This window comes from Sciurus carolinensis, chromosome 2 (assembly GCF_902686445.1).
Source record: "Sciurus carolinensis chromosome 2, mSciCar1.2, whole genome shotgun sequence".
Taxonomy (NCBI): domain Eukaryota; kingdom Metazoa; phylum Chordata; class Mammalia; order Rodentia; family Sciuridae; genus Sciurus; species Sciurus carolinensis.
This window is the reverse complement of record NC_062214.1, coordinates 117,273,348-117,395,243: the sequence shown is the minus strand read 5'-3', so window position 1 is coordinate 117,395,243 and position 121,896 is coordinate 117,273,348. Positions and strand designations below refer to the sequence as shown.

At 38.9% G+C, this 121,896-nt stretch overlaps 2 protein-coding genes and 1 non-coding gene across 4 annotated transcripts; 1 reads left to right on the top strand and 2 right to left on the bottom strand.

Moving 5' to 3' along the window:
• Window positions 1–515: 515 nt before the first annotated feature.
• Scg5 (secretogranin V) lies at window positions 516–51,583 on the bottom strand. Of its 2 annotated transcripts, none has more exons than XM_047541875.1 (6): window positions 51,454–51,583; window positions 49,748–49,980; window positions 13,641–13,790; window positions 10,762–10,874; window positions 4,830–4,883; window positions 516–1,057 (listed from the first exon to the last, which is right to left on the bottom strand). In XM_047541875.1, exons 2-6 carry the CDS (start codon window positions 49,971–49,973, stop codon window positions 962–964), a joined length of 639 nt encoding a protein of 212 aa, XP_047397831.1. In that variant the 5' UTR covers window positions 49,974–49,980; window positions 51,454–51,583; the 3' UTR covers window positions 516–961. The 2 variants fall into 2 exon arrangements, with proteins under 2 accessions (XP_047397831.1, XP_047397833.1); XM_047541877.1 differs by having other exon boundaries at window positions 10,762–10,871.
• A 3,469-nt stretch (window positions 51,584–55,052) lies between these two features.
• Trnaa-ugc (transfer RNA alanine (anticodon UGC)) lies at window positions 55,053–55,125 on the top strand. Its single transcript has one exon. It is a non-coding gene; the product is annotated as a tRNA-Ala (tRNA).
• A 191-nt stretch (window positions 55,126–55,316) lies between these two features.
• Arhgap11a (Rho GTPase activating protein 11A) lies at window positions 55,317–75,699 on the bottom strand. The gene is given in 13 exon segments (XM_047541874.1): window positions 55,317–57,859; window positions 58,200–58,338; window positions 60,287–60,395; window positions 61,157–61,286; window positions 64,052–64,216; window positions 65,083–65,157; window positions 69,640–69,786; window positions 69,956–70,012; window positions 70,015–70,118; window positions 71,080–71,333; window positions 71,722–71,818; window positions 73,576–73,646; window positions 74,864–75,699. Coding segments are annotated over 13 exon segments (3,063 nt in total). The 5' UTR covers window positions 74,993–75,699; the 3' UTR covers window positions 55,317–56,273.
• Between the last annotated feature and the right edge of the window lie 46,197 nt (window positions 75,700–121,896).

Below are 121,896 nucleotides of genomic sequence, written 5' to 3'. Positions count from 1 at the left end.
GAGATCATATCATTTCATCTGTAAATAAGTCAATATTTATACCAAAGAGATAAGGGTTCTATGGGGGGAAAACAGGCTTAATACCATGTAACAACTAAATAGGAAAAAATATTCAGTCATTACTCAAACTTTCCCAGTTTTCCGATCAATGTTTATAAAATTTGATGAGTTAGAATACAAATAAGACCCATACACATTTTATTTAGTTCATATGTCTCTACAGCCCTTTAAAAATCTAATATTTCCCATAGTTTACCCTCCTGCCATGTATTTGTTGAAAAAGCTAAGTTACTTGGTCTGTAAATTCTCCCTATTCTGGGATTTGCTGATTATTTCCAATGGTGTATTGAGCATTCTCAGTTCTACCATCTGTAAAGTGGGAATAACACATGCCCCATTTACTTCACAGAATTACTGTTCAGATCAGATAAGATCATGTATCTCACAGTATTCTATTAAACAAATAAAGTGTTTTTCATAGTGCTCCCCACCCAAAAAAAAACTTCACACACCAATGCTTGCATACACATTTATTAAGAAGCAACTGAGATGTGTCAGCCCCTCCCCTTGAGTACAAACTTCTTTATTGGTGTGTAATAAGGCCCAAGGGTTGGATGCACTACATAATCAAAATCAAATGCCAGCTTTTTACAGACTTGGCTAAAACAGCACAGCCCCAAACACCATCTTAAACTGCATGAAATCTGAGCCTTTCGAAGTCTTGTTTTTTTATTGTACTTGACTTATACATTTTAATTTTAATGCTTATTGCATATCCACATAAAAAGGAGCTCTTATTCTAATTAAGCAGAAAGCAGAGCTATCGGTGTGAAGGACAATGCACGTACAATTGCTTCATCCATAATTATCTATATAAGAAACATGCTTCCATTCTCAGGGGCTCTAATGATGCATGCACATAAGCAGTATGAGGCAGGGGATTCCAGCCAGCATCTTCTCTTTACTCTGGGTTCTTATCCTCTTCTGAAAAATGGGGGACAGACTTCTTTGCAACAACGTTGTCCAGTCTCTGTCCTTGTAGATATGGATTAACACTCTTAAAAAAAAATATGGTTTGGTATTATAATGTGAGCGTCAGATAAAACTATCTCAAAAAAGAAGTGAACAAGAACCATTTCTTGCCTATTGGGTTAACAATAAGCTAACAACGGTACTTACCACCTACCAAGTGATTACTCCAGTACACAATTTCATACCTCAGTGGCCTATGAAACACCATCTGACAGATTGTGACATCACACAACTTCAGTTGCTTATCAAATGCAATTTTTTGGCACAAAAATTTGAGGTGAACCAGCAAATTAGCTCTTGCTACTAACTTAGATACCAAGTCCCATATTTAAAAATTTTAAAAAAAGCATTATCCTATGTCCTATTTAGGTGATAGAGGGACTCTGAGACGCATTAAATTATTTTACAAGAACATTCTAAGGATTGGAGGGTAGCTCAGTGGTGGAGTGCATGCATGCTTAGGCCATGGATTTGATCCCTCCCCCCAAGAAAAGGATGTTTTTCTAAAGTGGAGGACAGAGTATAGCCAAATGGGAATTAGGATTGGAAGACTGGGTACAGATCATACTGTGAGTATGAATGATTCTTCCATGGCACAGTATACATGAAGGAGAAGTCATCAGGGGTCTACAGTCCCTCAGTCAAAAGAAGCCAAAAGAAAGAAGGAAGCTATTGCTATATGGAAGACTCCTTTATTTTTGGATTCAAGATTCCATACTCTGAAATCTCTTTGATATTCTGAATGAGTCAAGGTTTTTCCATTTCTTCTCTAGTACATATCTTTTTCTTTTTTGAGGTTTGAATTTGAACTAGTAATTGGAGCTTTACAACATAGTCTTTAGCAAGCAGAGATCATTTCAGAAAGTTTTGGAAGATATTTGTTTATTGAAGTTGCCTTCCAATAATGGAACCAAAATATAAGAAAGAAACTGTGGTTACAAATGATCACCAATCCCATTTGCATGATAAGCCCCATGGACAAATGGAAGCAGTTCACAGGTGGGTCTCTCTTTCTCATAGGAAATGGCCTGCCATTGATGCTCTTGAAAGATGAGCAGATATTCTCTGAAGGAGAAAGAATGGAACCTGATTTTAATATTTGTAAATGTCCTTTCACATTCTGTCTGATGCAATGAGAAATCAAATTCACTCTTGCAAAAATGCATCACAAACAAGGTGAGAATTACAAAGTGAGCAAAGTCCTCATATATCTGAAAAGTACTGTCAGAAAAAGACAGTCATCTCTAAAATATTCAAAATAATACTTTTGGGGGAATTGTCAACTAGAGTAGTCTGGCCTATCCCAGGGGCTGGTATCAGTATCTTGGTATAGGTGGAACAAAACTGGACTGTGAAAGCATATTAAATATCATAAATATTTTTTATTTAGCAATAAATTTATGAAAAATTCTAACATGTTAAAAGAATATGAAATGTTCATGTTTATCAAATATGGGATTAAAAGACCAATAAATTACTTACATAGTAGATATTGACAATTAACAAGATACGGCTTAAGAGTTTAAAATTTTGTAAAGTCATCTAAAAGTAAATTGATCTTTTCTTTCTGAAACAAATAAAGAAGTAAGTATAAGAGTCACATAAAGCCACTTGGGGCTCAGCTCGACTTCAGGGACTCCCTCTTGATAAGGGACTTTTGTGGAAAAAAAGTTCTGCTGCCAGACCCAGGAAATGTCAAAGGCTGGAGATGAGGGGAAGAAAATTGAGAGGGAAAAGGAGTCATCCCTTAAACTTTTTGGATAAATGTTTGACTATCAAGATTAAATCCAACACGTAAAGAGTAATGATAATAACAAATCTTGGTTTTAATTAGGTCCTGAACTCAAAGTGTTTATGTTATTTATCTTCTCACTTGGATGAGAGACTGGTTAGGTTACACAGAGAACATTATTTCCATTTCACAACTGGGAGAGCCACAGAGAATGGATCCTTGCTTGGGCTGTCCTCTGGAAACTCAGAGCAGATGCTTAACTTCATTGGAGGAAGCCTTGATTTTTCAACAAAGCAAACCCATAATTTCTTTCTATTGATTCATGCTCTTGAGGTGATGGTTAAGGTCTTCAGTCAAGATGGGAACACCCTCTGAGGCCTGATAATGGGGAGGCAGCTTCTGTTTCCCCATCAGTCTGGAGAGGCCCAAGGCTTATGGCATGAGAAGGGGTCTTTATAGATGCCCGAGAATAGGAAGAACTTGATAGCTTTGGGTCAGAGTGACCCTTATTTTCCTAAATTCAAAGCCTTTCCTATGTGGAGGAAGTTGAGGCCAAAGTAAAATCCATTATAACATGTGTCTTAGCCAGATTTCTGAGTTTTGGTAATCGCTGTTGTCTTGGAAAAGTGACCGAGACTGTGACCCACAGTCATTCACCGAGTCAGGGCTGAAGGAATGGCAGGCCAGGAAGTCCAGACGATTAAAGTTGCATGCTAAGTTATTCATTTTGGGTCAGTCACTGGTCTTATTTGGAAATGTCCTTGTGCCAGGGGGAGATATTCAAGCCATCTTCCTGGTAAATTATGTGTATTCTGAGCTCCTAGAATAGAATTTCTTGATGTTCTCTCAAGAATACATTACAGCCTTCCTGTCACCATCTGCCATTGGAAGCTGTAATCTCCAAGAAAAACCCCTAATAACCCCGTTAACTCCCAACCAAGATGTGTTTCCAGATGTAAGGACATTCAGCTTCTCACATTGGAAATTGATTGTGGGTAAGCACAGGGGCTTTAACCATCTGTTGCAGGGGTCTAAGAATTAATACTGAGGCCGGAAAATCTACACCTCCTAAAGCACTCTCTAAATGAGTTTGGCATAACTATTCAGAATGGTTACAATTAGCACTGTCCAGACTCCCAAATTTTGCCAGGATCTAGGCACCTGCAATTCTAAATAAATGGCTGTGGATATATGGTTTCATTTGTATGCTTTAACTAGAATGATTACTATTTTGTAGTACTTTACTATGTAATAATGGGACTACCCCCCAACTCCATCTGATGAGGGAAAAAAACAAGTGTCTCGGGCCTTTCGTCTAATAAGGTACCAGTGGATTAGCAGAATGCATTGATCACTTCTTATGTCTCCATGCCATAAAGTGCAATGGAAACTCACAGCAGATCTAGCACTCAGTTTTTCATGAGGTAACCACATACCAGTGACTACGAAGTAGCTCAATGTGGAGCACCCAGACCCAAGGTTCCACCTTGGGCAGCCCTGGGATAATTAACAACTGAGTCTGCAGTAAACTCAGCAGTCAGCAAACCAACACAACAGGTCCAGAGGGTTTTGTATCAATCTGGCTAGGCCACAAGAAAAGATCATGTGAGAAATGAGGCCTGTACATCTCATATTTTGCTCCCATATTCCTTCAGACTCATGATTGGAGCGTGTAGTTCAACACTTTCTTATTCCTGCCTTGTGTTTTACATAATCGAGGCAGATGTGTGAACAGTCTCCTTCCCTGGCCTACAGACCCCTCGAGGAAAGACAGAGAGCCTCATGTTCTCCCTGTATCCCCCACCCAAGTAGAAAGGCTACAACAGATACTTCCTCTCTGGATGGGAGGTGGTGGGCATTCCACTGAAAATTGTGTGCACTGGCTTGGGGATGCCCTCCCAGAAGCTAAGGGTGGACTTTCTGGGTGTGGCCCTTGTCACACAGGACCACTGTACGGTCCCTCAGGATTCTGTTACTTTCCCACATCTGAAGCCTCCTGCCTGTCAACTGCCCCATTCAGAAAATGCAGAACATCCCAACACCACCCCAGCAGGCCGTGAGTTACCCTCCGCCTCCGTCTCTGTCCTCCCTTCATCTTCTCGTAGAGGAGTTTCTTGTTCTAGAATGCGGAGAAAAGAAAACATCAATGCCCAAGTATGGATCGAATTTGGTGAATGTCTATTTTAAAAGCAATACTTGGTGTGTCCCCTGGATATTTGCATACACATATTTTGGAAACAAAGCTAGATGAAAGGAATGTCGTGTCAGAAAGATAGACCACAAGAGAAAAGCGGGTAGCTGTGCAGTTTTTCATAAAGTCCTCTGCAATGCCCTGAGGCACACAGTGTCATCAGCAATCCCATAAACAGGAAAGCATGGCAGTCCAACACACAAGGGTGCGGGAAACCCCTCTCCTCACCACGAACAGCTTTGGTTTAAAATAAATAATTTTATCTCAGTATCTAACTCCCCTTTTTATGAACTGTGCACATAAACTGTTCTCAAGAGCCGTGTCTGAATATTAACATCAAGCCTGTGTAAATAAACGGACACTCACTTCTGCGGCCATCCTTTTTGTGGCTCCAATCAGAGCCCCCAGTCAAGGCAATCAGAAAACCATTTGGTCTGTAACATTTTTATAATAGAGTGAACCTTTTAAAAACTGCCAAAAAACTTCTTGGCAGAAAGGAAAGTTATGTTGGAGCAGGGGGAGACTCTGTTACCGCAGTTTGTATAAGTGTTTCCACATATTGCTGTATTTCAAACACACAGTGGACTTAAATGAGCTCTAGAATATCAGACACATGCTCCGCAGATTTCCCTTCTATTGAGATTATAAAAGACAAAGCACTTGACCTGGAGGCAGAACGGGAGAAGGGGATTTGGGTGTTTCACTTGTGTTGTTTTATTTATTTGGTTTTTTAATCAGAAGGGAAATAATGTATAAAAGAGGTGATTCATCTTGCTCTAAGTGAAATACCTTGATATTGACTTTAAAAAAAAAATAAAAGGAGACGACAGACTTCTGGCGAGGAACAAGTTTATACAGCACTTGTATCCTCTGGGCTGTCTGGTTATAAAGGTTTTTTTAATGGTAGATTTGAAAGTGAAAATGACAAATGCCAAGAATGAGCTTCATCATTTTCATGTTCATTAAAATCTACCCCACCTGCAATTGACAATGCATATTCCTTGCCCAACCTCAACTATGCGGGGGCCGTGCCAGGAGCACAGAAGCCTCCACTGCCAAAAACAAAACTGGCTGTGGCCTCTACCTCCTGCTCAGCTGAGGGATGGATCAAGTTAATATCAGAAGAGAGAAAAGGCAGACGTGCTGATCATTCCCTCGAGGAAGGAAGATATTGCAGGGGGGCTCCCTTCCGTCTGTGAATGTGAACTTCTGATGTACAATGTCCTGGGCCTTCCTTCCAGAGCTAAGGAAGGGAGGCTGAGGGAGAAGGGGGTGAGAACAGTGGCCCTCCACAGGCACCATCGCGTTCAGCTGCCTGAGCTAGAGGGAGCACAAAGGGACCTGGAACTGGTGTCATGGAGTAGAATGTCAATCAGCCCTGGCACAGTTCCATGGTGCCACCATCAGGGTAACGCCAGCATTATTTGACTCTCCTATAGAAGATCTTGGAGCAGATGATGGCCACAGAAATGCAGAAGGGCTGGCAAGTCTTCTTCTCAAAGAAGGTCTCTGCATTTCCCTGAGATTGGGGTGAGGACTAGCAGGGTGTTCTTCCCTAGTCCTGCAGGGAAATGACTGGAGCCTTCGCCTCTATCCCTGTTATTGTCTGGATTTAAAGACAGGGATGGGTGGGAATAGTGTGGGTCAAAGACATATAAGAAAGATGGGTTGGGCCCACACTTGTAATCATAAGACCCTAAGCAACTTGGTGAGAACCTGTCCCAAAATAAAAAATATAAAGAACTAGAGATGTGAATCAGTGGTTAAGTGCCTCTAGGTTCAATCCTGGCACCAAGAAAAAACAAACATAAAAATACCAGAATGAATGAGAAGAAATCAGCCACCTCTCCTGACACCCACTGGAGAAGAAACCAGTCACACCTTCTGATACCCATTGACTGCTGATTCCTTGGGTAGTAGGGAACTGCTTTATATGTGAGTGCCAGGTTTAAGTTCATTAAAAGGGCTTTCCATTGTGCCATCGAGATTTTGGACAACTGCTCAGTTTGAGATTTTGGACAACTGCTCAGTTCTGGCTTTCAAATTCCATTCCTAAATGGAATGGGGGTTGGGAGTGCTCCTTGGAGAAACTCCTGATTGTAGGGCTACGGCAGGGACAGTATGAGGACAAAGAAAATTGGAATAGTTAATTAGGTCAGCAAGCAAGGAAGCACTCAAAAAAAAAAAAAAAAAAAAAAGAGAGTCATGGTGGAAGGAAAGAAAAGTCAACCTGAAGGGACTCTGGCCACAAATCTAGGGCAGTTCAAATGTCAAAATTAACAGTTACAGGAATCCATGCTGATGCTCCATAACACATCTATACATAGATGATAGAGAGATAGAGAGATAGATAGACAGATAGACAGACACGGAAACTTTTGAGACAACTTTTTATTAAGTGAATAATGCTCTGTATAAAGAGGAAAAGAACTGACATCAACAGCAGCCAGCCATTGGTCACAGACCCTTAACACTATAGTTACACATGCTGCCTGAAAGGCAATCAGTCTTAGATAGGACTCCCTAAGACTGCTGCACAGGACACATTATGAGTGATGACCCATGAAAATACAGACAGCTTACTACTGTATAGTATTTACTATTATATTGTATAATACAATTACTGTTATTAGTCACCGATGTATTCCTATTATCTAACATAGAGCCCATTTGATGTGCATTTAATAAGTGTGTCTTGTTGCATTAACAATGAGAGAGGCATGCAGGAAACAAGACAGACACAGATATTTGTAATATGTGAATCATTGTTAAAGACGTAGCTTAGCTCCAGCTAATGTTAAAAACAGGGGTTACTAGCACATAAAGAAGCAGGATTTTGTGTTGCTGTTCTACTGTCGAAGATATATGCTTTATTAACTTAAAGGAAGGTTGAATTGAAGACAAGCTTGAGACTATCCTATATAAACTATTTAAGAGGCAAGTCTGTGGGTCCCAGCTTAGAATAGCAAGACAAACTCATTCACACTTCCATGTGAAGGCCAAGCCAATCCTGTTTTATTGCTAGGTAGTAATTATTAAATAAACAAGGAAACTTAAGTTTAAACAAACACATAATTATAGTTGATAAAAGGTGTGTAAACACTGTTCCTGGTCATTGATCTGTGATCTTACTTTTGTCTAGTATGTGTGGTCCTAAATTCTAATCTTTGGCTCTGATGTAGCCAAAGAATGGAAATGAATGAGAGAAAGACAAGTCAGGATTTAAGGAAGGAAGAAAAGAGAATAAGGGATAGTGGTTGGCCTCTTACTAGGAATTTGGTGAGAGAAATCTAAAAAGGTTTTGAAGAAGAGGTAAGGAAAGTTGGAAAGCGAGAAGTTTCCATCTCTCTCACTCCATCATGCCACCAACTGGGCTCTTGACCCTCACTTGGACTTTCTCTCTGTCTCTTTTCTTCCTTTTGCTCATTGGCATCTTCCGGTTAGGCTGAACACCTTCCCATCTGAGACTTCGGTGCTGCCTCCATCAGTGCCTTCACTTCCTCAAAGGCTAGCGTGTCAATCAGCTGGACCTCAGTCCTGGATCTTTCTTTATCCTTATCTTCCATCTTTCCCAGAAATCGCACCTGGCCTTAGGAGCACAGCTCGTTTAGTATGAAACTAAACAGTGCTAAGCTAATGAGATGCCATTCATCTTAGTCACAAAACTAATTTCTTAAGAGACCAGTACCATGTCTTGATGAATATTGTCTACCAAGTACCTCATAGTCCCTGAAACAAAGTAGGTTCCATAACTTCTGTTTGCTCCTTGGTGAACCTGGCCCTGGCTTCTGTTTGTCAATACTTTCCCCTCTCTTGAGGACCCTATCCCTAGTGCTGCTTCATGACCTTCCACTCTTTCCCTCTCCCTCTCTGTTCCCTTCTTTTGTTCCGTCTCCCTGTTTCCTCCCTCTTTTCCTTTTAAAATGTCCTCAGAGGAAAAATTCATATTATCCATTTCAAATCAACTTAGCATGACTCTTCTTTCCTCCTCATGCATTTATGCCTAGTTAGTTTCCTCCCTTTGAAATATCATGGATTCTCACTTTCTTAACTGTATTTATAGTCATCACAAGTAGAATCACTTTTCCCAATTTTTCTTCCTGTCTGTAGTCTCTTCTCCCTCTATTTTGTCTTTTAATATGTCACCAGGACAACTTTTATAGAAGACTCTCATGATTGCAATATCCTCTTTGAGAACCTCCAGATGTTTTTCTGTTCAATTCAACATGGTTCAACTCCACTAGAAGGCTTGGAAAAGGTTCCAGAAAGCAATTCTCCCTAACAGAACTGCTTATGAGAGAGAGAGAGAATGAATAGTGCAAACTGGAAAAGAATATTAACTTAGGAGTGTTGTTACTTTGTTGCTTCAATTTGGGAAATGTGTGTATGTTGAAGCAGAGGGAACTGACTTCCTGCAATGTTGAAGCAAGATGCTGGAAGAACTGCAAGTGGTCATTACCCAGGAGGGATTTCTTTCACTAAAACAGTGCAGAAGGAAGGGAGGGAATTAAGGTTTGAGATCTCAGCATTTCCAATGAAGTAGGAAGCAAAGTCATTTGCCAGTAACGAACTGAGAGTGAATTGAGGACTTAGAAGGGCTTAGGCAGTTTGGAATATCTGCCTACACACTCATTCATTCCCTTGTTCTACAGCTGTACTGACCACCTATTATTATACATGAGATGACACTCCTAAGTGTTACCCCACTTTCCTCACAGGGCTTAAGCATTTGATTGCATTGGTCCAGTCACAGGAACTTAAGACAGATCCCTGTGCAGTTTTACTCTCATGTGGCTCAATGTTCTAGCCTGCTGGGATCTCCTTGAATCCCAACTCTCATCTGGTGTTATCCCTTCCAACTCAGTGTCATCTTCTGAAAATCTAATAAGTACATGTTCTGTATTTTTATTACAAACACTGGTAAAAATGCGGAGCGGGGTAGTGCTAAGACATGCAGGATACCGTGTAAAATCCCTTTCCATCCTGATGAATTCTCTAACAAGCTCCCTTTTGGGGATATTTTGTTGCCTAGGCTGCATCTCTCCACCTCTTCCAATGGGAGATCATAAATGATCTTGTCAAATACTTTGCTGAAGTCCAAATGCACCATGCCCACTTCATGTCCCTCATCAAGCTGGAAAGGACACGAAGGGTGCTGGCAAAGAGAAGAGTGCGGTCAGATTGACAAGACTTGTTTTTAGCACACCAGTGCCAAAGGCTCATGATTTCTCTTTCCAAGTGCTTATAAACAACTCCCTTACCCGAAAGCAATACATACTTACTGGTGACTGGCACCAGGCTCACTGCTACATTATATTCGGATTTTTTTTTTCTCTTTCCATAAGGTTTATACATGTCTGTTTCAAAGCTTGAACATCTTTTTCTCTTGATTTTGCAGAGATCCTCTTTCTTAGTCTAAAGATCAAATTTGCAAGTATTCTCAGCACACCTTTCTGTTTTTTTGAAAGATCATTTGCTTTTGACAAAATTCTGTGAGTAGCATGAAACACTGGTGAGACCCAAAAAGGTGTTAGGACATGGGTTGTGGAGAACATCCAAGCAGGAGTCTCTGGAGATTGTAACTGATGTGATTTGCTTTGGTTGCTGTCTCTTTGGATGGGTTTGATATGTTGCTGCCTAGATACATGAGTGCGATTTGAAATGATAACCACTTAAAGTCCCTTTCAACCAGAGATTTCTGAAATAAATTTTCTTATTTCCCTCTACCCATATTGCACATCTCTGCTATCAGTACCTTTGGGGTATCAGAACACAAAATCTACTAGCAGCTCAAAAATGAACTTACCCACTTGCCCAGGCCTGGGTAGTCATGTTCCGGATCAAAAAGGTGCTGGTGCAACTGGAATTCTCGACTGAATTCTGCAGTGTCAGGGGTGTTTTCTAGACATCCATCATCTACTGCAAACAGCCAAAGGTTTTGAGGAATGGCCACAGCATTTATTGTTATTCAAAGAGTTAATTCATCAAAAATATCTAGACATGCTAAGGTCAGAGTCTATTCATATCAGTCACCCTAAGTCACTTTCCCCTGGTATCTAGTCTTCCTGTTAGATGGGGATTGCTTATCCCAAATTCCCAATCCTATAGCAGAGACCTGTTAGCTGTTCACCAAAACAATTTCCCTTCTATCCTCAGCACATAGCTAGGCTAATTTTTCAGTCTTGCTTTGCAATCAGGTGGAATCATATGCTGAGTTGAGGCTAATAGATAGAACATGGGCAGAAGTGATGTATTCCACTTCCAGATGTGACCCATAAGAACCTCCTATGATGCCCTACTCCACACCCTCACCCTCCTCTGGCAGGACTTCACATGAATGAGAAATAAATTTCTATTGTGTTTAGTCACTAATATTTTTTATCTGTTATAACAGTAAATGTTTCCTCAACTAACACACTCTCATTCCTCATAACTCATTGTTTTATCTTGAGTGAGCTCTTTAGAAAACACTTCAGCATCTTTGAGAAAGTAAGTTATACAGTAACAGCGACAATCCTCAGACCGTGCTGGGTTGCGAGTGCAGTCGAAATGGCTGACACCTGAGAGTCAGACAGACCAGCGCTCAAGGGTCAGACTGCAGCTCATAAGACACAGATAGGGTTAGTACCTTGGGAAAGTTAACCAAGCCGCTCTATTTCTTCATTTGTGAGTGCAAATAATCAAATACTTACCTTACAGAGTTGCTGTGAGAAAGAGATGATCATTTATTGATCATTTATGGAAGGCCAGGCACATAACAGTTTGGTAATATGTTTTAGTTCCCTCTCCAACCATCTCTCTTTAAATAGCAGTTCATTCTGTGATTGCTTTTTCAAATAAAGCATATCTTCCATTCAAACCAAAAAGAAGGTTATTCCTCCTAGGTTCTGCTTTTTTCCTACACTCTATAATTATTAGGCATGATGTTCTAAAAGTAATTTTTTTTTTCCATCTCTACTGGGCTTTAGACAACAGCTATATATAGGGGGACAGGGGAGGGACTGAATTTTTTTCAGTGTTAGAAGAGGAAAGATGGTCCCTTTTCAAAAGAATAATGACACATCAGAGTCAATACTGAAAGGGACCTATTTTCATTAAGCCAGGTTGTCCAGCTTTTAGGACGGATCTGAAGCCTAGCAGTTTTAAGCATGCAGTTTCTCAGCTCTAGCAGCATGATGCTGGTATGGAAGTCAGCATTCTGAACAAATGTGTAGTGCACCTGTAATGGGGCCACCCTCTCTGCACGAGCTATATCTAACATCTTCATCTAGAGCAATTAATATGTAGGGAAGGGGAGCAAACAGAGAGCTCAAGCAGTCTGCAGGTGGCAGCTTGATAACCTCTTCATAATTGTTTCTCAAGTGCCTGTGAGTGGGCAGAGACTGAGATACAGAGATAAAATCCTGCTCTGGGAAGATCTGGGACCTGAAAATGTGCCCCAGAATCCACATCATACCCTCCCCTGTCCCCTGCTCCCCAACCCCCCCCCACCCCCGACCCTGGCTTCCCTACCCCGCCCTGGAGTTTGGAGCCCTGCTGCTCTTGGCCTTTGGTCAGAGTTGAGCAGGCAGGGGAGGGGGAGTCAAGGTTTCCCTCTTGGGCTGCTCACTGGTGCTGTGCTGTGTTGTGGGACGCTGGATTGTGCCATGCATGATTGTCTGTGAGGCAGATCTCAAGTAAGTTCTCACAAATAATGGTTACATTTAGCAAGTGATTTCCCTTTAGATTGCAAACCGTGATTGAACAAATGGTGTGGAATATGTTATCTTAATGGAAGGATAGCAAAATAAATGGCAGATAATCCTTGACAAGAAGTCTGGAGTCCACCTCTATCTGCTCACTTTGAATGCTCTTCTCTCAGGTGCTTGATTGCATGGGTCTTTGTTTTCCTTTTGTCAAGATAACCTAGAGCTACTCCGTATGTTTCTTTATTCTTTATTTATTTTGCTGCTCTGGGGATCGAAGCCAGGGACTTTGTGCTTGCGAGCCAAGTGCTCTGCCACTGAGCCACATTCCCAGTCCACATTATATGTTTCTTTAAGGCTTTGGCTGTGTCATCTTTTCACAAATGAAGAGACTGGGGCTTAAGGAAGTGAAGTGAAATGCTGTAAGTGACACTAGAACTCGGATCTCTATAAAGCGGGTCTCAAACTTCAGTGTGCACCAGAATCATGAGGCTCTAGCCCCAGAGACTCTGAGTTAAAAAGTCTGAGGTAGGGCCTGAGAATTTGCATTTCTTATAAGATCTTATCTAGTTTCTTATGTGACACATGCTGCTGGCCCCAGACTCACACTTAAAGAACCACTACACTACAATATACCTAATCAATTTAGCAAGACCCCTGGGGACACTGCTATTTTCCAAACACAGATTGGTCTTTCTCCCTACCCACCCAAAGCCCTAGAGGCAAATAAAGAGAACTGAAGTGGTTGAAGCCAGGCCATGATTCAGGTTTTCCTGCCACCTGGGCCAGCGGCACCACCATTAGCTCACACACATTCAACTATTTTGGTTGTTCCATCCCAAGATGGAAGCTCTATGCCCCAGGGAAGATGATGCCTCAATTTAAATGATAAAAGGAGCAAATACTTTCAGAGAGAGCCTGTGCTGTAGCTGGTGTTAGAATTTCTAGTTTCCTCCCAAAGCCTCTACTTTCCTTGGGAACCCAAGGGTACCTCCATTACCTGTTTTTCCAACAGGACAGGGGTTTGGGGGGTCTGGGTAGCCTTGATCCTCACTGAAGTCCTTAGGAATGTTGTCACCAGTCAACTCTGCCACAATGTTGGGAATGTTGCCAAAAGGACCCAAGTGCTGCAGACCTTCATGAGCTCCACCTGTGAAGGAATCAGAAGTTCATCACAGTACAATTAAATTCATTTTTAACTGCTATTGATTCAGGCATATCACACAGGCAAGGTGCTGTGTTCTATGCTGTGAAGAGAGAAAAACAAAATAAAACAGTACCTGCTGTCTGGGGGTTTAGAAATTTAGATGCAGAAACAGACCATATGTGTGTGTGTGTGTGTGTGTATTCTGCACAAGACAGATTGTATATGAGTTATGACAGAAATGTGAACATTATGAAATGTGAGCATTATGGAGTGTGGAAAAGGGAGAGTTTCACTTGGTTGGTGGGATGGGAGAGGTTCTTGGTTGAGTTGTACTTGCATGACACCAACGGGTAGGACTCTGGAAGCTGGGCATGGGTCTGGGTTGAGGGTGGGGTCAGATAGGGAGAAGGTTGCTGAAAGAAGATCATGAGAGAAAAGGTGAAGAAAAAAGTTACTTTCATCCCACCACTAGCTCAACCCACTTAAAATTTGAGGTATTTATTCTGATCTTTTGTTTCCTCCTCAGCATATCTTTTTATACACAAAGCTTTACTCATTTTTATTTCTCATAAAAGCACAAGCATCCTTCCATTTGTCTGCACGGGTTCTATTCCTGCAATTATGAATGACCATGCAGTTTTTCATCCAATTGGTCTACCATGACATATTAACCATTCCCTTATTGTGAGACATTTAGTGATTCCCAGTTTGTTTTAGGCGTTTAATTTTTTCCATATTTTGGATTAATTTTCCTCAGGACAAATTCCCAGAAGTCTAATTACTGGGTTAAAGGCTATAAACATTTTTATGGCTCATGATATTGTAATGCCAAATGTTTTCCAAAAAGGAGGTACTAATTAATGAAATTCATCAACAAAAAATGAGAATGCCAGCTTTAGAACATCCTCACTAACAATTGCGTATTATAACAATAAATTTTTATACTTTCTCTGCTAATTTTATTGTAGAAAATTTTAAATTTTTATTTTTAAATGTCTGATTTTTTCAGCTCAGTCAAATATTTGCTATGTTTATCCGCTAGTTTTGATTTCTTTTTTATGACTTGTCTGTTTATGGTCTCGGAATTAAAATGTTTGTCTTATCAATTTGTACAAGCATTTTACATGATAAAGATATCAGGCCTTTGGCTGTTACAACTTTTTGCAAATATTTCCCATGTTGTCTGACTTTGAATTCTAGTCATTATTACAATATTTTACCAACATAAGTTTTTAATATTTGTTTAGTCAGACTTGTTTTTATTCTCCTTCATGATTTCTTCTTGTCCTTCTAAACTTGCAAAGTTGTTGTCCCTCCAGAGGTACTACCAACATTTGGATATTTCTTTCAGTTTTTCTATTTTTCAAATTGACTCTTTAATACATATGTTATTTATTATGTTCTATGTAAAACAGTTAACCTATTATTCTGCCAGCATTTGTTTAAAAAAAATTTCTGTCATTTCCCATTTATTTTATGCCTCCCACAAACTTCTAAGTGCCTCATACCAAAACCATCTCAGAGCACAGGGCCCAGCAGTAAGTAAGAACAACCTACATTGATTGCATAACTTGCTTTACTATATATGTGCAAATGCATCTCATTTCTGGACACTTTCTTGTAACCTTTACATTTTATAAGGTGCAGGTAGTTTCCTTTTCCATCAGAGAGCAGACTATTTCTTGGAAGAACTTCATATCTATCAGCTTTATTTGGACCTGGGAGCCCCTCATAGCTGCCTTAGTGTACAGCACTAAGGCACAGACTCATACAAGGGAGGTCAACTCAGAATCAAAAGATGACTTGGCGAGTCTGAAATTAGAGCTCCACCTTCCACCTCCACAAGATAATCTTGCCAACTGGCCAGATTACCTGAGTTCAGCTGGATGGAATTCTCCTTTTCTCCCTGGATGAACACAGTAGCTTGCTTTTGTTATTTTGGGCTCAACCAACTCCACTTTGGATTGACACATTTCTTTCTTTGGGAATGTAAATATATTCAGTAGGATCAAGGCATGTCGTGGGAGTCATAGTATCTCTATGAAGTTACTTTCATCATTCTATCTCCATTTAATATGTTTGATTGAAGTTTAACTTTAAAAAGGCAATCTTATCTTCATTAATTCCTCCCAGCTCTCAAATTCATAAACCACCAACCAGCTGGCCTGTTTATTTCATTCATGTTTATATTTCATTGCTTTGCAATGAGAGTGGGCAGCTTGCAGAATTTCCACATTTGAAAACAGGCATTTCTTTTGCAGAGAAATAATGTAATACATTACTATTTTTGTATATTTTCCATGAGAATAGTAGAATAAGGTATTTTATATAATCCATAAATGTCAATAATCAATTATTCAACATTTTAAATGTATTCTTTTATGTGCTTATTCATATTTTATCATAATATGATGGCTATATGTTAAAATCTACTACTAATAATTATTTGGCAGTCTCTTACTTATTACCATTTCATTTTATCACTTTGATGCTGTTAGTTGGGATGTCCAAGAAAATAAATTCTTCATTTTAACTACATTAGTAATTGGCTATTATTAATTCATAAAGCATACTTTCATTCATATTTCTCCTATTAGCCTACTACTCTCATTCCATTGATTTGTCATCTTTTTATTTTAACCTTTCTGTATCTTTCTGATGGTTTGTCCAATTTATACTGTGGTAGCTGCTTTCTTAGGTACTCTGGAGATACGTAATTATTATTCCACATTAACTCAAAAGTTGCAAAGACTAAATAGACATAACAGTATACTTGGTATTGATATATTTGAAGCTTTGTATAATCTTGGCGCTGCCATTGCGCTTGCTATAGGGCATGCTCTCTGCTGTGTCAATACATGTCTCAACTTTTGAAAGCACCCTAGCATTTAGTGCCAGGAATTATCCAACTTGGCTCAAAAGTGAATGCATGTCTTAATGCCCCATTAGTAATTAATGAAGGAAGCAAACACAGTCTCCCTTATGGAAGGCCTGCCAAGGTTCTGTTTACCTGTGTGCACCAGAGCCATTAAAATGAATGCTGCACTTGTTAGGGACCAACAGATGTTTAGAACCAGGCAGATATATTAGAACACAAGTTCTTTTCAAACTTAATGACATCAAATGAAAACACACTCGCTGGGGTAGGAACTGTGGGAGATGTGTAGAAGTAAAAAAAGTTGCCCTTTGCACTCAGGAGCTGAAGATTTATAGACAACTAAGCACTTATGGAAAATAACTTGAAAATCATCTGGTTGCAGACCCAACCAAATATCAGTTATCTAGTCCATTATAACGTTTAGACGTTGTTGATCTATTAGACCTGAAGACATGTCAACAAAAATGTTATAATGCTTGGGGTGATGTTTGGTGCATTCACCTCAACCTCCTGCACAATCTTACATCCAGATGCATTTTTTAAATGATTAGCTAGTTTATCAATTTAAGAAATATTTATTGAGCATATTCTAAAAAACAAGACTTGGACAAAGTACCAGAGTGTCAATGATGAACCATTTTCATGTGGACCCTGTTCTCAGTCTATAGTATATAGGGATACAAAAAGAAACAAACACTTGTAATGCACTTAAAATGGAATCAGGCTTTAGCAGGATGTCACAGCTGTGTAGAGGAGAAGAATCTAGTCATTTCTAGGGCATGGAAGACTTCCTGCTAGAAGAAATATATTGATGATTTTGAAAAAGCTATAGAAGATAAAAATATGAGAGACATGGTTCCTATTTTCTAGCTGGTGCTACAGTCTAGCTGATTAACTAAGACCAACATAGTAAACCAGTGGTGTGTAATAAGCTATACTCCCCAGTACAATTAATCATGATGTAGACGATGGATAGTGGTATAGACACTGCACAAAGTAGGTTAGAAGGAAATTAAGAAGGCCTTCTCTAAGACTGTCACTCAAATGCAGGAGTGCAGTGATAAGGATTGGAGTTAGGGTGGCCACAGTAGCCATGCACATAAAGAGGTGAGTCAAAAGTCTGTGAAGCTGCCAGTCTACAGGTCTATTGATCTAAGAAAATAACACCATTGGTAAAGACAGGATCTTTCACCTACAGCTTGAAATTATTTCAGGTAATTAATTCTACCTCATGATGACGCCTCATTTACCTGTTCCCACCACAGCCATAGCAACCTACAGATATCTCCAGAGTAAATGGAAAATACCTAATTCTTGTCAAATAAATTTTAAAGCCTCGTTTGGCTTACATAAGCTTTATGTGATAAAATTGGTAGCAGGAAGCTGACTATTTCCAAACTCTAGATATTGATTCATTGAAAGATTTTCCTTGTATGTATTGATTCACTGTAAGATTTTCCTTGATTTTGTTGTCATGGCAACAAAGTTGTACTGGATTGTGATGTATAGGAGCAATTGCAGGAAGAAGGAAAAGGATACCTGAATTGGTCTGATGTGGGCTGGAGTCCTTAAATCTCTTTTTTGGCCTGTGCTGGAACACTGCATGAAAGTCTGCTAAGCTTTCAACCACATCTGGCTCCCTTCTGCATCCCCATCCTCTGCCTTTCTCCCTCTCCTGATATGTCTTTTTTTTTTTTTTGATGGGGGGTTTACTGGGTATTGAACTCAAGGGCACTCGACCACTGAGCCATATCCCCAGCTATAATTTGTATTTTACTTAGAGACAGGGTCTCACTGAGTTGCTTAGTGCCTTGCTGTTGCTAAGGCTGGCTTTGAACTTGTGATTATTCTGTCTCAATCTCCCAAGCCACTGGGATTGCAGGTGTGCACTGCCACCACGCCCAGCTCCTGCATATGCTTTTTAGTTTGGTGATCCAGCCAGACAGCAGACCTTGTTGGTGTCAGTCTCTCCCTAGCCTCAGTTCCCTGAGAGAGGTCTGCACCCTCTCTGCCACCCATGGACTGCTCCAGTCCCAGCATGACTCCCAGCAGCAGCCTTAAGGACACCAGTCTGAGTTCAGCACCTCCCACATTCACTTATCCAGAATAGGTATGCATTTTTCTGGTTAATTGGAATTCCTTTCAATTTCAAATCCATTTTCCTGCTTTAGTGACTTTGAAAAACTACAGCACCTAGTAAATAAAAACATGAAAAATGAATACCAAAAAATACCAAATTTTTTACCTAGCTCTGAACAATCATGAGCTTTCTGGTGTACTGGTTGAGTTTTCAGTTGTTTCTTCAAGTAAATCTGTGGTATCACACCTTATTTTTGTGCCATTTGACTGTCATAAATGTATAAGAAGCAAAATCTAAATTGAGGTTTCCAGTTATAGTAATATCTCACTCATCTCTTCATTGGGGAAGATGGTCTTCCATATAGTAACCAGATGACTGAAACAGTCCCTTTACAATCACTATTCATGCACTTAATCATTTTAAAGGAAAAATTTCACTAACAAATACCCAGGTGATGCTGACACCACTGGTCTGTGAACCATGCTTTCAGTAACAAGGGGCTAAAAAATGAGAAAACAGAGTTCATTGAAACTGAATACAAAAGAAGATTAAATTAGCTCTGAGAGCATCCTAGTGTGTTGATCTTGCTTTATGAAATTTGCAACATCCAGTGTGGTTGCTGAGAGCCTTTTAAAAAGCCACCTGAAGCTTCAGATTAGGGAGTTGTAGCTGCAGTGAAAGTCCTTTGACTTAAGGCTTTACTCCGATTAAAGAGGCACTCTACATTTCACAAGAAAAGCATCCGGTGGCACCATTTGTCATTCACATGAATCTTGCAGGAATTGGAAGTAAACACCTCCCTTGCAGATATGCTCTCAAGGTACAAATGACATCCTCCACAGAGCCTGATGGCATCACACCATGATGCAAAAGCCCCTCCTGGATGGGCTGGTAAGCATAGTTTTGATAGAAGTCAAGATTGGTCTGAAATAAAGAAAATAAATCAAGCCAGATCACTCCCCACTTTACCCTTCTAGCAAAGGTTTTGGGCAATGATATGATTTCAATAGTTTCAAAGTACTTTTTAAAATGTTTGCATCAAAAATGTTCTAGTGAGTTCAGTAGGACAAGAATTACTACTCATAATTACAAGTGAGAAAATAAATCCTGTGATGATATGACCAATATACATAAATCAATAGCTTTCTTATACTCCAATAATGATTTTGCTGAGAAAGAAATCAAGAAAACTACTCCATTCTCAAAAAAAAAAAAAAAAAAAAAAAAAACTTAGGAATAAATCTAGTGAGGTGAAAGACCTTTACAATGAAAATTAAGAAAGAAGACCTCAGAGTATGAAAAGACCTACCATGTTCATGGATAGGCAGAATTATTATCATCAAAATGGCCATATTATCAAAAGCAATCTACAGATTCAATGCAATGCCCATTAGATACCAAAGACATTCTTCATAGAATCAGAGAAAATAGTTATAAAATTCATATGGAAAAATAAAATACCCAGGATAGCCAAAACAATCCTGAACAATAAGACTGAGATTAGAGGCATCACAATACCTAACTTCGAGTTATACTACAGAGAAACAGTAACAAAAACAGCATAGTACTGGCATAAAAAATACACAGTACAATGGAACAAAATAGAAGACACAAAGACAAATCCACATAGAATCATCTGACCCTTGACAAAGGTGCCAAAAACATACGTTGGGAAAAGATAACCTTTTTAACAAATGGTGCTGGGAAAACCAGATATTCATATGTACAAGAATGAAACTAGATTCTTATCTCTCACCCTGCACAAAAATCAACTTAAACTATATCAAAGACCTAAGAATTAAATCAGAAACACTGAAACTTCTAGAAGAAAATATAGGGTTAACACTCCAACATATTGGCATAGGCACCAACTTCCATAATAACACTCCTAAAGTTCAAGAAATAAAACCAAGAATCAATAAGTGAGATGATATCAAATTAAAAAGCTTCTCAGCAAAGAAAATAATGAAGAGTATAAAAAGGGAGCCTGCAGAATAGGAGAAATCTTTGCCAACTACTCTTCTGAAATGGAATTAATATCAAGAATATTTAAAAATCTCAAAAAGCTCAATACAATAAAACAAATAAACCAATCAATAAATGGGCCAAAGATATAAATGGACATCTCTCAAAAGAAAAAACACAAATGTCCTACAAATATATGGAAAAAATTCAACATCTTCAGCAATCAGAGAGATACAAATCAAAACTACACTAGGAACTCATTGCACCCGTTAGAATGGCAAGCATCAAGAATTCAAATAGCAATAATTGCTGCAAAAGATGTGGGGGGAATGTGCACTTATTCATTGTTGGTGAACTGCAAATTAGTATAATCACTTTAAAAAGCTGTATGGAGATTCCTCAAAAGACAAGGAATGGAACCACCATAAGACCCATTCTTGGTATTTATACAAAGGAACTAAAATACGCTAGTGATACATGCACACCAATGTGTATAGCATACATACAATTCACAATAGCCAAGTTATAGAACCAGCCTATGTGCCCATTGGCAGACAAATGGATTTAAGAAGTGTGGTGTATATACACAATGGAGTTCTATTCAACCACAAAGAAAAATGAAATTATGTCATTATCTGGTAAATGGATGGAACTGAAGAACCTCATGCTAAGTGAGATAAGCCAGACTCAGAAAGTCAAGGGTTGAATGTTTTCTCTCACATGTGGAAGTGAGAGGAATAAAAATGTGAATCTCATGAAAAAGAAATAAAAATGGGGATCTCATGAAAATAGAAAGGAGAGGATCAAAAAGAAGGAAGAAAAGGAATGGGAAAGAAATGGGGAACGAAGTTGACCATATTATGCTATGGGCACGTATGAATATATCACAATGAATTTCACTTTTATATTTAACTAGAATGCACCAATTTTAAAAACACCATAAATAAATAGGAGGAAGATGAGTAGAATCGAGGAAGGGAATCAGAAATAAGGGGGAGGGGAGGGCAAGTGGAAGTACTAGGGATTGAAATGGAGCACATTATGTTATATGCTTTGATGAATATCAGAATGAACTTGCTATATGTATAACTAAAATGCACTAATAAAAACATTTTTATAAAAGTCCTGCAAGATGGTTACTTGCCTAAAGTCACCAGAAATATGGTGCTGTTTTGGAGTCTGGGATTCCAGTATTGTTTCCACTCCACAAGGCACAAGGAGAATGCCCAGGGGGCTTTATGCAGCCCAGCCATATCTTTCCAGTGGGTTCCCATCTTTCAAAGCTTAGCTCTAGCTCCAGAGCAACAGTTGGCAGAACCACCTGTCAGGATAATGGGGCCTCTCATGGTTTCTAGCTCAAAGGACCCAAAGTGGCAATGACCAGGGCTTTGGCTTCACACTGCAGAGCCAGATACCAGCAGAGCCACTCTGAGATGGGAAGCCAGCCGTCGTCCTCACTACCGTGGTTCCTTCGTGTCTGAGTGCTGGCTCACGCCAGAAGTCTGAGAGCATCCAGACAGAGCCCCTGCCCTGCAGACTTTGCCTCACAATTTGGTAACACCCTGACAAGCTTGCAGCCAGCCGCATCCCATCCATACCCGCACCCCATGCTGAGCTGTCTGTGGACTCTTGCAGCTGGGCATCAGTGCCCAGCAAGAAAGGAGAATTGTGGCAGGGCAGCATGGTGCCAAGGAGCCAGTCACCCACCTCATAAAAAGGGAGTTCCGTGAGGAGAGGCTGGCACCGAGTGGGCACACGCTCCTCAATACCAGCCATTCAGTGGGAGGGACAGGGTCCAGCAGTTTTCACTTATGTTACCACAAACAGCAGACGCTAAAAATACACTGTGGTCTCGTCCTTCATTCCTCCAGCGAGTCTCCATAAATCATTTCTAAAGTGATGACCAGCTTTTCCTCCATTACTGGTCTGGGAGACTGAAGCAGTCAAAGAGCTCGCTCTGAGGAATGGGTGCCCCTCTGGTTTTTACCTCATATTCCTTCAGAGGCTGAAGGTGCAAGGGAGAAAGCACCTGAAGAAATGAGGAAAGGAAAGGGAGAGATGGGAAGGACTTCCCAGCCCTCAGCCAGGAGGAGGGCAAAGCAAAGTGGGGCAGAGGAGGCATTTGACTGACATCTCATTCCCGAGGCCACCGAGCAGGCATGGAAAGCAATGTGGCCAGTGTGGAGCACAAGGGACTAAATGGGGTCTCATCCCAGGAAACCCCAAGGGCCTTACTAAGGAAGGTCTCACTTGCCCTGAAAATTCCTTTTTTTTTTTTTTTCCATGAGTTGAGGTAAACCTACTTTTATGAAAAGTGCAATCACTTCTCCACACCTGGAGGACTCATCAGTCGGCATCTGAATAATCCAAGCCTCAGTTTCTCCTTCTTGGTGTGGCATTCAGGCACAGCCACCCAATACTGTCTCCACTGGAGCAAAGAAGACAGAGGCAAGAAGAGAGGGCTGGAGAAGGACAAGCAAGTTAGCCTTTATTAACAGGAAAAAAAATCCTGGAAGACAAGGCCCACACGAGGGTGGGCTTTAAACTTCTGGATGTCTAATCTCCATGTTTCTGCTTCCTGCAATTCAGGTAATTCAAAGGAAAAAATAAAAGGAATTGAACAGTTTCTGTATATGACCATCTCAAGACCAACTCTGTGTATTAAGACTTTTCTTTTTTGCTTCGATTCCTGCCAAGAAATCAGAGTCCTAAAATGCAAACACATTAATGAAAAGCAACTGTTTTCATCTACTGAGGATCCATACCCAAACCACCCGTTTTATATAAAAGAAACTTCTGTAACTTCCTGTTATAAGGGCCCTGAATTCAGGTCCACCTTCTGCCACATTGTGATTCTAATTTCCTCCCAGTCTTGCTGCATCTCCCTTACCTCATTTTTTAACCTGGGGATAACATGCTTGTGGGAGAAACAAATCAGATACTGCATATCAAGTGCTTACCTCAGTGCCTGGTATGTAGTAAGCACTCAATAAATGCCAGCTACTTTTATTATCCGAACAATTTCCTAACAGATGATTAACAGAGCACAAATCCTACATATTTTTTTATTCTGATCACAGTGTAGGAGTTGGGATCTTGAGCAACTCAAAGCTTCTTTTGTTAACACCTGTGACTCCTTATTAATTTAAAACTAAATAATTAAATTCATATTTGAACTCGAACTTTTCTTTTTGTCAGGGCAGGCCTCCCCCATCCCAACGCAGGTGGCATAATTTCTTCTCTCAAGGAGCTTACCTTCTAGTTAAAGGGGACAAAATATGTAACTGCCAGTTTGTTGGGAGCAACCATGAGCACATAGAAGAGAAATACCTCTCCCAGAATGAGAGAATGAGATCACAACCCTTTAGACATGGAGATAGTGGCCTGGACTCCCCCTCTCTGTGAGTGGAAGCTGTTCAGAATGGCGAGGGCTTATGTTGCAATACACACATTCTCCAAACTCACGACATGTGACCCCAAAGCACACAGCACTTAGCAATTGAGAAAAACAATGGAATGATTCTATCTATGGTGAACTGGTTTGTTCCTTGATTTGCCTCAGGGCAGGGGGCTGGCAGGGCAGTGTACCAGACTTGTGCTCCAAGTTGGAGCCTGGTCCCACACAGCCCACAGGGCAAACACCCCATCACTGGTTCATCTTGTCCCTATGGATGATCTGAATTGGGGTGAGCCTTGGCAGATGAGCAAAGTGCAACCCATTGTTCAGATAGCTCGCTTGAAAGGCATTTGTTTTCATTCCTCTTCTTTCTTCTTTGGCCTTCCCCTCACCCCCAACCCAAGGATCTAAAAAACTCAGGCTCCTTCGGGACCGAGGGCGGCATTATCATCATCTATTGGAGGCACGCTAAGAGTGGAGGCAGAATCGCAGTCTTCAGCATACAGCATTTGCAGCTTTCACATCTACATGTGGTCCCAATTTAGGATCACAAGCAGAGTTGTTTATTTTAGAAAAGCTTTTTAGTTCACTTTTAAGGTATTTTGCTTAGGCATTGCTTGCTTTTCAAAAGGAGAAAATGTGTATTTTTTTCCAAAGAGTGTTTGTTTTGGCTGTTTACTCATTTGCAAAAGTTCAAATTTTATTCTATGAGTTGAACCAATTTCCCTGCAACCACCACAAGCCCCGCCCCTCCCCGACACATACACAAATCCAAAGAATAAAATACAGTAATTTGGAAATAAGGCATTTTGGAGATAGTTGCAAATCTAACAAGTTCTGGAGGGGGAAAAAAAAAAGCTATTTCAAATAGGTAGTTTGCAATAGTACTTCCGGCTCCTTAATATACAGCCCTTATTTGCTGCCTGAAATGAAGTCTTAACCCATCAATTTACAGGAGGTCAAGTGTGTCTTCATACTGAGGTTAAGACCCATTTTAGGTCCTTTAAAAACTTTATTCTCTGATTCTTGCTGAAATTCTATGATCTAGCTGGGGATGAGAGTGGAGTTTAGTTGAGGTATCCGTTATTGAAAAAGTTGAAAAAGTAATAAAAAACAAAATTGTGGTGTTGGTTGGGATTAGATGAGGCAAAACTGGTGAAAGGTCAAAGTATGGATTTGGGCCACTATTATCTGGTTCCACATGGCAGTAGATTGCCTCCAGCTATCTACCCACCCTGCCCTGCCCCCAGTCCTTCTTTCGGAACCTGCTTTTACTGACAACATCCTTGTCCAGAGCTGCTCTGCTCTCAGTGCCATGATGAACCCTGCAGGGCATTTCTCTGGGTAAGGTTCTCTACCAACATGAAAATGAGTGCCAATTAACTTGTGGTTCTCTGCTTCTGTGAAATAAATTTGCACCTTACAGAACTTATGAGGTGATGAATTTAAAGTAGTTATTTCAATAACAGGAATTCCAGGCCCTCTGTTTTATCAAATAAAAAGACAAGCATGATGTGGCTTAGTGGTAGAGCACTTACCTAGCATGCTCAAGGGCTGGGATCCAATTCCCCAGCACCACAAAAAGACAGGCACTGTTGGGTGTAGGCTCTGTGAGGTCCTAGGTAAGGAGAAAGGGTAACTGCAGTGACTGTCCTGGTAGGCGGGCGAAAATCAACAAATGCAGGACCTCAGAGGCCAAATCACAGCCAGGCAAAGGTTTAAGAAGTTCATAAATAATCAGTGGTCAAACATCCGAGGGATGGCTTCCAACACAAAGGCAGAGATATGTGGAAGCTTGGAAAATAGGGAAGCATAGATGGGTTAACCAGCAGATGAATTCAGACAAGACTCCATGGGAGAGGAGATGACCCTCTGTTCCAGACTCAAAGTTCTTCAATGGTCTCTATCAAGTCAGAGGAAGCAGGCTAGTGGGGAAACAGCTACAGAGAAGGCAAGAAGATCTGCCCATCCTGACTGGGAAGGAGGCGGGAGGTGGCAGGACCTGGTGCTTACAGTCCCCTCTCTGAGATTCAGCACTGATCAGAGGAGCAGTACTAGCACAGGCTGGGAGGTACATGGCTTAAGTATGTAATTATTCCATCATGTCAGGCCCCTACCTGTGTCTGCAGTCTAAGCAAGGGGACTCAATTTAGGTCAAGGAAGCCATGGCAAAGAACATTTTCTCACTCAACCTTACAAATTGGTACCTGCATTATCAGTCTCCTATTTCCCTTGCTCCATTCAAGCAGCCATCAATAGCTAGAATAGACATTTGTTTTGGACAAACTGACCTTCTTGTAGGACATGCTTTTCTGTGTCTGAGTTTCTAGTAGTCATTACTTTTAAAAAAAAATCCAGGCTGCGGAGGGGAGGGTATATGGCTGGAAGGAGAAAGGATGCTCAGAATAGATACTCCAAGAATGCTTTTCTGGACTGTATTCCCACCTCACACAAATATTCTCCATTTGCTACTTTTGTATCCATGTAATTGCTGCCTATTGATAGTAATTAAGAATATAACAACAACAAAACAAAAAATGCTTGACTAGCCACTAAGAGTCTCTTGTATGTCAAGCCCCATACCTGGAGCTGGGATTCAATGACACATTGTAGGAGACAGATTCAAGTGGGTCACATAGCTGTGTGGAAACCACAAGAAATTCATACCATAGCTGATAGAAGAGGGACATCGGGTAACACATAACATCAGGTAAAGCATCCCATGCAGACATTGAAAATATATAATTTTTTTTCTGAATCATAAAAGAGGTAATCTCCCTTGCCCACACATGATAGTAGGGTTAAAGAAAGCATAAGTTATTAAAATTCATAAATAACCCCAGCCTTATATTTAAGGTTGGCTTCAACCTCTATCTATTTCCCACCTCAAATTTTAACTAGAACTACTGATGAGAAAACATGTTGGTGTGAGAAAATTTCAGTCTCTATAAACTATTTTTGAAAAGTATATAGAAGCACCATTTGATAGAAATATAATGTGAGCCTCATACATGATTTTAAATTGTCTACTAACCTCATTTCAAAAAATTAAAAATACCTGACATTAAATTTAATAAGTTTATTTTACTTATCCCAACATATCCAAATTATTGTCATTTCACCATGTATTTGATATGAAAAATTACAATGAGATACTTTGCATGTTTTCAAAATATAGTGCTTAGTTTTTGCTTGTAGCCCAACACAATTTAAACCAGACATATTTTGAGTGCTTAGGAGCCACATGGGGCTGGTGATGAACATACTGGATGGACAGGAGGTTCAGCTTAGTGACCCAAAGTGCAGTCTCTGCAAACCAGTTGCCTCAGTTTGAATGTTGGTCCCATGATACTGGCTGCATGACCATGTCTATAAAATGATGACACAAATAATTTCAACCATAAGAGGCTGACATGAGGTTAAAATATAAAATAGTCCTTTTAAGGCTTTCTTGTGAATTGTAGAAAAATATAGGTGTTTAATGAAAGTTAGCTGTGGTCATTATTTTATACTTCATGAGCTCTGTAGAAGTTAAAAACGTAGGTGATCCTGAACAAGTTATCTTCTCTATTAAGCAGGGGCGATGATAATTCTTCAATGAGAAGATTGGTACAAGAATAGCACTGAATAAATATTCTCTTCTTTTCCCTTGAATTTGGGTGTCCATGAATAGAGAAACAGCCAAAGGACCAGCTGAGTGGGATGGAAGTAGACCTGGGTAACTAGCAATCTGGGTAAACCCAAGGTAACTGTGGGGAAAGCAAACATCCAGGTGGCTCCAGCCAGCTCCCAGTTTCTGTCATGGTCCCTTCACTAGAGCTATGTTCTGCCCTGTTCCACAGGCTGTTGGAGCGTGCCCGTGCATCTTCGAGGGTGCATTCCTATGTATGCTGTCGTTAGCATTTTAAAGCTAGAGACGTGATCGATTCCCTTGTGTTGATAATGGGTAAAATGTAGGAAAGAGAAGACCAATTATTTTATTAGAAGATTCAAAATCTCTAATGGCTATGATTTTTATTGCTTTCCTACTCAGGTTTTTTTTTTTTTTTTTCCTTTCATTGTTAATGGCTCATACACAATTTTGAGAAGGAAAACTCAAAATTTTTAATTAAAACCATATCCTAAATACCCTTCTGCTCCTCTGCATACTTGTTTATTTTTTTTCCTTAGAATTGATTTGTTAAGAGTTTTGGAATTACCGGGGAAGAGTTTTTGAGGATGTTTGAAATCCATGATTCAAAACAGGGAGGGACACCCCAGCGATGGGATTGGTATGACATCAGAATCTACTGGCCGCTCCTCAAACTGTGGGCTCTGGAACCCTCTGCCCTGCACTTCAAGGGACTATTGTAAACTATTTAAGTGCTTTAAGGTTTCAGGAGGCTCATTTCCGAGTGACAGTAAAACTGCCATGAGGAGCCATGAGCCTGGGATGACACCAGAGCAGTCATCCCTCCCAGCAGTCCAAAGGAAATTCTGAGCAGAGGACAGTGCTTGGTTTTACCTAAAGGGACTCTGAATGCACAGCTCTGAGTCCCCTCTCCTCCACAGGGATTCAATAAAACTAAGGGTAACAAAAGAAACATGAAATAAAGCAAACATAATAAAAACCCCTCAACTAAACTACCTCCCCTCCTGAGCCTAGATGTCTCCAGCTTTCAGAAAGTGGCAGAAATGAAGTTTTAAAAGAAAAAGAAAGAAAAAAGATAATGCTAATGTGATTATTTAAACAAACAGAATCAGATAAAGATGTTGTTTTACCAAATGGAAATAAAATACATTCTTTGAGAATAGGTACAGATAATTCAGGTTACACTTGTTATTCTAATTGTTTCAGTGGCATTAGACACAGTTTGGGAAGAAGTGGTCCTGATGTATAAAAGCACTTTAATGTGTCATTTCAAGTCCATGACTTGAGATTTAAGGGAGTTTTTTTTGGGGTGGGTCAATTGCAAAAATGTCATGTAAATCTTGAAAAATTTTTCCATAAACCCTGAAGGGTTTTATTCATGACAACAGCCACTTCCCTCTGATAGGTAGAGTAAGAAGGATAACTATGAGAAGAAGATTTTTCTGAGGCCAAAACTGGAGACACAAATAGAGGCAGGCCCCTCAGCCATCCCTGGTCTAGACCATGGTGGGGAATGGAGCGCGGCGTCCATCTCTGCCTTCCTGCCTCATCTCCCGGGTTAGTCAGTAGCCTCCTGACTTCGCAGTTCCTTCAGTATTCCTTATGTAACAGGTGCACATCACTATGTTGATGGAATGGTCTCCATTCTGTGAGGTGGAGGTGACTAAATGGAAAGACAGGTATTATTTAGCAAATAAAAAATCTAGCAGAACTCACATGTGTTCTCATTATTGTTCTAAGAGGTGGATTTACAAAGAAGTGAATGAATCCTTCATTTGTATAGCCCATTTCCAAGGTTCTACATCTAATTTTTTAGTTTTCATTTTATACTGCTTTTTATTTTGGGGCACCAGGGAATGAACCCAGGGGCACTTAACAACTGAGTAACCTCCCCCGCTCCCCTCCCCTTTTTTTTTTTTTCCTGAGACAGGGTCTCACTAAGTTGCTTAGGGTTGCTGGAGGCTGGCCTCAAATTTGCGATCCTTCTGTCTCCACGTTGCTGGGATTACAGGCCTGGGTCACCACCCCTGGTCTTATATTATTTTCTTAAAGAGGGCTTCCAAATTGCATAAGCTTCAGGCCTCACCAAATTTGAATCTGCTTTGGGTTGTTCTTAAAAGTCATATGTGAACACCATCTTAGATTCTTTATCTGTCATTATTTTAACTCTTACCCATCCAAAGGAAGTATAGGTCAATTAGCTCTGCAAACATGGACAAATAAGGCCTGGGTTTCCTCATTTCTGAAAATAAAAGGAGATCGAGTATGATTCCCCAGATCCCAAAAGAGAGGGATGTAGGCAAGTAAGACAGTGAGAAAAGAGGAGGCAGAGGCTGCGACTCCCGGCCCTAGTGCTGGCCACTACCAACAGCTGGTGTGTGCCCTTCAGTGAAGAGCTGTACGGGGGCCTCTACTGTTTTCTCTACTGTGAAATGAGACAGACAAAGAAGACACCTCTCTAAGCACTCATATTGTCCCTTTATAATTTGTGCAGCATGTCACATTTCCATTTTCTCTGGATGCTCATGGTGCCACAGGAATTGGCAATGGAATATCCTGGTGAGATTCAGATAAATTAAGTATTCTTTCTACTATACCACATTGAGATATTTGCCAGTTGAATGGCAAATAAAGTTGATGTCATTGGTTTTGATGGCCTCAGTCAAAGATGCTCAGTCAAAGACGACAATCTGACATGAACCAGCATTGCAGCCTGCACAAGAGGTGCTAGATTTGAAGTTGGGGCAGATACAACTAGTGTACAGGGAAAAGTCATCTTCTCGTACCTCCATTCAAAACCAGTTTTCCTTTTCTTCACCATTTGATTCCTACTGCTGACAGCCAAGCAATCATCAGAATCACCAGAAGCACAAAAAAAAAAAAAAAGAAGAAGAAGAAGAAGTCTGCCCAGAATTACCATATTTGAATTCTTGGAGATTTGGGCCAGGACAATTTCAATTTAAAAGTTTCCCAGGTGATTCTGATGATCCATTAGGTAGGGGAAATCACTATTGTAGGTAGATTTTTCTGTTCTAACAGCCTGGAAATGCTACATTACTTGAAATAATCTGTCTGTTTAGCTACCCTGACGCCTCCTGCCACAAAATCAGGCTGGGCTAGTATTGGTGAAGGCAAGAAGTAACAGTCAGGAAACAGCCCTGTCACAGAAAACCACCTATTGTCTGATTCCATTTATAAGAAATGTCAAAAATAACAAATTCAAGAACACAGAAAGATTAGAGATTGAGGGGAAGAGAAAAGGGAGCAAAGAAGGGGGGATGGTTAAGGGGAGGCAGTTTCTTTTTGAGGTGATAAAAATGTTCTAAAATTGGTTGTTGGGATGTGAATATACTAAAACCCAGGAAACTGTCTACTCAAGACGAGTGAATTGTATAATATGTAAACTATACCCACAAAATTATCATACAAATTTTTTAAAAAAGCCCTTCCTTTCCCTCTCCACACATATACACAGGTGTACCACGTCAACTCACTATCATTGCCGGTTAATTACAAATTAACCCCGCCAGTGACTGTCTTAGGTGTGTGAATGGCACTCGCTCTCCCACCTCTCTCATCTTAGGACCACTCCCTGGCAGCCTCCGCTAGTCCTACTGCGCGAGAAATCAAACCATCCCGGGCCGATGGCGCCACCTGCTGGCCGACACAGGAACTCCTGGCAGATCCCCCTGCACTACCTCCTCTGCGGCCCTCTGAGGACCTCACACACAAGTCGTTCTTCCCTTTCCTCTAACCACAGCCGGGTTACCTCTATTTAGGTAATCTCCAATTTATACAGAATCCCCTTGCATCTCTTCTTCCATGTCTTTCCCCAAGTCATCTTGTTAACGAACTTCATTTGTAAGTCTGCATGTGAAAATGCAAAGTACAAAGTCTTAAAGTGGTTAGGTACATTCAAATCTAATAAAGAGTTGTTCATCTTGTTAACAAATATTTGAGAATAAGTAAAACAAATATCTATATGATAGGTGGAAAAATGTTCTGTTTTGTTGGTAAGCAAATAAACACAAACGTAATCAATGAGCCTGTCGAACTAAAAAAAAAAAATTTAAAGTTCACATCCATACATAATAAGTGAGACAAGTTGCCCATGAACAGAGAAAACAGTTCACTGGTTCAACATTCACAGAGAGCAATCTGATAGTTGGTCGGATATGGAATCTTAAAAATATGCAAAGACTAGACCCAACTACTCTTTTCATAGAAATATAGATCCTAGAGGATTTAGCAAGAGTCTACATAAAGTTTTATATGCGATATGTTCACTGAAGCAATGTTTATGATGGAGGTAAATTGGAAAAACTCTAAATGTCCAATATTTGGGGAATACTGAAGTAAACCATGGTACACACATGTAATAGGATATAAGCCAGTTGCTAAAAATAATTACATTGATTTGCTATGATACAGGAAAAGGCCCTGCTATAATATTAAGTATAAAAATGCAGATAAAAGTATTTACAGTGTGAATTTTAAAGTTACACATATACAAATGGAAAAAGAAAAAGAAAAACTGCACATGTGCATATAAAGAGACTAACTAGAAGAAAACAAAACCAAATATTGAAAGAAGTCACCTCTGGATAGTAAGATTATAAAGGATCTTTATTTTTTTTTCTAAATGGTTCACAACAGATTTTATTACTTTCATAGTTAGAAAAAATACTCAAACATAATTAACCCGTAGTATCCTTAAAGGTACCCAAAATGTACTTCAGAAAGTGCAATAGCAAAAAACAAATAAATGAATAAAGCCCCAGACCAATGGTTTTCAACAGAAGGTGATTTTGACCCATGGGGGACATTTGACAACATCTAGAGACATTTTTGGTTGTCTGAATTTGGAGGGAGTCTACTAGCTTCTCTAGAGGGCAGAAGCCAAGAATGCAGCCCCCTCAGCAGAGTATTTTCCAGCCCAAATGCCAAAAGTGCTGAGAGCATAAAACTTACTCAAATCAAATACACACCATTCGAATCCAGATTCCAAGCCTCTTAGCTGTCCAATTGGGCATGTTGCTCACCCACTCTATCCTTCAGATTTCCCTTATAAAACAGAATCATCCACATGGGATTTCTGAGAATGAAATAGTAACCTATGTCTGGCACAGAAACCATCAGTTCCCTTCCCTGAAAATACTATTACTCAATTTTGTGTGCCCTTTTCTAGGTAGTAGTGTTTCGTATCCTTTTCATTATATCTCAATTATCCATTTCGAACATAATGTTGAAGACAGGTAAGTTTTGAGGTGCTCCCCCCAGATTCTAGAGTTTCCATATCAGATCGATAGAATGAAGGGGAAAAAAAAAAAAAAAAAAACCTTGGTCCTACAATACCAATTACCAAACCGCCGTGGAGCCACGTTCTAGGTACAAATGTGATGTAAGTGAAAAGCTGATCTCCTCCAGGTCTGCCCTGCAGGGACAGGCTGCATGGAGAGCTTCTGAGAGGGGTGGGAAGGTGTCACAGGCGCCTCTCTCATCATCCACCAAAGCCCCACACCAATGATCTGGCTCATACATGCATTGGAGTGCTGGCATTTCCCCTAAATCTGCTTCTAGACATGGCAAATGGCTCAGAAAGAGCAGACCCTGAAACCCAAGAGACCCTGATTCTTACTGCTTCTCCATCAGAGCAGTGTGGGTGCTTCCTGAAAGAGCAGCAGGACATCCTGCCAGTTGCCTCTCAGTCCCTTTGGCTGTGGGTCATTTACACATGCTCCTGGATGCCCTCCCAGAGCAGGAGCGAGGGAGGTGATCTGACCCTAACTGGGGCAGGGACACACTGAGGCAGGGTCAGGTGAAGTCCTGGCTGGGTAGGCAGGCTGCAGAAGGGGGCTGCATGGGTGCTGAGAACTCACTCCTGTCACAGCCTCGGAGCTGGCGAGCTAGGAGTCAGCTGACCACTCCCTGCCTGCAGGCACGTCTTACTTGTCTGAGGTCCAGACCCCCAGGCACCAAAACTCTGCCTGTAAAAAAGGCCAGAGGCACTTACCAGACTCCAGTGTGCTGTATACAGACCTAGTTAAACGAGAGCCAGCTGCCAAAAACTATTGACTGACCACGCATGCAAAAAATTTAAAATAAATAAAATCCTCAAAATCCTCCCAAATCAGAATAATGTATCATACAGTGTCAGAATAACTACCCGTTCCCCCTTCCTTTGGAAGCATTTCCAGACAATAGCACCTGCGTTGTTGCCATGTTTTTACACACTTCAGTGACCAAGGACTATTCAGAGTCTGGACAAACTCAGAAAATGGTCCCTCCCATCATCTGCTGAAGGATAAAGAAAGTAAAGAAAGCTGGAGATGAAGAAGAGAACCTCTGGTTCCATTCAGGAGATGACAGGCGCGGGTGCTTGGTGGTTGACAGTAAAGGAGTCCCTCCCAGCAGGCCAACCCATCCCCGCTGGCATGGGAGGAAGACGTTAGTCACTCACATTTTATCCAAACTGTGCGGGGCTTGTTGACACAGACCTGCTGAGCTGTGTACATAAAAAATGGCATCAGGAAGGTCCCCTGGCCCTGGGCCTCTCTGCAGGCCAGGCCAGTAGACTGGTTGTCCCTGCAGCCACAATCTCTGCCTCATGCAAAGAAAACTTGGAGAGGCTAATGGGCGAAATGACGAGCAGTGCCCCGAGCTCCCTACTGGAAAGGCCATTGCCACAGTCATTTCAGCCACTGGGTAAGAGTCACTCCGTCGCAATCAGGTCAATGTCAGTGGGAAACTTCTCTTCCCACTGCAAGACAAACCACCACCCCCTGGGCACTGAAGATACTCTAAAGTGCAGTGAGAAGTCTGTGTCTGACCCTCTGGGAGCTTATGATCCAATGTGTTCAGGTGAAGCCATCTGGAAAAGGTGCAGCCCCTGGTGGAAAGATCCATTTTACAGATTATTTGGCATATGCTGAGGAAGAGTCAGAAATGCTGAGTGGTTGAAGAAATACCCACCTTCTCCATTCCCTGGAATCCCAATGGTGTTGATGTCGTCCATGCACGATCCTGACCAACACCAAAAGAAAGAGCCAGGCTCCCTCTCGCCCAGTGCCGCTACCACCACCACTGCTGCCAGAGACAATGTGCCCAGAATTGAGGCAGACCTCTTATCTGTGAGGAAAAGCGCTAAGGGCTGCCCTGCAGGCAAGGAGCAGATAGACTACCGGAGGCAGGGGCTTCCCTGGGTGAGCTCAAGCCCTGCATGATACCGGACACATGCCCCTGTCCCCAGTTGTGCTTACGCAGAGCAACCTGGTGACAGCCTGGTATGTGTCCAGGCTTTCCCACCACTGCCACCCCAAATCACTCTGCACACAACACATACTGATTGAAGAGTATGTTTCTTTTCACTTCTTCCTGCCTAAATCCATGACCCAGTGCCCATGACCTGCCCCTTTCCGAGGAAGCCCAGCTCAAGTACGACTGACCAGTGATGTCTTCTCTGGGACAATGCCCTGTCCCCCATAACTAGTTCAGTGGTGACTGTGTGATCCCTGCACTGGGCTCCCAGCTTCATCTTAGTATGTTGCAGATGAGCATTCTTTTGTGTCACTTTTCTATACTTAGGTTCAAGTTCCTTAACCCAGGGCTGCAAGGCACAATAAGAGATGATGACCAGACTTGCTACTCCCCTTTGCTGCCCCCTGGATACCAGTTTGTGTCATCCCCTCCGCCCCTCAGTGCCCACTGGAGTGAGGCACTGTGTGAGAATGTATCTCGCTATTCCTGACCATTCAAGTTCTGTCATTCTTTTACTTCTGGCTGCCTCTAGACTGAAGTACCAATGGAAAGTGTGGGAAGTAAAGGGAAGAGCAGTCTAATTCTGCTTCAGTCCTGATTTTCTACAAAACTGCTCCATTCCTCTGGTCAGAGTAAAACCTTCACTAAAAGGTTAAGAGAAGTTTGTTTCAGTCAACTTCTTTGTCGCTGTGATTAAAAGACCTGAAAAGAACAACTGGAGGAGGAAAGGTTTATTTCGCTCAGCGTTTCAGAGTCTCAGTTCACGGTCAGCCAGCTCCATAGCTCTGGGCCTGAGCTGAGGCAGAACTTCGTGGCAGAAGAGTACAGTGCAAGAAAGCAGGTCTGGACATGGCAACAGGAAGCAGAAAGAGCTCTCTTCTCCAGGGACAAAATATAAACCCCAAAGGCACAACCCCGGTCACCTGCTTCTTCCAGCCATACCCTTCTGCCTGTGGTTACCACCCAGTTAATCCCTATCAGTGGATTAAACCACAGATTAGGTAACACCTCTCATAATCTAATCATTCACCTCTGAACGTTCTATAATTGTCTCACACATGAACCTTCTGGGGATATCTCGTATCTAAACCTTAACAAAGATAATGCCTGATTCTTACTTGTTTTACAAAAGTCCTATGTAACTAAATCAGATCTGTGTTTCTTGGTTTTGAACCATATAAGAGACAGTTTCTAGTAGGCAGTGTATAATTACTTGTCAAGTAAATAAAAGAGGAAATGTATTAGACTATATTTTGTATTAGACTATATTTGGTTAAGGGAAGCATAAGCCACTGCAGGTGCCCACACATGTACGGTCTGCTCTCACATCCAGGAGCAGGCGTGTAATGCATCTGCATGCCTTCCTTAACTGCCACCTCTTATGTCCATGAGAACATGCTTAATTATTGGCTTAGTGTCCAATTAAACAGTCTTCTTGACATTAAAGCCACTGCTACAACCTATTTCATGGAAAAACACAATATTGCTAAAGTTACAAGGGCAAGAAATGGAAGACAGCGAGTCTAAGTAAGGAAAGGTTGCTGCTTCCAGGAGTCCTAGGGAAGCTCCCATCCTCTCTCCAGACTCACACCCCTAACTCCTCAGGTTAACCCAAGAGGGAGCAGAGTGCTTAACAAGGCCGAGGGGATGCCGATTCCTCCAAAGTTTACTGTGCAGCTATCAGGGTGGTTTTCCCTGCCACACTTAGAAGAGCACAGAGAGCAGAGAACCTAAGATGGAAAGGCTTGGCTGTCGTTCAACCCTGAAGTATTTACAATGTGGTGGACAAGGGTGAAGCTTGTATGTGTTAAACAGTTACTATTTTCCAAAATGCCTTCATAATATACGTTATTTAATTTGGCTATCAGCTCTGAGACAACCTGGACAACTTATCTCCATTGTTGGATTGGGTAACTAACCTTTGCAGGAGTGGGGGTTCAGTGCTGTATAACTGGTCTGAGCCAGGACTAGAAGCCCTGTGCCTCCGGTCTCCATGCTTTTCCTGCTGGCTCTATGAACTAGCCTCCCCTCATCTCCCATCCCCATGCCACATGCTGCTTCCTCTATGAAAATCATATGGCACACCATGGCCAAAAGTGTACACTCAGTTTTAACTGCTGTGCCAGTCTGTGGTCTGCTAAACCTTTCCAGACTGCTTCAATAAGGTTCTTTATGAACTGTGGTGCCCAAGGTATTTGCACCAATTTGTTCCAAGAGGGCAGTTTGTCAGAACATTTGCTTCCTGAAACTTCATGTCCCTGAAATACCATCCATTCAAATTCACATGTGGTTTACCATGACTCCCAGCATCATTATAGCTTCTCAGCTAAATATCAAGGGTTACACAAGTCTGTGGGAATAGAAGACAGCTGGTTGGAGAGGTGCATTCAAACCTAACACAGCTGGCTTACCAACTAACTCATAAAGCTCAAGCATTTGTGGGCAACTTTAAATTTTATAAGGGTTATATCAAATAAGACTGAATACAGGAAAGTATTTTTGCAAACCATAAAATATTATAAAATATTTAGTTACCACTATCCCATTTCCTACATGTGCATGATCCATTTTGTCAATTATCTGTGGAAAATCATTCACTGCAGTTTCCCCCGTGCTTCTTATTGGCTCACTCTTTTTGGAGATGCCATGACTCAGGTGACATGAAGTAGGGTCCGAGGTTCTGGGCTTTGACAGATAAGCCTAGGAGGACAACTGCCAGAAGTCGATTTGCATGAGGAACTGAGAAACCTCCTGGGGACCACTCATATTAAAGGAAGAGGAGTCTCGGGCCTGCCAACCCTGAAGGCAGGTATGTGAGAGGCCTTAACAGTCAATAATAAGGAAGGGACTTTTAGTCTTAGGATTCCCAGTGTTTAGATGTGTCTCCATGTCCAACCTCCTATGTGAACCCTATGGAAAGTGGGAGGGGAGAAAGGGGTTGGAATAAAACTGTGTTTCTCCAAAAACTAACTAAGAATTAGGAACATGAGGTACACTGCCTTGGTTTATGAGGACTACTATAACAAAATACCCCAAACAGGGTGTTATGGTTTGGATATTGTTTGTGCTCTAAAGACTGGTATATTGGGAGCTTGGTCCTCAGTGTGACGGTTTTGGAAGTGGGACCTTTAAGATGTAGGGCCTAGAGGGAAGTCCTTAGGTCAATTGACATTGTACTCCTGAAAGGGATTGTGGGATTCCAGTCTCTGTTTTCCTGTTTGGTGATGTGATCTCATCTTCAAACATGTCCCTCCCCCATGATGTGAAGGCCTTCACCAGAGCTGAGCCAAGGCCAGCAAAAACTGCCAACACTGTGAGCTAACTAAGTCTCTTTTCTTTATAAAGTTATCCTGCCTCAGGTATTCTGTTATAGTAATACAAAATGTACTAATACACTGAGAATTTATAAATGACACAAATTTATCACTCACAGTTCTAGAGGATCTGTGAAGTCCAAGATCATGTACCAGCAAATTGCATCTGAAGAGGGCTTATTCCTCACAGATGATACTTCCTACGTGACTTCACATGATGAAAAGGGGAAAATAAGTCCCCATGGAACTCTTTAATAAGGGTTCTAATACACTCATGAGGGTGGAGCCCTCATGACCTAATCATCTCCCAAAGTTCCCATCTCTTAATACTACTGCATTGGGGATAGATATCAACATATGAATTTAAGGAAATGTACACACAGTACACACAGTACACACAGAAGGAATCTCCCTCTGCCCTCCCAATACCACTAAAGACCTTGAGGCTGCAACAGCTCAGTGGTATCCACCAGCTGTCCTGGTAGACAGTGAGAGCTGGATAACATGGTGGTACCCAGCAGAAGGGGACAACTCAAATTGGTGGTAATGAATCACAACCAATGCACTGCACTCAGGACCATGCTTAATAAAAACCTTCCTCAGCTATACAGTCACCACATACTTAAGGTGCTTTGCAAGGAGCTGAGGTCCTAAGTGAATGAGAGTGAGAAAAGCCAGTGAATGTGGGGTTATTGCTGTTAAAATGCCCCAGATGTACTTACACTTGTAAGGACTGGGTCATCTTGACTGGAAGAGTACTAATCTCATTTGCTGGCATCTCAGAGGTCAATGTTGTTTCAAAGGAACAGATAAAACATACTCAGTGAGCATCTATTTTCTGCCTGGCCCTGTCTAGGCACTGCAGACACAAGCAGGTTGACATGGTGTCTGTTCTTGCAGGTCTTACCATCTAGGGAGGAAGCAAGCAATTCCTCATAGATGCTGATTCAGAGTCTCTAAGCAACAAACACAAAGAACTATGCACAGTGAGCTCAGGAGTGAAGAGCATCCTTAAAGATAAACCCACTTCACAGTCTGGTCTAAATTCAGACCTGTCTGCCTCTGTACCTATACTCAACTAGACAATGAAGCAGCATGATGTTCTGGACAGAGGACAAGAATGCCAGGGTGTGGCTGAGGCTCTGGACCCAAAGTTAAATACAAGCCGTGCTCTGCACTGAATGTTCGTGTTTTCTCCAAAATTTATATGTTGAAGCCTAATTCCTGACAAAGGCCCAGAGAGCTCTCCACCACTTTTGCCATCTGAGAACACTGTGAGAAGACAGCCATCTACAAACCAGGAAGCAGATTTCACCAGACACCAAATCTACCCAGCACCTTGATCTTGAACTCTCCAGCTTCCAGGACTTCGAGCAATGTTTGCTGTTTAAGTCACCCAGGCTATGGCACTGTTATTATGACACCCCATCAGACCAAGACAAGCTATGTCCCAGGTAAGTCACTTCTCTGAGCATCTTTTTCCGCATTGGTTAAGTGTGGCAAGGAATATTTACTTGCTTGTCTCAAGGAAGTGACTGGGGAAGTGAAGGGTAAGTATGACACTGGGTACAAAGACAACTGGAGATCCAAAATCTACAAAGTGTCGCCAGAAGGGCAGCACTGTCTTTATGTGGATTATAATCATTCGTTTTAAAAAAAATAACAGTTTGAAGTTACCTGCGTTACTTAATTTTATGTCAGCCTGTCCAAGTTATAGTGCCCAGTTCTCAGTCAAGCTGAGATGTTTGGGGTTGTGCTCCTGGAAGGGATTGTGGGATCCCAGTCTCTCTGAGATGTTTCAGTGAAAGTATTTTCATATATGATTAATATTTAAGTCTAGATTTTGATTATCCACCATAATGCTGATGGCCGCACCCAATCAGTTAGAGCCCTTAAGAGCAGACTGAGGTTTGCTGAAGAGCAAGGAATTCTGCCTCCAGACTCTTGAAACTCAAGATGATCAACTCTTCCCTGGGTCTTCAGCCAGCCTACCCTGCAAATTTTCAGTTTTTGAGAAAAAGAGATTTAGGAGACTTACTGCATTTCATTTTTGTATTCTTAATTGAGCAGGTAGCTGGAGATAGCATGGATAATCTGCAAATACCTGAGGCCAGTACCTCCAGACTTTTCTAGGTCCCACCATACCACTGCCTCTTCCCTTTTTTCTCAGTGGATGAAAGACCTAAGACCCAGGACTCCACTTTGCTCCACTCTTATCCCCTCCTACCTCCTTAACTGCCTGCTCCTCATCCCACATCTTCAACTCTGCCTGTCCACTGGTTCTTGGCAATTAGCACTAAACAAGTTCAAATCTTTCATATCCTCAAACAATGACCTTAATAAAAACCTTCCTCAGCTCTACATCACCTGTCTCCCGATTCTTCCACCATGACCTGACATTCTGGAAACACATCTTTATATTGAATCTCCTTTCTTTTTCCCATTATTGCTTCAATCCACTGCACTGTGGTTTTGGCCTATGACTCTACAGAACTGGTTCTGTACAAAGCTCCCAGTAGCTTCTATATTGATACACATAGAAACCCAGTGGCCTTACTCCACATGACCTTGCTACTGATTTTGTCCCTTCTTGGAACACTCTTTTCTGGTCTTCTGTAAACTTCATCTTTCTAGTTGTTTTTCTTTTTGGCCAATCTCTTTCAACTTCCTTTGTAGATTCCTCTTTGCCTACTTGGCTTTTAGGTTTTGAGTTCTCTGGGCCTTCTCTTTTAAGTTCTCTGCTTTTCTTGACACTCACCTAGGGCAACTTCATCCATTCCTACAGCATCTGCCACCAACCATGGGGATGACTCTAAACATCTCTCCCTTCCCTCCTGTGTTATACACATCGAAGCATCTGGAAACCTTGGAGCACTTTAAATATACATACAAATAACTCATCATTTCCATCTTCCCTATCCTGCTCCTACCATTTTAAAACAACTACAACAACAATTTTGGAATTTCTTATTATTAGCCATGCAATTGCTCAACACACAAAAAAATGAAAATCATCCAGGAAGATTTTTAAGGATTTAAGTTAGGCATGGGCTCAAGGTAAACCCAAAGAACATGGTTAAAACTGGAGGTCCCTGTATACTCAAAGATAGCCTGCAAATCTGATGTTCTCATTGGTTTCCCCAGGATGGGAATAGCCTAGAAACAGATTTTAGTCAAGATATCTGGGTCTAGAGTCAGCTCAAGTCCTTCCTCCAACTGGAGAGAGAGAGAGAAAGAGAGAGAGACACTAGGCTGAAAAGAAGTGAGGTTCCTGAGAGAGACTAGGCAGAAAGGAAGTGAGGTTCCTATGTGGTTTTGTCAGTTCTCCTTGCCCACCAACCTTTGAATGGGATGCAACTACTGCCACCCTGTGGCAGAGTAGAGGTACTGCAGTTTCTTTACCAAGGCCAAAGGGTGGCGAAGTGGAGGATCCTCAGGACCCCATTGACCTCTTCAAGTAGGCTATGTTGCCAAGGACTTTCTCCATCTGATACTTAGTAAGAAAATAATCTCAGTTATTTCTTATTTTGAAATTTTAAAAAAATTGATATCCTCAAGTCAGTGTTATAAAAAAAGAATTTAAGTATCTTTATGTTTGGTAATATAGATTTGAAATTATTTGGAAACATCAGACACTATTATTTATGAATTTGTATCTTAGTGGTTCTTTATCTGGTGTTATCAAAATGCTTGGTATCTGCAGGGCCTGGTGGCCCATGCCTATAATCCCAGAGACTGGGGAGGCTGAGACAGGAGAATTGTGAATTCAAAGCCAGCCTCAACAACTTAGGCACTAAGCAACTCAGGGAGACAGTCTCTAAATAAAATATTTTAAAATGGCTGGGGATGCAGCTAAGTAGTTAAGTACCCCTGGGTTCAATCCCCAGTACAAAAAAAAAAAAAAACAAAAACAAACAAACAAACAAAAAAACACTAATTATCTGATATCCTAGAATACAGAGAAAACGAAGATCATAATTTTACCTGTTAATAATTTGAAAACTAAAGCACTTTTTTTCTGCTTTTATTCATTCAAGTCCAACATCAGTGTCAGCTGTCAGAGTCAGTTTTGACCCCCAAGAGGACCTACCCCTGGCAAATTACTCAGTCCCTTGGACAGTTGACAGTTTCACCTATTTTTTTGGGATAGAATAACAACAGTAGCTATTTAGCTATGTTGTAGGGACCACCAAGCAACCTTGACCTTAGGGAAGACAGGCACTGCTGAAGTAGCAGGTGCACTGGAGCACATCTAAACTGTATTGCTAACAGATGAGCCATCAAAAATAAGATTGGGACAAGCCATTAAAGATTTAAAATGTGCTGTTGCTAAGCCACAAAGAGGAGGCAAGCCTGTAATTAGTTACTAGCAGCTCCCACTGCCTGCAGGCGAGAGAGAGGGCTGGGGGCCTCATTTTATATATGGGAAAACGTAAGTCTCAGAGAAGCAGCAAGGCCACACTCAGCTAGTAAACACTAGGGCCACGGACTCACACTCACTTGTCCTTGCCATCAGAATACATGCTTTTTTCTTCATATAACATCAAGTGGGTCACTGTTTAAAGGTTTTCGCTTTGTATTTTTGTTTTGGGACAAGAATTTATACATTTGAAAGATGCTCCTTACCTAGCTGTTGCTAAGGGTCCATGGAGATATTAAAAAAAAAAATAACCCTCAATCCCCTCCCCCTATTTTTGGCTGATGTTTCCACCCCACTGATTACTTAGCACCATTAACTACCTGGAGGTTAACTACCAGGTTTTGGGAGTTCTCGAGAATATACTTCTGGCCTAGTTGGCCCTCTGCTGGTTATTTCCAGAACTGCAAAAAGTCCTACTTCTCCACAGGCATCTGTACAAACCTTGCACCATGGTGGTCACAGGCAGTCAATTCTAGGAAGACACACACTGTTGCTGAGTTCATGACAAGAACTTCTAGGGAGATTTTTTAAAACCATAATAGAAATTGGAAAATGTTTTGACAGACCTAGATGTCAAATAGTATTTACATATGTATTATGGTCAGATCAACTTTTTTTTCCTTGATATTATCTACTCAAATATTTACAGAGTGACTAATCTGTGTCTGAGCATAAAGCAGTAAATAAAAGAGTCGCTGCCTCATGGAGCTTACACTCCAGTGGGGAGAGAGTCAATAAGCAAGTAAGCAAACATTAATTATAAATGATTTTTTTTTAAAAGACTATAGAGCCTTAATAAAACAAAAGGCCACTGTGGCAGAGAGCAGGGCCTATGCAGACAGAGCAACCAGGCAGGCCTCTCTCAGGAGGTGATGCAGAGACATGCACAGGAGTACACACTGCACAGAGTGGGAGGAAGAGCCTGTGCCACTGGGAGACTGAGCAAGGGAGGGTGAGAGGAGTAGAGTAAGGACGAGCGTACAGGAGATGTGGATGCTTGCAAGCCATGGCATGAAGGGTTATCAGGGCACAGTGGGAAGTCACTGACAGGACTGTAATAATGGGGATGGCATTGACCTGACTTAAACTTTTAAAGTTTCACTCTTCATTTTCTTGGAGAACCAGAGGAGAAAAATCAAGAGTAGAAGCAGGAAAACTAGTGAGAAGGCAATTTCTGAAATCCATGCCAGACAATGATATCTTGGGACAGGATATCCAGAGTAGAGCTAGAGAAAAGAGCACAGGCAAATTACAGATGTTTTCTAGAGACAAAAAAAAGAAGTAAATTGCTTATAATTTGGGCATGACTTGTGAAGGAGAAATCAAGTATTCCTCTAGGTTTTTAGCTTACATATATGGCTATGTAGTGGCACTACTTGTTAGAAAATATTGATATAAACAAATTGGGGAAGATAGTGGATAGGGAAATCAAGATTAAGACACAGTAATTTAGCAATTCATTTAATCCTGTAAGAAAGAAGCTTGGTTCTCTTTCTGCTTCATGGCTGCCATGTCCTGAGTTGCTTTACTCTGCCATGTCCTTCCACCATAATGTTCTGCCTCACCTTGGGTCCAGAGCTATGTGGTCCACCATGGTCTGAACCTGTGAAACTGTGGGCCCCAAATAAACATGCTCTAAAAATAAAAAAAAAAAAAGAAAGAAAGAAACTTGGACTGAAAATACAAAGATTGGGGTCATCCGAAAAGAAACAGATTTATAGTCAAGCGAATGAATGAGATCTAGAGAATTGAGAGTAAGCCAGTGGATCCAGCCCTGGCTCTGGAGAACTGAGTATTTAAAGGCTGCATTAGAAAAGTGGGAGAAATCTGCAAAAGAAACAGACATGATTACTGTTGTCCCCTGGATTTGTTCTAGGATCCCGCAACTGGAATAAAATCTGCAGATGTCAAGTCCCTTACATAAAATGGCGTATAATCTACACACATCCTCCTGCATATTTTCAATCATCTCTTGATCACTTACAATACCTAATACATTGTAAATCATTCATAAATGTTGTTATATTGCATTGTTTATGGAATAATGACAAGGAAAAGGTCTCTATATATTTAGTACAGATGCAATTTCTTAGCTGAATACTTCCAATCTGTGTTCTAATCCACAGGTGCAGAACCCATGGGTAAACAGGGCTTACTGTAAGGGAAAAGAGGAAAGCTCAAAGCCAAAGTGTGCCATCTTGGCATATGTTGACATCTTGGCACCAAAACTAAGAAAGAAAAGGGTTTTAAGAAGGTATGCTGAATACTGCTAAGAGGTTGAGGAGGATGGAGATGGAGTGTGGGTGAATTTAGAATGGAGGTTGTTGACCTTGACATAAACAGTCTAAAAGGCATCTCAAAATTAACATGGGCAAAACTGATCTTCCCTAGAAAACTTGGTACTCTTCTAGGTCCTCAGGTCAAATGTCTTGGTGTCACCCTTGACTTTTCTCTTTCAGCCTCTCCCTCCAACTTACCAGCAAATCCTCTTGGCACTAATTTCAAAATATATCCATAATCTGACCACATCTCTTCACATCTATAGCTATTATGTTAGCTTTTATTTGCTGTAACAAAATGCCTGAGAAAAAGGTATCCCTTTAAGGAGTAGAAATTTATTTTGGCTCATGGTTTCAGAGGTTTTAGTCCATTGACAGCTGGGTCCATTGTTTCTGGGCCTGTGGTGAAGCAGGACATTGTGGCAAAAAGATATGACAGAGTAAAGCTATTACCTCATGATAGCCAGAAACAGAGAGAGCACACACTTGAGGTTGGGAACAAAATATTCCCTTCAAAGACATAAGGCAAACCTAAAAAACCAAAGGCCAAATGTTTTCTCTGATATTTGGATGCTAATTCACAATAAGGTGGGGGGTGGCTAGGGAAGAATAGAGTTACTTTAGATTAGGAAGAGGGGTAGTGAAGGGAGGGGAAAGCTTAAGGGGGTATGAAGGATAGTAGAGTGACACAGACATTATATACATGTATGACTGCATGACTGATGTGATCCTACAAGATGTACAATCAGAAAAATCAGAGATTATATTCCAATTATGTATAATTTATCAAAATGCATAAGTGCATTCTACTGTCATGTATAACTAATTAGAAAAAATAAAAAATTTAAAACAAAAGACATCCCCCCACTGACCTACTTCCTCTAACTAGGCTCCATTTCCTAAAGGTTCCACCACCTCCCAATAGCACCACCAACTGGGGACCAAGCCTTTGACACATGAGCCTTTGGGGAAATCCAGATGTAAACTATGACTGCTATCATACTATTATCTCCCTCCCCTGGGTCATTACAATGGCCTCCTAACTGATCTCCCCAGTTCTAGTCATTCCTCCTTACCAGCATATCTTCAACATGACTCTCAGGGTGATGCTTTTTAAAGGTAGGCAGGTCATAGAGTTCTGACCAAAGCTGGCAATGGCTTCTGATATACACTCGGAGGAAAAGTCAAAGTCCTCATACGACTATAAGGCCTGATGTAATCTGTCTCCACATCTCCGACCTCCCACTTCCCCTTCCTACCATCACCCCAATCTCCTCTCTTCCTCCTCTCCTTGAGTCTTTGGGGTTTAGCTACATCAACCTCCTTGTTCCCAACATGGGACTTTCACTCTGGCTGTTCACTATACCTACATAGCCTTTCCTCTACATATCCCACAGTCTACTCTCAACTCTTTCAGGTTTCTGCTGACTTTCCCTGGAAGGAGTCCCTGACCCCTATTTAGTTTCCTCCATCTCCTTCCTCTGCCTTATATTTTATAATACTTAAAACCGCTTCCCATAGTCGACATTTTATTTGGTTGTTTAAAGACTATATTTCCCTGTCCTGCTGCTTTGAGATTTGTGTTTATTTCCTTAGTATTTCAAATAGTGCCTGACACTCCATTATTTGTCAATTGATAAATGGGAAACTATGATGGATCCGCAAAGAATGAGAGGTGAGGGAGTGCAATGGGCACGTATAGAAAGATTGCTATGAAAAGGAGCTTGAAAATGGCACAGTATCTAGAAGGGACATATGTTCAAAGGGATCCTGCAGCCATGCATACTTGAACTTTACTTATTGCTTCTCTGGACTAGAATATTAGCTACTTACAAGTTAAGTAAATTTAAGCTAAGCAGAAACTTTAAAAAGCTAAATAATTTTCTCAAAGTCAAACCACTTATAAACGATAGAGTTGCATTTAAGTCCAGGTGATTTTGGTAATACTTGTAACCACCATATTAAAGGTGTGTCGAAATTTACACAGGAATGCATGTATTATGTATATTCTTCCTAGAAAAATTAGGAAAAAAAAAAACTTTTCCAATGTGGTTCTTCCTAAAATAAATATTGGAAGGGGTATGGAAGATATTCCACATAGGTGTTAGAAGGAATTATCATAAGTGAATCTCTGAGTAGAGGCAATACAAATAAACAGGTGAGTGAAAGCAAAGTCACTCACATGAATTAGACAATCAAACCTACAAATAAAACCACCCAACAAATGAAATGCCATGGTCCAGGACTGGGAAAAACCCAAGCTTCTTATTTTATTTCTTTTCTACCCATTGTTTTTGTACAATTTTCTTTCTGCTACCTTTCATCCAAGATGTAATGGACAGAATTCTAAGATGATCCTTGAGATTCCACTGATCCCTGCATAATTCTCTACCTTTGAGTATGGAGGGATGTTGATATAATGGAATAGCACTCCCTTGTCATATGTCAAAAATGATAAGCCAGATGCCATGGAACACGCCTGTAATCCCAGCGATTCAGAAGGCTGAGGCAGGAAGATGACAAGTTCAAGGACAGCTTCAGCAACTTAGTGAGACCCTGTTTCAAAATTAAAAATAAAATGGGACTGCAGATGTGACTCATTGGTTAAGTGCCCCTGGTTCAATCCCCAGGACCAAAAAAGAAAAAAAAAAAAAAAAAAAAAAAGGCTAGTCACTCCTATGATTACATTACATTGCCATTATCAGACTGAAAGGAGTATGCTGGCTTTGAAGAGGTAAGCTGCCATATTGTGGAAGGGAGTGTGGCTTATGGATTGAGAGGGACTAAGATCTGGGAGGCATCATTACCCACAGAGAGCAAGGAAAAGGGGACCTCAATCCTACAAAAGAAAGGAACTGAATAATGACAACAACCTTAATGAGCTTAGACAAGAAGACCAGCTCTAGCTGAGATTGGATCTCTGTCAATACCTCATTTAAACCTGGTGAGACTCCAAACAGAGAATGATGCTAACCTAGACCGAACTCCTGACCAGAGAAACCAAGAGATAATAAATGGGTGTGGATTAAGCTGCCAACCTTGTGGGAATGTGTTACACAGCAATAGACAACTGAAACACAAGTCCATGTTCACCCCTTAGACACCAGTGAGGAGACTTGAAATTGCTGTGACAGCAATTATCCCAAGGTAATAAGGGTAATAATGAAAAGAGTCTTAATTATGAATCATCCAATCACACTTTTATATCTCCATGCCTTCTCGCTGTGGTTCCCTGAGAATGTCCTATGAGAACTCCAAATGCCAGGTCAAATGTTGCTTCTTCAGTGAAGTGTCTCTTTAGGGTTACCCCCACTCACCCCCAGCAGTACTCCTACTAATTGCTTTGCATGGCAGTGCATTTTTATATCTACTAAAACTTTTTGCCAGGATACATTATGATAACATTTTATATGTCCTCCCCCTTCCCTGCCCAACTCTTCTCAGGCAGAGCTGCTCTAGACTCCCACAGAGTGCCTGGCAAATATTGAGTGCTAAATAGGTGGATAATGAGGGAAGAAATCGGACTCTGGATGAACACAGGCTTCTGATGCCCAGCGGTGGCTGTTTCTTCTCCAGCACAGCTGATCAGGCCTCAGGTGTTAATGGAAACTTGGAGGGCCTTCTCCATGACAACAGCTGGTGACTAACCAGGCACTTCCTGTGTTAGAGGGGCAGCTATTTACTGCCTCAGAGGACTGGTCTGAATGAACAGGTGTGTTTGAAGCAACAGGTGACTGGTGCTGACAAGGATTTCGTTTTTCCCCAAAGGGGATGGCAGGAAGCCCTGTCCTGATTCAAGCCCCATGCTAGATTTGCATGCATGATTCAAATTATTTGTGTTAATTCACTCCTGAAATCAAATGTCAACTGAAATGCACAACAACCTCACAGAGTTCATTTTACGTGTCTTAAAATTAAAGGCATTCACAGTATTGACAGAATCCTGGGGTAGACAGTACTGTTAGGACATCACAGACTCAGGCAAGATTAAGTATAATCAATCCATTGGGTATAATGTTTGCTGGGTATATGTTTTGAGAAAACTCAAAAAGAGTTTTTCTTTAGGATCCACTCCTGTGGGTAAGAATCTCTTTATAAAATATCATTAAACCACAAACAAATGAAACACACAGCTTTCTAGTATAAGTTTTACAACCACATTGCCAGAAACTTAGAAAAGTTCAGGAGGGAAATGGCCTTGCTGCTCCAAAACAATTTAATTATACTTAATTATTCAATAAAATTGTTATGTTTTAAAATATTTTTTAAAAACTTTGACATAGTTAAATTCTTAATGTCAGTAGTTCTTGGCTCCTCTTGGGTACACTGGAGTCATCTTAAGCACCAAAACAGATCCTATAGGTGCTGTTCAAGGATCTTTTACAAATACTTTCTGGCATTGACTCTAAAAGGCAGGGGACACAATTTCCCTAAGTTCATCAGTAAGGGAAAACAGGAAGTCTGGGACCTAAGCTTTCTTTAGCGATAACACTGAAGTGCTCCTTTGTTCATCCATTAAATATTAATTGCTACTATGTAGCAGACTTGGTGCTAGGAGCTAGGGCTATGGCTGTGAATCATATACAAAAGGTCCCTACTGCCATAGGATTTATATTGTCACATGGGTGTATGTGTATACTGTGTAGAGTAAGAAGAAAGGGAAAACAGAAAATAGAGTTCCCAAACAATGCTACTTATTTAAAATACAAATGGTCATACCATCAGAAAACAGTAAATACCTTCGATGCTCTGTGGGCCCACAAGATTCATGGCCTGGTGAGCTGGGTACTCCACCCGTGGTCTGGCAATGCCCAGTTGCTCCATAACGCCATGGAGCAGCCTCTGGATATCTGTTTCTGAGACCCTGTCAGGGGTCCGTGGGCTATAAGCAAATGCTGGAATCCACCCAAATGCCAAGCAAAACAGCAGGCCAGATAGAATGGTAGACACCATCCTGGAGACCATTTTTAACCTGCAGAAAGAACAAATTTACATCGATTGCCATGACTGGCAGTTGCTATAACACAATTGTGGTAAAGCAGTCATAAACCACTACAGGCTATGGTTCAAGGACCACCCCAAATCAGACTGCAGTGAGAAATCCTCAGAGCTTTGCTTTTGTCTTAAGTGTCCATCCTAGGCAGGACATCACTAGGGGGAGGGAATAAAGAAAGGAAACAGTCTGAGATGTGCAATTCCCTCTGATCTTGCATTCTTGAGAAAGCAAGGCCAGATGGCAGTTCTCACCCATATCATTTATGCTCCTTGCAACTCCCTAAAGGTTCTACTTTACCCCTAACTCCAGTACACACTCCCTTACTTATTAAAACCAACAAAAATTTCCTTTGATTTTGAGAAAGGGTGACCTCTTGAGTTTTTACAATTTCAGCAAAGTCTAACGTGACAGAGTTGGGAAGATACAAACAGTAAAGAAGCATAGAAAATTTAGGAGTGGTGCAGCATATTTTAACCTGGCAGATGATCAATACATTTGAGATCTGAGGGGAATCAAAGTGCACACAGTTCAGGCCCTATCTTGCAGTCTTGTGGGAACGTGAAGTATGCTTGTGCAATCACATAGTACCTGGGTGACCTTGGGCAAGTACCTCAGCTTTCTCTTCTGCAAAATGGTGATAACAAGAATGTTCCTTATGGGACTGTTGTGAAGATAATTGTGCACAAACATGTAAAAGCATTTGGAACACTGCCAGGCACAAAGTGCCTTATTGCGATGATGCTGTGGTAATGTTACTGTTTAGTTGTGCAGGTGAGGACTTGGGGAGGTGGTAGTGATGAGAAAAGACCAAGCGAAGGAGGACGTCTGAGGAGTCAGCCTGCTCTACATGTTGAGGTCTGTAAATGTGCCTGCAGAACAACAGCATGCAGCTTCCCTGCAGCTGCTTAACCTGTTCAGGAGGCTGCTGTCAAGCACGCTCTCCTTTTGAACATTCTACTAGGGGTGGGGGGATCAGTACAGTGTGAGGAGGCAAAGCCAAAAATGTTCTTTCCTGAAACTGAAGCAATCATACCATCCTTTCTTTCTTTCTTTTTTTTTTTTCTTTTCTGCAAAGAAAAGGCTTTTTCTAGTCACCACTAGATATGAAACCTTGCTCCTCGAAGACCTGAGAACAGCTTTTTGCTGCAACAGCAAAGTCTGCAATTGTGATGAGAAGGCCAGAGGCCTCTCCATCTTTCTTTCCCTTATCGACTCCAAAAGCATGTTTCCTTCCCACCCCAACACGGTTCTGACTTGATGAACACAATCTCCTTCCTCGGGGAACTCCTTTACCCCTATTCATAGCCAACTCCGAATCCCTACCACTACCCCGCATCCTTTGTCTGACCCCAACTTTCAGCAGGAAACCCTTCCCCACTCCCAGCCCCCGAAGGAACTGCATATTTCGGTGGGCGGCAGGGGGCCGAATCCAGTCAGTACAGAACTCACCGAGGGCAGCTGACGAACCTATAGCGGCCTGGGCCTTGATGCGGGTCCGGCAGGGAGCAAGCGAGCTGGATAGCTCCTGCGTCACCGCCCTCCGCATCTTAGCTCCGCCCCGACCCCTCCTCCTGCAGGTGGCAGTGGCCTCCTTGTGGCTCCGAAACGCAGGCCAGAGGCTTGAGCCTCTCTGGCCTGGAGACGCGTGCAGGGTCACGCGTTTTGCCTGCTCCGAAAGCTCCTCTTCCTCCACAGACCACAGTGGACGTCATTCACCCCCTTTCTTTGTCTCAAGCAGTTATCTAAACAATGTGCCTGACGGCCACTGTATAGCACACTTTTGATTTTGTCACTGCGAAGGGTAGCTTGATTTCGTTTTTAATTAAGTCCTAGCTTAAAGAGCGAAGAGGCAATGGTAGGAGTGACAAGATGATCCTAAGGATTAAGGGTGGCAATGATAAGGTATACTCTGCTTTCAGGAGTCCTTTTATTAAGCTGAAAAACCATGGGGATATTTAACATAAGATGCTGGAATCTTCTGTTAAAATGGTGCACTCGAAAAACTCTAAGAAGTATTAGCTATGTTTTTTATCCCCTTTATGCTACATTTATTAAACAAAAAGTATACATTTATCCATAAAGCTGAACATTCTTCCTTATGAAAATACTATTTATTGTCTTTTGTCAGAATAACTTTTAAACACGATTTTTATTTTTACTTAATGGGAGAAACAGGCTTACTCAACAGTCCTGTTCTGGGAGTTTGTTGTTTTAAAAGCCAACATCAAAACCAAGAGGAGAAAGGAAAACAAAGCATATAAGAGCAGGGGCCAGTTTGGAGACAAGGTGACAGTTGGGTGTGTTGGGCCACATGTGTGTAATCCCAGCCACTCAGGAGGCTGAGGTAGGATTGCAAGTTCAAGGCCAGTCTCAGCAACTTAATGACTGTATCAAAATAAAAAAGGAAAAGGGCTGGAGATGTGGCTCAGTGATAAGCACCCCTGGTTCAATCCCTGGTGGAAGGGTAGCGGGAAATATGAATACATTATGCATTGTTTCACAGTTTTGTCTCAATCTACAGGCCAGAAAATTGTTTTTGAGTCTCTGTGCCCAGGGTTAACTTTAAAGCAATTAACATGGGAAGCAGGATCTGAGAAGGTAACTCCAAAGTTGAAGTTGAAAAGGAAGCAGAACTGGCAGAATGGGTAGAAAGAGTATATGGCAAAGAGCACCTCTGAGCCCAATTTGAGTGAAGAAATCCAGGAAAGGGAACTGGCTGCAGGGAGGGGAACTTGGAGGTAAAGGAACAGGAAGGAAGGGGTTGGGGATTCCTAAGGAGCAACAGGAGGCTACCCAGGTTTATCAGATATTCTACCTCTTCTTACAGTGATTTGGTTTGGGAAACTTGAGGCCTTCTGAGGACCACTTATCAATGTCTCAGAAAAATGAAGGAAATAGATTTCTCCCCAGTGTAGGTTTCCCTTTTTCTCCAACCTGGTACAATATTGTGTAAGATATAGGCAAACGTGTATCGTGTGTAGGGCAACCTCTCATATGACCTCAAAACCAAGAAAAAAAAAGTGCCCAAGATTTGACTTTTAGTACCAGCCCCATCAGAATACCAAGTAACACGCAGAACAGGATTACCTGCAAGACCCACCAGCCAGCCATAATCCTGAGCTCACCAGGGCAGCAGGCATTTCTGCGAGTTTGTATTCTGAGTTCTATTTCTGAACTCCCACACCAAGAGAAACTATACTCTCAGGACATTGCAGAAATTAACCCAAGTAGATTCAGAATTTATTTTTTGCAGTACTGAGAATCAAACCCAGGGGCTTGTGGTATTTCTAATCTTTAAGGAAATTTGTAAGGATGCCATGAGATCCCGAGTTCCATGCACAGTACCAAAAAAAAAAAGTATCTAGGGATTTGAGAATAACTAAGCTAACATGAGATTAGACTCTAGATCTCTTTACCTTAGCTTTATGCAGCAAACCATTATAAAATTTCAATTATGAGACACATAGCCTTTGGTCTTAAGGCCTAGCCTTCTTCCTAATGCTTTCTTTTCTGTTTCTAGCCTTTTGTTTTAGTGCATGCCAAATCAAAAAGAAAAATTCTACCTACTGTCTCTAGGCTCAAAGACCATGCTATTTTTCAATGTGTGTGTGTGTGTTTTTGGTACCAGGGATTTAAAAAAGGGGTGCTTTACCACTGAGTCACATCCCCAGCTCTTTTTTAAAATTTTGACACAGGGTCTCACTAAGTTGCTTAGGGCCTTGCTAAGTAGCTGAGACTGACTGAACTTGCAATCCTCCTGCCTCAGCTGCTGGAGTCACTGGGATTACAGGCATGCACCACCATGCCTGGCTTGGTTTTAAATATTTATGATTGCTGCATACTGAGTTTTTCCACTTTTCACTGTTATTTTCATTTTGTGCTTAGAAAAATGAAGTTATACCAGGCGTGGTAGCTGTGGCCCAGGACAACTCCTGCACTTGGGAAGCTGAAAAGGAAGATTCCAAGTTCCAGACCAGCACAGGCAATTTAGTGACCCTGTCTCAAAATAAAATAAAAAGGGATGGGGATGTGGCTCAGTGGTAGGACAAGGCTCTAGGTTCAATCCCCAGTACCACCAAAAACCAACAAAATTGCTGCAACTTACTGCTTTTGCTTTGAATGAAAATTATTGAAATCCTATATTAAATTCCAAGTGATCACAGAATGTTGTCAAGCAGCTCACTAATTTTAAGTTCTATGTATTAAGTTGTATTGTTTGTTGCTCATAATAACCAAGTTGATATAGTTTTACTTATACTTGTAAGGTAAAAATAATTTACTGTTCATGTCCAAATACTTCTTTGTAAAGAAAAACTATACACCTGATCAAATATGCTATGAGGTTAACATTATGTTTTGTGTAAGAAAAAAGACATTAAATCAACTCTAAAACTCTAACTTTTTAAAATCTCCAATTATTGTTTCCAAGCTATTCAGTTCTATATTCTTATACAGTGTATTACAACTTTTAGCTAACAAAAATAGGAGTGAATGTAGGTAATTATTTTTAAAAATGAACATCTTTCATTATTGATTCATCCTTCAGAAAAGCCAGTAATTCAGGTGATTTATATAGTTAACATCCTATGCCTTTTTACTGCATTAGTGTTCCAATTCAACATTTCATCCCTCTTCCCCATAGTTACAAAATGACATCACTTTAAAAACTTTAGAAGTGAAAATTGCTTTAAGACAGACAACATAAATCTCAGTGTATGAACTTTTTACCCCTACTTACTATTAGAAATATATGTTGAGCATCCCTAATCCAATCCAAAATCTGAAATGCTCTGCAATCATTAGTTTTTGAACACTGACATGAGGTTCAAAGGTTCAGATTATAGAAAAAAAGTCTCAGTGGTAGAATGCATTCTCAACACACACAAGACCCTGTTCAATCCCCAACATCCTAAAAAGTGTTTCAAATTTTGGATTAGGAATGTTCCACCAATGAAGTCTGAAATATTCAAATGAAAATATTCAAAATCTGAAAATTCTTCAAGTCTGAAACACTCTGGTCCCAATTTAAATAAGAGATCTTCGGGGCTGGGGATGTAGCTCAGTTGGTAGAGTGCTTGCCTTGCAAGCACAAGGCCCTGGGTTCAATCCCCAGTACCACCTTTAAAAAAAAGAAAAAAAAAAAAAAAAAGGATCTTCAACCTGTACCATAAACATCTGAAATGTATATGCAATCTGTATTACAAACTTGTTTTGCTATCAGATAAACATGTGTATAACTACCGATTATTAATTTTGAGGTAATAAAAATAGAACAGAGGAAAAATGCTTTAATATAAATTTAGACAGGCAAGTCATTTTCCAGAAAGTTATCTTTAATATCTATGCTAAATAAATAACATTTACACACACACAAGATAAAACCATCATAAATTTTATCCCATTTTATCCAAATAAAATTTATAGGTATATCCACTATTCAAATTCTAAAATCCAGCATCTGCATATTAAAAAATCACCTTGATTAAATTTTTTAAGTTCAATAATTCCTCCTTAGATAATTCCCATTTCTATATTGGACAAAACAGATACAAATGCATTTGTGCAAATTACCTTTAGAAATAGAGTATGGCCTAAAAATAACCAATTACTTCAGCATCTTAATGTATGAGCACAGTTTAGTCACCATTCTGCTTTAGCCACTGTTCTCAGTTCAAGTGAACACAACTGTACATTTATAGCAGATATATAAACCAGATGACTGCCCCAAATAGGAATAAAGTATCAAGATACCAGAGTGAAGTAAATGGATTTCCAGGAATTTTGGTTAAGACAATAAACATAATTATAATTCAAGACATAGTATTTGTGGGGCTTACCCCTTCCCTTTCCATAGTACAGATTTTTTTTTATAAAAATCTTATCCAACTTGGAGGAATAACAAAAAATAGACACAACTTGTTTCACTCTTCCGATCACACATACAAAATAAAAATCATGCAATTTTCAAAAGTTAATTTTTTTCTAAATTTCCAAGCAACAATTTCTTTAAAACAGTAAGGTGTAACCTCTGCTTTAGGAGATCACAATAAAATTAAAAAGTTTAAATACTGCTATAATTAAGAGAAACATAGTAGTCACATGTACAATTAGGAAAATCCAAGTTGCTTATGCTCTGAAATTAAAATGTTTGAGAAAATGTATTGCTTAACAACAATTCTGACCTACAAACTAACATGAAGATTATCCTATACGTCACATACTCAACTGCTAATTTTATTTACATTAATGTCAAGTATAACATTTAGCAATTACAAATCTACAGGTTTACTTGTTGGTAGTAGTTGAGCCTTTCCAATAGGATTTTTTGGAGAACCTTTGTACCAGACCCTTTCTCTTTCTGATGGTTTCCTAAGGACTCTATTTTTTATCCCAGGAGAAAAGCCCATATTATTATTTACAACAGATTTTAATATATTATGATTAGTCAAGTCATCAAAGGGAACCTTAATTTGGCTATCAGATATCACCTCCTGTTTGCAAACTCTAGTAGACCCAAGAGAAGCATTCACAGAATCTGGGTGCCTCTTCTTCTTTAAGGAAGATGTAGAGGTTAAGTCCATGCTTGACTTTGAAATTTCACTTATGTCAGATTGTTCATATGATGTAGACCTCTGTTCTTTAGGACCTGATTTCATATGTGAAATAGAGGAATCTTTTGATGTACTTTCTGTACAAGAGGGCAGAGCACTGTCACAGCTCACTGATTTAACCAGAGGAGAAGCTGTGTTGCCAAGATTTGCCATCTTCTGCTGTTTAGGTTGTCTATTATATTCCAACAAAGAATTAATTCTTCTGACAGACTGACGGACAGGAGTACGCTGAAACTTAAGAGGTGACTTCACTTTTGTTCTATCTGGTTCATTTAAAGAAAGTTTATTAAACCACTGTATGTGATCTGAAACTCTTCCATGCTCTGTCACTTGTAAACTTTCAGAAACCGTTTTATCACATTTTTCTACCAGTGACTGTTGTTTAGCAATTCTCACAGGCCTAGGTTTTGACAGGACTGTTATATAGCATGCACTCTGCTGTGAGAAAGAGGATTTAGCCTCATCCTCCCTGGGAGTTGTACATTTCACTAAGTTCTCTTCCATCGTGTTCTCATTCTCCTTTGACATAGTATTTAGTTTATCTCTTGGGGACTGCTGTCCCTTAATTTGTTCATCTTTGGGGAATTCTTGCTCATTTAAATAATACTTTAAATGAATATCCTTTTCATGTTCTACCTTTGTCTCAGTTGAGTAACATTTTATAGTTGCTTCTCTACCAAATTTTTGAGTTTGATATGGTAAGAGGTTTATTTCTGAAAAACAATTTTCATCTTTACCTGTGTGGTTTTCATACTTTTCTACTGATTCTCTCACAGTCAAATCATTAGTTTTAAGTAGATTTTTCTCTGGACTATACCCTATATCAGATATTTCACTTAATTTTTCTTTTCCCACATTAGTTACTGATGACTGCCTGTGATTTATCAATTCATGAAGATTACTTCCAGACTCAGAAAATGCTTTCTGAATCTTCACCAAAGTCTCTGAGGTCAAGTTATTTTCATCCCCACTAAGGGAGCTTCCCATTACATTGCTGTTAGGCTTGCTGTGTAAAATGGAAGGGGTAAGTCCACATAATGTAGCAGGTGACTTTTCAACAGTTATATCTGGTTCCAAAGAAAAGTTTCCCACCTCAAGATTTCCCATTATTGGAGAAGCTTCATATTTATCCATTTCTCGAAAGCTTGAATTACTAGGTCCTGTCCAAGACATCTGGTAACTTGTTTCATCTAGTTGCTCTGGAGTTAATAAGTTTTCCTCAGATTTACTGATCTTTTTTGAACCTAAAATGAAGCAGTTCAGTGCTTTTAATCCTTTATATCTGATCTAGTTTTGAAATATTATCCAAACTCATAGCAAGTAAAGGTATTAAGCATTTACTTCTAAAAAATTAAACATCTGTGTTAAAAGAAGTAATTTTTACTATAAAAAGTAAAATATTTTGATATTTACAAGTATCCTCCAGTTACTGATAGAAAAATATAGTACAATTCAAATATTTTCACTATTTAAACATGAGCTTTTAATTTCTAGAATAGCACATTGCTTAATATAGCTTAACATTAAAAAGGTAACTGAAACAGAATTCTGAGGTAAAATTCTAATGATATCATGTAAATGTACCTTTCTTTGGTAATCTTTCATTTATATCTGGGCTAAAAAGTAGACCTGTTTTTACAGATTCAATCCTATTTTCTAAACTTTGTTGATTTGCAAGTCTCCGACCAACATTTTCATATCTATTGACACCAGAACATCCATTCTGTACAGAAAAGAAAAAGTAAAAGTTTGGGTTAAGAAGTAAACCTAGTTAATTCAAACTATTATGACAGAGTAAATTTTTTTAGTAGGCATCAAAATCTATATCAGATCAAAAAATATATATAATTGGGGAAGATTTATAGCAAACACAAATATTCTTGCCTGCTAATGAAAACTGTAAGCATCAGTTGATATTAAATGATATAAAATAAAAACAATCTCCCATACTCACTAATTAAAACCAAATTCTATGCTGTCTCTGGGCCTGGGCCTGCTCACATATAATGAAAACAAATACACAAACAAAAAGATCAGAATCTTAATTTCATAAAACTTACATTCTAGATTAAGAGATTCAATAAAAACAAGAGAAACAATAAATTATATTGTATAAATACAACGCATAAGGTAAAAACTGCTATCGAGGATAGTATAGCGGTACAGAGGATATAGCGTGGTAAAGGGTAGGAATGTGATTTGTGAGTAAAGAAAACGAAGGGCAAGAGCCCTGAAGATTTAAAAGGGAAGCCAGGTGCAATGGTGCACACCTGTAATCCCAGCTACTCGGAAAACTAAAGCAGGAAGATCACAAGTGCTAGACCAGTCTGAGTAATTTTGCAAAACCCTGCTCAAAATAAAATAAAAAGGGTTGGAGATGCACTTCATGGTAGGATGTGGTTGGGTTCAATTCCAGTAATGCAAAAAAAAAAAAAAAAAAAAAAAAAAAAAACCTCAAAGGGAAAGAACATTTCAGAGAGAAAAAAATGCCAGGGCAGTCTCTGAGGCTAAAGCAAAGTCTGGCACATTCAACAAAAGGCAAGGTCAGTGAATGAATCAGGGTGAGCAAGGGAGCACTCCCAGGAGCAGAGTTCAGAGATGTGTCCAGGGAACAGATAATGTAAAACATTATAGGTCAATGCAGGAACTGTGGTTTTTATTCAGAATGAAAAGAAGAGTCAATAGAATGCAATACGACCTAACCTGAGTATTAAAAGAATCATTTGGCAGCAATATTGCAGCAAATTAATTCACTTGCTAAAAGGTGCTTGCTGCAGTAATCCAGCAGAGAAAAGATGGAACTTCAAGTGGGAATAGTACATTGATGAAAATGGATCAGTTTGGAGATGCTCTCAAAACAGAAGTTACACAGGCTCTTCTAATGGGTTAGATGTAGTACAAGAGAGAAAAGGTAAGGAATCAAGAATGTGCCATGGTTTCCACTAAATGATTAGAATAAGTTGGGTAACTGAAATGAGGAAGACTGCAGGGGGAAGTGTGGTATGGGGAGCTAAGAAGAGCAGCAAAGAAACACATCTCAGGAGCTATGCTTCAGACAGGCTATACTTGAGGAAAAATCCAAGTAGGGAAGTCAGAGAGGCAAATGTTAAGAAATACTAGTGGAGGGGCATGGTGGAGCACGCTTGAAATCCCAGCAGCTCGGGAGGCTGAGGCAGGACTTTGAGTTCAAAGCCAGCCTCAGCAACTTAGTGAGATCCTAGGCAACTTAGCGAGATCCTAGGCAACTTAGCAAGACCCTGTCTCTAAAAAATATATATATAAATTAAAAAAAGAGGACTGGGGATGTGACTTAGTGGTTATGTGCCCCTGGGTTCAATCCCTAGTACCAAAAAAAAAAAAAAAAAGGCAAAGAAAAAAAGAAAAAAACAGAAGAGAAATACTTTTTTTTTTTAACACAGGAGATGTGTCAAATGCCGCTTACAGGTCAGGTCAAAGAAGAAATGATATTTGACTGAAGGTTTAAGCAACTGTGAATTCATGGGCCACCTTGGTAACAGCAGTTTCAATCAAATATTGGGACAAAAGTGTTGATATAAAGAGGAATAGAGAATGGTACAGTAGATGAGGGAAAGTAGAATTGAGAGTATCTTTTAATATCAAGTCATCAGCTTTATGATAATACAAACAGATTAATGAGATAAGACACTTACTGCATCTCTGCTGTTTTTCCCCAGACTGAATTTCAAACGAAGAGATCTTCTAACCTTTTCTTTACGACTGATTTTAGGAGAGAAGCAGCCTGTTTTTCCTGATTCCACCCTAAAAAGAGTGGAATTTAAAATATCTGTTTGTAGCACAAATACCAGAAATTCTTGCAAAATGAAATTTAAGAAAGTCTACAGCAAACCATATTGCTCATAAATGAACAGAGTAATAAATTCTTATAAACTAGTTAATATATGCATAGGGGTGCTTGCCTATAATCCCAACAGTTCAGGAGGCTGAAGCGGAAGGATCACAAGTTCAAAGACAGCCTCAGTAACTTGGGAAGGCTCTAAGCAACTTAGCAAGACCTTGTCTCAAAAACGAAAAGCAAAAACAAAAACAAAAACAAAAAAGAAAGGGTTGGGGATGTTGCTCAGTGGTTAAGAACCTCTGGGTTCAACCCCTGATGCAAGTAAAAAAAAAAAAAAAAAAGGTACCAAATATGAACACTGTGTTTGCATTTATAAATGATCTATTTATTACAAAATTATTTAGTTGCTTTTAAAGCAGGATCACTAGACTAGACTAGCTTTTTAAGCTAACAGGAAATTTTAAAATATCAACATAAAGTAAATTTTTAAGCAAGCAAATGGACTCAAATTAGGAATTTTATTTCTGGTTGAAATAAGAAGTACACTTGATTACAAGAAAGAAATATGGAGGGGATTTTTTTTTTAAACAAATTATGATTCAAATATGATTCTTGGTAGAATGAAAAAAATATTTGACCAAGAATCATATACTATACTACATATGCACAGTATATATACATCAAATGTCTGTCCAATGAAAACAAAACATCTTAGATAAATTACCTGCAAACTTTTTTGCCTGCAATCCTTTTACTTCGCCTTAGCACATCTGTGCTGGTCAAATGGCTTCCACTGATGGCTACAGGAGAGAGTGAACTCTGAGATGACACTTCTGGGCTTGTATCAAAGTGAACTATAAAAAGTAACCACATGTAATATACTACACATACTTATTTCTTTTTCAAAGTGTAAAATAGTAACAGCAGCAATTAGATTTAAAGCCTAGATTTCCTTCTCCAAGCAACAACAAAAAACAAAGTTTCTGGTTAGAAACTTCAGGTATCAAATAACTGACCCAAATAAAAAGAAAAGTATCAATTTCTTACTTTCTAGTTAAGTTAAAGGTTACACTAAGTGCAACTTTTACATTAGTTTTGCTTCAAACTCTTGATAATACAAGGAAGGCCTGGACAGTGTCATACAATGAAGAGAGCAAGCTGTGGAGAGAATTGAGTGTCCCTAACCCCTGGCCATTTACAAAACAAGTCAACTCTGAAAATAGACTTCTTCAATGAATATTAATTTTGTGCCCATATGCACATAAGTATATAACACACACACAATGTCCAGTGTAATAGCTGGTACAAAATATTAATGCTACTGTAAAAAATAAATATTGACAAACAAGTTGGTGTCTGTATACAGAATGCACCTGCTAGCCAACCTCTATCTACTGATTCTGGAGTATAATTTGTTCAAAATTTTGTCAAACAAAAACTAATTTTCTATATCAGTGCTGACAGTTAACTTTGCCATTGCTTTTTCCATGTGAAAAACCGGGTCACAATAGAAACAAAATTTAATTGAGTTGTTCAATGTCATTTATAACATGAAACCAACTAAAGTAAAAAAAAATTATGAAGAAAGTGAAGTAGTTACAAACAAGGGCTCCATATGCATTTGACTTATGTCTGAATTTTACCTGGTACACACCCAACAAAAATGATTTCTCTCTATTCATCATTATCATTGATTTTGCAATAACATGAATATTCCCCTTAAGAGATACTCATTACTTTTGGGTATGTTTGGTTAAAGAAAGCTTTGGTCAACATAATACATCCAATTTGCCACAGGTAGCTTTATCCCAGGGCTAGTCTAGTCAACTTGAAAATGTATCAGTGGTCATAAGGAGGTACAGTCAGAAAATGGAGGATGTAAATTTATTACACTATAAAAAAAGAGCTACAAATACATACTCTATGGATTATAAATTAATGCTTATACATAAAAAAGCATGTTATCTACTATATGAACATATACTTAGAAATCAACCCATTTTCATTCTCACAGATGGAATTTATTAAATTGTGGAGGAGAAAGCAGGGTCAAAGAAAAATGATGAAAAATAATAGGAATTGTTGTTGAAATTTTTTTATACATTAAAAAAAAAGCCACTAATTACACAGGTTCAAACTAAAGTTAAAACAACATAAGATGTTTAAGCTTTTAGGGGGTAGCTTGTAGGAGAAGAAACCAGAAGTTTATTCCTTAGGAAGACATTATAATGCTAATAAGTAAAGGAAGGTAGAACTATAATTCCCACCTGTCATTTGGAAAAAGTCTTACAAACTGGAAAGACTTAAGTATTAAGAAAACAGTAATGAATCAAAACCTATTACCCTAGGTAAATGTATGATTACACAAATGGTATGCCTTTTCTTCATGTACAAACAGAGAAACAATATGTATCCCATTTGTTTACAATAAAAATGAATTAAAAAAAAAAAGAAAACAGTAAATTACTTACAAGGAGTTTAAGTCTTACTCCTGAAATAACTACAGATGTAACCATTAGAATTCTTACATTTTAATGAGCCACAAAGAACCTCTGAAGAAGGGTTTTTCTTCAAAAACCACAAGCTGCTATTCCCTTTAACTTAAGGAACACATAAGCCTTTGGATAACAGGAAAAAAAAATAAGTGACTAACAGCTTTTGGGGAGAAGAACTCAAAATTCAGCTACTGAATTCCATTTTCTGAAATAAAAAAACATGTAAGAAAGGACTCAGAGATCACTCATATTTTCATTAAGTGTGAGACAAATATGAGATGGAGATGTTAGGGTTTCACTTTATCATAAATTTAATGAATCAATCTGTATTCTGTACATGCTACAAGAGTCGACTAAATCTAAGACTCTAGTAACAAAATTTTAGTATTCAAAAGCTAGGAGAGGACTTTGTTCCAGACATGAAGAAATAATAAATGTCTGAAATTATATGTTAGTTACTCTGATCTGATCATTACACACTAGTATACATGTACTGAAATAGCCACATATTGTGTACATGTTTTGAAATATAACATACCCCATAAATTACTATTTATCAATTAAAAATAAATACCCGAGTTTAAAAGGGATATGGAAACCATTCCACAAAGAACAGTATAAACAAAGTTTTAAAGCTTTTATAAAAGACACTTCAGTATAAAAAATATGAAAATGTCCCTTCCCTAAATCATAACCCTAGATGGTCATGATTCTGGATTCAAGGTGACAAAACTTTTGACAGTTTAAATTCAACATAAGACAGCAATAGAGCCATAGTTATAGACTATAGATTCATATGTAACTAAAGTAGGATTTTGGATGTCCAATCACATAAAACCTGAGCAAAAATGCTATCCACAGAAGCCCAAACTCTCACTTTGAGTTATTCATCTAACTTCCAATAGAGATGACCATAAAACATATACACATATTAATTATATTAAATCAGTGTCTATTTTTAAAGCCAGGAACATTAATGAAAAAAAAAAAAAAAAAACAGAAATTTGATAAAACATAAAAATAAAACTCCGTCTCCTAAAACTGTTATAACCTAAAATAACTTTTTGCCTAGAATAGGCACTTATGTTAATGTTTACAACTCAATTATATAAATTGTATGTTACCTGATACTGGTGTGGAACTGCCATTGAGATTATTTGGCAACAGATCAAAGTTAAAATTGTGCTTGATAGACTTCCTTTTCTTACTTGAGAAACCATGAGAAGAATCTACTGGCAGTTTACGCTTAGCATTTGGTGTAAGAACCACTGGTGATAGAGAGAGTTGAGCTGAAAACAAATGAACAAATAAACCAGAGTTGGCAAAATACATAAAGCTCTATATAATTTGTACTTATAAAACTATTATTTAGAGTTAATCAAAAAATGTGAGAGGGATATTTCCACCAAATATATGTTATATAACTACATTAACACTCTGCAATTACTTAAAATGAATATAAGGAAGATGCAAAGAGGTGAGACTCTTCAGGAGCAGTAACAGATTTAAAAATGCATATAACACAAACTAAAGAATATTAACATAATAAAGAATATTAATATAAAATAACATAAAGAATATTAACATAACTAAATTATAGTCGAGACGTTGAGAAAAAAACTAATCTATTATATTTGCTTTTCATCCTAACTGAGATTAACCAGTTCATTTCTTCACTCTGGAAAACAAAAGATATCATGTTGTCTGTTATTGGCTCAACACTTACAAACAAACTAGGATAAAATATTAGAACATATAATAAAAAATGTCCAGTTCTAAAACAAAACTGAGGTTAAACTATTTTCACATGTTTAACAGTATCCAAATTACAAGCAACTGAATATCATGATTAAGAAAATTAAAGGAGTTGGGGATGTGCTTGCCTTGTGTGTGTGAAGTCCTAGGTTTAAACCCTATCACTAAAAGAAAAGAAAGTTTGAAATATAACAGACTATTTTGGGTTCATTATATCCAATGTAATTAGCAATATCACAACATAATATATATAATACTATATCTCTATTGAAAATAGTGTTTGGATTTGATGAAACTCAATTTGATTATTAACTAAAATAAGTTAGGTAATCATTATTGCAACTAGTTTTGTAGACTACAGAAGTTTTCATTTAAATAGATACATACAATAAATACCTACCAGTTCTATCCTGCTGAGGTGTGATAGAAGGTGTTCTGTTAGATTTCAGTTTATTTAGTGCTCCATTAACAAAATCTGAAATGCAAGATAAAATCATGTAATTGAAATTTAACAGCTATCTGCCTTTCACCTCGTCTTATAGATATTGGTGATCTTCTAACATCTAACTTTTATACCAGCTTATGTTTTAAAGTATTGTCATTTAAAAAGAATGATTTCAACAAAAGAAAAATACTAAAGAATCTATTTTTATTCCATTCCTCACTTATACTCCTATATCCCTAAAAAACAAAGTATAATACAGAATGAAATGTAATACATATATGTATGATACACAATACAAAAGGAAAGTAATCTCTTGTTGAGTCAAAGATGAAGGTCTGAACTGAGGCAGAAGCAATGGAAATGGAGGCAGGAAAAAAAGTATTTAAGTGATTGAAGTGACAAGACTTGGTGATTGATGGGATATGAGAATGGGAAAACAGCAGATAAGACACCTAGACTTCTGAGTTTGAAAATCAAGTAGGAAATGGTGCCACCAAATGGAAAGGAAACTGGAGAAAAGTTAGACATGACTGAGACACTAAAATGGATATGAACTGATGTGTCCAAAGATCAGGGCTGGAGAATTTAACTGGCAAGTTATTAGTCCTGAAAAGGTAGTTTTAAAAAAATTCCAAATGAATTAGATCATTTAAGAAGAGGGCAATGTCAGAATAAGGTACAGTATGGAAGAACGGAGCAGTTAAGAGGTGATCAGAAAAAGAAAATATGGAAAATGAGAAAAAACAAATGGTAAAAAAGGTAGGAAAAGAAAGAATTGTAGTACAAAAAAAAAAAAAAAAATCAAGGAAAAGAAAAAAATATCAAGAAGGAAATAGACAAGAGGTCAGAGATTCCAAATAATACAGGCCTAAAAAATATACATTGTACTTAACTATTATTGTGATTGTAATGGAAATAGTTTTATGCAAAATTATGTCCCTAATTTTCAGTCACAATGAAACACAAAAATTCTTTTTTTATTTTAAATTGTTTGTTCTATTTAGTTATACATGACAGCAGAATGCATTTTGATTCATTGTATACAAATGGAGTGCAACTTTTCATTTCTTCGGTTGTAAACGATGTAGTCACACCGTGTAACCATAGGGTACAAAAATTATTTAAATATGTAAATTTACCTGATCGATCACCAAATGCCACTCAAAACACTCATTTAAAGTTCAAAAATAGTCCAATAATGAATTTTAGAGAAATCTTACACCCTCAAATAAATAGGCACAAACTAGACAAGAATAATGAAAATCTCAAAGAGCACTGGCAATGCTCTAAACTAATTAGATAATAACTTAATAATTAGATAATAACATCTGTTCTGGTACCAATCTATAAAGGTTAACATGAAAGAGTAGAGAGAGATTAAAAAAAAAAAAAAAAAAAAAAAAAAAAAAACCAAGAAACTAGAGCCAGAGCAGAGAAAGAAAAAATAACCGAGCAATAGATTCAGCCATAGCAGAAAATACACAACTAGGACAATACAACAAAATTAGAAGGATAAATGGTTCCTTCGGTACTCTTAAGCTGTCCTGATTGCACCGTGGACTACACTAATATACCAAAGACTACCTAGAGTATTTAGAGAAATGGAAAAATTCTATCTCAAACCCTGCAATAATCTCATAGTCTTATTATGTGCATATCAGGAAGTTCTATGCCAATAAGGCATCATCTTAGTCAGTTCAGTACTGTATCACCTAACTCTGAAAGATATTTGTTAGCATGACAATGCAGAGGTGCACACACACATATTCACATACATTGGTAAAAACAGAAAAATATGATTAAATCACTTAGCTTATTAGAACTTACCCATGGAATCCAGTGTAGATTCTATGGTAATATATTGAGAATTGTGATATGTAGCATTAAAGCTAGAGTAACTTATTCATATATATCAAAATAAAATTTCTGGATGATTATGAAATAATTTGAATGTACTTAATATTTCTAAAGTGTACATGTAAATGGTTTAAGATAGTAAATTTTGTTTTATATATTACTGTATTTTTTTAAAAAGTCATGCAAATACAAATTCTTCTAAGCTAATACACTGAATCACATGGACGTTTGTAGCAATTTTTTTTTTTTTTTTTTTTGGGTGCTGGGGATCGAACCCAGGGCCTTGTGCTTGCAAGGCAAGCACTCTACCGACTGAGCTATCTCCCCAGCCCCCGTTTGTAGCATTTTAAAGTGAGATGCAAAAATAAAAAATAAACTAGCTAAAACATAAGAATAAATGTTGATAGTCTAGAGTCCCTGAACAAGTTCAAATTAATGAAACTGATGTATTTTAGTGATGCATGACAAATGCTATTCTAAGTTCAAATAAATAAGGTACCTCTGAATTTAAGTCAAATAATAATTTGACTTAATGTATTGATGCAATAGTTAATATCCATTCTAAAATAACACTAGGCTGAGATGTATTAAACGTGGTTTCTACATTCAAAGCATATTTAAAATAACAGCCATACAAAGAATAAGTATAAAACCAGATTAAAACTTTTAAAGTCTAAAATATTATAGAATATCAGAGCGAAAGAAATAATTCTCCCAGTGGGGGGAATATGGGGAAAGAAGCTTGCTTGACAAGACATTTAACCTGAATTTGACAAGTGAATATAACTGAACAGCAGGAATAGGTGAAAGTAAAAATATAAAAGCATATCAATAAACCATATAAGCAAAAGAACAAGTGTCTGAAAACAAGAAATAAACAAAGTTTGACTAAAGTACAGGTAGCACAAAGGAAAGACAAGAAACAGTAGACATGCTAAAGCAATCCTATGAAAAACCTCTACTAAAATTCAAGCTGTAACTATTAGTATTATCCAGGGAAGTATTTGAAGGGTGTATGAGATACATGACTATAGCAATAAGAGGGAAAGTCAAGGAGGCCCAAAGTCTAAGGAGATTCTTACAGTAAAGATGCAGTAAGCATTGCAAAGATTGAAACTTAAATTTGAAAACTGTGAGTAAAGATGGTAAAGTAATATCAGTTATGAGACCAGGGTTTAAAGCCTGAGAGTATAAGGAATGGTGGTGGTGTTAGTGTTAAGAGAAAATGGAATTTTTTTTTTTTTTTTTAAAGAAAATGGAATCCAACAGAACTGGTTTTTTAAAGAGATGAAGACTGTCATTTCAAATGCCAAGCTTAAAGCACCAAGGAAAAATAGAAGATAGCCTTAGTAGGTTATTAATAAAGTGAAAGTGATGTTCAGAGAGCTGGTAGTCATCTATTTAGTTGGAAATGAACAGAAACTACAGAAATGAATAAGATCACAAAAGGAAAGATGACAATAAAAATGATCTGTGTCAAAGAAATAACTATATTTATAGAAGGAAGATTTATGAGTTAAACTGTATGCTCCAAAAATACCACCAGAAGCTAGGAAGAGGTAAAAAAGAATTATCTCCTACAGATGTCAAAGGCCCAGCTGACACCTTGGTTGCAGACCAGCCTCTAGAATTGTGAGACATATTTCTATCGTTGTAAGTCACTCAGTTTGTGGTACTTTGCTACATTAGCCCAAAGGAAATAATATAAAAGTCATAAATGGAATCAACAAGAATGCAAAGAAGAAACACAAGAATGCAGTAACATATAAGCCAAAAGATATAAAAGAAATGATAGTTAACTATTGGTTCCTATAGTCAAAAGAAAAACTTCCTAAGGCAATAGAAATTGCCTAAGGAGGAGGAATGATCTTTGTCTTCTTGACCAAGAGGTAAGAAATCTTACTATCAACTTCACCATAATATAACTTTTGGTCTTTTGATTGTTCTCAGTAATATTCATTCATTATTTAGTTTGCATTCTAATTAAATTCATGTCAAAGATCTCACTTATATTTTTGCCACACATTTTTGACCATTCTCCCCGCCTCCAAGTCTAAATTCTTCAAATCAGATAATTTCCAAAAAATATTTTAATTATGTCATTCCTCAAGTTATAAATCTTCAATAGTTCACTAATATGCAGGTTAGTATTCTAGTTCTTTAGCCTGCCATCAAGCTCACCATAATACCATCCTAATCCTTACAATGAACCCTTCATCAAGTCACACTGGTTTACTTACAGACACAGATATAGATTACTTCTTCCCTAAGTCATTCTTCTTAGCATACTTCCTATCTCTTAGAGATATAGGTTTTCTGATCCTCCACCAAATTCCCCTTAATTTCACCCACTCTTCAAGGAGGCTTAGTTTGACCTCCTCTTTGAGGAATCCTTTGATCCTTATGATCCAGAGAACTTTTGTCCTTTGAAGACATTTTACATTGTGCTAAAAATTTAGTACTTAATATTACTGTATTGTCACTTCAACTTTTTTCAAGCATGTCAGGTTTTTTCCAACTATGCTATAAGCATCAAAAAGGCACATACCATAGCTTATGCTTCTTGATGTTCAAATACATTTTAAAGATAAAAGCAAATCATTTTAGATAAAAGTAAATCACAGTACCCCTCCCTAAAATAAGACTGCCACTTACTTCCAACACTTTGTCTTCGCCTTCTCTTATATTCACCAGGAGTTTCATATTCACCCTCTTCAAAGCCTTCCAGTGATGGAGTAGCACAGAGACCATCAATGCCCAACATACCTGGTATCTTTTCCAGGATAAAATCTGGTACACGCCCTAAATGAATATGTTCATAAGACAATTACTATTCTTTCTTTACTTCCCACCCCAAGTGTATAGATAATAATATACCAGTTTTCTAACAGCTGTCTTCATGGTTTGCTAGGAAAAAGCTGGGATCTCTCTCATTTAAATAAATCCTACTAATAATGTAACTGTATCTTACCAATATCTGATGCATAATCAATAAGAGTTTGTATTACTGCAGCCTGTAATCTCAGTCTTTTTCTGTGTTAGCAGACATCTTTTCATGTCCTTCACTTGTCTGAAGAAGATTTGGTGCAAATATTACAGCAAGATTGCTACTATCCATCTTATTCTCCCTGGACCTTAAATGAAAAAAGGTTTATTAGATGGATGAAAAGATAAAAGTACAGAAAGTTAAAATAATATTGAGCACATTTTGAAGACCTCTTTTTTATCAGTCACACACAAGTCAAAATACAGTTATCCCTAATCTAATCATCTACATAATTGGCTTGAACATAATTTAAAAAGGCGGGGGGGAAGCAAAAAGGACTGAAGGTATAGTTCAGCGGTAGAGTACTTGCCTACCACCACGTTCAAGGCCCTGGGTTCACTCTCTAGCATCAAGGAAACAAAACAACAACAAAAAAACCATAAGAACCCAAAATACACAGCCTTTGTATATTTAAGTATATATCATAAAATCATGCTAATCAGAGTTCTAACTTTATTTTGCCACACAAATTAAACATGTTTATCTAATTCTCAGAGCCACAATAGAAAATTGGAAGTGTGAGGAGGTTATAAGTATGGGTAAAATAATGGACTCAATGACAGCAGGAAAAGGGGGGAAATTTATAAAGCAAACCATAAATATTTTTAAAACACACTAATCAGAAGCTATTATAGTAGAAAAAGTGGATCATGGGGAGGATGGAGGGGATGTAAAGGGAAGATACTGGGGAATGAAGCTAATCAAATTATGGTCATGTGCATGTATGAACATGGTATAATAAATCCCACTATGTGTAATTATAATGCACCAATAAAAATTTTTAAAGAATTTTAAAAAAGCCATTCAGAAGACAATGAATCTTATAAACACCAATAAGCCATTAAGGTATTCATAATGAGTTAAGACAGTACAAAAATAAATAATTTGGTACACTGTTTCTTAGATTATATAGGGTATATTTTTTATAGTAAGGACATCATTTTTCGAAAAATTTCCATTCCAAATGGAATTGATTATCTACAAGTGTAAATCTTTAGGTAGTTGAGAAATTAACCAATCATTTCCTAAGACTTTTAATTATCGCTTACCTAAGAGAAACATTCCTGAGAAAGTTAAAGAAGTATCTTAATATATCAACTGTATGATCAGTCATAAGACAGGAGAGCAACAACGTAGCTTTATTCTTCTCCTCTGTTCCTAACTGTTGAGCTTTGAAAAGTGCTTCGTGCAAAGCAACAGGGAGAATTGGCTCTGGTAATTCCCTGAAGAACTGCTTAAGAAGTCCTGCAATGTCACATGGAAGTGCAGAAGACAGGCAACCTTCACCATGATCCAGTTTATTCTGAAATAAATTAATAATTTTGAGCATTTTGGAGGCTTTTATTGCCAATAAAGTAACCTTTACTATATCTAATTAAAGAGCTTTCTTTCATAAATCTTCTTAATCTTTAATACTCCTTTCTAGAAGGCTAAAAATAAAATCTAAGTGATTTGTTTATTTTTACTTTATAGGAATAAAGACCATGAATTTGAAAGCACTCTAAACTTTTAAAGCACTATAGAAATGATATAATTTCTTTTGAAAAAAAAAAAATTTTTCTGCTGGGAAAAAAGTTATTGGAATTCAATTTCAGTCAATTATTTATATAATAGTTCTAGATAACTCAATTATAAAAGCCAAATCAGAAAAACGGTACAAATGAAAAATTAGAGTTCAAGATCATGCTCACCTTTAGTGCCTTAAGACGAATAACAGATCCTGATTTCCTAAAAAGTCCTTCTGTTTGAATATGCTCTTGTAAAGATGTGCAGGCATCAACAAGAAAGCTGAAAGAGATTTTTTTCAAGTGACTAGATATGCACCTTACCAAACTCTATTCCCCTGCCAAACCACATAAGCAGGACGAGTATTCTGCCACTTTCAGAAACTGTAATGTCACAAATCTCTTTAATCCGTATGATAAAAACTTTTAGTTGTCCTTCCTTCCTAAATTCTTCTCTAAGGCTCATCTTATTCATGCCAACTTCAATGTGCCTCCTCAATTCTACATACTCTTCAATTTTACTCCATTTCTGTGCTTCCCTTCAGAACATAGACTTGTCTTACATTTTGCCTCCACCTCTACTTGACCCTCTCCAGACTCTTATCCTCATTACTCTAATGAAACAGTTCCCATCAAGGTCACCAATGCCCTTTGCTTTGCCAAATACATGTCAGTTCATTGTGCTCATTTTGCTTAACCCATGAGCATTTGACACATCTCAACTATCCCTCTACTCAAAAATACTCTTTTCACAACTCTTCTGATTTTCCTGCTATATAAATGAAAACTCCTTCTCAAACTCCTTTTCTGACTCCTCTTCTTTTACTAGACCTTTCTATGATGGAATGACATATGGCTGACCAAGGGCATCTTCTTTTATCTATTGTCTCTCCATCAGTGATCTTTAAAGCATACACAGACTTAAATATCTATCAAAAATAAGGTAAAGTTTTTCTCACCCCAACATTATTCCTCAAAAAAGTAGGATATATCCCAGTTCTCACAATTCTCATATTAAGGGGTAGATGCTCAATTTTTTAAAATTTTGAACAATAATCTCAATGTTAATGTTAAATACTTAGATATTTGACAGCTGGTACCAACAAATTAAAACATATGCCAGCTACATACAACTGAGATAGTTGTATTGGTGCACAGTGGCTGAATGTCAGTCCTGCTGATAGAGGGTAATTGACAGATAGTGTTTGTTTTTTTAAAGGAGGTCAAGAAATTACAACAAAGATTTAGTCATTATTCCTGGGGATTAGCAATTCCAAATGTTGAAAATTATTATAGGCTTTCATTACGGGAAAATGAAGTCTTTTATAGGTCATGTGAAAAGGAAAATAGTTAAGTGATTACCTTACACTGTGAATCTACATCTAAGGACAAATGAAGAAAAACTGTATAAGGGCAGTAAGGTGTTCAATAGATGCACTTGTATGATGCATCAATTAACACCTAGATTATTCGACTAAAGTAGACAAAATGAACCCTACTTTATATAAAGGGAAAATAATTAAAGGGAGAAGATATGCCTTTTAAAACTATTGTCTTAAAACAAACTTTCTAGTTTTTTCTGATGTGATTAGTCCAAAATGTTACTTAAAAATAATAAATGGCATAGAAAAAGCTGAAGTGTTACATAATATATATTCACAAATACCTCTATTTTAAATATTTTTATCCAACATTTCTTAAACAAAAAATATCGAAATTAATACTGAATTGGTAATTTAGTTAGTACTTAATCTGAGAGCCATGGCAAAAGAACTGGTATAAAACTAAAAATTAAGCAGAACAAAAATAATTTTGTTTCTAACATTTATTCATTAATGAACATTAAAATTCAATCCTGGAAATGAGCACAAATTACATTTAAATTAGATAAAAGTTCAAAATTTTATTTTTCACATAAGCTGATGTTGACAGATGAAATCATTTGCTGGTTTGAAATGAATATGTGTATCAATCAACTGTTTTCAAACACTCTATCTAAAACCAGTTTGAAATATTTATTCTCCATTTCAAACTGCTTACCTTGGAATGTGTCCATATTCTGGTACAACAGAATGTGGCAATGCATTAAAAGGTACTCCAAATATTTTACCCTAAAAAGACAAATCCAGTTACACTAACATAAATACTAGGCATAAAATAAATTTTCTTAATCAGTGGGTAAATTAAAAACTTTAGGAATAAAAAAATACATTCTGCTATTACTATATATACCTAAGCATCTGATAAAAAATAGGTATTATTAGACATTATGCTAGACATTGGGAGTACAAGGATGGTCAAGATAAAGTCATAGCCTTTTAACAGTCTAGTGAATTAAATCTCTAATCTGATTATGGAAAATCAATCCAATTAGTGCTTAGTAAGAAAATTCTTAAACACAATTTGGCCGAAACATTAACTTTTCCCCAAAAAATACTATAGATTCCTTCAGTGACCTTATAAATACTGATCTTATTTGATAAACCAGTTGATAGTAAACAGTAATTTCTGTCACTCACTGAACACCTCTTAAAACACATCAGAAGTAGTTACAATTACTGACTGATGCTCACTGGTAGAGTGAAAATCCAAGCTCTGAGTTCCACCCTTAGCCTGAGGGGTGGTGGTGGTTACTTTCAGACCTCTTTTCCACACTCTATAGAAAGTGCTTTTCAAACTCTGTCCTGAGGTATACAAGGCGTTTGCAAATATTTAAGTTAAATTTCATTTAACTACCTTGAAACTCATTTTTTTAAAATGCACAAATGTGAATACAGTGAGAAATCCCAAGAGCAAACTTGTCTATTGGTGAACTTAAGTGTTTTTGCACATCCAAGAGCAAATTAAGAATCTGCCACTATTTTTGTACCTGCATTCCAACTTCTTAAAAAATATGTCATTGATTAAGAAGTGTGTGGCTTTGCCCTGAGTTCTCAATCCCCAGCACCTCAAAAATAAATAAACAAACAGCCAATATCTGGAGATATTTTTGGTTGCCGTAAGTAAAGGAAGCTACTGGCAACTAGTGGGCAGAAGCCAGAGATGCTATTAAACCCCTTCCTTTTCCTGACAATTATCTATCCAAAATTTCAATAATGCTTAGGTTGGAAAACGCTGCAACTTCCTCTCAATGACCAAAAGTTCCTGAAAAGAATTAAGAATGTTCTTTATTTAAATATCAACAGGTGACCACATGACTGAATCAGACATACCTAAACACATCACTTTTTGATCCACAGAGTGAACGTCTTACATGACCTGGTAACAGGTGATGGTACCAGGTGTGAGCACCCCTTTTTTTAACCTAAATCACTTTCTCAGAACTTACCCCTATTTCCGTGGCTGCTGTTTCTTGTCTCCTGCGATCACATTGCCCACGTCCACCCTTGACCTTAATGCCGTAAACAGCCCGAAGTTGCTGCAACAAAGCCAATCTGACTAGCCTCTGATCCCACATCCCGGACACGTCGCCCACTCTCGGAGGCACGTTCCTGACTCTCGTTCGCCACCAAATCTTCCAATTTCCAAACACTCTCAGGTTTGAGCTCCGCTCCGCAGCCTTCCAGCCACCTCTGGCACTCCTCCAGCCCAGGGCCTCGGCCACTTCCTCGGCTTTTCCTCGATCCTCTATCCACTCACACACACGCTCTTCAACTGGCGACTTGATCCAGCCACACTTAACTCTTCTTTCACTTACCCCTACCTTCTTTCTGGTCACCCAATCCTTTCCGCTACTGAGACGGACCTCCCTTCTTTCTCAACCTTGATTCTTTCAGTTCGGTGCACCAACGCCTGTTGTCAGCTTCTCGCCACTTCCGGTCACTTGCAATGATCCCCTTTCCTCCACACTTTACTCTTCCCAATCCAGCGCTCTCGGAAATGTAAACACGACCCTTCCCCTCGCCACTCAGCCCAAGCAGACCCAGCTAGGCGTTTGAGTCAGCTCCCGCGCCCCCTGCCCCAGCCCAGCCGCCGGACCAGCCGGCTGCTCAGGCTCTCTTCCAGTCCCGGTCCCCGCCCGGGCTGGTCGCCGCCGTCACCCCGTTTCACAGGTTTCTCTTTCTCCCCATCAGCCTGCATGCAGAGCCTGGCCTGCACATTCCGGAGCGCAGACTAAAACCAAACAGCTTTCCTCATGCCTTCGAGCCACTGCGGCCGTCACACCCGCAGTCCCAGCCCAAGCTCAAATGGCAGCGCCAAACAGCGCTTCGCTCTAATTGGCCCACTCCGCTTTTCAAAATCAGGACCTCCGAGGGTGGCCAGAAGCTGCCTGTCTAGGGAGGTTGGAACAGAGAAGGGACAGCGATGGGTGTGGCAAGCAAAACCTAGAAACATGAGAATTTCATTTGCTCCTTTATTGCTATGTTTTTGGAGGAAACTGCCATTTAAAGTTTGTTGAATATACATGGCCTATTCCCAAAATAATATATTCGGGGATATGTAATAGACACCTCATTTTCTTATCTTCGGACCTTGGGTGAAGCTCTAAGCCCTCTGACTGCGAAAAACAATTCTACGGAATCCGAGGTGAGACAATTTGAGTCAGGATATACAAACTCCGTTTTAGTAACCCTGATCTACCGCCCTTGGTGAGAAGTCAGGCTATGGAAATTGGTCTCTTTTCGGTGCCCCGATGGTAGTGTTTAGGTCTGCGGGAGGCTGCTGCTGCAGTGGCTTCATTCTGTGGGGCTTGGAGTTAGAAGACCCGAAGGACCTCCAACCCTGCGCGCCCCCCTCCCTGCAACTCAGACATTGCTGAAACCATGGTTATCTGGTTGGCAAGGCAGGACCGCACCCGCCCAGCTCCGGTCTCCTACCAGCTTTTCCATTCTCAAACACCAGCAATCTCATCGTGATGTTCTGTTTACTGGGATGTAATTCTTTTAGGGCGGTAACTCTGACCCAGTTTAAATAAGGCAATATGGTATACTTTTACTACCGCCCCACAGAAGGCAAACTTAAGAGCAGCGACAGCACTTATGCACTATTGTATCCCCATTAGTTAATAGTGCAGGGCTAAATAAATGAATATTTGCCCAGCGAATGATTTTAAGTGGAGAACATTTTCCTGGAATCTTTTTGCCCCTTTTGGAGTCCAAGTCCTTAGGTCTTCTGCTCTTCCCAATCTAAAGAAAAGTCTGTGGAGTGAAAGGAACAAAATGGAAATTGAGCTTTTTGTGTTATTGTTACAGTTGTTTATTGAGCGTTTATTATGTTATAGGATGATGAACAAGAGCAGATACCAGTTCAGCCCTTGCAGGGAAAAGGAAAATTTGGGGCATTTATGGATAGAAATATACTAAGGAAAGAAACATGATTCTATGAGAGTGTATATAAAAGATCCTTGGTGGGGGAGAGAAACATATCAATGATTAACTGATCTGAAGAATCAATAGAAATAAATTTGGTGGAAAGTGAAGGTGAGATAGCTAGGTGGAACCAGAGGCAAATTCAAGAGGCAAATTCCTGCAGAAAAAGTCATTTTGACAAGAAAGTTGCAACAGATAAAATTGAACCTATTCCTTGTTTTTCTTCTTGGTTCATACGTACATAACTTTAAAATTTAACTTTTGTTATCTTTAGCCTCATCCCTTCTCTGAACTTCACAGTGTTCTGGGGTTTTAGATGACTCAGATTTCCTGCTCTTGAATGTTAGGTGCCTTTTTCTTATCTATGAATGCTTTTTTCCTTTAAATATCTTTATTCAGATGTAATTCAAATAAAATAAAATTTTCTAATTTAAGAATGCAATTCAATGGTTTCAGTATATTCATAGTTATATAAAACCATCAGCACAATCTAAGTTTAAAATACTGTCATTACCCAAAAAGAAAACCTCTACCTTTGACAGTCACTCTGCCTCTCAACGTCCCCTTTCCCAATATGGACAAATACTTATTGACTGCTTTCTTTGTAAATGCCTTTTAATGAACTTTTCACATAGATGGAATCATGCAGTGTGTGATCTTTTGCGACTAACTTCTTTTATTATGTTTTCAAGGTTTATTTTGTAGTTATATATGCTTTTTTAAAGCTGACTTTTTATTTTGTTTGGTATTTTTTGTCTTTTCTCTTATTATTAAAATATTGGTTCTTAATGATATTACCATAATTACTCATTTGCTTTATCTAGCTCTCATTATCACATATATGTGTATATATACATGTATAAACAGAATAGCAGCAGAATAAAGAATAAGTAAAACCTGAATAAGATTAATGACATTGCTAAAATAGGACTGATAAATAATGTTTCAAGTTTCATGTGCTGCTTTTTTTCTTTACCTGTATCCCACTGGGGATATATAGTCAAGATACTATGTTTTAAGTAAACTGGACTTAGTTCTTCTCTTGCCTTATACATATGGATATATTGATAGATGTGGGCTATTACTGGTCTTCTGCTATTTCAAAAGATTCTCTGAGCACAAGTAATATGCTTTTGCCAATATGACTTTAACATTAATTTCCACAATTGAGATTGCTAGGTCAAAGGATAAAAGAACATGTCATTTTATTTAATATTGCCAAATTTCCCTTTATAGGGGTTGTACAATTTTGTATTCACACCAGCAGTGTATAAGAGTTCCTGTTTCCCTGTGTCTTTTCCAATAGAATGGATGATCAAACTCATAGATTTTTGCTAACTTGATACATTGGAGCTGGTATTTCAGTATAGTCTAGCATTTATCTTATTATTAATGTCGTGGAACATTTTTGCAAATGGTGCATACATATGATGAAGTATTATGAAGCACTTAAGGAATATGGAAGAAGTAAGTTGGCAAAAGTAAGGCACAAAAGAATGTAATATTTTTCTTTGGGGTTAGAGGTATTAGAAATACACATGGGGATACTTATACTTTCAAAAATAAGTAATGGAAAAGTAAATAAAATCTAATAAAAAATGATAGCAATAAAGGAGAGAACAAGAACAGGCGAAGGAAGGATAACAATAGAAGCTAGACCTCTTTGAATAGTTCTTTTTTTATAGCTTGAGTTAGAACCCTGTTATTTGGGGTTTTCGTTTGTTTGTTTATTTGTTTTGTTTTGTTTTTGTTCTAGGGGTTGAATCTAGGAATGCTTAACTACTGAACCACATCCCCAGCCCTGTTATTTTTTATTTTGAGACAGGATCTCCCTAAGTTGCTTAGGGACTTGCTGAATTGCTGAGTCTGGCTTTGAGTTTGCAGTCCTGCTTCAGCTTCTTGAACTACTGGGATTACAGAAGTGTGCCACCACACCCAGCCTTTAAATGTTTAACATGTTTACAATACAATATAAAATGAGAAAGCAACTCCTAACATGGAAAGCAAACAAATACATGAACTAATCTTTTCATTTGTTTAAAGGCTATTTGCATTTCTTTTTCTTTTCTATTGAGATGACCTTTTTTAAAAAGAAATTAGAAACTTTTTATATTAGCCCTTTGTGATATAGGTTGCATACTTTGGAGGGGGGGCATTTTGCTTTGCTTTTTTCTCTTTGTTGAAATTGTAGTTAGTCTCTTTCTTTAATGCTTCTGGATTCTGGTCATAGGTAGGCATGTTTTTCTCCCCTCCCAAGTTACAAAGAAATTCATGCTATTCTAGGTTTTTCCTAGTGCTGTTAGGTTTTATGGTTTTGTTGTTGTTGTTTACTTTGGCTTTGTTTGGTTTTGTTCTCTGACCTCTTCGGAGTTTATCAATTTTAAACAGTAAAGAATGAATCGAATTTTTTTTTTCCATATGGCTTTCCAGTCCTAGACATGTTACTTTAAAAGTAGCTAAACGTTACTACTGAAACCTTCTCCAGAGTTCCTTGAAAAAGAAAAAACATCTTTAAGCATTAGGCTTTGCTTTAGTTGGGACTACTAGATGACACGCATCATTTTCTTAAAATATTATCTCACCCAGCTCTCTTTTCTGTGAATCAACCAATGAGTTATCTGCAAAGGACCTTTCTGAACCTTTTTCCTGCAACCTGGCTTGAAGTAAGATGATTTGTGTAGCTTTCAAATTAGGTCCAGAGTTTTCCTCTGTGAAGTTAAAATGATTATTCCTAGAATCATTGTCTCCAGAACTTGGCATTTCCCACAGACATGTGACTCCATTTATTTATTTTTTAATTTTTTTAATTAGTTTTTTTTTTATTTTTACAGACTGCATTTTGATTCATTGTACACAAATGGGTTACATCTTTTCACTTCTGTGATTGTATAAAATGGACATATTTGGAGGGTGTTATGGTTTGGGTGTTATGGCTCACATGTGAGACAATGCAAGAAGATTTAGAGGAGAAATGATTGGGTCATGAGAGCCTTAACCCAATCAGTGAGTTAATCCCCTGACAGGATTAACTGAGTGGTAATTGAAGGTGGGTAAGGTGTGGCTGGAGGAGGTAGGTCATTGGGGGCATGTCTTTGGGCTATATATTTTGAATCTGGCAATAGGATCTCTCTCTGCTTTCTGACCATCATGTGAGCCACTTTCTTTTGCTGTACTCTTCTGCCATGATGTTCTGCTTCCCCTTGAGCCCCAAGGAGTGGAGCCTGCTATCTATGGATTAAGACCTCTGAAACTGTAAGCACCCAAATAAACTCTTCCTTCTCTATAGTTGTTCTTGTCAGGTCTTTTAGTCACAGCAATGAAAAAGCTGAATAAAACAAAGGGATTTCTATCATATTCTGTTCTAAGTTTGGGTTTGGAAATAATATAGTGATTTTCTCAGGTCATTGAGGCTATCACCAGAGTTGTAGATTCTGGTGTTTTTACCTAGGTCCCCTTCCAGGGCTGAGGAGCTCCCTTTCCCCACTCAGGAGTGTTGGCTACTGATGACTCATAGCCATGATCCCCTCTCAGAACTGTTCTTTGGAAAGGAGCTGCCCCATTCCATGATGCCTCTGAAGGGACAGTCTGCATTTCTTGTCTGGCTGATGTGGGGGTACATAGGACTGACCCCTTACCTCAACTCAAGACAACTGAAGGATATCCCAACTCTGGAGCTTCCTACAGGATCTGCTGAGGCTCATATGGCAACTCTCAGAGTCGACCTCTCAGTCTGACCAATCCTGGTTTTTTCATGCCTTTACTTTTGTTCTTCCAAGAGCTCTTGCATAAACCTCTTGAGGTCACACCTCCATCCCACCTCTTTTCTTTTAGGTAGTCCAAGTTAAGATACAGGGTCAGTGGTTTTTCCTAAATTGCACACTAACCTAGAGCCCTGCTACTAAAATGTGGTCCATAGACCAGCAGCATTGGCATCTCCTGGAAATAGAAAAGAAGTGACTCCAGCCCCACCTCAGACCTACTGAATCGAAAATCTGCGTAAGATTCCCAGGTGATTTTTCTGTACATTAGATTTTAAGAAGCCATGGTCTTAGTTCAAAGACAATGGCCTAAGCTCAAAAATGGTTCTTACCCTGGCTTTCCAGTGGGGAAATAAAATGTTTTGTTATGCTTTATTACATGCAAATTAAACAGAAAACAGAGAACATCCAGAGAAGAGCCCTGATGATCTGACCAGACCATTTGTCTTTCAGGCCTTGAGTTTTTTCTAGCTCTTTAGATTGCCCTGTAGGGGGTTCTGATATCCAAAAGAGTAACCTAGGCCTCATGCCAGCTCTGAAATAATTGACAAAAAAAAAAAAAAAAAAAGGTCAAACATACAGTAATCACCTTTTGGGACTTGCAGGTGAGAGATTGATATATATGTTTTAGTCAGCTTTTTCACTGCTGTGACTAAAGGACCTGACCAGCACAACTGTAGAGGAGGAAGAGTTTATTTGAGGGCTCATGGTTTTAGAAGTCTTAGTTCATAGAAGGCTGGCTTCATGCCTCAGGGCTCCAGGTGAGGGAGAACATCATGGCAGAAGAGTGTGACAGAGAGAATCAGCTCACATGTTGATCAGAAAGCAGAGAGTATGCTCACCAGATACAAATATATACCCAAAGCCATGCCCCAATTACCACCTCCTCCTGCCACACCCTACCACTTTAATCCCTAACAGGAGATTAAATCACTGATTGCATTAAGACTCTTATAACCCAATCATTTCTCCCCTAAACCTTACATTGTCTTATGTGAGCTTTTGGGGGACATCTTACATCCAAACCCTAATAGTATATTTTTAAGAAGTAATTTCTGGAGCTGGGGATATGGCTCAGTGGTACAGTGTCTGCCTAACAAGCATGAGGTTTAGGGTTGATCTACAACATCTCAGTTCTTCCTCATACATCCAAGCCCCTCGAAAAGCAGGGGCCAGGTTCATATTCACTTTCCACACAGCATGAGGCCTGGACTTTGAACAGAGTTCTCAGTGAATTCTTTTTGAGTAATGAGGAATATATATTAGCAAGAAAAGCTGTCAGCCACCACTCTTAAAAATAGAATAGGGTAAACAAAAATTGCAAAGTCAGACCCAAACATCTTGAGGATGCAAATTAAAAGATTCTACATTTGGTATTAGAGAAAGCAGGGGAAACTCTAGACCAATGTGTCTGTACACTGACTCTAGATCCCTCATCCTGCATTATGTTAAAAAGCAGATTCCTCATCAGAGATAAATGTGGGAATTTAAACCAGTTTATTTGCTATAGGAGCTCTATGGGCCTTTAGTACACCATTGTGTTCTGAGACTCTCTAGTATGAGAGGGAATGAGGCTGTAGATTGATGAATTATATCTCTGGTGGCTGGTGTTTGGGGAATGAGCTTTGGTGCACTCTGTACTGTGTTCGCATAGACCCATGGAGAACACCCTTCAAAGTGGTACCTTTGGTATTCATTGGGCTTTCCTATCTCTGCATTCTCACTGTGTTGACAAGCTTTAGTCAAACAGGTTTTTGTAGTCCCTCAGATGTAAGAAATCTGTACCTAGTTGTAGATCACATGTTTTTTCCTTAAAATAAAGAGACGGTAGAATAGGTTTTGTTGTGGGAAACAGACTGGTCAAAAAGTAGCAAGCAGCACTCAGAGAGGAGAACTCCAAACTTTATTTTACTCCAGCGGGTCCAGAGGAAAACAAAAACTCCAAATTCTGAGCCCTGATCCACGGTTCTCACAATATTTATAGGTTATTTGACGTCATCTTAGACTCATCCTATGATTGGGGCTTTTTCCTCTTTTTAAAAAAATTCCTAATCTATGCAACTGAAGGCCTTTTTCAGGGTTTCTAGCATACAGCATGCTCACAGAAACAGATAAGAATAAAAGGTTTTTTTCATAGGAATCTATTACATTTCAAGAGGGAGTAGTCAAACTCTTAGGGCAGTTAATTACAATCCAAAAGGTTGGGACCCTTGGTTAACTAGGCTTTCTGGAGAAAGACTGAGAGAAGGAGCAGAACTGACCCCTTCCCCAGGCACTGGTTACTTACCATAACGTTTTTGTAATTTCATTTCATAACCAGGTCTGGTTTTGCTATCACAGTATGAGGGAAATAATAATCTGAAACTATCAAATGCCTTCCAAAGATAGATATTTCAACAACTCAGAAGTCACTGACATTTCTTTCTTGACCCTCACATTAGCAAACAAGGATAGAGAATTTTATGCCATTCTCCAGAACAAGTCAGGGTAGTATGTTGTCTGGGGCCACTAAGAACCAGATACCAAGACAGGATTAGATGGGTATTAAAGGAAAGTACTGCAAAGGATAAACCAAAGGGAACAGCAGCAGGCAGGACAGCCTTTAAAATCAAGATGTGGCTCAGATATCTTTGAAAAAAGGGGGAAGGAGGAAGAATTGCACAAGGAAGCACCTCAAACTACAGAACAGTTCTAAGAAAATTTGGACATTTATGGGAAGTTCCTCATCCAAAGTCACATCTTAGAGGAGTCCTAGCATCTTCTAGGAATAGGCCAGCATCAGTACCTTCAATTCTTGTCTGGAAGTGGCTCAGACTGAAAACATTAATGATTCAGAGGCCCAGCAGCTAGGAGCTACACCCCCCAGCCCTTTTTATTTTTTATTTTGAGACAAGGTCTCACTAAGTTGCTTAGGCCCTTGCTAATTTGCTGAGACTGACCTTGAACCTGCAGTCCTCCTGCCTCAGCCTCCCAAGTCACTGAGATTACAGGTGTGTACCACCACACGTGGCTTTGACTATGTTTCTTGTAGCAGGAAATAAAAGTGATGTATTTTTATGACCATACTGGAGAGTGAGTTCAGACAACCTGGGTTTGAATTTCAGTTCTACCACTTAATTATGGGTAAGTACCTAACATGTTTGATCCCCAAATTCCTCTTGTGTAAAATGGAAATTATTATGGTACCCACCTCAAAGAGTTGATTTAAGAATAACATGACATATGTAGTATTCTTACCACTTTGCCTGGAACATCAAAGACCCCAACAAATGTTACCTATTTTTATTACAGATACTTATAGCCAGTACAGAGTTCGAAATCTTAACCTTCAGGGAATTTTGATAGCTGGGTGAGAAACTGAAAAGTAGGGAGAACTCCTTTACCATGTGTACCACACAATGCTTACAAATTCCCAGGATCTTTCACATGTGATCCTTTCTCCCTGTTTCTCAGAAAGGAAAAGGCCTTCTCTGTTGAACTTCATCTCCAGATGCTTAACATCAGGTGAAAGGACAACGACCCCCTTTCCCTGCTAGATTCATATGGCAAGTGTGGGATGCCCTATTTGCAAGTTTCCCCTACAGAGTTTAGTGTGTTTATTAATTCCGTGTGCCTCTTGTGGAAGTCAATAATGCTGTAAACAAAAGAGATCTCCAGGATCAGTCAAGCAAATTACAGAATATTGAAAAGGTCATCACAGTAAAGCATGTCACTATAATCCACAAAATATATGAGGCATTAAAGTCCTAATGCCTTGACTTTTGATCAGAATTTATAGGGGATGAGAAGAATAAACTACCTGAGAGCATTTTTATGGCCAAAATTAAAGTGAGGGTGAATTCACTTACCCCCTATCAGTAATCTCAATTCATTGAACGGCTCTTTGTGTTCACAAAATTCTTTTTCTATGGGACTCTGTGTGTTTTTGCTTTGCAGCCTTCCTGGAAGACTCAAGGGAAGATAAGAAATGAGTGGTAGTGGAACCAGAAGATGAAACATCTTCATACATTTGAACTGGCCCAGTGGCTAAGGCAGTGCTGAAGGTGTTTTGAGGATAGTAGACAGCTGGTCCATTGCTCTATGATGTTGACTGGCTCAAAAGTGACCTGTTGTTCCATTTTCCATGAGCAGAGATGGCTCTGCATAGAGTCTGTTCCTCTGCACCACATACTGAGCCTAAGTAGCTGTTAACTAAAGATGGTAGCTTCACAGCCCAGGAAGAAAGTAGGCAAAAAGAAACAGGAAGCTTTATGAATATCTCACATTCAGAATAAAGTATAACTACGGGAATACTGGTACAAAATAATGTGAACCCTAAGCTATTTGTAAATATTTCTAGGAAATAATCCCCAGGAAAAGTCATCTAGCAAAGCACTTGTTCACTTGTATAACCTCTTAACAAAATTATTAGTGGTGTTACCGTCTAGTCATTTGCAAAACCTACATTACACAGCTATCTAAGAAGCTCCATCAAGGATTAAGAGGGAGTGAGGGAACCACATTTATTGGACATAATATGCTGGTCATTAATCCTTCCAGCACACCTATGAAATGAATATTATCCCCATTTTACAGATAAGAAAGCTGAGTTTAGAGAGGTTAAGAAAATTGTACAACCTCTGAAGCCATTAAATGGCAGCTTGAGATTCCAGTTGGATCTGCCTGACTCCAAAATCCATGCTCAGCCTAAGACTCATGTTGCTGCTTACCTTACCTTTCCTGTGGGACACACTGAAGGTTTTCAGAGCAACCTTGATTCCAGAGTCATCACTTTTTGGTTTGAGTTACAATTAAAACCTTACTATCTAAAAAACAAGCAAGCAAAAACTCCCTCTCTGATCTCTGATTTCCTGTTAGGGACAGGTTGCTTTGGCTTTAGTTCTGACTTACTTTTCAAATGCAAATTATCCAGAGAGATGAAACACTTCCTGTGAATAAGTGTTCTAATGAGAGGACTTGATAGAATCAGACTAAGGGTTTCATGAGGAAAAAATAGAGGGGACATGGGGAAAATGGTAAAAAGGAACAGCTGGGGGCAACAAATACATGAGTCTATTTCAGCTTTTGAATTCTGAATTCAAATGACTATTTCAAAATTTTACTTGAGCCTGACCCTGGTGATCTTTTCTGCTGTTTACAGACAGTAAGTTCTAGATTTTACAATATACATACCTATCTCACGGTACTGTTGTAAGAAATAAATGAGACATGAAATAATGCTTTGTAGTGCAAATGATAATATAAACAAGGTATGGTCAGATACTATTTCAGTTTATAAATTAATTCAGTTTCTATGGTCAGATACACTTCCTATTTCACCTGGCTGCATTCTCTTGACCATTCATCCAATATTAGAGAGGGGGAAAGGGGGTAAACATATCTGGACATAGAAACAAATTATGTGGAACAATGACCTGTTGAAAAATAAAATTTTAAATTTCAAACAGAAAGAAGTGTATTTTTGGAAAAGATCGAATACATTTTTTCACAATGTTCAATGTTATTTTCTAATTTTAAAAAAGCAATTGATACTTCTATCAATTTGACTTTTAAAAAAATTAAGAACTATATTAGAATTTACCAGCAGAGGGGAGTAAAGGAACACAAAACAGCTTTCAGTTTAGGCTAAATTTTATGCATAAAGAGGGTGGCAAAGTCCTCAAATCTATCCCTTTTTATTAGCCATTGGATCCTTATGAGCGCATTAAATTTTATTAACAGCTCAGTCTATAAGGGAGGTCAAACAAACAGCTCTGTAGGTCATAAGAACATTGACTTTTGGTCAGAAGTTACAGGAAATGAGAGGAATAAACTACCTCAGTGCATTTTTATGGCCAGATTTCCCCAGTTTGAAGCCTTATTTTCTATCTTTTTTGAAGCTATAGTGACATTGGCTTTACTATACTAAAATAAATTTTAAATTTTTTAAAAAATTTTCTCATGCCTATATTTAAATATTCAGTAAGAATGAAATTCTAGCAAAATGCACTTTAAAAGCTGGTTTATGTTATTTTGGATGAAAATTTGACTTCCACAAACTATATCTTGTATGTCCATATCTTAGACATACATTGCTTTCATTTGATTAAAAAAAGGATGTGTTCAAAATGTACCAGAAGTACATGTGCACACACACATGCGTACAAACTTGAAAATCTGGTTACTTACCTCTAGATGAATGCTATTTAGTGTTCCAAAATTCCTGTAGATCTTGAGAGAAGGTGACTTTAGAATGTAGGAACCCTCAACTAAAGGGAATACACAGCAGCAATCATTGTCAACAACCCAAAATAGAATATTACATATTATTTATATCATGCTAGATTAGAGGCACAAGGATATAAAGAGGTCATTGCCTCGAGGTATGTAAGAATATATTTTGCAACAAAATATTTCTCATGGGAAAGATAAAGTCCAATCACTAACAGACCAGAACTCTAATATCTACCCAAGTTATTCTAGTTTCTCCCTCACATTCATTTAATCCATAGTTCTCAAAGAAGGGTAGGCAGAGTTGTGCTCTTGCTACTGAGTTCTAATCTGACATGTCAGGGAAGGAAAATGTCAGCTTGAGATTTTGTTTCAGTGAAATTTCCACTGATCAATATTGCCCTCATTGGCTTTTCATGAAGGATCTAGAAGTAGTATCCTCTTTGCCTCAGTGGGTATACTGTATACATTGTTACTTACCTGGCTAGCAGCTTTGAAGTTCTTTAATTCATATGATATTTTCCAGTTTCAGAAAATTAAGTCATGACAGAAAGCCTTGATACTATTTTTTTTTTTTTTTTTTGATACTGGGAATTTAACCCAGGGGCACTTAACCACTGAACTACATCCCCGACACTTAACCACTGAACTACATTCTCAGACTTTTTTATTTTTTATGTTGAAACAGGGTCTTGCTAAGTTGCTTAGGGCCTCATTAAATTGCAGAGGCTGGCCTTGAACTTATAATCCTCCTGCTCAACCTCCTGAGTAACTGAGATTACAGGTGTAAGCCACCACAGGCCACCAGAAAGAATCAGTATCTTATCCATTGGCACACCATGTTACCAGAATGTGCTGTCAATTGATAAAATAGACTTGATTTTGTCACTCATCTCAGCGAGGGCCTTAGGTCAGCAAGCCAGCTGGGACAAGGTCAGCAAGCAAGTAGTGTGGGACTGTTGAAGAAGGTCTGATGGAGAACATGGAATGGTAGCTGGGCTTTGAAGATAGGATAAGAATTAGACAATTAAAGAGTGTAAAAAATAGTCCTCCAAGTAGGAGAGAATGTGTAGCAAGTAAGAAAGCAGATATAATATTAGAAAGCACCTGATGAGTTATAAGGAGTGATGTGAGGATTTATGTTGTGGAAACCACCTAGTCTCCAAGAACTGAAGGATGCCTTGCTAGAAAACACTGGGAAAAAAAAAAAAAAAAAAAAAAAGAGGAAACTGTCCTATATCTAACTCATATACCTGGGAGCAACTGTAGTAGGTTTCTCTCTCTTAATTCATAAATGTTGTATCAAGTAGCTAGAAGTAGGTCTATGACACAAGTTTGAGGATAATTATATGCCAGATCCTAGACTACATGGGATATCCAATCAATATTATCAACGTTTCCATTCTCCATATCATTATAATCCATTTTAGAAATACTGGCCTCAAAAAAAAATCAATAAACATTGAATATTATAAATCTATTATATAAAGAACACTATTATCAAAAATATAATAATAAATGTCAGCATAAATAATAAATACTGTATTTATCACCTCATGCTGTATACTCAAAAATAAAATTACTTAATGTGCATAAAAATCGTTCATACTTTTGGGAGTTTTTTTCTTTTTCTTTTTTTTTTTTGTAACGGGGATTAAACTCAGGAGCACTCAACCACTGAGTCATATCCCCAGCCCTATTTTGTATTTTATTTAGTTACAGGGTCTCACTGAGTGCTTAGCGCCTCACTCATGCTGAGGCTGGCTTTGAACAAGCGATCCTCCTGCCTCAACCTCCTGAGTCGCTGGGATTATAGACATGTGCCACCATGCCCAGCTGTTCATTCTTAATCTTGACTATAATTCTATAACAAATCTGTTTTTCTTTAACAATAAAATTATTCAGCCATAAAGAAGAATAAAATTATGGCATTTGCAAGTTAATGAATGGAATTGGAGAATATTATGCTAAGTGCAATAAGCCAATCCCCAAAAATCAAAGTTTGAATGTTTTCTCTGACAAGTGGATGATGATACATAATGGGGATAGAGGGTAGGGGGTAAAAGAAGAATGAAGGAACTTTGGATTATGTAGAAGGAAATGAAGGCGGGAGGGGGTATGTAAGATGATGGAATGAGACAGACACCATCATTACCCCATGTACATGTATGATTACATGAATGGTGTGAATCTACATCGTGTACAACCATAGAAAGGAAAAGTTGTACCCCATTTATGTACAATGAATCAAAATGCAGTCTGTAAAAATAAAATAAAAAAACATGATGCATCCTTTTAGTGGATGGAAGAGAGTTTCTCAATGAAATCATTCTAACAACTCAAATATTTCCTGAGTTCCTATTCTGGAATGGACATGGGAACTATTTTTGCATTATGAGCTAAATAACAAATCTCAGTATTAAGAAAACAAATATCTTTTCTGTGTTTTTTGGCAAATTTTCCCTTTTGTGAAAACCACCAAATTTATAGGAGGAGAGGAGGGAGCAAAGTAAAGTGTGCAGTTACATTTGCACTTGAAGTTATTTCCTGTGTCAGGCCAGTTTGGTAAGGTAACCTTAGATAGTGACCCAGCAATCAATGAACTCAGGACTACTATTTAGGTAGGGAATGCTAAGGAGCAATGCCTAGGAAAGTTCTATTGTTTTTGTGTTGTTCAAAATAAAGAAGATTTTTACAAAATATTTGACTGGCATTCACATGATAAGAAATTAGCTGAAATATAGACAATAACGTTTGTATTCTTGTTGTTATTTTAATAGTGAAGAAAGATGTTGATCCATGTTTCAGCTTTGCTGAGAATTAAGACTTGCAAGGAGGGATGTGTGTACCTTAGAACATCTGTTTTTACCTCTGCCTTTGACAAAGAAGGGATCCTTTCTTGCCCAATGGTAATGTTTTCAATTGCATGTATGAAACCATCTGTTGTTCATTTCATGATCTTGTTTTATTTTTCCCCTTTTTTTCATCTCCAGTTTTTCCTTCTCAGCTGGTTTCTTCTCTCAACCTAAAAAGAGTACTTATTTTGGAAAAACAAAAGAAGGTAAAGATAAAAACTTTCTTTAGTTCTCAAGTTACCATTCCTACCCTCTCTGCTCTTCTTTTAAAAAAAAATCTTGAAAGAGTATTCTACTCTTATGTGTTACTGCAGCCTGGATCCCATGGTCAGCAATGCAGTAGAAATGCTCTTGGCAAGGTGACAATAACCTGGTTGCCAAGTTCACCAGACAGTTTTCAGTCATAATTTCACACCCCTGGCCCCTTTTGACTCTCTCCTAATCTCTTCTGCTGGGCTTCCCCAAGGTTTTGCCTGTCTTCTCCTCCCACTCAGTGTGGTCTGACGTCATTGCCTCCCATGGCTTCACATACTTATCAGCGGTGCCTTCCAATATTATGTTGCCCTGGTTCAGACCTCCTTCGGGCTCCAGGCTCACTTTTCCAACTGTCCCCAGGAACATTTCTCTTTGTGTATCTTATAGGTGCTTTACAACTTGTCTCCTTGTAATCCTCCTAGTGTCCACATCCCAATGGCCTGCCTCTTCCTTCTGTTTTCTCACCTTGGTGAATGCCATCACCATCAACTCAGTTTCTGAAATCAAAATCAGAGAGTCAACCTGGATTCCTCACCTTCATTACAAGCCACATTTCTGGGTACATATTTGAGATAATTGAAAGTTTTTTGAAAAGATATCTGCACATCCATGGTCATAATATAATTATTCACAGACCATAATTATTCAGAGACCATATATGAAAACTGTAAATGTCTTTTGAATCTGGTCTTACAGTAACATCCCTACTTATTCAATGCTTATCAGGATGATTGAGATTTCTTAGTTTTACCCCTTATCTTCAGGCTTGTCCTCCCACATTACATTTCTATCCACGTCACTTCTCTGATAGTTAAAGTGAGGTCTTCTCCAAAACATGCCACACAAGGCCCTTTGTATCTACCTTTTGATTGCATTTTAGCATCAGCTCTGCCATTTTCTTTGTCGCACTGCTTGGTGCCATCACATACCCTATACCACATAGATTTGTAAATCACCACTGATAAATAAGCTGTGGATGGGGAGGACACCAGTCAGACACACCATGCAGAGTGGGAAGAGAAGATTGAGGACAAAAACCCTGAGGCATCCTGTGTTCATAGGAAGCAACTGGTGGCTTTCTGTCCCTTTGTACCACATGCAAGTCCCTTGGGCCTTTCTTTTCTCCTTCTCTGTCCTAGGAACCTTATACTGCAAAAATCAGCTCAACCATCACCTCCTTGGGGTTCTCTCCCAGAGAGTTAAGCATGTCCTCCTTAGTCCTATTCTGTTGCATTTTACCTAAGTGGGTTTTTTTTATACTTATCATATTGATTGTGTGATATAAATACAAGGATTTATCAGTGTAAATACATGATTTTGCATTTACAGATCTGTCCCTGATGAGATTGTCAGCTTTCTGACAACATGAAAGATTTCTTTTTAAAAAATGTCTTTATCTAGCACAAAGTAGCTGAGCAAAGGATGATGAATGAACATAAAGAGATTCAATAATGAAGATTACAGGACACTGAAACAGATTCTAATAGAAGTTGTAGAACCTACCACTCAAGAAGTCAACTACTCAGGCTAGAGGCAGAGTGATAGAGTCTTGTCTACCATGTACAAATATCTGGGTTAGATCCCAAGCTTTGGAAAAATAAAACAACAACAAAATGACCTATATTTATTGAGTTGGATACTATCAGAAAAACAGAAAATAACAAGTATTTCCAAAGATATGGAGAAATTGGAACCCTTGTGCACTGTAGGTGGGATTGTAAAATGGTTCAACTGTTACAGAAAACAATATGGATGTTCCTCAAAAAAACAAAAACAAAAATATACACATTTCTGGGTACATATTTGAGATAATTGAAAGTTCTTAAAGAACATCATGGTCATAACATAATTACTCACAATAGCTAAAATTTGGAAGCCATCCAAATGTCCATTGACTGATGAATGGATAAACTAAATAAGATGTATATATACAATGGAATGATATTCCTTCTTGGAAAAAGGAAAGAAGTTTTGTCACATTGCTAGAATATGGGTGAACCTTGAGTATATTATGCTAAATGAAATAAACCAGTCACCAAAGACGACATTGTATGGTTCCACTTATATGAAGTATCTAAAGTATTAAAATTAATAGAAATAGAACATTGACTGGTGACTGCCATGGTCTGGGAAGTAGAGGGAAATGGGGAGTTGTTGTGTAATAGGTGTAAAATTTCAGTTTTTCAAGATGAAAAAGTCCTGGAGATTGATTGGATAACAATGTAAATATACTTAACACTACTGAACTGTGCACTTAAAAATAGTAAGATGGTCAATTTTATGTGGTTTTTACCATAATAAAAAAATCAATAAAACAGAATAGGCAATGCATTTGACATGGAAAAATGCTGTCAGGAGGTGAAAGACTGGATGGGAAGACTACAGTCATAGCTTATGCCTTCATAGGCCATACTGGGTTGAATGTTTTTTGTAGAATCTATTTTGAATGCTTTTATTTATTAAAAAAAAAAAACCCAAAGTTATAATATAGCTTATATAATATTTAAGTATAGTAATACATGAAAATATGAATTACACATGCTCCTTGGCTTATGTTATGGTTGCATCTAGATAAACCCTTCATAAGCAGAAAATATTGTAAGTTGAAAATGCACTTAGTGCACCTAACCTACCAAAGATTGTAGCTTAGCAACACAGGGCGTTGTGGAATTTGTTTTTTACCCTTATGACCATGTGACTGACAAGGATCTGCAGCTTACTGCCACTGCCAAGCATCTTGAGGAAATGTCATTACTGCATGTTGTTAGCCTGGGAAAAGATTAAAATTCAAAATTCGAATTACAGTTTCTACTGAATGTATATTACTTTTATACCACCATAAAGGCAAAAGAATTGGAAGTCCAATCATTGTAAGTCAGAGTACTTTCAGTATAATATGATGTGATTAACAAAACAAAAAAATCCATTTTAATTTTCAGGGATGGTGTACCATTTCCATCATGATTATGCTCTAAGTTCCACTTAATAAAATTCAGAATTAATAGGCGTAGGAGAAGTCTTCCAGGAGTTTACAAGTCAAGGAATATGACCTCTATGCAGACAACTAGGAAATTTAAGGCTTGCAAAGTGTGTACATTGTAGCATACTTATGGATGTGCATAAACATACATGCATGGACCTGGGTAAACATATAGGCATGTATATGCTGAGGCCCCAAAAGCATTCTAGTTTCAGGACTGGAAATAATTAAACAATGTTGCAAAAATTAAGTAATTTCACAAAAGCCTAATGTTCAGAAAATGTTTCTAAAGAAGAGAGCAGAGCTAGAGTTGAAACCCTCTCTACTAATCTTCATTGACATAAAATGTCCAAATAACAATGACCAGTCATCCAAGAAATGGATGATTCCTTAGTCCTTTAACAGCAGGAAACATCTCAAACTGTCCCAGTTGGGTTTCAGAAATTTCCTTTTTCTGAACCTACACATTTTTATATCTCCCATGGAAAGCATAAACACCAGGGGTGAAATGGAATTCAGGATTCTTCAATGATTCCCTACCCTAATATGGCTCATTTTCCATCATTGAACCTCTGGGGTTACTTCAATATAAAAAGCCTCTTAACTGCCGAAATGGAGCAGTTGATTCAAAGTGGTGAAACTGACAAGAAGAGGATCTGTGCAAATTGCCACATGCCTGGGGAGGAATAGAAAATCCCTGATATAGTCCTACTTTCCTCTGTTTCTGCACCTGGGGGACTCAGCACAAACCCCAGACCTGGCTGCTCATCTCTCCCAAATCTACAGGAAGTACATCTCTGCTAGTCTGAGTCCTGCCGTTTCTGAGTGCCTTGGAGCTATAGGAAAACATCATTAACTCAATCTGTGTTACCCTGAAATGTTGGAAATAAAAATAGCATCCAGGAGGCCACTTCCTTAGATTCCTGTTATTTCATATAAAGATTTTATTTTTCCTTGAGTTACTGTTTCTTTCTGACTATCTTCCTCATTATTGCTGCTCTTTTTAAATTTCATTTTGCATCCAGTTCTGACTGTCAGCAAGTTGACTGGAGAGAAGGGGAAACATCCTTTTCCCCTCCATGGAGAAAGATAAAGAGGTAAGCAGGCCCAACACACTGTGGATTCCCCTCCCCGAGCCTGCATATGTTTATGCAGATGGCAGCAAGTAAAAGTGTATTTTTTGAAAATTCAATTTTAGTGGGAGAAATTGCAAAAGCTCAAAATATTTGAGAACCCTTTGTAAGAATCTGGAGGAAGTGACACAGAGGCAATCCTTAGACCTAGGGAGGGTGAAGGGTTCTAGGCTAATTGTGTGTTCCTATGTTGTACAAAATGCCTATGCTAATGTATTAAACCTTGATTTTTATTTGTTTGTCTGTTTGCTTGCTTGGTTTTTGGTGTGAGCTTCTACAGAATCAATAGCACTTGACTCCTTTTCTCCTTTAGCACAGCATCCTGAGAACCAGTCGCTTGGTTTTCTGTTCCCATCTGAAAGGGATTTCTTATAGTTACCCATATCACCTCAACTTATCTATAGCAGATGACCATAATTTAACATATAAACTAGGACACATTTAACAGTCAGGGCACTAAAAAGAATTCCATAGACATTAATTGACCTAGAGCAAGTGAAAACAGGAACAACATATGGTCAACAGTTAATCCAGGTAGTGATCATTTGGATCCACCTTCAGCCCAATTCAGTTAACCCAAGTACTCATGGCAGATACTCTTTCTCCCCAGTACCTTGGAAAACGGGGTGGACCTGTAGGAGCACCAGGGCATTCTATTTCCACTTTACATTGTAGCCTCAAAAAGAAGCTTCTTGCTTTGTTCACCCAAATACCTGGCTTATTAACAATTGCCTATGATAGTCACATCTCAGTGTAGCCTCCAATTAACCACCTTACTGCATCTTTGTTGTTGCCCACCTTATAGAACATCCCTTTGGCCCATCTGAACTCCTTTTTGGAAATCATGTTGGTGCAGTTAGTCAGGGTTATGAGCCTAAAACATTATGTGATCTAGGTGGGAAGGTCAAGGTAGTACAAGCAAGAATAAAAGAACATCAAGCTGTAGTTCGAACTGTACGTTCAGATATAAGACTCGGAGTGGTCTGCACTGGAGCGATCAGAGCAGTTCCCTGGAGAGAGAGAGAAACATGTTGCTAGGTCCTGAAGGAAGGCTGGAGAGGGTTTTCTCAGTCTGGAAAGAGAGTAAACAAATAATCCTGAAGCAGGAATGAAAGTGTTGGATGGGAGACAATGAGCATCCCTCTGCCAGGAAATATAGTATCAGAAGGGAAATATAATTGAAAAAGTAGAGTGAGGTCAGATTATGGAGAGCCTGGAACAAGAAATGTGACTGAGGAGACTAGTCATAGGCAGCCAGACGTTGCCTGCCTTTGAATACAAAAGTGACTAGTTAATGTGGTCCTGTGGAAAGAAAAGTGCTGATAGTTGGCAGTGAGAAAGTTTGAAGTGGAAGCATCTGTTGTAACAAGAAAAACAATTTGATTGCAGTTTAATAAATACCCTGCCTTTGATTTCATCCATTTGCACAGGTATCAGGTGCCACTTTGTGATATACTTCTTAAAATATCTCATTACAAGTGGTCACATATCTTCTCTGTACCCATCATTACATCCCCATATTGCTATACCTCTACACTTACACATAATTTACTATATCAAACAGCCTAAAAATTTCTTGAATTTTTTTTACCTTTTCCTCTTAAGTAGGGAATTAGCAGATGCCTACTCCTTTCTTCAATTTCCTTCCAATTATTCTTCTCAAAAAATTTTAAGGATGATTTTATTCTTATAAACTGTCTCTGTCTCATAAATTTAAAGAAAAAACAACTGGTCATATTTCATAAAGGGGAATTGAACAGCATTGGTGCTAGAGTTTTGCTGAAGTCAGAGAGGGACAGGAATCAGAAAGGGCTTGTGGGAAAGCCTATAACTTTACAGTTCTGGAACACTCTAGAGAGCTTGGGATACTGGTGAATAGTAACATAGTTGGCATGATGTCATATACAGTGTGCTTGCTATGCAGGTCTTCAGGCCCAGTTCCAGCTTCAGACCCAGTTCTGGCTTGCTATGTGATGCTGGGATAGTCAGTTAACTTCTCTGAGCTTATTTTATCATCAGGCAAATGGTGGTGTGATGTCAGTTATGTGCTTTTCCTAGCCTTATATTCTTTTTTTATTATTTTTATTTTTTTTTTGCAGTACTGGGGATTGAACCCAGGGTCTTGTGCTTGCAAGGCAAGCACTCTACCAACTGAGCTGTATCCCCACCCCAGCCTTATATTCTTTGTTTTGCAATTTTGGGAAATAGTCGTTTAGCAGGAGAGCTCCATTCCTCTTAAATTTCTGTTTAATTAAAAACTTGGTCAGTCTATTAAAGTCCTTAACAAATAGGTCAAGAGATATACTTTTAAAATAAGTCTTTATGTGGGCATGATGGCTCATGCCTGAAGTCCCAGCTACTTGGGAGGCTGAGGCAGGAGGATTGCTTGAGCATAGGAGTTCAAGGCCAGCCAGGCAACAAAGTGAGATCTCTGCATTAAATAAAAAAGTCTTCAAGTAGAATGTCTATGAAGAAGAGATATTTATGGTAAATTGCTTAACACAAGCATGTATTTATATCACACTATGATAAAGTAAAACTTGTCTTCTGTATTACTCACCAAATATTGAACCAACAGCATGACGCAGCTGCCAAAAACATAACAGACAACAACTTCAGCCATTTAACTTGACTGGATATTTCTGAATTATAGGAAATAATAATCTCACTCTGATCTGCTCTGATCAGATAATGTCTGGGTCTTCTTATTTAGTTCTGAACTCCATGCTTTATGGGGGATATATTGGCACACTGGCACTCAGAGAGAAAGGAGCACTCCAGGAACAGTGCAGGGTATGGACACCTATTTTGCTCTTGGGGGTGAGGCCTGGAGGCTAGAAGACATGCCATTTCAACCTTTTGATATAAAGCAAAGATATAGCTTTATTCTGTGCTGTGTTATAAAATATGTGTAGGAAAATGGATATAAATCTAAGAGAGGTAGATTTTAACCTCAAAATAATAAAGACATTTCTGATATCTAAAACCATCTGACAAAGGAAAGAATTTATAAGCTGAAGATATCTAGAGCTTTGATCAGATTCATGCTTGTCCCTAAAGTAATTCAAATAGGGGCATAGATTGTGCTCTAGAGGGTATCATAGACCATTTTGTGTTGCTATAACAGAAAGTGCCACAGGCTAGGTAATTTGTAAACAAAAGAAGTTGATTTGGCTCACAGTTCTAGAAAGTGCAACTGAGAGGCTGGCATCTGCTTAGCATCTAGTGAGGGACTTGTGCTGTGTCATCCCATGGTGGAAGGAGGAAGGGCAAGTGAGTGCACACCCAAGCAAGCAAGAGGGGACCAAACTCACTTGTGATAACCATCCTGTCCTCATGTTAATGCCTTAATCCATTCATCACTTCTTATTAGGTTCCACCTCCCAACACTGTTGGAGTGAGGATTAAGTTTCTAATTTATGAACCCTAAGGGACACATTAAAACCATAGCAGATGGTTCCAAAAACATCTCTGATCTTCTTTTCATTTGCATTTGCATTTTTTGGCGGTGTTGGGGATTCACCCCAGGGCCTTGCACATGCTGAGCATGTGCTCTACCACTGAGCTAGCCCTCCAGCCTCTGTGTGACTTTTTGAGCTCTGAGTCTACCACTCTTCTTATGAAGCAGAGAACTTTTTCCCTCCGTTCTTGAATCTGGGATTACCCTGTAACTTGCTTTGACCAATAGAACACAACAAAGGCAATGCCTTACGACTTTGAAATTCAGTTTAAGGAGATTGTAGCTTCCATTTCTTCTTCATCAAGCCTAGAGAAGGTTGTCAAGAACCCCCAGTGGACCGCTGGCATCATCTGCAAGACATATGAATGCAGCAATCTTGGACAGTCTAGATTCCGCTGACAACCCAACTGTGCCAATAACCCCATGAGTGACCCCAGGCAAGACCTGCAGAGGCACTGTCCACATAACACAGATGAGAAATAATAATTCACTGTTGTTTTAAGCCACTAAGTTTTCTTATAACTTTCGTAAGTGTCCTTCAGGCTTTTTTTGTTGATTTCATCTCCATAGTGCCAGTTATTAAGTCTCTCAGGTCCACAGCATTTCTTGTTAAGTTGGCATTTAGATTTAGAAGCTTAATCAGATTCAAGTTGATATTTCTGGCAATAATACTTCATAGGTGGTATCCCACCAGGAAGCACACAATATTTCACTGCCTCTCTGTTTATAATTAGCAGCCACTGGTAATCTTTGCCCTAATCCATTATGGCATTAGTAATTGCAAAATAATGATGTTCTATTATTAGTTCTTTACATATTAGCTGGAACACTCCCATAAAGAGAAACTTTCCCTCAGTTCATAAGACTGAATAAGAAATTGAGTTCTTCTCTCTATTTACCAGCTTTCAAGACAATTATTTCATTCCCTAGTATCTGCCAAAGGTGACTAAGGATGTTCTATTTTTGTTGTTCTCTTTTTATTGTTGTTCATATCATTATGAACTCATAGATTTACCATATATTTCAGTCCGTTGGTCTTATTGATGCACAAATTGTCCCATCTTTGGCTAGAGGGAGACTCCTGAGTTCTTTAGATACAACTTCAATAGTTATCTTAGTCACTTCAGGCTGCTATAATGAAATACAGTCACATAACATACATGACATTTTGGTCAATGATGGACAACATATATAATTATGGTCCCACGAGATATGGAGTTGAAAATTTCCTATTTCCTAGTGAAATCATAACCATTGAAAGTCATTACTCATGCATTTGTGGTGAAGCTGGTGTAAACAAATGTATAAATTGTCAGTAGTATAAAAGCATAATACAATGATGTACAGTATAAAATACTTTGTAATGATAATAGGTGATTATGTTGCTGGTTTATGTATTTACTATGCTATGCTTTTGGTGGCTATTTTGGAGTGTACTCTTTCTTATAAAAACTATAAAACAGTATGCTCTGTTACTCTGGCAGTGGCCTCATATATCTTGTATTTATCACATCTCTTGGTTATATCATTCTCTGTCCTTGATTTAATCTCGATTAATTGTTTTTGTTCATCATGTCCTCTAAGCATACAAAACACTCTGCTAAGGTTGCCAACAAGAGGACACACTGAATGACTGGCCTGAGAAAAAAATTAAGGTGATTAAGGACTATGAAGGTTGCAAGTCAGTGATGGTTACTGTTATGGTTTGGATGTGAGGTGTCCCCCAAAAGTTCATGTGTGACACAATGCAAGAAGGTTCAGAGGAGAAATGATTGGATTGTGAGAGTCTTAACTCAGTAAATTAATCCCCTGATAGGGATTAACTGAGTGGTTACTGAAGTGGTAGGGTGTGGCTAGAGGAGGTGGGAATTAGAGCGTGGCAGATATATTTGTATCTGGCAAGTGGAGACCTCTCTATCTGCTTCCTGATCACCATGTGAGCTGCTTCCCTCTGCCACACTCTTCCACCACGTTGTTCCTGCCTCACCTAGAACCCTGAGGAACAGAGCCAGCTGTCTATGGATTGAGACCTCTGAAACCATGAGCCTTAAATAAACTTTTCCTCCTAAAATTGTTCTGGTCAGATCTTTAGTCACAGCAGCAAGAAAGCTGACTAAAAAGTCTGACTGCTCACCAGTCAGACTTGCCCAGTTCCACCTTAGCAATGGTCTTAAAGAACAAGAACTAAGTGATGAAAGCTGTTGAAGGATCTACCTCACTGAGGCAAGAACACTAATAAAAACTCAAGGGGTTCTTCATCAGATATGGAGAAGTTTCCAGTGACCTAGCTAAAGAGTAAACACAGAAGCATATCCTTCTCAGCACCATGACAATCACAGCCAAAGCTAAAAGGTTTTTTATGATCCTGAAAGAAAAGATTTAATCCAACTATGATGCTGGATTCACTGCTAGCTCTGGGTGCTTTCAACGACTCAGAGATTGCTATCCACTATATAATGTGAATATGAGTGGTGAGTCTGCAAGTGCTGATGTGAAGGCAGCTGAAAGACTGTTGGAAATACTAGAAAAGCAGATTGTGGGGAAGATTACTTGCCAGAACATATCTTCACTATGGACAAAATCTCTCTATGATGGAAATGGATGCTTGAAAGGGCTTTCATCCCTACAAACAAGTCAATGCCAGGCTTCAAGACTTTCAAGGACAAGACAGGAGTCTTGTTTGGGAGAAGGGTTGAAAGCCTTTGTGATCTGGAACCTTAGGACCTATAAGAATATCAGTAAGCACACATTGCTAGTGTGCAATCCCTCCTGAATTGCTGTACCAGTAAAACGGAGGTTGTATCATCTAGGTTTCTGTAAGTATATTCTGTGATCGTCACACAAAAATGAAACTGCTTAAGGATGCATTTCTCAGAATATATCCCTATCAATGAGTGATGATGACTGTACCAAAAACTGGGTGGCTCAAAGAACAGAAATTTCTGTCTCACAGTTCTGGGAAGCCCAAGATCATTGTGCTTCCTGATTCCATTCTTGCAGAGAGCACCTTTCCTGATTTCTCCCTGTAGCCTTATGCGGGAATGAGTTAGTTCTGGTCCTTTTCTCTTCTTGTAAGGGCACTGATCCCATTCATTAGAGCTCCACTCTCATGATCTAAGATCCCAAAGGCCCCACCTCGAAATATTACATTGAGATTAGATTTTCAACTATAAGTTTTGGAAAAACACAAAACATGCTGTCTGTTAGCCCATCACTATGACCAAATACCCATGAAATTAAATTTAGAGAAAGGAAAGGTTTACTTTGGCTCACAGTGTAAGAGTTTTCAGTCCATGGTCAGCTGGCTATCAGTGTGTGGTGAGACAGAACCTCATGGTGAAGAAGGCATGGTGGAGCAGAGCTGCTTACCTGATGGTGGCCAGGAAGCAGAGTATGTGTGTATAGGAAGGTTCCAGGGACAAAATAATCCTGCAAAGGCATGCTCCCAGTGACCCACCTCTTCTAACTAGACCCTACCTCCTAAAGTTTCTGCAATCTCCCAATAGCACCACCAGTTGGAGTCCAAACCTTCAACACATGAACTTTTGGGGGATAATCTAAATCCACACTATAACACAGTGTATGAAACAGTCTTAAAGCTTCCTTGTTTTCTGGTATGACAAGATGTTCCCTGCTCGTCTTGTTTATTTCTGAATTCAGAGGAATCGGACATTTCTACAAAGGCCATTATTTCCTTTTACTGGAAAATAATACTTAGTAACCACAAGTGGGACTCATTTCTAGGACTTCTCAGTTGACAGATGTAGGAAATACATATTTTAAAAATTCAATTGGGGCTGATGGTGCAGCTCAGTGGTATGGTGTGTGCCTAGCATATGCAAAGCCCTGGATTTAATTCTCAGCACGAAAGAACAAAAACATACCAAAACCAAATACCAAAAATGGTATAAATTTATACTGACTCCAGTAAAAGGAATATTTAATATCTCTAACCATAAGAGCTAAAAGAATACACAAAACTTCTTAAGGGACTTAAAGGGGCATTTAAGTAGGGTAAATTGTCACAGTACCAACCACCTATGAGCTTAAGTAATTGCACTTATAGTACAATTTTACATAAATTGTACTATAAAGTAAAAGTAGTAAATTTTTATTAATATACATTTTCAATGAATGAACATGTTTTTAGGGTCAAGTACATGCAAGAGAATAAGCCAGTTGGGGGCATCAAAAATAAAAACATTCTCCCATAGCTGGAGAAGTTCACAGCCTGGTGCAGGGATCCAAACTCCAGCACCTGGAGAGAACAGCAAGAAATGGAAATGAGTTACGTGGATCAGGGAAGTCAATGCAAACTAGAGAACATATGGCTCACCCAAAGGAGACAAGTACCACTCAGCTCCATTCGTCTATTGTTAGTGTAGAAGGCAGGCTCACTGTTACTTTATTCTACTATTGAAGGAATAGAAACCCAAAATTCATGCTAAGTGAAATTCTTCAATTTTTAAATGTTGAAAAATAACACACACACACACACACACACACACACACACACACACACACAAATAGTGTGATATGAGAACCATTTAGACCTGCAGACTGAAGAATGAATTTGAACCAAGCAAAGTTCTGTGCCTTTTTTTTTCCTGCGGGATAATGCCTACAAATAATTATAATGCATTTTAATATGATCTCTAAGAAGAGGTACTTAAAAATATGCAGATTGCTTAGTTTTTATCTTTAGAAAAGTTATGATAAATCTAGCTGGGTATGGTGGCACAGGCCTGTGATCCCAGCCTCTCGGGAGGCTGAGGCAGGAGGATCATAAGTTAAAAGCCAACCTCAGCAACTTAGCAAGGTACTGTCTCAAAATAAAATATAAAAAGTGCTGGGGATGTGGCTCAGTGGTTAAGTGCCCCTGGGTTCAATCCCCAGTAACAAAAATAAAAATAAAAAACAAAATCATGATAAATCTAAATTACTGAGATAGTATTATAATTTCAAGAACTCTGTATTAGTCATAAGTTACCTCAAAACATAATGACTGGGGCTGGGGAGATAGCTCAGTTGGTAGAGTGCTTACCTTGCAAGCACAAGGCCCTGGGTTCGATCCCCAGCACTCAAAAAAAAAAAAACATAATGACTTAAAACAATGTTAAACATTTATAATCTAGCTGAGTGATTCTGGATTGGGGTTTCTCAAGAAGTTGTAGTCAACAGTTCAAGATGTCACCTGGGCTTTAGTCAACTGAACTTGGCTGGACCTGGAGAATCCCCTCCCTGATGGTTCACTCATGAGGTAATGGCTACTGGTGGAGGGTCTCAGCTCCTCTCTGCATAGGGCTTTCCACAGGGCTATGTAGGTCTTGTCATAGCATGGCAGCTGGTTTCCCAGAGGAGTGAGTGATCCTAGAGAAAGCAAGGTAGATCCACAATGTCCTTCATGACTTAATCTAGGAAATTTCCACTCTATCACTTATGTTGCTCAGACTACTATAACAAAACACCATAGACTGGTGATTGAAGCAACAAATTTATTTCTCATGTTTTTGAAGGCTGAGAAGTCCAAGATCAAGATGCTAGCAGATTTTGTCCTTGGTGAGGGTTCTCTCCCTAGCCATATCCTCTCATGGTGGAGAGAAGAAGCTCTGGCATCTCTTTCTCTTCTTATAAAGCACTAGTCCCATGATGTGGACTCCACCCTCATGACCTCTTCTAAATCTAATTACCTCCCAAATGCTCCTACCTTCTCATGCCATCATACTGGAGGGTAAGACTTCAATGTATGAATTTGGGGACACATGTTTAGTCCATATCAATCCTAGTGGTCACAGGCCAACTCTATTCAATATGGCAGTGAATGAGATTCTGCAGAGTGGGATTGCTGAGGGCCATCTGTGAGACTGACCACTACAAACCTAATTAAATTGCTTTAGAGTTGGGAATTTCTTGCTGTCCTCTCAGACTTCTAATTGCCAGGATAGCAAAACCATTAACATTTACAAAGAAGATAGATCATGAAAGGACTTTCATAGAGGGTTTGTAGAACCTCCAACTCTTCCATACCCATCATAAAACAGGCAGAAGCTATTGTCTAGAGTTCGCTGGGAGATAAAAGACAGGAGTGCTCCTCTTAAAATTATACAGCAAAATCAGTCTCTGAGGCTTCTCCTTTTGTGCAAGTGTTGCTTGAAGCTATTATCCCCTCAACTGAGTATATTTTGCATAATTCCACAACAAAGACCCCAAAATTTGAGACTCCAATCTCAGCCCCTCTCCCTTAGTCCTGGAATCCCCAACTCCTCACCTATCTCCTTTGTTCTTTGGGTGTTCCTTTCTTTACAGGTTTGTTTTAATAAATGTCACAGTTAATTTTTTCTTTGGGTCCCAATTTTAGATAACAGTTTAGCTGATGTGTGTTTGTCACACTCTGGAAGTTCAGAGAGGAATTATATAGGTGTATATATATATATATATATATATATATATATATATATATGTAGGAAGTTCAAAGAGGAATTATGTGTAGGGACAGAATGGGAACTAGAAATGGAGTCATCATAAAATATGATTGGAAAAGGGAATTTCTCTTTAAGTATCCCGCACACACATAATTCAAAACAAGTAAACTGCCTCATCCAAAATATTCACAAAAGATCAGTCGCTTCCACTCACTACATTAGAGACCCAATTGTTTTGCAAATTGCAGCTGCATGGATTTAGCTGGGAAGAGAATACTACATGCCTCCAGTGATTATGACAATGCCATTGAAACTGCGCCAGGTAGTAGAATACAACTGAATGTGAACTGGGAGACAAAAATCAGCTCATTACTATAGTCAAGGTTCTTGGATGTCAGATGCAGATTGAAGTCAGGAAGTATGTCTGTTTTCATAATAGCTCAGAACGAGGGAGCCCCAAGCAAGCATTCCACGCTGATAGTGCCTTGATGCATAGGCAGTGTATCAACATTCATTATTCACTCGGGTGGCAGCAGGGGATCTCCTGGTGACACTCCATTCTTTCTATAAGAGAGATATCAATGTGCTTTACCCTGACACAGAAAAGTAATCAGAAATTTGAAAAGGGATCAGGAAATTGAAAAGAAATAATTAAAAATGCATTATTTAGCTTTCACTGTGAGTAGCATTTATGTGCTGCAGATAACTCAATCTAGGGATTAAAAAGGTGTCAGAACTGGAAAAACTTTCATCGTATTCAAATTCATTTTTTTGTGTTCAAGAAGGACTGTTCCAAACCATGACTGATTAAAAGTGGGATGAGACCCTTTGGTCTAAATAGCCAATGTGATTGATGGGTGGGGGAACAGTTCTTTATTTAGTTGTGAGTGTGGTGGTGGTGGTGGTGGGTACTGAGCCCACGTGTGCTCGCACGTGTAGTCTCTTGTTCAAAAATGCAAGTAGAGGCATTTAAGTTTGGTGTCACAGTCTAAGATTGTTCAAAATAAACTCTTTCTGGAAAGGACAGATATGAAATATACAATAGCAAGGTATGCACACAGAGAAGAATCTGGAATTCAGCTATTTTAAGGAGAGGATCACATGTACCTTTTAGCTGAAAAGAAGATTCAGAGTCAGCTAGCTGGAATCAGAGTCTAAAGTGTCTGCCAGACAAGGAGAAAACAGGAAGACCAAATAAATGGACTAAAGTTTGAATGCTCTGAGTCTAAACAAATTGGCGAAGTTAGCATCTGCAATCAGGGAAACCAAAAAGATGGACAGGGAACACATTTGCCCAGGAACAACTTTCCATACTTCAACATCCAAGGGTAAGTTCCACACTGCTAGTTGAATAGACCTCACCCTTCTTACCCTCCTGGGACACTAATCCTTCAAGGCTCAGCCCAGGAGATAATTTCTGAGCAAAGACCCTTCCCGCCGCCCCCCCCACACTTAAACATACCATATACCACACATACACCAACCACACACACATACACACACACACACACACAGAGCAATCACATACACACATATTACAAATTTAAGGACTTTTCCCTCAGTGCTAACAATGCAAGTTTAAATACCTCTACTGTAATACATAGACAATTCTAAACGACCTCTTATTATATTAAGAAGTTAATATGGTGAATTACATTTATTGATTTCCTGATGTTGAACCAACCTTGCATCCCTGGGATGAAACCCACTTGATCATGGTGCACTATCTTTTTAATATGTTTTTGTATGCGATTTGCTAAAATTTTGTTGAGAATTTTTGCGTCAATGTTCATTAAGGATATTGGTCTAAAATTTTCTTTCCTCAATGTGTCTCTGTCTAGTTTAGGTATCAGGGTGATATTGGCTTCATAGAATGAGTTTGGGAGAGTTCCCTCCTCTTCTATTTCATGGAATACTTTGAAAAGTATTGGAATGAGCTCTTCTTTAAAGGTTTTGTAGAACTTGGCTGAGAACCCATCTGGTCCCGGACTTTTCTTTGTTGGTAGGCTTTTGATGACTTCTTCTCAACAGACTTAAAGTCAAGAATCACATGATTATTTCAATAAATGCAGAAAAAGCATTTGATAAAATACAGCACCCCTTCATGCTCAAAATACTAGAAAAAATAGGGATAGTGGGAACATTCCTTAACATTGTAAAGGCCATCTACGCTAAGCCCATGGCTAATATCATTCTAAATGGTGAAAAACTGAAAGCATTCCCCCTAAAATCTGGAACAAGGCAGGGATGCCCTCTTTCACCACTCCTATTCAATATTGTCCTTGAAACTCTAGCCAGAGCAATTAGACAGACCAAAGAAATTAAAGGGATACGAATAGGAAAAGAAGAACTCAAACTATCCCTATTTGCTGATGATATGATTATAAACTTAGAGGAACCAGGAAATTCCACCAGAAAACTTTTAGAACTCATAAGTGAATTTAGTAAAGTAGCGGGATATAAGATCAATGCTCATAAATCTAATGCATTTTTATACATAAGTGATGAATCTTCAGAAAGAGAAGTTAGGAAAACTACCCCATTCACAATAGCCTCGAAAAAAATAAAATACTTGGGAATCAATCTCACAAAAGAGGTGAAAGACCTCTACAATGAGAACTACAGAACACTAAAGAAAGAAATTAAAGAACACCTTAGAAGATGGAAAGATTTCCCATGTTCCTGGATAGGCAGAATTAATATTGTCAAAATGGCCATACTACCAAAAGTGCTATACAGATTCAATGCAATTCCAATTAAAATCCCAATGACATACCTTACAGAAATAGAACAAGCAATCATGAAATTCATATGGAAGAATAAGAAACCCAGAATAGCTAAAGCAATCCTTTGCAGGAAAAATGAAGCTGGGAGTTTCGCAATACCAGAACTTCAACTCTACTACAAAGCAATAGTAACAAAAACGGCATGGTATTGGTACCAAAATAGACAGGTAGATCAATGGTACAGAATAGAGGACACGGACACAAACCCAAATAAATACAATTTTCTCATACTAGACAAAGGGGCCAAAAATATGCAATGGAGAAAAGATAGCCTCTTCAACAAATGGTGCTGGGAGAATTGGAAATCCATATGCAACAGAATGAAACTAAACCCATATCTCTCACCATGCATGAAACTAAACTCAAAATGGATTAAGGAACTCGGAATCAGACCAGAGACCCTGCATCTTATAGAAGAAAAAGTAGGTCCAGAGCTTCAACATGTCGGCTTAGGACCAGACTTCCTCAACAGGACTCCCATAGCACAAGAAATAAAAGCAAGAATCAACAACTGGGATAGATTCAAACTAAAAAGCTTTCTCTCAGCAAAGGAAACTATCAGCAATGTGAAGAGAGAGCCTACAGAGTGGGAGAAAATCTTTGCCACTCATACTTCAGATAGAGCGCTAATTTCCAGAATCTATAAGGAACTCAAAAAACTCTACACCAAGAATGCAAATAATCCAATCAACAAATGGTCTAAGGAAATGAACAGACACTTCACAGAAGAAGACCTACAAGCAATCAACAAACATATGAAAAAATGTTCCCCATCTTTAGTAATAAGAGAAATGCAAATCAAAACTACACTAAGATTCCATCTCACCCCAATTAGAATGGCGATTATCAAGAATATAAGCAACAACAGGTGTTGGCGAGGATGTGGGGAAAAAGGTACACTCATACATTGCTGGTGGGGCTTGCAAATTAGTGCAGCCACTCTGGAAAGCAGTGTGGAGATTCCTCAGAAAACTTGGAATGGAACCACCATTTGACCCAGCTATCCCACTCCTCAGCCTATACCCAAAGGACTTACAATCAGCATATTACAGAGATACAGCCACATCAATGTTCATTGCTGCTCAATTTACAACAGCCAGACTGTGGAACCAACCTAGAGGTCCTTCAACTGATGAATGGATAAAGAAACTGTGGTATATATATACAATGGAATATTACTCAGCTATAAAGAATAATAAAATTATGGCATTTGCAGGCAAATGGATGAAATTGGAGAATATCATGCTAAGTGAGATGAGTCAATCTCAAAAAACCAAAGGAAGAATGATCTCTCTGATAAGCAAATGATGACACATAATGAGGCGTGGGAGGGGTTAGTGTTAGGGTTAGAGTTAGGGTTAGGGAGGGGGGCAAGAATGGGGGAAGGAAGGACTGTATAGAGGGAAAAGAGGGGTGGGAGGGGTAGGGGAAAGGGAAAAAATAACAGAATGAATCAACCAACATTACCCTATGTAAATTTATGATTACACAAATGGTATGCCTTGACTCCATGTACAAACAGAGAAACAACATGTATCCCATTTGTTTACAATAAAAAAAAAAGAAGTTAATATTAGAACATTTCAAGTGGTGTGAATTCCACAGGGGTTTGTAGTCACTACTTAATGGACCCCACCCTACCATAGACCCTGGAAAGGTTGTCATTCTGGAACTGCAAGCCCAGGTCAGTTTAAAATTTGTTATAAGTGGTCAGAAGGAAGCTATAAATTACTGAGGACTTCTGATTAAATCAGAAGGAATTGCTCTCTATTCCTTTGATTCAACTAAAATGAGGAAGATCTCAGTCACACATACAAATGTATCAACAGAAAATGCCATGGTCCCTTTTCACTACTAAAGAAGAGGTCCTTGGCCTCTGGCTAACTTCCTGTAGCTCTTCACCCAACAAAGCTCCAGTATTTCCAACACGACATCCTTTATCTCGGTAGCAACTATCTCAAATAGGATCAGATTTACCTTTTCTCTAATGAAGATTACTTCTTTAGAAATGAAGAAAGCATTTCTTTTATAATTACAAACCCAACCCTAATAGAACATGATTTTTTAAAATTTATTTTTATTGTAAACAAATGGGATACATGTTGTTTCTGTTTGTACATGGAGTAACAGCATACCATTTGCGTAATAATACATTTACATAGGGTAATGTTGTTTGATTCATTCTGTTATTTTTTCCTCCCCCCCCACCCCTCCCACCCCTCTTTTCCCTCTATATAGTCTCTCCTTCCTCCATTCTTGCCCCCCTCCCACCCCCCATTATGTGTCATCATTTGCTTATCAGTGAGATCATTCGCCCTTTGGATTTTTGAGATTGGCTTATCTCACTTAGCATGATATTCTCCAATTTCATCCATTTGCCTGCAAATGCCATAATTTTATTATTCTTTATAGCTGAGTAATATTCCATTGTATATATATACCACAGTTTCTTTATCCATTCATCAGTTGAAGGACCTCTAGGTTGGTTCCATAGTCTGGCTGTTGTAATTGAGCAGCAATGAACATTGATGTGGCTGTATCTCTGTAATATGCTGATTGTAAGTCCTTTGGGTATAGGCTGAGGAGTGGGATAGCTGGGTCAAATGGTGGTTCCATTCCAAGTTTTCTAAGGAATCTCCACACTGCTTTCCAGAGTGGCTGCACTAATTTGCAAGCCCCACCAGCAATGTATGAGTGTACCTTTTTCCCCACATCCTCGCCAACACCTGTTGTTGCTTATATTCTTGATAATCGCCATTCTAATTGGGGTGAGATGGAATCTTAGGGTGGTTTTGATTTGCATTTCTCTTATTACTAAAGATGGGGAACATTTTTTCATATGTTTGTTGATTGCTTGTAGATCTTCTTCTGTGAAGCATCCGTTCATATCCTTAGCCCATTTGTTGACTGGGTTATTTGTATTCTTCGTGTAAAGTGTTTTGAGTTCTTTATATATTCTGGGAATTAGTGCTCTATCTGAAGTATGAGTGGCAAAGATATTCTTCCACTCTGTAGGCTCTCTCTTCGTATTGCTGATAGTTTCCTTTGCTGAGAGAAAGCTTTTTAGTTTGAATCTATCCCAGTTGTTGATTCTTGCTTTTATTTCTTGTGTTATGGGAGTCCTGTTAAGGAAGTCTGATCCTAAGCCAACAAGTTGAAGATTTGGACCTACTTTTTCTTCTATAAGATGCAGGGTCTTTGGTCTGATTTCAAGGTCCTTGATCCATTGTGAGTTGATTTTTGTGCTTGGTGAGAGATATGGGTTTAGTTTCATTCTGTTGCATATGAACTTCCAGTTTTCCCAGCACCATTTGTTGAAGAGGCTGTCTTTTCTCCATTGCATATTTTTGGCACCTTTGTCTAGTATGAGAAAATTGTATTTATTTGGGTTTGTGTCGGTGTCCTCTATTCTGTGCCATTGATCTACCTGTCTATTTTGGTGCCAATACCATGCCGTTTTTGTTACTATTGCTTTTTGGTATAGTTGAAGTTCTGGTACTGTGATACCTCCTGCTTCATTCTTCCTGCTAAGAATTGCTTTAGCTATTCTGGGTTTTTTATTCTTCCAGATGAATTTCATAATTGCTTGCTCTATTTCTGTAAGGTACATCATTGGGATTTTAATTGGAATTGTACTGAATCTGTATAGCACGTTTGGTAGTATGGCCATTTTGACAGTATTAATTCTACCTATCCAAGAACATGGGAGATCTTTCCATCTTCTAAGGTCTTCCTCAATTTCTTTCTTCAATGTTTTGTAGTTTTCATTGTAGAGATCTTTTACCTCTTTGGTTAGATTGATGCCCAAGTTTTTTTTTTTTTTTTTTTTTTTTTTTTTGAGGCTATTGCAAATGGAGTTGTTTTCCTCATTTCCCTTTCAGAACATGATTTTTGAAAGGAAACATAAGTCTAATTTTAACATCGAGGCCCTCTAAGCTGAGTGCTAAGTGTACCATAAGGGAATAACTAGTGTACAGATGAAGTCAGCTCTAAAATAGTCACAAAACGTCCAAAAAGCAGTCTCTGAGGGGAGGCAGACAATGAAAGAAAAGTTGGCGTTCTCCATAATTGGTCCTCGAATTATCTAGAAAGCTGAATCTTATCAGGAATGTGGAATTTCATTGTTTCTGCTGGAAGGAAAATGGGGATACTGCATCCTCCTATTCCACACAGCATTGCCCCGAATGCAGGCTCTTTCCAAGGGCTGACACTGCACACCTTAAAGAACAGAACAGGTTTTACAGTTGCGGGACTGGAGAAGGGCTGGTGTTCCATCTTCCAATTCATTACCACACATTATCTATGGCTTTTGGTTAATTGAGCAAATAATGCCCTTGACAACCATTCCCCTCTTTAACTCCAAAGCAAGGTAATTAATTAAGGCCAGAAGGGGATTGTTAACATCCGTTAATGAACCACAGTTGAGGGAATTACTTAGCAGAGTGCTCTTAGAGCCCATAAAAGTACATGAACAAGAGTAGCTCTGGCGCTAATGTTCCCTGTCCCTCCCATCACTGTTAGTCACCGCAAAGCACATTAAGTGTGAAACAACTGGGGATTTTCCATGACGTGGCCCTGTCTGATTACGCTTGTGTAACTTTGCGTGGCTATTTATTTTCAAACCACATGATACTCTTTAGAGAAACTTTCAAAACTTTGTTTAGGACACATACCTAATGTTTAGCACACACCAAAAAATGATGATCCAATGAGCAGATTGACCAGAATTTATTCACCATATTCGTTTGGTATGCAGGTCATACACACATACCAAAGGAGGATGTGGGGTACTCTCAGCTCTAAAGAAGTTGTTATCTTGATGGGGCCACATGATGGTTGCTGAAAATACATGGTGACCGACATTACCTGATAGTATATAATTACTTTCTAAACTGTGTGGTACAGGGCTGCTGTGTAACTCAGTGGTAGAGCACTTACCTAGCATGCATGAGGCCCTGAGTTAGATCCCCAGCACTGAAAAAGAATTAAATTAAAAATTTAAAAAACAGTGTGGTACAGACCATAAATGCTAAAGAAGCTTAGGGACATGAGAAATAGCTATGTGGGCTATGAGAGCAGAGGAAGAGAAATCTAAGCTGGGCCCTGAAGAAATCAGAACAGGTCAAGAGAAGCAACCCAAAATAGGCAAAGCAAGTTCTACTTCCCTAGCAAAGAATTCATTGTCAGTGTCTACAGAATTATCCTTCCTTCTTCCTATTCCTCTGAAGTTTAAAGGGACAGAGATTCCTGAGTCTGATTATGCATGCCAACACACACACACACACACACACACACACACACACACACATATCAGGAGATAGGCTAAGTGGCTTCCTTGGGTCTTTGGTGACAGAATGCAGAGCTAGATTCAAATAAGGTTACATAAATTTAAGTCCGATGTTCAATCCTTTTCTTATTAGAGTCAAAATTGTTAGTTTGGTGATGTAAGGACAGATTATATCAGAATATTAGACAAGTTTAGGCAAGATGATGCAACAGAAGCCTTAGAAGGGAAGTAGGTAGAGAAGTACATGGTGGAGGAAGTGCAGGGAGTGCCTACTTTAATAATGCCTAAGATTTATTAATAGTCACTGTATATCAGGCTCTGCTAAGGGTCTCACATATGGATTCTCACCTAAGGATCACAGCAACTTCCTAGGGTGGTAATAAAGTTTATTCCCATTTAAAGATGAAGAAACCCAGACTTAGAAAACCTAAGACAAGTATGAGTAGGACCAGAAGCTCTAAAACCTAATTTCCTAAGGATTATGTTTTATTGCCTCCCATATTAGTCTAGCCTGACACATTTATACCTTTATGCTCAAACACCTTTAAAACAGTGGAATTCTACAAGGGGTAACTTTGTTCCTCAGGAACACTTGGCAATATTTGGAGACAATTTTGGTTGTCATACTGGGTGCAGAATACACCTGGCATTAGTGGATAGAGGCCAGCAGTGCTGCTAAACATCCCACAATGCCCAGCCTCCCACTGCAAAGAACTCTCCAGCCCCAAGTGTGGCAAAGTTAAGAAGCTCTGCCCTAGCTGGGCACCAAGGTGCATGCCTGGAATCCCAGTGACTCATAAATTCAAGGCCATCCTGGGCAATTTAGTGAAACCTGTCTCAAATTTTAAGAAAAGGACTGGCAAGGTAACTCAAAGGTAGTGAACTTGCCTAGCATGTGCAAATCCCTGGGTTCAATCTCCAGCACAAGAAAGAAAGAGAGCGAGGAAGGAAGAGGAGTGCTACCTTAGAAGAATTTGAAGTATTGGACCCCTTTATACAGTTGTAGGTTTACATGTAAGTGTTTCCTCTTAACTTTCAATCATGCAAAGGATGTCATTTCTAGCATAGTATTAATAGTGATGTTTTAAAATAAATACATTTAAAAATAGAAGTCACATTATTCTCTTAAATGTACCCAATGATAAGCACCACAGCAAATTGATATCTAACATACTTTTAAAAAATACTCAAAGTGTATTTCCAATTCACTTCCACCATGAAATATTACCCCAGTGTAATGCACTTTATGCTTGTACATTTTATTATTTATACAACCATTTCCTCCAATGAAAGAAATACACAAGCTAAAATTTTTAGAAACAGTTCCTGTGAAACCAAGGATGTAAGTCTTTGGTTATCAAACTATTTACCTAGGTATGCTGAGGTTCCCCAGTGGATTCTGCAGGATATTCAAATCTCCCGTGTAAGGAGAACTACCATTTGGAAGTAGTTCACAGGTTCAATGTGAGATTGCACTACATTCTTTTGATGAGGTATTTTTGCAAAGCTTATTTTTGGAATTTGCTATGATTAAAAACAAGTCCTGCACAAAATTCAGCATGGAACAGGAAATGAGGATGGTGGTGCCCAATCTCATTCCCAGTTTTGAAAGTTACAGTTTGGCAGGTGCACATATCTCATTAGCAAGTAACTGTGGTTATTTTAAAATGAAATTAAAATACTCCTTTTTCTTTCATTTTGTTTCGTTTCCCCTGAATGGCCACTATAATGTTAGGATAAATATTTATCTAAGTACTTGGATCCAAGCACTTAATAAATAAATGGAACTAATAGCTATTTCTTTTGGTCTGGGAGCACTGTGGTGCACTATAAAACAGAACAGTTTTAGAACATTTGCTATAAGTGTTAAAAATCAATATTCTGGATTAAGATATTATTGCAGTGTCTATTAGTATTGTTAAATAGACATTACCTGAAGCCAGTGTTTTGGACTAAGTTCCTGTACTAGGCTCCAACATACAGCCACATCAATGTTTATAGCAGCACAATTCACAATTACCAAGGTATGGAAACCACCTAGGTGCCCTTCAACAGATGAATGGATAAAGAAAATTTGGTGTGTGTATATATATATATATATATATTACTTGGCCATAAAGAAGAATGACATGGCATTTGCCAGTAAGTGGATGGAACTGGAAAATAACATGCTAAGTTAAATATTCTGGCCCCCAAAAGTCAAACGTAGAATGTTTTCTCTGATATGAGGAAGCTAGTCCAAAATAAGGGGAGAGGGATAAGAAAAAGAATAGAAGAAAGGTCAGTGGAGTAGACAAAGGCAAATGAAAGGAAGGGAGGAAGGATGGGTTAAGGAAAGACAGTGGAATGAATCTGCCCTAACTTTGCTATGTATATATATAAATGTATCAGTGAATCTCACTATCATGTACATCCACAAGACAGTAATTTAATTTAAAAAACCTATAAGTAAATAGCAGAAAGACCAGTAGAGTAGAGGGAAAAGAATGGGGAGAGAGGAGAGGAGGGAAAGATGAAGTACTGGGGACTAGATTAGAACAAATTATATCTCATGCTTTTATAATTATGTCAAAATGAATCCTATTGTCATGTATAACTAAAAAGAACCAATAAAAATGAATTTAAGGAATAAAAAATTAAAATGGAGTCACGTATGCTAAATTCCACACCATTAAACTAATGACAGGATCCACCACAGAAGAGGTTACATGAACTTTTATTGTAACAGGAAAAAAGAAGGTTGTAAATCAATGCATTTACTTACCATTACATTGGGGAAGCATCAGGTAGGTGGGTTATAGCAAGGTGGTGAACTCTCCTCTATAAAGTTCAGATGTTATTCACATATCTAATGCATTTTGAGCATTAGGCTGGTGAAGGATAGAGGGCTGCTAAGCTTAGTGGCACATTCTGAGAATTTATATATTACTTACAAGTAAGGTAAGATATAAAAATTAAGGTAAGTGACTATTACAGGGCCTAAAACAGCCCAAGACAATTTGGCTCTGGACCTCAACATTCCATCTCTCCATGACTGCAGTGCTCTCTAGTCAGCCAAGGCCAAGCAGTCTGCAGGATTTTAGTACAGATGCAGCTTCTTCAGAGAACTTCCGTTCACAAAATGAATTTAAAATTACATTTCTATTTTCATTTTAATAGATGTAAGCACTGAATATCTTGTTCACATAAATATCTGGACAGTTCTGTAATAGTAGTTTCCTCCTTTCTTGAAAGGGGCCTAAAGGAGCTGTTAGGTCTTTGAAAATAATTTTTATTGGAGCTGATGGATCATTGAAAGTAATTTTTGGTGCTGTAGTGCTGTAGAATAACAGGAGGGAGGGATGGGGAAAGACCGTAGTTACAGGCGATAGCTCTACATTACATGAGGCATAGGTAGGAACAAAAAGCTCTGGTGTACTATGGCACAGCAAGGTGACTATAAATAACAATAATGTGCTGTATATTTCAAAAAATTAGAGGAAAGGAGTTTAAATGTTTCTACCATAAAGAAAGATAAATGTTTGAGGAAATAATATGTTTACCCTGATTTAAGTATTATGTATACCTGTACCAAAACATCACGTGGAACTTCATAAATATGTATAATTTTTATGTTTTAATATATCAATTAAATGTTAATTTAAATTTAAAAACATTACTTAATCAAACTACAACAAATTCATTTTCAATAGTCTTATCAGCTCCATTAGGTTCCCTTTCAATTTTGTTGAAAGCAAAGAATTGGAAACCATTTGATTTCCAAAAGAATATGTTATCAGTTTAGAGCTATCACTTTCTCAACTCTAATATTTCCAATTGTCCCTTTGCTTGGTGCTATAGAGCTTGACGACTTGGGGAAATGTACCTTATCAGTGCCTGGGCAGGGTGACAGGGGTGGTGTTCTTCCTCTTGTCTAATAGAAGAAGAGCTATTGTGGAAGAGTATCCTAAGAGAGCTTGCAGGTGCTCCTCATTTTAAAGGAGATCCATTTTAGGAAAGTTGGCATGGACATCTGTATCTCCTTAATACTAGTTGCACCCAGATCTTGGGAAATGTTATCCACCCCATAAACCTAGGGACTGGTGTACCCCTATGAGGACCACGGTCTGACCCAGGACTGGGACAAGATGGAATCTTTACCCACAACCACTTGGGCTGTGGGGCTAAGGAGCAAAACTTTTTTGGATACTGCATATTTCCCTTTTTTTTTCTTTCCTGGGTCACAGCAGAATATACCTCTGAAGTCAGATTGAGGACTTAGAGTTTTTCCCACTAAATAGATTTCTAAATTTGTACAAGTTATTTAATTGTATTCTTCTGTTTACCAATGTGTAAAATATGATAATAATAGTATTTGCCTCATAGGGTGGAGGTTAGAGATAACTGAATTCAGGCACATAAAGCTCCCAGAATAGTACCTGGAATATGACCAATGTTCAACGAATGTCACTCTGACAGAGGTTCAACTGTGCCCTTTGAGGAGAGCCCTGCCCTCCATCCTGGAAGGCCTATCTGGACAAGGGTGGAGTCCAAGAGAGGACAGCCTTTGTGGCCAAGTCTCAAGGAAGAGGTTTCCTTTTGTGTGTGTGTGTGTGTGTGTGTTTTTTTTTTCCCCCTTAGTTTCTAAATCTGAGATCTATGCGAGAGTGGTCCATGAGAGAGTCAGAGGGAAACAACCAGGCACTTGAGTTTCCTCTATTGTAGGCAAAAGGGCCTTCAAGAGTTTCCAGAAATTTGGAGCCAGGTCACTGATCTACAACAAACAATGGGTGTTTGTGTGGGTGGATGTGCTTCAAATACACTAGGGAATCTACACTGGACTCCTCAATTAAGTGCTCAAGTCACAGGTTAATGTTTCTTCCTTTTATTAAGCACCTTTACATCCCTGTATCGTTCTACATTTCTGTATTAACTCAACATTGCAATCTGTTCAGGTTTTGTTTCTTTTTTCTTAGAATAGTGTGCTTTCGGCTTCTGCCTAGTTAATATTTATCATTTATGTAAAGTTTGCATTTGTCCCATCTGTTTAAGTTGGACTTTGGAGAGGACCCAAGAGATAACCCTGGCACCAGAATTGAATTAAGCTGAAGAATCTGTTAAAGTATGTCACAAGATGCTGAGGGGTCCCACAGAGAAGAATTTCTGAAAGTATAAACATCTCCAAATTGGAGGCAAAAAATGTAGCATTCTCATTTGCTATTTGCTCTGCTGCTTTCCTTGGTAAATAGGTGGTTAAGGATGGAAAAGAGCTGAAACTGGGAAAGGATTAGGAATTTTTACAACCAGAGAAGGGCTTTTGTACTTATATAAACTTCAGTCAAAGCAACCTCTTTAAGCTGGGAGGGAGACATTTATTTTGCTCCTGTAACAGCAGGTATTGGTAGAACTTCAGCTCTGGAAGCTTTGCCTGCTTTTATCTTCCTGGGTTACTGCAGGACTCCAGAAATCCATGCTAATCAGCAGTGGGAGACTGTCCGCATGTCAGCCACAGTTTGGAAGGTCAATGGGGGGTGAAGTGAGAACTGTGGTGAAAAACGAGAAAGCAGTACAGGATTTGGAAACCTTGCCTCTGGTCCTTTCTATCATAATTAAAGGATAATACTGTGAGTTACTGATTGCTACAAATCCTGATGGAGGAGGACCTTCAGGAGAACCACTCTGGTAGATATTTAAGGCATGATTTGGAAGAATCGTGACCAGAGAAAGACCAGCTTGTGAAAATGGGCACCTGGATGAGACCAGTTAAGTGTGAATATGACCAGATTTTAAGTCACCTGGATGGCAACAGTGTTAGGAAGCCACCTCTAAATTTATAGTAGAATATAATGGTGACCAGAGGGTTTGGTGTGTATTTTCTAGACAAATGTTGTCAATATACTCCAGGAAAAAAGCATCAGGAACACATTTGTAGTTGAATAAGTTGGATTTAATAGTCATTGAAGCAATGGACAACACATCATGGAAAACCTTAGGGTCTCTCAGTAAGAGGTTAGGAAGAATCTACTGTTAGCCTTGGGCTTTGGCAACGTGATTTGGGGAGATTTTAAGGAAGCGGGAGAGTCACTCCAGATTGGATGCTATGAACAGAGGCAATTCTGTGATTGGGTCTCAGAAATTCTTACCTATAGGGAAGGGAGACTTGAATGAGTATAAAGTTGCAATTGGTAAAGAAGTAGCAATTATTCATTTTATCTGAGAGTGGGATATTTAGTATTTTGTAGTTGGCATAGTGACCTTGTTTTTGTCTGTGCTTAAAATTATGAAATGGCCTTGTTTGTCATGATCTCAGAGTAACCTCATCTAAACTTGGCATTGCATGAGACTGTTCATATCTAATAGGAGAAAAACAACTTGCTAGTGGGTACCAGGACAGCTTCCGAAGTTAGGGGCTGCTCTCTTCCATCCCCTACTCAGGGTTGAAAGCCAGGTCTAGTCACTCCTCTAGCCTGGGTTGGAAGCTCAGATTGCTGAAACAGCGTGTGTTGGAAGAGTCAGGTTAGATACACAATACAGAACAAGGCAGGAGCCAGACAAGTTGCAACCATCTGAAACAAGCAGTCACACAAGCGACTGGCAGGTAGGTTAGCAAACCTACTGGAGCCAAGGCACTTGGCTTTTCAGATGTGACTTTTTCTCTTCATTACACACCCATTACTCTTTCAGGTCCTTGGCCATTTACCCCCAAATTATTATACCATTCCCCAAGGGGTTAGATCTTGGATTTTTCTTGTCCTGGGCCATGTTGCAAATTGATTCCATAATTAATCTCCTCTGAATCGCATGTTATTTTGACACATTATTCACCCACAAAGGAACTTCAGCTGCATTGTCAGAAATCCCTTAGACTGATATTCAAGTTCCTCATCAGCGAGGCCTATGCACTCTCTACCTTCATCTCTCCTGACCCTAACTGAGCCTCCCAGTTAGAGTAAAACCCTTCCTCTGAATGCTATTGCCATCTAGGCCAGACACCTGACTCTGGGGGTCCCAACAAACCAGGTCAGGCCATTTGCTCCAAAAAACCAAGCAGAAAAGGTAATGATGTAAAGCAGGAAAGGAAATTTATATAGCTGAGAGGAAGAACAAAGTGGGATCCAGGATCTCAGCCCTGTCTTCTGGTTGCTGACCAGACCTTCAGGTTTAAATAGAGGAAGAAACTGGGTCAGGGGTGAGAGGTCTGCATAAGTACACAGTCTTGGTCAACCTGTGGACTGGTTGATCATTCTCTAGTTCTGGTTCTGCAAGCTCCAGAGAAGTCTTTATTGTTTGATGGCTCAATTTCCACTCGCTGTTTGTCTGTCAGACCTGTGATCCTGGAAGTGGGTGATAACCCAAGGCTTCTAGGCACCACTCAGGGTTCTTAAACAGGATGCTGCAAATCATGCCTCAGTTTTCAAGAGGGATGAGATAGGTTAGGTAAATGAATAAAACTTGTATTGCTGATAAACCTTGTATTGCTTCTTTTGAGATGAACACTCCTTAAGGGATTAACATGACTACATGCATAGTGGAGCAGGGAACTGACACAAATTATAAGGTAATAATGGAGACTGGAACAAAATGAAGGCAGAGATGCCAAGTTTTATCCTGCTTTTAGTTACCATGAGGCATTTTCAGGCCTCAGTAAAGTGTCACTGTTTTTAGCAAAGACAGATTCCCTAAGTCTCTGTTATGTGAACTGTCCCTTGTTGATTGCCAGTGTGCCTCTGTCCCTGTACCCAGTATTGAGAGCATGGGTGTCCCATCTGGTTTGACCAAGTTTGTGCTCTGGCCCAGCACTTTGAAAAGTACAGGAGCCACTGAACACCCATTTGCTAATGGCAGCGACAGCAGCCTTCAGTTCCAAAGGTCACGGTTGGGGCTCTTGGTTGGTGATGCTAGGGTCCTGACAGGCTGTTTCTAGGGTGAGGCATTGGTTTTGGTTCTTTGGATTCTTTGGATTCCTGCATTTTTCACTCCTCATTCTCAGACTTTCTGCTGATCTGAGCTACTACCTATCCAGCTCATGAATTCCTTTTTGGGTTCACTAGAATCAGTGCATCCTTTTACAGTCAAAGATCCTGATTCTGAGGAGTTCACTTTTCATAATTGCTTGTCTTTGTACAAATTCTCCTCCACATACCCCTACCTTCTGGATCCCTCTTCTCCAAGAGGCAAATCCCACTAATCCTTCAAGTCTCATTTTAAATGGTATTTCCTCATGGTGACCTTTTTGTTTTCCTAGAGAATCAGTCACTCTCTCCAGCAGGATCCAAAGGCACCACTTATACCTATTTAAACACTGTTATAATGAACACAACATGGTTGTTTTCATTTACATGCTCATCTATCTCATTAGACTCTCAGTTCCTTGAGGACCATGGCTCAATTGTATGTCTGGAATTGAGCACAATGCCTGACACCCAGTAAATGGGTAGGGGCATTTGTTACTTTGTGGGCTGCTTGTCATTTCAATCCTTTTCTATTTGGGAGAGTTATTTACTTTATGAGTCCTGGGGTAAGACAGAGCATGCCTCCCATTCGAGAAGTGAAAATATCTGAGTTTTATATCCCCACCTATGCAGGTAAAGATTAGGTATGAGATGTAGGCTTGGCTAATCAGGTGAGCATGTGTCAGAGTTCAGCTGGACACAGAACTTCAGCGACTTCCAGGATTCCACAAGGGGAGGAGTTTCCAGTGTAGCAGTAGGTACCTCAGGGATGGTTTCTTGGGCTCAGCAGAGGCAGCTGCAGCATCCTTCTGTGCTGGTTTTATGGCATGGTTTTGTCTGTGGTCCAGGCTGCATTCTAGTCTTTCCTTGCTCTTCCTTAATTCTGAGTTCTATTCTTCTAGGCTTCTGGGAGATTCTGTGACCTATTTAATATCCATTCAGCTGATTCCTCTCTGCTTAAATCTGTTTGATGTGTTGCTTATAAATGAGGCTCTTGATTTCTATTTGATGTTCAGTAAGTATTTGTCAATGAAAGGGTATGTAGATAGACAGGGATAGTACAAGATAAAACCATGATGGGAGATGTTGTGTCTGAATGATATTGTTCTCTCTTTTGATATTCCTACTCCCTATCTCTGTGCCCCAGATCATTCCACCAGTCTTAAAGTAGCCCTTGACTTCCTACTTTAGAAAAAACTTAATAAAGAAATTTACACAAAGTTGTTAATATTTGGAGTTAGCAAAATATAACCTTTCTAAGGAATATTTGTTTCTTTTTCTTTTTCTATGCCTTTTTGTAGTACTGGGGATTGCACTCAGGGTCTTGTACATGCTATGCAAGTACACTAACCACTGAGCAACACCCCTGGTGCTTTTTTATTGTATTTTCAAGGCTGGTTTTCTTTTCTTTGTCTTTTTGTAGTACTGGGGATTGTACCCAGGGTCTTGCACATGCTATGCAAGTACACTAACCACTGAGCAACACCCCTGGTACTTTTTTTATTGTATTTTCCAGGCTGGTTTTGAACTTGTGATTCTCCTGATATTACAGGTGTGTCGCCATGCCAGACCTAGAAAATTTGTTTTTGAAAGTGAATAATTCTGTGGTTTAAATGAATGACTCCACAATGATGGAATTTGGGATATATGCCCCAAATTAGCAGAGTTATTTCACAGTAGAAAAAACTTGGTGCTTATCCTATGCTACAGAGCATGGAAACTACCTACCTGTTTATTTGTAAGACTGATATAGTGTGAGAAGTGCTTATTTGCATGATGTATATTAAAATTTTCTGTGTATTTGAACTATAGGACAAATGATCTGCACATAACTGGTGTGGCAGGGATGAGGCAGAAAAAGATGAAGCTATCAACAACAAATTGAATTGCATCAAAAAAATAGTTTCAGTCCTGACCCATCAAGAAATTCATGTTTTTGTAAATCATATGTCTCCTGCTCCAGTGCATAATCTCT

What these genes read in the sequence shown, in the direction of transcription:
- Scg5 (XM_047541875.1), bottom strand. Translation starts at nt 49,973, where the DNA reads ATGGTCTCCAGGATGGTGTCTACCATTCTATCTGGCCTGCTGTTTTGC. An exon ending in ACCCAGGCCTGGGCAAGTGG is followed by an intron (nt 4,884 to 10,761) that starts GTAAGTTCATTT and finishes TCCGCATTCTAG; the next exon opens with AACAAGAAACTCCTCTACGA. An exon ending in GACAGAGACGGAGGCGGAGG is followed by an intron (nt 1,058 to 4,829) that starts GTAACTCACGGC and finishes TTTTTTTTTAAG; the next exon opens with AGTGTTAATCCATATCTACA.